The 132,439-nt window shown below is 38.2% G+C and overlaps 1 protein-coding gene and 3 long non-coding RNA genes across 5 annotated transcripts; 3 read left to right on the top strand and 1 right to left on the bottom strand.

Annotated features, from left to right (window-relative positions):
• Positions 1–25,879: 25,879 nt before the first annotated feature.
• LOC120320763 lies at positions 25,880–38,246 on the top strand. Its single transcript, XR_005560306.1, has 2 exons — positions 25,880–26,170; positions 37,543–38,246. It is a non-coding gene; the product is annotated as an uncharacterized LOC120320763 (long non-coding RNA).
• On the bottom strand, positions 33,035–126,798 carry LOC120320444 (nipped-B protein). Its single transcript, XM_039371314.2, is given in 25 exon segments — positions 33,035–33,534; positions 33,610–33,777; positions 33,836–34,490; positions 34,552–34,709; positions 34,764–34,999; positions 37,976–38,263; positions 38,313–38,461; positions 41,711–42,204; positions 42,267–42,359; positions 43,590–43,784; positions 43,837–44,065; positions 44,133–44,454; positions 61,564–61,605; positions 61,608–61,794; positions 61,851–62,528; positions 99,576–100,016; positions 108,071–108,249; positions 124,443–124,607; positions 124,669–124,909; positions 124,982–125,567; positions 125,637–125,796; positions 125,849–125,964; positions 126,024–126,195; positions 126,277–126,401; positions 126,637–126,798. Coding segments are annotated over 24 exon segments (6,168 nt in total). The 5' UTR covers positions 126,344–126,401; positions 126,637–126,798; the 3' UTR covers positions 33,035–33,387.
• On the top strand, positions 53,811–59,954 carry LOC120320762. 2 transcript variants are annotated; one of them, XR_005560305.2, is made up of 2 exons: positions 53,811–55,123; positions 55,193–59,954. It is a non-coding gene; the product is annotated as an uncharacterized LOC120320762 (long non-coding RNA). The 2 variants fall into 2 exon arrangements; XR_005560304.2 differs by having other exon boundaries at positions 55,189–59,954.
• Positions 84,671–87,271, top strand: LOC120320764. The gene is made up of 2 exons (XR_005560307.2): positions 84,671–86,800; positions 86,899–87,271. It is a non-coding gene; the product is annotated as an uncharacterized LOC120320764 (long non-coding RNA).
• Positions 126,799–132,439: the final 5,641 nt, after the last annotated feature.

The raw sequence follows: 132,439 nt of genomic DNA, 5'->3' as shown, positions 1-132,439 counted from the left end.
AAAAACAGGTTTAAACGCTTTAAAAATATTTTGTATCGATTGCCTACCCTTAAAATCAATTTTTTCGATTTCCACCCTCAAAAATATTTACCTAAGTTGTTGTACCTCTTAAAACTAACTATATTCAATGAAAAACGGGCTTAAACGCTTTAAAAATAATTTGTATCGATTGCCTACGCTTAAAAATCAATTTTTTCGTCTTCCATGCTTATAAATATTTATCTAAGTTTGTGTACCTCTTAAAACCAACTATATTAAATAAAAAACGGGATTAAACGCTATAAAAATAATTTGTATCGATAGCCTAGCCTTAAAAATCGTTTTTTTCTGATTTCCACCATAAAAAGTAATTATTTTATTTTGTGTACCTCTAACTTTATTCAATCAAAAACGGGTTTAAACGCTTTAAACATAATTTGTATCGATTGGCTGCCCTTAAAAATCGATTTTTTCGATTTCCACCCTTAAATATAATTATCTTAGTTTGCGTACCTCTTAAAACTAACTATATTCAATGAAAACGGGTTTAAACGCTTTAAAAATAATTTGTATCGATTTTCTACCATTTAAAATCAACTTTTTCGATTTCCACCCTTACCCTTTGTGTACCTCTTAATACTAACTATATTCAATGAAAAACGGGTTTCAACGCTTTAAAAATTGCCTGCCCTTAAAAATCGATTTTTTCGATTTCCACCCTAAAAAATAATTATTTTACTTTGTGTACCTCTTAAAACTAACTATATTCAATGAAAACGGGTTTAAACGCTTTAAAAATAATTTGTATCGATTGCCTGCCCTTAAAAATCGATTTTTTCGATTTCCACCCTAAAATAATTATATTACTTTGTGTACCTCTTAAAACTAACTATATTCAATGAAAACGGGTTTAAACGCTTTAAAAATAATTTGTATCGATTGCCTACCCTTAAAAATCGATTTTTTCGATTTCCACCCTAAAAAATAATTATATTAGTTTGTGTACCTCTTAAAACTAACTATATTCAATGAAAACGGGTTTAAACGCTTTAAAAATAATTTGTATCGATTGCCTACCCTTAAAAATCAATTTTTTCGATTTCCACCCTTACCCTTTGTGTACCTCTTAAAACTAACTATATTCAATGAAAAACGGGTTTAATTAAAAATCGATTTTTTCGATTTCCACTCTTAAAAATAATTATCTTATTTTGTGTACCTCATAAAACTTACTATATTCAATGAAAACGGGTTTAAACGCTTTAAAAATAATTTGTATCGATTGCCTACCCTTAAAAATCGATTTTTTCGATTTCCACTCTTAAAAATAATTATCTTACTTTGTGTACCTCTTAAAACTAACTATATTCAATGAAAAACGGGTTTAAACGCTTTAAAAATAATTTGTATCGATTGCCTGCCCTTAAAAATCGATTTTTTCGATTTCCACCCTAAAAATAATTATCTTACTTTGTGTACCTCTTAAAACTAACTATATTCAATGAAAACGGGTTTAAACGCTTTAAAAATAATTTGTATCGATTGCCTACCCTTAAAATCAATTTTTTCGATTTCCACCCTCAAAAATATTTACATAAAATTTTGTACCTCTTAAAACTAACTATATTCAATGAAAAACGGGCTTAAACGCTTTAAAAATAATTTGTATCGATTGCCTACCCTTAAAAATCTATTTTTTCGACTTCCACGCTTAAAAATAATTATCTAAGTTTGTGTACCTCTTAAAACTAACTATATTCAATAAAAACGGGTTTAAACGCTTTAAAAATAATTTGTATCGATTGCCTACCATTAAAAATCGACTTTTTCGATTTCCACCCTTACCCTTTGTGTACCTCTTAAAACTAACTATATTCAATGAAAAACGGGTTTAAACGCTTTAAAAATAATTTGTATCGATTGCCTGCCCTTAAAAATCGATTTTTTCGATTTCCACCCTTAACAATAATTATATTAGTTTGTGTACCTCTTAAAACTAACTATATTCAATGAAAACGGGTTTAAACGCTTTAAAAATAATTTGTATCGATTGCCTACCCTTAAAAATCGATTTTTTCGATTTCCACCCTAAAAAATAATTATTTTATTTTGTGTACCTCTTAAAACTAACTATATTCAATGAAAACGGGTTTAAACGCTTTAAAAATAATTTGTATCGATTTTCTACCATTAAAAATCAACTTTTTCGATTTCCACCCTTACCCTTTGTGTACCTCTTAAAACTAAATATATTCAATGAAAAACGGGTTTAAACGCTTTAAAAATTGCCTGCCCTTAAAAATCGATTTTTTCGATTTCCACCCTAAAAAATAATTATTTTACTTTGTGTACCTCTTAAAACTAACTATATTCAATGAAAACGGGTTTAAACGCTTTAAAAATAATTTGTATCGATTGCCTACCCTTAAAAATCGATTTTTTCCGATTTCCACCCTACAAAATAATTATTTTACTTTGTGTACCTCTTAAAACTAACTATATTCAATGAAAAACGGGTTTAAACGCTTTAAAAATAATTTGTATCGATTGCCTGCCCTTAAAAATCGATTTTTTCGATTTCCACCCTAAAAAATAATTATTTTACTTTGTGTACCTCTTAAAACTAACTATATTCAATGAAAACGGGTTTAAACGCTTTAAAAATAATTTGTATCGATTGCCTACCCTTAAAATCAATTTTTTCGATTTCCACCCTCAAAAATATTTACCTAAGTTTTTGTACCTCTTAAAACTAACTATATTCAATGAAAAACGGGCTTAAACGCTTTAAAAATAATTTGTATCGATTGCCTACGCTTAAAAATCAATTTTTTCGACTTCCACGCTTAAAAATAATTATCTAAGTTTGTGTACCTCTTAAAACCAACTATATTAAATAAAAAACGGGATTAAACGCTATAAAAATATTTTGTATCGATTGCCTACCCTTAAAAATCAATTTTTTCGACTTTCACGCTTAAAAATAATTAATAATAATTAAATTCGAACAACTCAACTTTCAATTCAAATAACACCTCCGATAGGATAGGCAATCAAGCATCGATTAGGGGTCAATTACATAATATCCAAGAGGATGATGCAAACTTTTCCCAACCAGCCTCGAAAAACCCTCAGAATATTTAGGAATCAGGAAGAGTCATTCGACGCTGCCTTATTTATTGATAAAAGTTGAACCAGGAAAATCAATAAAATTGTTAATAGATACAGGATCCACCTGTTCATTTATTCGACCCAAGTTAGCACGACCTCAGTATATAAGGAAATTAAAAGACCCAATAGCTGTTAAAACCATTATACAGTCCCACGAAATTGAGAGGAAGGCATTTTTAACAATGTTCGCGGAACTGGGAGGAGTAGGTAAAATAAGAATGTTTCTCTTTAAGTTTCATCAATTCTTCGACGGTTTGATCGGAATTGATGTACTCCAGCAATTGAAAGCGGTGATTGATATACAGAACGGATGGTTCATCGTGGCGAATATGAAACAAAAAAATTCATTTTGTCGCGTATGGGCCATCGGAACTGTATACAATAGAGGCCGAATGAAAAAGAGTTATATCTGTTCCGGTACAATTGCAAGACGGAGATTTTTTTCTAAACAATACTATAATTAAAGAGGATGTTGAGATTTCTGAAGGTATGTACATGGCAGTGCACTATGGGGAATTTGACCTGTTTTTTTTGGCATAAATGTATTTTTATGTATGTATGTACAGTTGCGAAAAAAATAATAGCACCACCATACCCTTTTTTGTTATTGATCAAATAAATTAAGGTTGAGGTACCGATAGAACCAAATACTGATTTTTCGCATAATGCTAGATATTTTTCCCATCCAAAAATGAAAAAAAAAATTTGAATTGTTTATACCTTAATTTTTTATAATTTTGTTTGGGTGGCAAGGTGTAAAATGAGGCGAAAAAAAAATAGCACCACTATCGATTTTTTCAAATAATCAATAATTATCGAAAGATTGCTTTGGTAAAAAGCATGTGGTTATTAAACTTGACACTTAATCTATTATTTCGAAAATGATTTTTAAAAAATTTCCTTTAAAAAATCATTAAAATGGGACGTGGAAAGCACTGCACTGAAGAAAAACGGGACTTGATCAAAAAACTCATTTCTGAAGAAAAATCTTTTAGAAATATTGGCCAAATCCTTCAATGCTCAAACAAAATTATAGGAAATTAAATCACCTACAACGAGAATTCCGAAAAACGTGGAAAAAAAACAATCATTGGGCACCCATCCCTTCAAAAGGCTACTGCCCGAGAGCAAGAAGGATCCATTTAAAGCTCCTACCGAACTGAAAAAGGATCTCAACATATCCGCAACAGTGCAAACAGTTCACACATGTCTAAGGGAACATAGTTTAAAAGGCTGTAGTCCAAGGAAAGGTCCTTTTTTTAAATGGGAGACACATACCCAAGCGCATTAAGTTTGTATGTATGTTTCAAATTTTGAAATTTTTTTTTTAACAATTAAGAATTGATCAAAGGTTTAAATTCTGTAACGCAAATGTTAAATTAACAGTCCACTGTTAAAAATAACAGCTGTAAAGTCAGCTGTTGCAAACTCAAAGCACATGCCATCGGAGAGCTTCTTTTTTTAGTGCTTACTAAAATTAATATTTCTTGAACCACAAGGCCTAAACCCGTCAAATTTGAAATGAATACTCATTCTTGAGGTGTGTACTATGTGTTTCTACTAATATGTTGCTTAGTTCGTGCGCGTAAACTTAACAATTTGTATATTTATCAAGTGATGTTCTCGTTCAATTATAAAAATAAAATTTCAACTTTGAATAGAGTTTTAAAAAATTGTTCAAATTTGTTTTGTAAGTGTGTTAGTCCATGTTGTAGAGTGATTAATTCCCTATTTAGAACACATAGGTTTCATTTGCGAATTTTTGCGACTTTTCGCGAAAATTAAATTATTAGGTACCTCTCAATTTTCAATGCGGCCCTCCTAGTAGCGTGGCGCACGCATTGTTGGGCATATCGACGACAGTCTTCTTGAAATTAATCAAGGTTACTTATGGCATGTTTCATAACACTTTTTTGCATAAATGAAAAATAAAAATAAATAAATAAATGAAATAAAAAGCTTTATAATACCCGGCCTGGGCGGAAGGCAAGGCCCGTTGAACATCATATGAAAACTACCACTGAAACGGCTCTGGCCTTATGACGAACAAAAATGAAAAATAAAAATTTCTTATTTTTCAAACGTTAAAATAGATACTGAAGAATATATTGGGTAGAAAAAAAAAATCGTAAAGATAGGGGGGCGGGGGGCTGATGCGGGCGGTTGTTCGAAGGCGCCGATACGCCCACTTTGCCAAATTGATTGTAAAGGTGTGTATAAGAATAGACAAAAAAATTATCATCGTATCTTACAGGTAGAGCTTGGTAGAGGTAGTTAACTATGCGGAGACAGATCAACCCATTCATACATATTGTAAGGTTACAGGAAAGAAACGATAGTGAGAGACTTAGTTAAATCACTGCAGAACAAACTGCAGATGATAAAAACAAGATTATGTCCTAAACGTAGGAAAGCAAGGGGATTAATCAATGGTTTAGGATCAGTTATTAAATCGGTAACAGGAAATTTGGATGCGGAAGACGCAATAAGATTAGAGGAGGAAATAAGAAAAATTAAAGAAAAGGAAGAGAGACTAAAGGAAAGCATGAGTTCGCAGGAAAGGACAAGTAGCAAGGTTAGCATTATGTTCAGAAATTTAACAAGATATATAAATGAAGAGCAAAGTAGGGTAAATAAATTCATAAATAATTATAGAAACGGAATAAGCAAGACATTTGTTGAGGAAGACAAAAGGATTTATAGATAAGAATACATCGATAAAATTTCATTAACAATTGATATGCCTAAATGATGTTGTCGAAAGCTTATTATTAGCCAAGATAGGCCTAATTTAAAAATTCATATTCGACAGGCAAGAAGCAAACAAAAAATCAGGGTGTACATTTAATTTCAGAAGAACACATGTATAAATTTTGAGATCTAAGAGCCATAATGAACAGAACGGATGTCATATTTTCAATTAGAGTACCTATTTTTAAGAAAGAAATATTTTCGTTGCAAAGAATAATCGCACTTCCAATAATTAACACAGAATTTGTAATAAACCCAAATTATTTGGCGATTCACGAAGACGAAATGTATAATTATAAGGAAAAATGTCAGTTTATAAGGAATATATATATATGTAAGAACGATAAGATTGTAAACCAAGCTAATGAAAAATGTATAAGAAGGCTGATAGGTGGAATGGAGGCAGAATGCGAGAAAGATGCAGGATTCATCACCGCGATATTCGAACCAGAGCCTGGGTACATCGCGATATTTAATGGAGAAAACGTGAAACTACAAACAAATTGCGGACCGGAGAAGACGTTGAATGGATCGGCGTTAATAAAAGGCAAGGCAATGGTGAACAACGTCCAATACGAAGCAGTGGACAAGCTTGGCACAGCTGGATTGAAGCTGGATATACCGCAGATAGAGACGATCAAGAAGAACAGGACAGTCCAAAAGTTAGGGATACACGAGTTAAGGATGGAGGATCTGGAAACCAAAATACAGATCAACAAAATACGATGGGGAACCACGGTCCACGCGACAACCCCCTCGTCAATCAGAGACTTAAGTGTCGCCTCTGCAAGTGCCGCCGAGACCCCTCTTGACATCTGAGACTTAGACGACACTTATAAGTATTGGTGTCGAACGGCACTTGGGATGCTGAGTCGCTACAACATCGGGGTTCACCCGATACCCCTCGAAGCACAGAACTACCCGTTAGTAAGCTATTGGAAGTGCGAAGGAGAGACTTCAATAGTTTATGGCGGCTTGTGGGCGTTAGAGTAGGTGTGGCAAAAAGTTTTTTGGGAAATCGATGGAAAATTGCAAGTCTAATAAAACTATACAAAAATATCAAAATATTTTCAAATGATTTGTGGGCGTTAGAGTGGCGTGGCAACATGGGTCAACCAACTTGCGCAGCGTCTATGTCCCTAGAATCTGTATGCTTAGTCTAAAACTTCTAGCTTTATAGTTCCCGAGATCTCAACGTTCCTACTTACGGACAGACAGACGGAAAGACGGACAGATGGAGAGGCGGACAGACGGTCCTGATCAAGAATATATATACTTTATATGGTCGGAAACGCTTCCTCTTGACTGTTAATTACTTTTCAACGAATCTAGTATACCTTTTTAATCTACGAATAACGGGTATATTTAGGAGAGAAAGGCTAGTCCAGTGCAACATCCTCGTCTTCTACTTTTTCCTCTTCCTCTTTTTCATAAAAAAACTAACATCTAGTCTCACTATCTTCTATCAAAATGCGAGAATCTTGCGTGGCAAGCTAACTTAATTTTATTCTGATAACCTTTCCCTTGCCTCGCATATAATTGTGTTTACAGAGACTTGGTTAAAGCCGGAGATACTTAATTCTGAATAATCCGGTGGATTCATAATTGCGGCTAGGTCTACCCTGACGTCGGAGAAGATACTTTTAGATGAGTCCCGTAACGTAGAATTTATATGCGTAAAGCTGCCATTTTCCGATATCTCTGTTTATATTACGTGCACTAACAATCTGCCGTCTTCTGAATTCCCAGAATATCTAAATCATCCAATCCGCCTCAAAAAAGCTATCTGATAGCGACCAATTATTTATACGCAAATTAAATTATTTTTTAAACTCTTGTTTTTCGTCTATCTCTATTAAGCCCCCGTGGTTCAATAAATGTTGACACATCTAAGATACTATTTTTACGAATTAGGAACAGTCCCAAGATATTAAAACCTCCATGGGCCCCATGGTAGGAGCTCAACATTGTGTTTATTGAGTCAAAGGAATCCTCAATGTCTGACGTCAAAGTCAGGAAGCTGGAAGCGATTCATCCTTAAGAGCCCAATTATACTGCGTAAGACTAAACAATCGAAATCCCATCTGATCTGGTGAAAAAACGCCTCAACGAAACAATTACGATTTTTACGTTTTCTTGTAAAAATAAATAAAAGAAATTAACTTACGCAACGATCTTGGTGTTTAGTAAGTAATGCCAAAGTAGTTACGCATAACGCCTAACGCATAACGACAGAAAACATATTTTTGCCAAAGTCGGGCTACAGAGAGATGGAGAGAGATGTAATTATAGACGTTATCGTAGAGTAAAAGGGTAAAAAGTATGTATGTATAATAAAGCGTTTACGACCATATAATGTATATATATTCTTGATCAGAATCAATAGCCAAGTCGATCTGGCCATGTCCGTCGTCTGTGTGTTGAGATTAGGCATTTAGATTCCAGAGACATAGACCAAGCGAAAGTTTGTTGGCCCATGTCGTCCCGACCACTCTAACGCTCAGAAGCCGCCCAAATTTCTATCGATTTGCAAAAACGCTCAAACGCTCACTCTAACGGCAAACTTTTTGCCACGCATACTTTAACAACTTATTATTTTATTTTATTTTCTTTGCAATTTCTTCCGATGTTGATAGTTCTGAGGATCTTTAATTGAATTCCATATTGCTATTGCAGGTATTTCCCCATAGCTGAGAGCCATAGGTCCAAACTGCTTTCAGTACAGAGTTGTAGAGTAGGCTTAGCGGGGATTGTGCGTTGATCAGCCATTTCAGGGTTTTGGCTTTGAGTTTTAAGTAGGTTTTTTTGGCTTCAATATAGTAGTTGCGCCAAGTGAGACGTCTGTCAAGGTGTACTCTCAGGTATGTTACCTTTTGTGCTTTCGGTATCACTATGTTTTTTAGCGAAAGTGATTGATAATCTCGTTTAAATTAATAATGACGTTCTTGCTTTTTTGTTCCTTTACTTTTATTCTCCAATTTAAGATCCACTTTATAACGTCCACCAGGTGAAGAGCTAGTTACGCTGATGCTTGGGTCAGACATCTGGAACGGCTAAGAATGGCGGTGTCGTCGGCAAAGGTGGATGTTGTCAGACTTCTGCTTTTTGGTAGGTCAGCTGTGTATAAGAGGTATAGACTTGGCCCAAGAACGCTGCCTTGGAAGACCCGTGCTCCAATTTGATGGTCATTGGATGTAGCAGTATTGCTTCTCACTGGAAACTTCATTTTATCCTTGTTTGACTTTAGTAGTTTGTGCGTGTATTTGGGTAGTTTTAGTTTGATCTTGTGCATTAGTCCGTCTAGCTACACTCTGTCGAAACTGCTGTGCAGTATTGTCAGTTCTTAAATGCGGTTATTATTTCTATTGTTATATGGTTAACCTGTTCTATAGTTGTATTATATTTTGAGCTCTAAGGTATTTTTCAGAAAATCCATTGTGATAATGAGCCTCATGCTACTCCTTACAAGGATCCCTGTCCCTCCGTGTTCTTTACTATCGGGTTGATTAGTACCGTAAAAAAAGGTAGCCATTTATTTAAAAGTTGTATTTGTTTGTAAGGTGTGTTTCCGAGATAAGCATTACGTCGATGTGTTTTTCGTAAAGTAATTGACCTAGTTGAGTTCAGCTAGATTACGTTGTGAAACACCATTAGCGTTCCACATAGCTATACGTAGGGACACATTATTTATTTGGACTGTTGTTATACAAGGATTTGTATCAGCAGGTTTTGGATTCGCATTTCGCCCCGGGCCCCGCGATCAAGGGGGCCCCTAATTATTTAAAAAAATGAAATAAAAATTTTTTCAATATAAGATATGCGGGTCCCCGACCTAAACCCGCCCCGGGCCTCAAATGTCCTTAGTCCGCCATTGGATCAAGGGTATCAATACATCAACATCGAACATGGTAGATCGCATAATTTTGGAAAAAATAGCGGTCGGACAAAACCAAATTCTAAGTATTTGAACTAAAGCCAAAGGTTTGCCTGAAACAGTAGAAAAAGCAAGGAACATTTGGAACGTTTTTAAGCTAGAACGACTTTCGTAAAATTCGCATTTTGATTGGTACATTGCCCATCGATACCGTCGTTTATCTGGGAAAAAATTCGAATCCGCCAAGGTAGAAATAACCCTGCTAGTAACCTTGCCAAAAGCCCTTAGTCCAGCCCGCTTCATACGGTAACCAAAAAAATGGGGGTTGGCAGGAAACTACCAAAAACGGAACGCAGAGACGGTACCAGATAGATATCCAACAGAGGTTATTCGAACGGCAAAGCAATGCACAAATGAGTACTTGCGACAAAGACGGCTAACTGTGCGCCGCATTGGGCGACGTCAAATTTATTGCGTATTTGTTTTTTCGTGTTTGTCTTGCATTTATTACACAGAAACATAGAAAGACATGGATTAATCAATTACTGCATGCGGAAACATAATTTTGTTTATAGTATCAGAATTGTTAAATTAATTAAATTTCTAGCATCTGAAAATGCTCAAATATTAATGTGTTATTCTATTAACACATATATTATGTATCTACATATGTATATTATGTTATACATATGTATGTACGCAATTTACTAAGAACTCACGCTTTCTTTCGGGCTCTGCATTCTAATCATTGCCTATGCAATCCATGAACGACAAAATTGCCAAAATTTTATCCGATTACTCTTAACATTTACTCTGCAATCACTCATTCTATCCATTCCGCTTTGGATTGAATTTCACTCATTTCGCATACAACGAAAACAACGCTAACCAATGTGCACTTCACTCATTTAAAACCGCTTCGGCACGCTGAATTGCGAGTTAGGCTTGTACTGCATGTATTTTAAGCTTTGGATTTGGTAAGAGCCCATTACCCGATTTCTATGGCTGCCAACCTGTCTGGTTGGGAAACGGAACACAAACGTTTTTTACCGTCGTATATCCCGCATTCATCACACCTTCAAGCACTTTTGGACTTTTGACCTGCTTAGAAATGTAAAGAAAAATGATCAACAAAATATGGATTGGACGACAGAACTCATTCGTGCTTTTGAAGAGGGCAAAAAGTGCGTGACCAGAGCTGCCGTCGGTGTGACTTTTCTCAGACTTTTTGGGTACATCCATATTTTATCGCACCCAAGTGAAAGAACAACGTCACAGCAAAAGCGCCATGAGTCGCATATGTGGTAGTAAATGATAACAAAAGTTGATGATAAAATGTCGACGTAGTTAAAGTGAAAGAGATGCCGTTATCTGCTGATCGGCTAAAACCAGTGGATAATAACAGCATAGACTGTTCATGCCGAACAGCTGAGTCCGGTACTCCGCCAGCAGAGCATCGCTGTTGGCGGAATGTTTTTTTTGGCCCGTTTCGGAAGTGGGGCACGATGCCGCCATATTCATGTTGGAAATTAACTCGAAAATAAACCCCGACCAGATAAGGACGAAATCCAACACCCGTTTTTGTTTCATTCACTTAAATTCTGGGAATACTTGCGACACCGACTTTTCCGGCCCCCGACGTCTTCATTTTGGTTCTTCGCCCGAGATAATCCAGCGCTTTGCCGAGATAAGTACGGTGCCAAAATCCCCACCATATAGTATGTATATACATACGCATATATATTGCTGCGATCAAAATCCGCTCACTATCAACTAGTGGCCACCTGCGTAATAATATATGTTCGTGTGTATATGCTGTATGCATCCTTTCCCTTTTATGTTTCATCCAACAATCAACCAATCATCAACTTTCCAATAAAAACACCAAATAAAAACACAATTCGCCACCTAAACTTTCACATACACATAAACATACAGACATTCCATGTATGTTGGCCGATTGATGAACATACATATCAGAGACCGCAACTACAAGTACACCGCATACACACACAGTATTAGTAGAGTCGCGTCACAAAGAACCGCATCAAAACAAAATGCGATGCTTTTTTACTCGTTTCTTTTGTGCAGTCCTTCTGTGCGGTGCCAAATACGAGTAGATACCTACTGACTGGTTGACTTTTTATTCGTGGAAGCAGCGACCGCATGTACGATTGTGTGTGCAAAAACAACACGAACATTTTTGGAGCCATGTAATTTCACAATGAATAATATTTTGAGTTCATTATTTTTGTTGGTGTTTAAATTGAATAAGAAAACATAAACACAGATTACATTTAAATAACGAAAGGTTTATTAATATTCATGGATTAGGTAATTAAAATATAATAGAATATAATAGAATATAATAGAATATAATAGAATATAATAGAATATAATAGAATATAATAGAATATAATAGAATATAATAGAATAAAATAAATAATTGAATAAATAAAAAATTAATTAAAATTGTCATTCTGTATTTTTGTGTATTGTCTGTGTTCCCACACAGACAATGCGGTTGTAAAACACCGCAACCGCATATTATCCGGTATTAGTAACAGCGCCTACGCTTTTTATGCGAGTCTACTTGTAGTGCTCAAATCAGGCACTGGTGCCGATCTCTGATACATATGTCCATTGCATCTGCATACATTGCGTACATGGCACATACGCAACGTCGTACATCTGTATGGTCATAGGGTGTTTCATTAATCGCCAAAACATCCAAAAACATTCAAACAGGCATTAATATCATCCAACATATCCATATCCATACATATATTAATGTTATTGTTTATTTTCACATACACGAAAGCTTCCCCACACACGACAAGCCCAGACGATTTGCTGGACCGGCAGATAAGAACCGGCTGCAGCCAACACTAGCGACGAACACATCCACAAACACAGCCTCCAGCGCAGTAAGAAAATAAAAAGAATAACAAACAAACAAATTTAAAAGCAACCATCGGCGCTAATATTTATATATTGCATACATATATACATATATGTACCATCATATGTACGTATGTGTCAAGGTAGCCACTCGAGGGCCATATACGCCATATTCCAATAAGGGACCGTTCACACTGGCACTACTTTTTTTCTAGTTTCCAATAGAAAGTGTCAATGTGTGTTTATTATTGTTTCTTTAATACTTTTTTTAAACTCCGTTCTTGATTTTATTCTGATTCGCATATATCGTCTCAATAATTGGCCAAACATCCACGCTTATCCAGCGTCGCACATCGACAATCATAGTCCAGCGTGATCCAGCGCCCTCATATCTTTTTTTCTCAATCGATAACAACATTTATTCCGATTAATGTGTATTCTGCGCTTAATCCAGCGACCCCAGGTTTTATATAAAACGATAACATAATTTGTTACGATTACCACTATTTTTCAAGTGTAATCCGGCGCCCCTTGCCTTTGTCTAAATTGATTAAGTCCGATTATTGTTTGATTTTGCCTCTCGCTCAATACAGCGACCCCGGTGTTTTTTTTCCTAATATGGAACATCCAACTGGTCGCACGCTTATCCAGCGTCCCAATATATAAGGTCTTTCGATCTTGGTTGCACGCTTTATCCAGCGTCCCAATATATAAGTTGTTTCGAGCTTGGTTGCACTCTTTATCCAGCGCCCCGTATTTGTCCAAGTGGACAGACTGTTTCGCCCCCTCACGGTTTTCGGGTCCTCCGAGAGCTTAATACGCCAATTGGCCACGGTGAGCGGGTAAAAACCCGTTTGTCTATTTCTAAAACGTCTCAACGAGTTAAAGCCAAGAGCGAGTCCTCTGTGCCCTTCAAAAGCCCAAGTCCTACTCGAAGCAAAAGCCCATCGACAACTCCACGAAAATCCACGAGCACGTCGCTCCAAGTTCCACGGTCAGCACCAAACACGAAACCGAATTCAGACTTCTCACTCCAAGTTACTAAAGCAACCGCAAAAATGGCGCAAGCTGAGGCAGACATGGCTTAGATGAAATTCATGACCATAACCGATAGAGTAGGTCAGTTCGAGGTCAGAGTCAACACCCCAGCAGACTCAATTCCGTCGATCCACACAAGTAGGGTGCGACTCGAGCAGATCAGAGCCCTATGGGACAAGGTGGAAATGGAATACGAGGCGGGCTCCGAAGCTCTGTCCGGTGTGCAGCGAGCCTCAACGAGACCATTGAAGAAGGTTCACGCTCGCAACATTCCGTTCAGGCCACCATTCCGGCGCCTTCTCAGGGAGGGTGTCGCTTACCCCCAGTCGAGTGCGACAGTTTCAGTGTGGACTATGTTCACTGGCCCACGTTTCGGGATCTTTTCTCAGCCATCTACATACACAACCCTCGGCTTTCAGAAGTTGAGAAATTGTTCCATCTCAATGCTAAACCTAGTGGTGAGGCTAAATCCATTGTGGCCTTATCACCCTTAACCAATGAGGGATTCGAATCAGCATGGAGAAACTTGCAGAGTTGTTTCGAAAACAAGAGGCTGCTGGTCAACAGTCAGCTTAAGATTTTGTTTAATTTACCTTCTGTTGCCCTCAAATGCAAATCCTTGAAACAGTTAGAGAGCACAATTCAAGGTTGTTTAACAGCATTGAAAATAGCAAAAATGGACACCTCTAACTGGGATTGCCTGCTCGTTTTTCTGTGCTCTGCCAAGTTGCCAAAGCTAACGCTGTCTCTATGGGAACAATACAATATGAATAAGGCAGATATTCCACTCTGGGCTGAATTCCAGGCTTTCTGACAAGATCGTCATCGAACGCTCGAGGCGATTGAAGATTTTAAGCCAAACGCTCAATCCAGAGCACTGCGGACTGACAATATCTCGCGGGCGATCCAGACCTTTGAGAATAGAGTGACGGTAACTCCACAATCCTGTAAACTCTGTTCGCAAGTGAACCATCCTATCCGAGTATGTCCGTTGTTCCTACGAATGCCAGTCGGAGAGCGGGAGAAATATATAAAACAGCAGAAGTTGTGTTTAAACTGTTTTGCTAGAACGCATCTGCTTAGGGATTGCACTAGCACGCATAATTGCAATACTTGTAGAGGACGCCACAACACTCTTCTGCACCGAAACGGGACTCCACCAGCCCAGTCAGCGGTCAATCCTGACCACCAGCCCCACGTATCCACATTTAACCACCAGCAAGATATACAGTCCACTCCATTAACGAATCAACCGAATGTGCAAACGTTTCTGGCTGTAAACACTCAAGGGGTCCTCCTGAGTACAGCTTTAATAGAGATTTGCCATTTAGGCATCAAATACTCAGCACGGGCACTTATTGACTCGGGTTCTGAGGCAACCTTTATTTCAAAACGCTTGTTCAACTTGATTAAGTTGCCTTATAAATCCATCCATGCTCAAGATTCAGGGCTCAACCTCACTGTTGCGGCTCAGTCCCGTAAGCGCTGTCAACTCAGCATAGGTTCTACCGTCAAGCCCACATCCGAACTTAAACTTCTGCATATGTACTACCACAACTGGCCGGGAGTCTCCCATCCTTTACTTTACCTGAAGACTCTTTGGAGCATCTGCCGCCTTTGCAACTAGCAGACCCAACTTTCTAACGGCCATCGATCATTCTCAGCGGCTCCCATTCCAATATCTGTGGCACGCTTCTTGGCCAGGAGACCATATTCGGATGGATTCTTTGCGGTCCGATAACAACGAATCCCACAAGCAGAATATGCTCTTTTTCGTCCCGACTAGCTGTCACCGAGTCCAGACTGGACAACATTCTCACAAAATTTTGGGAGGTGGAGGCCGTTCCAGTGAAGCTAGTTAGGGAATACACCTCGATTTGCGAGGAAAACTTTGTCCAATCTACCAAAAGGAACGAGGATGGGAGGTATGTGGTTTCGTTGCCCTTTAAAGAGCCTAACAATATCAATCTTGGGCACTCCAGGTTGATCGCACTGTTCCTCACTCAGTTCCTCCGAAACGAGATTCGACTGAATAAAGTCGTTTCGTCAAAGAAGCAATACGACTCAGTCATTCAAGAGTATTCAGATTTAGGTCATATGCACCAAGTCTCTCCGAACGACTAAAGTGCTGCTCACGGAGCTGACAGCTCTAGTAATTTCTGAAATGCCTCCTCATGTCTACGAGACCTTTTACTGGACCGACTCTACGATCGTTCTTGCATAGCTGAGTAAGCCAGCGTGCACCTGGACAACCTTCGTTGCCAACAGGGTCGCAAAAATCGAACAGTGTACCGACGGAAGCAAGTGGGGACATGTACGATCCGAAGACAATCCAGCTGATCTGGCAAGCCGGGGCGTCTCAGACAGCGCTTAAAGACCGCACACTGTGGTGGCGTGGGCCAGCTTGGTTGCACCTCAAACAGGAGCAGTGGCCGAGGGAGTTGTGGGTCCATCCGGAGACTGAGCTTGAGCAGCGCCCCGTCAAATGTCACACGGCCACTCAGCCTTTGAGCGAGCTCTGCGGGTTCTTGCTTATGTGTTTCGTTTTGTGAAAAGTTGCCGGAGGGAAGGTCTAGCCTCATCGGTAGAACTCACTGCGGCGGAATTGTCGGAGGTGCAGGAGCGGTTAATTGTGCTCACTCAGAAGAATGAGTTTCCCGTCGAATATAAGGTTTTAAGCAACAAGCAACCAGTTCCACCCGCAAGCGCAATTTCTAACCTAAACCCCTTTCTCGACGGAAATGGTGTCTTGGGAGCAAGCGGCAGGTTACAAGCATCTGAAATGCTTAGTTATGATGAGAAACATCCGATCATCCTTCCTGCACGGTGTAGGTTCTCTGAACCTCAAGTCCTGTTTATTCATCGCATATCCTTGCATGGGGGGAATCAAATAATGATCCGACTGATTCGTTCCAAATTCTGGATTCCCAAGCTTAAAATGTTGGTGAAACGAACGATACACTTGTGCCGAGTGTGTGTCATCCACAAGAAGAGACTGCAGACGCAGTTGATGGGGAATTTGCCCCGTGCGAGGTCCATGCGCCTCAGCCTCAACGGCGTCAGGAGGTGGTTTCGACCGGGTCACGACGCTCAATCTCGCCGATGAATAGTTCCCCACACCGCAGCTCCTTGTCAACGCCGACGGGCGCGCCTAGCCTGGTGCGGACGAGCGTCAGCATCCTTCCGACCGCTGCCGTGCTCATTGGGTCCGAGCAGAAGAGATTCGATGTGCGAGTCTTGGTGGATCCGTGCTGCCCCGTGAGTCGCATCCACGTCTCGCTGGTGAAGGCCCTCAACTTGGCCGTCACGGGCGTGGGCAACGAACGGCTGTGCACCACCGAGATTCGCTCAAAAACTTCCCGGATGAACAAACAGCTGCTGATGCTGGTGGACGAGCAGATGCAGAGCCAGACGCCGGCACAGCCCCTGGATCCGAAGGTGCAGGACATGTTCCACAACATGACGCTAGCGGATGACCGGTGGTTCCACCCAGCGCTGGTCTCGGCTGTCCTTGGAGCAGACGCTTACGCCGACCTGATGCTGCCGTCGCGAACCAGGGCGGCCTGCCCATGGCACAAAATTCCAAGCTGGGATGGATCCTTTCGGGACGCTGTTCTCTTTCCTAAATTTACTTGCAAATTCCTCTTGCAAGGGGGGGAGAATGTTCATGCCGAACAGCTGAGTCCGGTACCCCGCCAGAAGAGCATCGCTGTTGGCGGAATGTTTTTTTGACCCGTTTCGGAAGTGGGGAACGAAGCCGCCATATTCATGTTGAAAAATCACTCAAAAATAAACCCCGACCAGAGAAGGACGAAATCCAACACCCGTTTTTGTTTCATTCACTTAAATTCTGGGAATACTTGCGACACCGACTTTTCCGGCCACCGACGTCTTCATTTTGGTTCTTCGCCCGAGATCATCCAGCACTTTGCCGAGATAAGTACGGTGCCAAAATCCGGGTAGATATGCCGGTGAATTCGTCGCGGGAATTTAGTGCAATTCTGGCGGCGAACCGACCACGAAGAATAAATATTAAACCTTGAATAAATATTAAAATCAATTCATCTTCTTTTATTTGGAAATGCAGTTCTCGTTAAGGTAGTCCTTCGGACTGCCATAACTGGCGCCCGAACAGGGACCTTCGGAAGTAGACCCTTGTCTACTTGGGAGAAGCTAGTTATTATGTAAAGTGCGTGGTGTGTTCGGAAGTTTTTCTTAAAAAAAAAATATAATAAAAAAATTACAAGTGAGCCAAGAAATGAAAGAAGTGTTAATAGAATTTCCTAAATAAAATAAATTAAAAAACAATTACACACTGCGGCAGTAAAAAATGTGCAAAATATTGTGAGTGCAAAAATATTGTTAAAGGAAATAGAAATTAAAAACAAATACACACTGCGGCAGTAAGAAGACAAATCTGCGAGTGCAAAAAATGTTGTTAAAATAAATAGTAATAAAAAACAATTACACACTGAGGTAGTGGGAAAAAAAAACTGCGAGTGCAAATATATTTTTGAAATAAATAAAAGATAAAAACCAACTACACACTGCGGCAGTAAGGAAATCTGCGAGTGCAAATAATTGGAAAAAATAAAATTAATGCAAGAAGTAAAATGTGTTAATTCACAGCTATAACATAAGTAAATGTGAACAAATAATCAATCAAAAAATTAAAAATCGAAATAATCAAAACCGATGGAAAAATAAGATGTGTGGTAAATACTAGAAAGGCTAAGTGGTGTGAAATGCATTCAAAACAAGAGAGAACGCTATAGTCGAGTTCCCCGACTATCTGATACCCGTTACTCAGCTAGTGTAAGTGCGAAGGACAGGTTTGGCGGTTTGTGGGCGTTAGAGTGAGCGTGGCCAAAAGTTTTTTGGCGAATATATAGAAATTTACAAGACTAATACAAAAATGAAAAAATATCAAAACATTTTTCAAAAGTGTGGCCGTGGCAGCTTTGGGCGGTTTGTGGGCGTTAGAGTGGGCGTGGCAAAAAGTTTTTTTGCAAATCGATAGAAATTTACAAGACCAATACAAAAATGAGAAATTATTAAAACATTTTTCAAAAGTGTGGGCGTGGCAGTTTTGGGCGGTTTGTGGGACTTGCGCTGCGTCTATGTCCCTGGAGTCTGTATGCCTAATCTCAACTTTCTAGCTTTTATAGTTCCTGAGATCTCGACGATCATACGGACAGACAGACGGACAGATAAAAATAAAAATAAAGAAAAAAAGAGAATCGTCCGATTCCCACCGCGCGGTTAATTAAATTTTTTCGAATCTTAAGAAATTTATTATTAAAGTTATTTCCTTTTACTCTATTGAACTTCCGTCAAGGGATTTTAAACACCACAACACAACATATTATACCAATACAAAAAGGAACAACACTAGTTGCCTACACCTACACATCTACACACCAACCTGAGTAAGTGAGACGCACTTTCTTCGGAAAAAGTTTTGTAAGGAAAAAGTTGTAAATTGTATAAAAAAATTCAACAAATTAAACTTTTGATTTTAAATCGAAAATTTAAAATTTTTAATTACCGGTTCTTACCTTACAGTTTCCCAGGCTAGCAAAGAAAATGGAGGAAATTAAAGAAACTTTAGGGAAGTTTGATGAAACCAAGGTTATGTTAAACCAGGTTATGGGGATTAAGGAGGATGTCAAGAAGGTTAGCAATAGGCTTTGTACGTTGGAAAATGAGTATGAACAGCGCAATCCGGTGGCGAATCAGCCTATTCCCCTAACTAAACCACGTAACGAGTACGAGCTAAGGGAAACTTCTACTTTACCCGATTGTGTAAAGGAATTACAGCCATTCGAAGGTCAATCAGAGGAATATGTGTCGTGGCTCAACAGGGCTCAATTGATTCTAAATGACTATGAAATTGTAAGAGACAAGCCTTTGTATAGGTCCATTGTTTTGCATATTAGACAGAAGATAAGAGGTAATGCCGATTTGGCCTTCTGTTCTTATAGCGTACCAGACGATGACTGGGCCGAAGTCAAACGAGTTCTGGCACTTCATTACGCGGACAAAAGAGATGTTCGCACTCTTGAGTATCAACTGTCGCAGTTGACTCAGGGTAATAAGTCCTTGGAGGAATTTTATATGGTGGTAAATAGTCACTTTTCACTTATTATTAACAAGTTGAAGAGTGGCGGTCATCCCCCAAACGAGGTTAGCGCCTTGATAGAAACCTATAGGGATAAAGCTTTAGATGTCTTCGTGAGAGGACTCGAGGGTGATGTTTCCAAATTATTGGTGATACGTAGTCCCAAGAATTTGCCAGAGGCATATAGTTTTTGCTTGGAGCTCCAGAATGTAAACTTCCGGGGGCGCTCGGTCAGGCCTACTTACACTCCTTCATTCAATCACCCCGCTCAACAATATCGCTCTCCAGTCGTGCCACGTTTCCCTTCTGCGCAGCCGCCGATTAGAGCGCCTATGATCGCTGCCCAAAATGATAGCTCAGGTAGGAATTGGCAGGGTTATCAAGGTCCGAGACAGGCAATTAAGATGGAATCTAAAAGGTCAGGTCAGTCGTACCTATCCGGGCTCAACGCTCGTAGAGAGGAGGACACCGCTAGCAAACGGAGTCCAAGCACATCCGCAAACCCTTTAAGGAAAGCGCAACGTTTGTACCACATGACGACAGTCGGGCCTCCTAGTACAATCATAGCTGAGGATACCCACCCCGAGGCATTGTACGGGGAAGGTTGCGAACATAACGATGGTTCAGACCAACAGGTCTTCCTAGGAGAGCAAAACCAAGGAGTAATAGTTGAGGAACAGCCAAATGCGGAAGAAGTAACAAATTTTATGACGGACGCCTCCCTAGCGTACTATACTTAGAATATGATACCAGAGACGGGGCTAAGTTACAATTCCTAGTTGACACCGGCGCAAACAAAAATTGTATTAGCCCAAAAATCGCTGCCGGTTCAACTCCTTTAACAACCCCATTTTTTGTCCAGTCTGCCACAGGTTGCGTAAAAATCACACGTCAACTTGTGGGACAGTTTTTTATAAAATTTGGCAATGACTTACTTCTCACATTTTTCGTGTTACCTGGATTAAATTCCTTCGACGGAATAATTGGTGACGACACGCTCAAGGAATTGATCGATAGGGAAAAAGACTTACTTGTTATAACACCAGGCGTCAAGCTGCCACTTTTAGCTAAGAAATCTTTCAACGTCCATTCTTTAATTAATATCGATCATTCAGAGTCCATAAATCTTGCCTTGATGGGTCTAATCAGCGAATTTTCAAATATTTTCGAACCAATATCACCTGGAGGAGCCGTTAACACTGTCGTTAGAGCAGAAATTCGTACTAACACTCAGGACCCTATCTACGCTAAAAGTTACCCATACCCAGCCAACATGAGAGGGGTGGTAGAAACACAGGTGGAAGAATTGTTACGCGATGGTATAATAAGACCTTCAAGGAGTCCTTATAACTCTCCGCTTTGGGTCGTGCCTAAAAAACCAAAACCAAATGGGGAAAAACAATATCGTTTGGTGATTGATTTCAAGCGTTTAAACGCCGTTACCATATCTGATGCGTACCCCATACCAGACAGTAATTCCACACTGGCCAGTCTCGGTAAGGCTAGATATATATAACGTCGGGCTTCCATCAGATTCACATGAAAGAACAGGACATACCCAAAACAGCATTTTCTACGCTGAATGGAAAAAACAAGTTTTTGCGCCTCCCTTCGGATTAAAGAAGGCGCCTGCTATTTTTCAACGTATGATTGACGATGTGCTTAGAGAGTACATCGGAAAAATATGCTATGTGTATATTGATGATATTATAGTCTTTAGTGAAGACTATGACAACCATTGGTCGAATCTGCGTCTTATTTTTGAAAGCTTGAGAAACGCAAATCTTCGGGCAAATCTGGAGAAAACCCAGTTCTTGGCAAGTGAGGTAGAGTTCTTGGGATACATTGTCTCGGCGGAGGGCATTGAAGCCGACAGTAAGAAAGTAGAAGCCATTAACAAAATGGAACCACCCACCAACGTTAGGGAATTAAAAAGATTCTTGGGTATGACTTCCTACTACAGGAAGTTTATTCAGGATTACGCCAAGGTGGCGAAACCCTTAACTAATCTTACTAGGGGGAAATACGCTAGAATCAAGGCATCTCAATCAACAAAGGTTCTAATTGAGTTGGATGAAGAAGCTTACAAGCCTTTAAAAATTTGAAAACCATTCTGTCTTCATCAGAAGTACTTGCTTTCCCCAATTTTAACATACCATTTCACCTGACAACAGACGCGTCCACTTACGCTATTGGAGCGGTTTTGTCACAGAACGACCAAGGGAAAGACAGACCCATCGCTTATATATCACGCGCCTTAAATAAAACTGAAGAAAATTACGCTACAATTGAAAAGAAAATGCTCGCGATAGTCTGGGCATTAGACAATCTGCGATCATATTTGTACGACGCTACAACACTCAGAGTGTATACAGATCATCAACCACTTACATTTGCCTTAGGCAACAGGAATTTCAATGCTAAACTGAAGCGTTGGAAATCTCGCATAGAGAAATACAACTGTGAATTGATTTACAAACCAGGGAAGTCAAATGTAGTCGCCGACGCACTTTCTCGTATTGTTTCTCACGTTAATTATTTAGGATCCGACACAGCTACAGGTTCTGATTTGATTCCGTACAAACCATCCATAGCGCTCTCCACGACGTTTCGCACTACGTGCCCCACGTAGAAGTGCCCATAAACGTTTTTAGAAACCAATTAATTTTTTAACTGGAACAGCCTAACCATTTCATTACGTAAATATTTAAAATTATCCGTTATTAATGGAGTTAAAATTCCAGATTCATATTTGCACCTCTTCCAGACACAATGTCTCAATAATTTCAAAATGTTTAAGATACGTATTACACAAAGATTAGTTACAGACTTATCTGATGCGGAAGAAATCTGTAGGGTAATTGACAAAGAACATCGGAGGACTCATCGGGCACCCAAGGAGGTTCGTCTTCAAATTCTTGAAAAGTTAAAAAGTTCCCAAAAATGGCTAGTACGGTCCGTGTTCAGCTGTCTTCATGCGAATGTTGCAAATTGTTTAAATCCGACAGGCACCCGAATAAGCCACTCTTGCACCCAACACCAATACCAGATTATCCCTGCGAAATCCTTCACATTGATATCTTTACAAAAGAAAATATATCTGAGCTGCATAGATAAGTTTACGAAATTCGCGAAACTTTTCCCGTTGGAGTCAAAATCTTCGGTTCATCTGCGGGAAAAGGTGGTGGAAGTACTTTACTATTTTTTAGTCCCTAAAACTATTGTGTCAGACAATGAGAGGGGATTGCTATGTCCAACTGTACTCAATTTTTTACAAACGCTGGGATTCAAGTTGTACAACACCCCAACCCAGAAGAGCAAAGTCAATGGTCAGGTAGAAAGATTCCACTCCACCTTTTTAGAAATCTATAGGTGTCTAAAAACCGAATATCCGACGTTTAAGGACACAGAATTGGTACCCATAACAGTGGACAGATACAACAACTCTGTTCACTCAGTCACTAATAGGAAACCAGTTGACATTTTTTTCAACAGAACATCTTGTATAAATTACCAGGGGTTGGTTGATTTCAAACAACAAACCTTGGAAGATGTTAAAGGTCTAATCGCATTCAATCAGGAGTCAACTAATTTCTATAAAAATAAGTTTAGAACAAAACCCCTTTCCTACAACCAGGGAGACAAGATTTTCGTAGCCAATAGGCAAATCAAAACAAAAGAAAAACAACGCTACAAGCCAGAGGTAGTATAAGAAGATAGAAGAGTAACTGTCAAGACTAGATCCGGTAAAACTTTTCACAAATCAGATCTTAGGAATTAATAACAAAAAGAGACAGAGCGTGTGACTTTTAATCATACACTTATAAATTAAGAATACTAGAATTCCACTTCTAACTGTCATAATGTCCACACATAAATTGTTAAGTTAAAATGTTAATTTAAAATACACCATTTATTCACCCTGCGACGGGAGGTTAACTTGAAATCTCAAGCTAAACGTAAAAAAAAAAAAAACCTTCTTGTATCATACCACAATATCTTAATAATCCGAAAACTAAGTTTGCTCTTCATCCACATGGTGGGAGCAATCCACATAATCAAGTACGATTAACCTGTCGTCCCACTACAAAGAGGCAACGTATGGAGAGTAACTGGAGTCTTTAAGTTGGTGCATTTCATCGATTTGGAAGGGATGAATCGTCGGGGCCACTCAAGGAGCAGCGGCTATGATAACGAATAACCACCATAACGACTCACTATCTGCAGGAAGCAACAAAGGGCTCATCGCATTGGAACCGCCGGGCCATCAATTGGTTGGGCTCCGCCTGGAAATGGATAGCAGGCTCGCCAGATGCAGCAGACTGGGACGCTATTTTGAATTCTAAGGATAATCTAGCCAGGAACAACGATCAGCAAATACGGATCAACACTAGGCGCTCCACCAACTAAACGACGTTATTGGGAAGGTCAACGCCATAGATGGGGATTTTCATCTCTTCACCGCTATACTTCACAAGGCTATGATCTAAGCCACACAGGTAGCGGAGATCACGCGAGCTTGTCAATTAGCTAAAACTGGCGTGGTCAACACAAACCTGTTGGACCACGAGGAAATGGCGGTGATACTGTCGGAAGTAAGAGACCTTCCTTATCAGAACGCAGTGGAAGCAGTAGAGTTCTCTCGGCCTACGATACTAACTAATAAGACGGCCCTACTTTACATTGTGGCCATGCCCAAGGTAACGGAGCAGAAATATCGTATGATATACTTGTACCCAACGGTGATTGACGGAAAACAGGTAATATTGGAAGCCAACAAAGTGGCAACGACCGCCGAAGAAACGTACATCGTCCTCGGCAAATGCCTCTCCATAGGCAATACGACCTGGAAAAAGACCTGCGTAAACTAAAGGAGGACACTTGCATTCCCAGACTGCTCAAGGGAGGACACGCTACTTGTAGCTACCTGAGGAGCAACGCAGAAGCCATCATGCCAGTCGACGACGGCACGATCTTCTTAACAAACTTTAATGGTTCAATAAGCGGTCCCACAAAGGAGTACAACTTGAAGGGATCTTACATAATACAATACTCCAACGAAACCATCGCTGTTAAGGGCAGGAATTACAGCAGCCACACTACAACACATCTGATGGCAATTTCGGCAGTACTCTTGAAAATAACTGCAACGAAGTACGAACTTTCCTTAGAATACGTTCACGACTTTAGCCTGGAAAACATCAAAAGGTTATCTGCAACATGAAGCAGACTTGTATACTCCTGTTCTCTGGAAATCATATTGGTAATGATCATCCTTGTAAGCAGTTATCTCATGTGGAGAAAGATCACGTCAACGAAAGGCATTCCAAATACGAGCGACTTCGCTTCGGAATTGGAATCACAGGTGACCTGTGCTGTGACCTGCGTCAAAAGCGAGCTCAAGTGATCTGCGGGACGCAGATCTTGTGGTGGAGAGGAGTTAACACAGGCCACAACGAGCCTCCTCCCCGCCCCCCTCAATAACTCGTTCGGCCAACAACAACGCTGCGCTGGCCAAATATCGACTAGCGCAAGTGTCGCAATATCCGTTGCGACCAAAACGCTGACACCGCTGACGCCGCACGCGCGTCGCCGCTGTGGGACCCAAAAACCACAGCGTCAGCTCCCGACAATACTGCGCTGGCTAAGCATTGGTCGACGCTGTTGTCGCAACGTCCGCTGCGGCTAAAGGGCTGACGCAGCTACTCAAGCCGGGTAGATAAGCCGGTGGATTCGTCGCGGGAATTTAGTCCAATTCTGGCTGCGATCCGACCACGAAGAATTCTTGATCATTCTATCAACCTAAGCCTTGAATAAATATTAAAATCAATTCATCTTCTTTTATTTGGAAATGCAGTTCTCGTTGAGGTAGTCCTTCGGACTGCCATAACTTATATGTTCGTGTGTATATGCTGTATGCATCCCTTCCCTTTTATGTTTCATCCAACCATCAACCAATCATCAACTTTCCAATAAAAACACCAAACTTTCACATACACATAAGCATACAGACATTCCATGTATGTTGGCCGATCGATGAACATACATATGTCCATTGCATCTGCATACATTGCGTACATGGCACATACGCAACGTCGTACATCTGTATGGTCATAGGGTGTTTCATTAATCGTCAAAACATCCAAAAGCATTCAAACAGACATTAATATCATTCAACATATGTACATACATATATTAATGTGATTGTTTATTTTCACATACACGAAAGCTTCCCCACACACGACAAGCCCAGACGATTTGTTGGACCGGCAGATAAGAACCGACTGCAGCCAACACTAGCGACGAACACATCCACAAACACAGCCTCCAGCGCAGTAAGAAAAAAAAAAGAATAACAAACAACCAAATTTAAAAGCAACCATTGGCGCTAATATTAACATATAGCATACCAGCATATGTACGTATGTGTCAAGGTAGCCACTCTAGGGCCATATACGGCATATTCCAATAAGGGACCGTTCACACTGGCACTACTTTTTTTCTAGTTTCCAATAGAAAGTGTCAATGAGTGTTTATTTTTGTTTCTTTAATACTTTTTTTAAACTCCGTTCTTGATTTTATTCTGATTCGCATATATCGTCTCAATTATTGGCCAAACAAACGACAATCATAGTCCAGCGTGATCCAGCGCCCTCATATCTTTTTTTCTCAATCGATAACAACATTTATTCCGATTAATGTGTATTCTGCGCTTAATCCAGCGACCCCAGGTTTTATATAAAACGATAACATAATTTGTTACGATTACCACTATTTTTCAAGCGTAATCCGGCGCCCCTTGCCTTTGTCTAAATTGATTAAGTCCGATTATTGTTTGATTTTGCCTCTCGCTCAATACAGCGACCCTGGTGTTTTTTTCCTAATATGGAACATCCAACTGGTCGCACGCTTATCCAGCGTCCCAATATATAAGGTCTTTCGATCTTGGTTGCACGCTTTATCCAGCGTCCCAATATATAAGTTGTTTCGAGCTTGGTTGCACTCTTTATCCAGCGCCCCGTATTTGTCCAAGTGGACAGACTGTTTCGCCCCCGCACGGTTTTCGGCTCCTCCGAGAGCTTAATATGTCAATTGGCCACGGTGAGCAGGTAAAAACCCGTTTGACTATTTCTAAAACGTCTCAACGAGTTAAAGCCAAGAGCGAGTCCTCTGTGCCCTTCAAAAGCCCAAGTCCTACTCGAAGCAAAAGCCCATCGACAACTCCACGAAAATCCACGAGCACGTCGCTCCAAGTTCCACGGTCAGCATCAAACACGAAACCGAATTCAGACTTCTCACTCCAAGTTACTAGAGCAACCGCAAAAATGGCGCAAGCTGAGGCAGACATGGCCTTGATGAAATTCATGACCATAACCGATAGAGTAGGTCAGTTCGAGGTCAGAGTCAACACCCCAGCAGACTCAATTCAGTCGATCCACACAAGTAGGGTGCGACTCGAGCAGATCAGAGCCCTATGGGACAAGGTGGAAAAGGAATACGAGGCGGGCTCCGAAGCTCTGTCCGGTGTGCAGCGAGCCTCAACGAGACCATTGAAGAAGGTTCACGCTCGCAACATTCCGTTCAGGCCACCATTCCGGCGCCTTCTCAGGGAGGGTGTCGCTTACCCCCAGTCGAGTGCGACAGTTTCAGTGTGGACTATGTTCACTGGCCCACGTTTCGGGATCTTTTCTCAGCCATCTACATACACAACCCTCGGCTTTCAGAAGTTGAGAAATTGTTCCATCTCAATGCTAAACCTAGTGGTGAGGCTAAATCCATTGTGGCCTTATCACCCTTAACCAATGAGGGATTCGAATCAGCATGGAGAAACTTGCAGAGTTGTTTCGAAAACAAGAGGCTGCTGGTCAACAGTCAGCTTAAGATTTTGTTTAATTTACCTTCTGTTGCCCTCAAATGCGGCAAATCCTTGAAACAGTTAGAGAGCACAATTCAAGGTTGTTTAACAGCATTGAAAATAGCAAAAATGGACACCTCTAACTGGGATTGCCTGCTCGTTTTTCTGTGCTCTGCCAAGTTGCCAAAGCTAACGCTGTCTCTATGGGAACAATACAATATGAGTAAGGCAGATATTCCACTCTGGGCTGAATTCCAGGCTTTCTGACAAGATCGTCATCAAACGCTCGAGGCGATTGAAGATTTTAAGCCAAACGCTCAATCCAGAGCACTGCGGACTGACAATAGCTCGCGGGCGATCCAGACCTTTGAGAATCGAGTGACGGTAACTCCACAACTCCAGAGTTTACAGGCTCTGTTCGCAAGAGAACCATCCTATCCGAGTATGTCCGTTGTTCCTACGAATGCCAGTCGGAGAGCGGGAGAAATATATAAAACAGCAGAAGTTGTGTTTAAACTTTTTTGCTAGAACGCATCTGCTTAGGGATTGCACTAGCACGCATAATTGCAATACTTGTAGAGGACGCCACAACACTCTTCTGCACCGAAACGGCACTCCACCAGTCCAGTCAGCGGTCAATCCTGACCACCAGCCCCACGTATCCACATTTAACCACCAGCAAGATATACAGTCCACTCCATTAACGAATCAACCGAATGTGCAAACGTTTCTGGCTGTAAACACTCAAGGGGTCCTCCAGAGTACAGCTTTAATAGAGATTTGCCATTTAGGCATCAAATACTCAGCACGGGCACTTATTGACTCGGGTTCTGAGGCAACCTTTATTTCAAAACGCTTGTTCAACTTGATTAAGTTGCCTTATAAATCCATCCATGCTCAAGATTCAGGGCTCAACCTCACTGTTGCGGCTCAGTCCCGTAAGCGCTGTCAACTCAGCATAGGTTCTCCCGTCAAGCCCACATCCAAACTAAAACTTCTGCATATGTACTACCACAACTGGCCGGGAGTCTCCCATCCTTTACTTTACCTGAAGACTCTTTGGAGCATCTGACGCCTTTGCAACTAGCAGACCCAACTTTCTAACGGCCATCGATCATTCTCAGCGGCTCCCATTCCAATATCTGTGGCACGCTTCTTGGCCAGGAGACCATATTCGGATGGATTCTTTGCAGTCCGATCGCAACGAATCCCACAAGCAGAATATGCTCTTTTTCGTCCCGACTAGCTGTCACCGAGTCCAGACTGGACAACATTCTCACAAAATTTTGGGAGGTGGAGGACGTTCCAGTGAAGCTGGTTAGGGAATACACCTCGATTTGCGAGGAAAACTTTGTCCAATCTACCAAAAGGAACGAGGATGGGAGGTATGTGGTTTCGTTTCCCTTTAAAGAGCCTAACAATATCAATCTTGGGCACTCCAGGTTGATCGCACTGTTCCTCACTCAGTTCCTCCGAAACGAGATTCGACTGAATAAAGACGTTTCGTCAAAGAAGCAGTACGACTCAGTCATTCAAGAGGATTCAGATTTAGGTCATATGCACCAAGTCTCTCCGAACGACTAAAGTGCTGCTCACGGAGCTGACAGCTCTAGTAATTTCTGAAATGCCTCCTCATGTCTACGAGACCTTTTACTGGACCGACTCTACGATCGTTCTTGCATGGCTGAGTAAGCCAGCGTGCACCTGGACAACCTTCGTTGCCAACAGGGTCGCAAAAATCGAACAGTGTACCGACGGAAGCAAGTGGGGACATGTACGATCCGAAGACAATCCAGCTGATCTGGCAAGCCGGGGCGTCTCAGACAGCGCTTAAGGACCGCACACTGTGGTGGCGTGGGCCAGCTTGGTTGCACCTCAAACAGGAGCAGTGGCCGAGGGAGTTGTGGGTCCATCCGGAGACTGAGCTTGAGCAGCGCCCCGTCAAATGTCACACGGTCGCAGTGCCCTTAGCAGTTGAGATCCTAGAGAGGTTCAAATAATGATCCGACTGATTCGTTCCAAATTCTGGATTCCCAAGCTTAAAATGTCGGTGAAACGAACGATACACTTGTGCCTAGTGTGTGTCATCCACAACAAGAGACTGCAGACGCAGTTGATGGGGAATTTGCCCCGTGCGAGGTCCATGCGCCTCAGCCTCAACGGCGTCAGGAGGTGGTTTCGACCGGGTCACGACGCTCAACCTCGCCGATGAATAGTTCCCCACCCCGCAGCTCCTTGTCAACGCCGACGGGCGCGCCTAGCCTGATGCGGACGAGCGTCAGTATCCTTCCGACCGCTGCCGTGCTCATTGAATGTTCATGCCGAACAGCTGAGTCCGGTACCCTGCCAGCAGAGCATCGCTGTAGGCGGAATGTTTTTTTTGACCCGTTTCGGAAGTGGTGCACGAAGCCGCTATATTCCTGTTGGAAAATCACTCGAAAATAAACCCCGACCAGAGAAGGACGAAATCCAACACCCTTTTTGTTTCATTCACTTAAATTCTGGGAATACTTGCGACACCGACTTTTCCGGCCCCCGACGTCTTTATAGACTATTCAAATGTCGGTCGTATTCAAAACAAACAAATTATATCGTGACCCGCTCACTATGGGGGCCACGCGTCAAGAAAACACCACAATTGGAAAGTCCCTCTCGAACGTTAAAGTTTAAAGACATTTTAAAGACATTAACATACACGTCGATCTTGGTATTAATGATACCAAAAGATAACGCCGCGGCCAAGAACTAAAACTTCTCTCAGGTCACGTCAAGAAGTTATTTGTGTGATCGCCCGGCTAAGATGGAAACAAGGTTATAGCTGTACGTCAGCTTTATTAGGGCAATCTCTGATGGTCCTCGCCGGCTGCTGTGCGGGGTCGTTCCTCCAACGTCATTCCCTTGTAGTCCTGCGTCGTCCTCGACAGCGGATGCCGTGCTGGCACGAATAATACCTAGAATAGTATGGTGGCGGGGCCACAAGGTGTGCGTGCTGGCGGTGAATGTTCTTTAGCTCCGATCGCGGTTTATCACTCGGCGCTTTTTTCTTATGTTATGTACTGTCTTAGCCGCGATTTGCCGTCCTTAATAACTTTGAACTGCTTGCACCTTTTCTAGAACATGAAAATCACTTATAATCCCTTATTGTCAGCTTTAATTCCGCCTTCAGAAATCAGAAAACCCAAATACTTACCTTTTTCATGTAAAAATTTGCATAGATCCATTCTTAATTCTTATTTTTTTTCATTAGCCTCCTAAACAAATTTCCCTAAAATGATTACATGTTCTCCCACATGTTAGCCCACATATAATTAATTACTTTGTTTTTCTAATAATGTTCGTAAATATTTCATTACCAATTCTTTAAAATACTTCTGGAGCAATAACGCCCACAAACTGTAAGTGTAAATACTTCTCCTTCCACTTCCTGAGTAACGGAGATCAGATTGCGTTCTCTCTGGTAAAATCAATTAGTTACTTATTAGTAAATCAACCCAAAAAACTAATTTTTCACAACTTACCTTTTAAGAATAGAATGGTTTTGTTTACCATCTTTTATATGTCACACGTTTGCAGAAAAGTAGATAAACATATTTTTAGATCATGTGAAATTAATTATTTGATTTATTAAAAAAATGGTAATTGAATAATAAATGAATTAAAGAAATAAATAAAACATTTATAATGTGGCTCGACCAAAATTTCGCAAGGCGATAAGCTCCGGCGACTGAAACTTAAAAGAGATAAGGCTTCTTACGAGCGTATCTAATTTACATATTTGTGAAGGCAGATTATATAATATATACATACTTATCTACTTTGTCTTATTCATCTATAATATAATAATAATCTATTTATTTAAAATCAACATTTTAAATAACAATATGGCCTAGAATAAAGTACCCCCCAGATAAGATGATAGCAGTGACCCTAACACAGAAAATCAAAAATGGTCCTAGTTCATTGGCACGGTTAGAATTTTGTTTGTGTCTTCATAATTTAAAAAGTCAGTCAGGGTTTTTGATATGCTAATACTATTATTTATTTTTTTTAATAACGTGTTAAATGTAAAAAAAAATTTAAATGGGTTTCTGGTATATTAAACCACCTTTATAGAAAAGTAATATTTATAGTATTGCACGTGCCTTTTATGGGTGTAACAAAACAAAAATACTGCGTAACAAAGCAGTGTTTTCCAGTTCCGCCAAATAGTCGGTGTACAGCCCGTGGCTTTTAATTGCTTCGAAATGGTGACACCCCTAATTATTTTATTAATTATATATATTTATATATTATATAATTGCTTGACATTTTCTCAAAACCGAGTTTTTAATACACCCTAGTTCCCACAGCCAAAAACTACCTTTTAAATTTAGAAATTAATAGCTCAAATTTTTATTTACTTTACGATTATAAGAAAAAACAAATGTTTATAATAACAGGAAGTGTAAGTAAAACACAAATACAAAATACAACTCACTTAATATGTTGTTAAATTAAGCAAGAGAGAACGCTATAGTCGAGTTCCCCGACTATCTGATGAAAAAAATTTCAACACTGACAGTTTTTGGCGGTTTGTGGGCGTGGCAAACATTTTTTTTTGCAAATCGATAGAAATTTACAAGACCAATACAAAAATTAAAAAATATCAAAACATTTCTTAAAAGTGTGGGCGTGGCAGCTTTGGGAGGTTTGTGGGCGTTAGAGTGGGCGTGGCAAACAGTTTTTTGGCAAATCGAAAGAAATTTACAAGACCAATACAAAAATGTAAAAATATCAAAACATTTTTCAATAGTGTGGGAGTGGCAGTTTTTGGCGGTTTTTGGGCGTTAGAGTGGGCGTGGCAACATGAATCGACAAACTTGCGCTGCTTCTATGTCTCTGGAGTCTGTATGCTTCATCTCAACTTTCTAGCTTTTGTAGTTCCTGAGATCTCGACGTTCATACGGACGGACGGACAGACGGACATGGCCAGATCGACTCGGCTATTTATCCTGATCAAGAATATATATACTTTATATGGTCAGAAACGCTTACTTCCTTAAATTTAAATAAATTTAAAAAAAAACCCACTTTCTTATTTTCGTATGAAAATAAAAGAAGAATTAAATAGGAACGTCTGACAAGAATACGAATTTAAGTAATAGAAGATCATATATCCATATCCAAAAATTTGTTTTGACTGCTATTACACTATATAAGAGAATTCGCCATTTTTTTTTATCCTCTAATGCGTTGGGTCCTTTTCGTTAAATTAATCCTAGTTGCAGGATTAAAAAAAAAATTATTACAAAGCACATTCGACGGTTTTGTGCCTAAACTTATAATTACAAAAAATTAACATGTATTTTAATATGCTAAATATTCACGTATTTTTGATTTATTAAGGCATTATTTCCTTTATAGCGAATCTTTTTTATATTTATGTTATCGTAAATAAGAATATCTTAATTTTTTCTTATACTCGTATAAAAATTTTGTGGCAATAATAATGAAGGAATAACTATTTTATGCTTTAAGTAGTTAAAAACTAATGCAATTCTTTTTTATCTTATTATATGCATTTTATTTGCAGTTTATATTGTTTTCGTCTTGTAATATACATGTAATTTTATTGGTGTTGTATTTCAAATTTTTCTTATACACTGAAAAGAAACATTTAATTATTCAATACAGAAAATTATAATGGTTTGCTCAGGCTTATTCCGCATCACTGATTTCATCATCCGTAGAATCAATTTTTCTTCTTTTTTTTTTAGTTCGCACCTGATTTGTTTTGCGTCCACTAGGTTTTGAAGGCAAACTGGATGCCTTCACAATATGAGACATTGGCACATCAACCACATCCTAAAAAGTGCGTAATATTTTTTGGAATTATATTTTTTAATACAATTTTTTAAAAATTTCATAATTGGCACTTACCGTGCCAGTTAATGAGTATCCATCACTAGCGGTGTGGGAATTTTTTGTTGAGTTTATGAATCTTACTCCATCAGAAGAAGCAGAGATATTTGAAATTGATTTATCGCGGGATTCATCAGCATCAGAGTCACCATCATCCGGATCCAGTTTTAACATCAATTGCTTAAACTAAAATCAAATTAGCAAAATATTGGAAAGTTTGTGTGTTATGTGTATTGATACCTACATCAAGGTATTTAACAACAAGGTCCAATTTCTCTTCTTGAGTAAATGTAAAATTTATGTCCGTACTCAATTTCTCTTGTGACATTTGTTTCTTTATAACATCAATTGTCGTTTTCGGATTAAAATCAATAACACTTTTACGTGTTACAGCTTTTTCATATAATTTTTGTTCGGAAGGTGAATATCTTGAAATTTTACTGTCAGTAATAGCATACATTTCCTTTAAATGATCTTTTAGAATTAAAAGAAGCATACATGCTTGAGCAGATGTCATACATTTTATTATTTCCGTCATATCTTCGGGCAATCTATTAAACAACACCTGTGGGTCTTCTACATCATCATCGTCTTCTAATACATCTCCTTCCTTGTCGCTCGGTATTATATGTTCCTTAAACGTAGCGAGTAAATGTGTTCCAGCCATTGAAATTAAGAGATCAATTTGATGGATAAGATATAGAGGCTCATCTTGAACTACATAGGGAAAATAGGCAAGGTTATCAGCAATATATAACATTTGTTGTAATGATGTTTTCTGATCGTCAAATTGTTTTGTAACTGTTTGCACCAAAGCACGCCTTTGCGGCTTAGTAGTGCGAAGAAGTGTATAAAGAAAGTCGTTTAAAGCGGTAGTTGTGTTATCTGGTCCGCGATTCCTTAAATTGTAAATTAATGTATTAAGTATAAAGATTCAGAAATATTTTGTAAGAAACTTACGCATATCCTCTAATTATTTCCAGTTTCCCTCTGTTGTTAATTTGTAAAATTTTTTGTAGCTTAAAGCAAAGTTGTAGCCCGAATTGAACTTTCATATTAACAAATCCAGAGTATGTTTTATCAATATCTTTTAGCAGGGCATCAGCTCGATGGGCGGACTACAAATATTTATTTAAAAATTTCAAGTTAAAAAAACTTAATTTTGTACTAACCTCTATCCTATGGTCTGTGCTTAAACAAATTAAATACGGAACCATTCTAACTGGATGAACCAAACCTTGACGAAGGACAATCTGTATTACTTTAACAGCCCATAAACGAACTGTATCATCCCGATGTAGAAAGCATTCTAGAATTTCTTCTAAATATAGTTGAATTATTCGACTTGCCATGCCAGACGAAACGTCGTTCATTTCCTTAAGGTCTTCGTGTTTTGATTGTTTTTCCCCTGTAATCATTAGAAAAACGAAAGTTCGAGCTTAAATATTTTTTCTCAAAAATTTCATATTATAATATTTATATTTTCATATTTTGAACATATTTTGTATTTCTTTTTATTTGTATATATATATGAAACATTTTTAATTCTTGTTAGCGTGGAGCTGCACTTTTTAACAATTAATCATTTGATACCCAAAATAAAATATTTTGCTAGACCATACTTTATGGGATTTTATGTTTTCGAATTATACTCGTTACATGTAGAGTAAAAAAATATACTAGATTCTTTAAAAAGTATGTAAGTATATTCTCGATCAGAATTACTAGCTGATTCATTCGAGCCATGTCCATATAAGGTTTTGATCTCGGGAATTGTTTTATTTTTTTTTATTTTAATTATGCATACGTGGATTCCAACTCACCCATTTGGGCGCGCCGGCTAACTACAGTTAGTTGTGTCTAAATTTATAACAATAACATACAAGGGCACAATCACATATAACAAGTGGCATACATGTCAGGGACCGAGCCTCCTCAAAGGAGATCGGAGAACGAGGTCCCTCGGTTGCCTTCTGTTAAGTCACAGTGGAGGGCGAGTACTGCCCAGGTCGTTTGCCCTTAGACTTTCATGGTCGACTCAGGTGCTTGTTAATTTCATCAAATACCGATTTAAATCTTTGTGCAGGGTTGTGTTTCGCACAAACCACTCGCAACCAGTGACCGGTCTCGCAGACCTGTTCTCCATAACCTAGGCCCCTTTGTATATACATAGTCACCTTATTTAGTCATGAAATTTTACTGCGAGACCGTAGTAGTCAATAGTGCTTTGCCATCGTAGCACGTATGCGTGTAAAGTCTGCGATCCAGAGTTACTCCAAGATACTTGGCCGTGTTCGGTTCAGGTATCGGGGCCTCCTCAATATAAACAGCTGGTGGTGTGTTTGCCGCTTTTTCTCGCAATATTCCAGCGCCGGCCGCAGTCCGAGAAACTTGTTGCTTAGTCCTGTATGATATCAGCAGCCTCAAGCTTGTAACTTGTAAAGTAATGGGCATAGTTTGTTAAACTATTAATGCGCACATAAAGTGGTCGGCTGTCGCGGTATGCGTACAAGAGAGCTGCTGGCTCTAGAGCTATCTGCTCTCTGTCTACCCTGGAAACAGGGAGGGCTAAGCTGAGATCGTGTACAAAATAATCAAACTGCCAATTTAAGGCAGAGATATAGCATTTTTGAATAAAATATATTTAGAACGTAACATTTTTAATTTAATCGCAGTAAAATTAACAAAGCTACAGGTCTTAAGCAACACAGATCATGTGCTCATTTAACGGATAGCGTATAACAGAAATGGAAAAAGATGTGCAAGTGAGAAATGCACAATCCGTCGTATACAGGATCAAAAGGATGCTTTCGATACCTGCACTGCAACGTACAGATCCGGCATTGATAATTTTATTTAAGCAAGAAGTAAATTAAACGCCCTCTTACTTTCTGAAGTCGGTGAACATTATATAGCCAAAACCATCAAACCGAGTGCTTGTTTAACACTTTGAAGTTCTGGCCAGGCTAATAACAACCCTATAGACAAGCAGAACACCCCAACGCCTATTGTTTCCAAGTGAAATGAAGTGCCCCCAATGTGCAAACAAACTTTATACACACCTGTGTTAAGGGGAAAAAGGAGCTCCCTACAATCAATACGAACTACAATTTCAAATATACCAAACCAGACCTTGGCCTAAGCAAAGAACAATAAATATTTGTTTCTAAATATTTTCAAAAGGCAGTTAGTTGTTAAGCTGTGCTCCTAAGATTCCAATTGTGAAACGCTCTTATTTAACCACCCCTTAAAACCTTCCCCTTTATTATAACAACATTTGTTTTGGCAATAATTTTAAGAAATTTATCGTCCTAAATTGCATTTTCTTGTTTCTGCCAGGTAAATGTATACCTACAAAAAGTAATTGTAAAATTTGGATTCAAGTTTGCAATGCTACGCCATTTAAGTTGCCAAAATATAGAAATAAAGGTACTGTTAATTATTCCATTGAAAAATAATAAAATTATTATTTGAATGTAAAGTTAACTCAAAGCATTTAAATTTCGGATTAATTGAATCTTTCGGACGAGGAAGGAAGGATTAGTATACACGCTGATATTTTGGGAACAATAGAATAAAGAGTTGAAATGCCAATTATTATACTGCTAATTACTCAGCTAATTTTGGCCTATGCAGCACACCCAATATATTCTGAACCCAGTTACGGCTACCTAAAAGTCTACGACTTAAACGTTATTTTGTCAATCTGTAACTGTCAACTCACTTAAACTATGTTTGATAAAACTTTTACAACTGGCTAAGAACACTTTAGGTTTATGTATAAAGTTACCAAAATAAAAAAAAATTATTATTATATGTACATCATAAATTAAAACGTATTAATTTTCAAACATGAGAGAACGCTATAGTCGATTACTAAATTACTATACCCGTTATTTTGTTTTTCACACAAAATTTGATACAGGTTCTTTAATCTATTTTTTTGAATAGGTAAAAATTGAAGACGATCCAAAACACGTGCAAGCAAAGCAGCTGTCAACGATTAAGTGAACATTCAAAATGGCAAAGCTTGTCGTAACCTGCAAAAATTCAAAATACTTTTTGAACACACCTCGTATGTCTCAGGATTCTGCATTCTTAAACTTAACAATTTGTATTTTGTAATTCCGGGTATTTAGGCGTTTATATGGACATACGGTAATTGCCAGCACGACTCGGCTAGTGATCCTGATCAATAATATATATACTTTCTAAGGAAACGCTATCTTCTTCCTGTTACATACTATTGAACGATTTTAGTATGCCCTCGTACTTTATGAGTATGGGATAAGTTTACTTAGACTAACCATATTACCCGTAGAAATCGATAATTCATAGTCATGTGTCAGAGAATAAAATAAATAAATAAATTGAATATACTAACATTCTTTTTCCTTATTGTGCATAAACATTTCAGATTCTGTTAGATAAATCCAAATATTCCGCATGCAGATTATTTTAAAGCCGGCATCGTTGGAGATTGAGCTTAGTATTTCGCAATACAAATTTTTAAGTTCGGGTCTAGTAAGATAGTCATCGTTTAGTACACAAAATGATCCAAGCGAAATAAGTGCTTGCTTTCGAATTTCTTGATTAGTACAACGGCAGAAGAACATCAAGCAATGGAATACATCCTCACATATCGAATCAGGCAGTCCATCATTTGTTTCACCTAAAAAATATATATAATATTATCCAAAATCATGAAAAAAAGTACATACCCAACGCAATAGGAGACGTAAAATCAAAGTATCTCATTAGTATTCCGATCGTAAATAAACTTCTCCTAAAGCTGGGAGTGTAAATATTATTTACACTGTTGTTTCCTTGTATAACTTGACTTCGAGACCCATCGAGAACCCGATAAAACCTTTAAAAAGATAAATTTATATGTAAGCATTTAAAAAAATTTTAATAAACACAGAAGACAAACTGGTACACTTTCATTTTATAATTTTATTACTTTAATATCATATTTACTTATAAGATAGCGACACTATCATCGGGTAGCCGAAGTCTTAAAATTCCTTGCAGCTTTCACACATTTTATATCTGTACAAATTTATTTAAATATCTAAAAGATATGTATTATAATATAATAGAGATCAGAGAACTGCAAGAGTGGCATTTTTTGCCACCCTGATCACACTCAACAATTTTGAGTGCCGGTGCCACTCACACCGGATTTAGCGGGTACATACAAACACCCGGTCAAAATATTCGGGTGTCTGCAAACACCCTGGTGCCTGCGCACCCGAATCAATGCGGCACCCTACGTCGCGGGTACCAATCACACTCGCCACTCATAACGAAGGGTAGAGAAGGCAAACATGCAGAAAAAGGCAAGTGCCTTTTTCTCGGAAACACCCGGGTGTCTTGGTAAACACCCGGGTGTTTTGGTAAACACCCGGGTGTTTTGGTAAACACCCGGGTGTTTTGGTGAACACCCGGGTGTCTGGTAGACATTTGAGTGCCTGTGGTAGGTAACATACGAAAAAGAAAAGTACATTAGTACTGAAAAACGAAATATATTATGCCGAAAATCTGTAGAATTATGCATTCTATTTACAGAAATTTAACCAACACGTTAAATTATTTGCTTTGTTAAAATTTTTAATACTTAATTACCATATTTAACTTTGTATGTATAATTTTTCTTTTTAAAATGATAAAAAAAACAATAGAAATAGAATTGTGTTAATTAAGTATAAATACTATTTAATAATATACATAATATATTATTTAATAATACATAAGTTTGTTTTTTGTTAAGACATTAGATACATCAAAACGCAAAAACATGTGCACGACCTTTTTTTTGGGTGTTTCCATTCACCCTAAATTTTTTGGACCGTGTCTCGCTTCCACCCATACAATTTTTATGCATACAGAAAAGTACCTGCGGCCGTTCCTTGCTTGCGCGTCACCCACCCTAAACTTCTTTGCACAGCAGACACCCGGGTGTTTTTTGTGCAAGTACAAAAAACACCCTGGTGGCAAAACACCCGGGTGTTTGTCATTGCTAAATTTAGGGTGTCTCCAAACACCCGGGTGCGGAGACTCCCGGTGTTTAGCGGGTACACTTAGGGTGCCGGTGGTTGGCTGCAGTTCTCTGATAGAGATATAAAATATTAAACGCTATAGTCGAGTTCCCCGAATATTTGATACCCGCTGGTGGAAGTGCGAAGGAGAAATTTTAATTCTTCTAAGCGTTAGAGTGGAAGTGGCAATAAGATTTTTGGCAAATCGGTAGAAATTTACAGGACTAACGGAACTGTGAAAAATATAAAAACATTTTTCAATAGTGTGGGCATGGCAGATTTGGGCGGTTTGCGGGCTTCAGAATTTAAATTTAATTAAAACAATATTAAAAAGTGTGGGCGTGGCATTTTCGGGCGGTTTGTGAGCGTGGCAACATGTTTCGATAAACTTGCGCTGCGTCTATGTCCCTGGAGTCTGAGTCTTAACTTTCTAACTTGTATAGTACCTGATATCTCGACGTTCATAAGCGGGGACAGACGGACATGGCTAGATCGACTCGACTATTGATCCTGGCCATGAATATATATACTTTATATGGTCGAAAACGCTTCCTTCTGCCTGTTACATACTTTTCAACGAATTTAGTATACCCTCCTACTTTACGAGTAACAGGTATGTACGAAATGGCAAGAAACGTAGTATGTGGGAGTTACGATGGCCACCATATCGATAACAATTCGCAAGTCGAAAAATAAAATGAAAAAACATATAACAACTAGAGTGGGCATGGCAGCGTTGGGAAACTAGCTAATCGTATCTTTTTAGCCGTTATAGCTCCCAAGGTCACAGCGTTCATATGGACAGACATACGATTGAAAAGGTGGACATAGCCAGATCAATTCGTCTAGTTATCCTTATCAAGAATGTATACTTTATAGAGTTGGAAACGCTTCCTTCTACCTGTTACATACTTTTCAAAGAATCAATTATACCCTTCTACTCTATGAATAACGGGTATATCTAAATTAAATAAAATATTAGTATTTCGAAGTGTAAAAGGAATATTCAAGAACTTATCACCTTATATTCGGCTAAAAATAGAATAAATAAGAGGCTTAAGATGCGAAAATCCCAAAAACAGAATGTATCTGAAGTCTGGATGCTTAATCTCAACGTTCTAGCTTTTTTAAGTCCTGATATCTCGACGTTCATACGGACATGGCTAGATCGACTCCGCTATTGATCCTGATGAAAAATATAGTTTTTAGTTTATATGGCGGACATGGCTAGATCGACTTCGCTATTGATCCTGATGAAAAAATATAGTTTTTAGTTTATATGGAAGAAAACGCTTCCTTCTGTCTGTTACATACTTCTCAACGAATCTTGTATACCCTTTTAATCTACGAGTAACGGGTATAATAATTTGCTTTTGTAAGCCATTTGTAAACGCTTACTACCCAAGGAAAGGGTGCCAGATTAATTTTTCCGTATTATGATAACTTATGTAGTGACGAGAAAGAGAGTTACGATGGTTGTCGGGTTTTGCAGCCGCCAGCAGTTACAGCAGTATTGGAGACACAACCTATCTCTACGGCACCTTAGGCGTGCGATTATCTTTCCTTTCAAAGCCCGCCTCTCCCGCGCTCTCATCATCTTGTACTCTCGCGCTTCCACCTTTGGCGATCGATCTGCTGTTCGCTCTGCATTATAAGTCGCTCAATCGCTTTCGTAATCTATGCATGAGTGCAACGATGCAAAATCTTGTTCGAACGAACAAATAAATTATTCGTCTGTTCATTTCTCGAAAAATAGCTTTAAAAAACCTATTAGCTCAACAATGGTTATTACCGACAAAAGCGTTGTGCCCACCGATACTACGCATTGTCTTTGTATATAACTTCGTTATGCGTGTATGCTTATATAAATCTTTGATTATGTTAATGAAATTTTAAAATAATTTATAATCATAATTACGTCGCCGATTATCCGGCCTCACCAAATTTTAAGCTATATCCAAAATGCTAAAGATTTTGGAATATTCAATAAGAATTAAATCTAGTTTTGGTAAAATGGACAAGCATAGATACATATTTTCAAAAATTAAACGTAAAAGGTTATAAAGATTAATACGTACTTTTGAAAACAGTCGCGGATCAATTTAAAGTTATGTGTAATTTTATTCACAAGTGCACCCAAGCAAGAAACACAACTAGTGACTTCGGCTTGATTTCGCGAAACAACCAATAACATTAAGTGCTCTTCCAACGATGCTAAAAAGGATTCACTGGCATTATTAACCAGGGGAACTACTTTTTCGAGAATATCTGCAACTGCACATATAAACTTTGCGGCTGTGGCAGAATGACATTTTATATTGAGATATGGCTCGATTGTTATAGCATGCTTGACAAGCAGTTGGGGCCGCACTTTAGCTAGTAAATGAAGTGTGGTAATGCAACCCAGCATTCGCGAGTTATCTGTATCTTCCAACTCAATTAGTCTGTCAACTAGGCCGTCAGCTAGTTGTTGACAAGCTATCACAATATCCATTGGTGGCTCTGTATTCTTTTTAATAAGTTCTTGAGCGAATCCATCCGACTTTAGCATATTATCTCTTGGCTTAAATATCTATATTAAAGGAAAAATAAATAAAAATTATTAAAGGTTTTTAAGTTATTTTTTTTACTTACACTCATTAGAAGACCCTCCAACCAAGTAGTTCCAGTATCATGTGAAGTATTTACCACGTCTATTATATGATTTATTTTCCTTTGTATTCCAATCTAAGCAACAAGTTATGCCGTAAGAATTATTTAAAACGTTAACTTAATTATAATTAGGTGTAAGCTTTGTATAATATACTTTTTCTTTCTGTAAGCAAGATAAAACGCCATAGTCGAGTTTTTATCGATACTATCAGATACTCGTTATTTAGAAAATGCTTCTGGCACATAGATAGAAATTATAACTTCAAAAGTGTGGTAGAATTGGCAAGACTAATAACAAAACAAAAAAATATCAAAACATTTTTTAAAAGGGTTGTCGAAGTGTTGTGGGTGTTAGAGTGGGTGTTGCTAAAAGCATTATAAAAAAATAAAAAGAAAAAATTGCAACTTCTTTCAAAAATGTGGCCGTGTCATTTCTAGGCGGTTGGTGGGCGTTAGAGTACTTCTTCAGAATTTTTATGCTTATTCTCTATTCTTATTGCCAGATCGACTCGGCTAGTGATTCCAATCAAGAATACATATATACATATATATGCTTTATAGGGTCGGTCATTCCATCTGTTACCATTTAAATGTAAGTAACGGGTGTAAAAAAGCTTAATAATTTTGCTGCATGTGCTGCTTATTTCAAAACAATTGCGTTTGAGTTAAAATAAGCCGTCTTTGCCGAACAATGTGAACCGCGAAGGTCTTGAAAGTCTAGAAGGTCTAGAGCCGGTTCGCCCTCAATAACATACATTTTTAAATAATAAAAGATTAAGATAAAAACTAGTTTTGAATTTACATCCTTCTCTTAAGACTGTGTTACCAAAAGCCAATTTACCAAATGCCTAGTTCTCTTTGATCATGTATTCTATTTTTTTTATTTAGAATTTAGAGGGTTGTGCACCTGCCAAATAACTTACGTCGAACTTAATATTTCTCGTAATAAACAGAACTATACCACCGAATTTAAACCATGACTGGTACAGAGTATACAATTATATTAAATATATAATATAATATATAATAATAATATAAATATAAAAGCTAGAATTTCGGACACTTTAAAGCAGTTATGTTCTGATAAGAATAAAAATCTGATTTGGTTAAGAAATGAACATTTGTCCAAACTAAGATCGAAATCGCGCGAGCTATAAATAATCGAGATCGCGTACAATCTCAAGAAGAGTCACTTTCCGGACCTGAACTAGCGGTCTCTGTTGTTAAATAAATTCCTTTTGATACTTAAAATTTAAAGTGATATATTTATTAAAATTAATCTACAAAATAAATATTGGTACGTACTTTGTCATTTTTAATGCACGGTGTAAACCACATTTTCATAAAAACTTCAGTAACAAGTTTTTGAATTCCTTCTTCGTCATGAACACGGCGTATCATTTTAACACAAATTTCGGGAATTTTAGCAAAATCTGGATATTCTAAACAAATATCTCGCAATATTTTAATGACCCTTTTTCGTACGGAGACACCAGTATCCTACAAGAAATTATTTCTTTTACGTTATGAAAACTTTTTTTTTGTATATTACCAAAATACGAGTGGACAGCATGTCATAATACTGATCGATTAGATCTTGATTACTAAGAACAAATTTTCCAACCAAATCTACTGCAGCTTCTCGTACCGAAATAGCCGTGTCTAAGAATTTCTGATTAACTCCCATTTGCATATCTTTTCGTTTTAGGACCAATGGATCAACTTCCACAATGTTGGCAAGACATTTCATTGCGCGTGTTCTTACTGCTATCGACGGTTCACTGTGTCATACCAAAAATGTATAATTAGTAGAACTTCAAAAACGGACAGCACTTAATATATACTCACTTTACGACTAAAATAATTTTTTTTAGACATCCATCAAAAGATTGACTGAAGGGCCTTTTGGTGGCCAGATATTGCGCTATTAACTGTGCGTTATTATAATCTATGTATGTTTTGATGTGCTGATTAGATGAGTGGTTTTGTTCGCCAAAAACTGAAAATGGCTTAATTTTGTTGATAAAATATTGCTTTCTAGCTTCTAAAGCATTAAAAATTTGTATATTTAGTTCAAAATTATTGCCCTCCATACAGTGAATTCCTTTTTTTTTTGTATCGGTATCGATTTCATCGCACGATCCAGAATCCGACGTATCCATATATTCACCTTGAATAAAGAAAAAAATATAATTATATATAAAATAAGCTTAATTTATTGTAAATAAACAACTTAGGGTTTGAACATTGGAAGCCAAGTCAACGTTTTTATCATATCGATAAAAATCGGCCAGACAGATATATTGTAAAAAAAACCATCAGATATCCGTTAGTCAGCTAGTAGGCAAGCTAGAGACAACAAAAATTAATCGACAAATTGTTCCAAAGTGTGGGTTTTAGGTTGTTCGTTGACGTTAAAATAGGTGTGGAGAGGTGCGTTTGGCATCAGTAGAAATCCCCAATGCAACTAATTAAATGAAAACAAGAGAGAACCCTATAGTCGAGTTCCCCGACTATCTGATACCCGTTACTCAGCTGGTGGAAGTGCGAATGAGAGTCTTAAACACTGAGAGTTTTTGGCAATTTGTGGGCGTTAGGGTGGGCGTGGCAAAAAATTTTTTTGCAAATCGATATAAATTTACAAGACTAATACAAAAATGAAAAAATATCAAACCATTTTTCAAAAGTGTGGGCGTGGCAGCTTTGGGCGGTTTGTGCGCGTTAGAGTGGGCGTGGCAAAAAGTTGTTCGGCAATTCGATAGAAATTTTGGGCGGTTTGTGGGCGTTAGAGTGGGCGTGGCAACATGAATCGACAAACTTGCGCTGCTTCTATATCTTGGGAGTCTGTATGCTTAATCTCATTTTTCTAGACTAGATTTTCTAGACAAGATTTTCTAGATTTTTCAGACGGACGGACAGACGGACATGGCTAAATCGACTGGGCTATTGATCCTGAACAAGAATATATATACTTTATATGGTCGGAAACGCTTCCTACCCGAGTAACGGGTATAAAAACATATCGGCAGATACTGGCTGGGTACTGAGGGAGCCGTGATAGCCGCAGCTGTACCGTCTCTTTTTCCGCCATCTTCAACACGTGGAATACTGTATATAAGTTATCACAAGCTAAGCAGAATCAAATCAGCCAAATGCGCGTGCAACAAAGGTTCCACATCCAATGGCGGCGTAACTTGATCCGCGGATCTAACAGCCGACGAAGAAGGTCACGACGCGCACGGTCAGCAGATCCGTACGCCAAGTAACCGCTACAGAACGGCACGAGGCGCATGGTCAGCGTTCTCCCGCGACGATGCCAGGTATCCATAGCTTTCCTTAGGAAAGGACATGTAAACTTAAGTTAGTTTTTAGAGAACCGCAAACATATCCAAACGTATTATAATTGTTTGGGAACGAGACACCCTGTATGCGCGAACAAGTCACCCTTTATCTTTGTTTACATTATCATTTGTCTGCAGCTTCAGCGGAGCTTATCAGCGGAATCAATGTAAGCATCGCACCGCTGTAATTGTCCGCGAGCTTGCCCAGTGCTTTTCCAAACATCTAACTCCCTTCTAACTGTAACTTGTTTACGTCTTATGCTAGTTTAATCGTATGGCGTGAGTACAGCCAAAGCTTAAGTCAGTCACATTTTTGATCTACAAGAAAACGTACGCATCGGTGTCGAATATAAATAATATTATAATATAAAGTGTCGGAAATTAACCAATAAATCAAACTAAACAGTAACACTGGCGGGTTTATTTATGAACAATAATAAAGTTTGATAAACGCAAATACTCCGTAACTAAGCAGTATCGTTAAATTAAAACGGTAATTTCGGAAATATGATCGTGGAAAAAATAATAAAAAACGCTTTAAACGCTTTGAAACGCTCCTTCGTCGACAAAGGGTAAAAGTTGTTTAAGAAATATAATACAACGAACCCCTTGACTTAGTCAAATCTTTGCCGGATTTTTCTGGTAAAGAAGACGAATATGTCGCTTGGCGAGAGACGGCAACATTCGCTAACGAGGTATTTGAACCTTATAATGCACTATGGGGAAATTGACCTGTTTTTTTGGCATAAATGTATTTTTTAAAGTGTTTCAAATTTTGAAATTTTTTTTTAACATATTAAGAATTGATCAAAGATTTATAATCTGTAACGCAAATGTTAAATTAACAGTCCACTGTTAAAACTAACAGCTGTAAAGTCAGCTGTTGCAAACACAAAGTACATGCCATCGGAGAGCTTCTTTTATTAGTGCTTACTTAAATTAATATTTCTTGAACCACAAGGCCTAAACCCGTCAAATAAATACTCATTCTTGAGGTGTGTACTATGTGTTTCTACTAATATGTTGCTTAGTTCGTGCGTGTAAACTTAACAATTTGTATATTTATCAAGTAATGTTCTCGTCCAACTTTCAAAATAAAATTTAAACTTTGAATAGAGTTTTAAAAAATTGTTCAAATTTGTTTAGTAAGTGTGTTAGTCCATGTTGTAGAGTGAACACATATGTAGGTTTCATTTGCGAATTTTTGCGACTTTTCGCGAAAATTAAATTATTAGGTAGCAACCTCTCAATTTTCAATGCGGCCCTCCTAGTAGCGTGGCGCACGCATTGTTGGGCATATCGACGACAGTCTTCTTGAAATTAATCAAGGTTACTTATGGCATGTTTCATAACACTTTTTTGCATAAATGAAAAATAAAAATAAATAAATGAAATAAAAAGCTTTATAATACCCGGCCTGGACGGAAGGCAAGGCCCGATGAACATCATATGAAAACTACCACTGAAACGGCTCTGGCCTTATGACGAACAAAAATGAAAAATAAAAATTTCCTATTTTTCAACGTTAAAATAGATACTCAAGAATATATTGGGTAGAAAAAAAAAAAAATCGTAAAGATAGGGGGGCGGGGGGGCTGATGTGGGCGGTTGTTCGAAGGCGGCGACACGCCCACTTTGCCAAATTGATTGTAAAGGTGTGTATAAGAATAGACAAAAAAATTATCATCGTATCTTAAATATTTTACGAGATATTAATTTATGCCAAAAAAACAGGTCGAATTCCCCATAGTGTAATGGCAGTTCAAGGCACTTCCAAGCACTTGGTATTATAAGAAATAAGATTAAATGCACGGCCCGTGTAATTGTATCATCTTTTAATACATCGTTGAATTTCAAGGCTAGCCAGAAGATATTTTACCTATGCTGATAAAACGCCAGGACGGGTTACTATACAGAAACTCGGTACTCTTAGACAAGGATAGCTATCCTTGCTTAAATACTATGACGAGGTAGAAAAAATTTTAACCTTACTCACAAACAAAACAATTACGGCAAATGAATCTGCAGCCGGAGCTGTTTAAAATAAACAGTTCAGAAAGGATGGATTACATTATTTCGTTGCTGGTCTTAAAAAGACCCTTAAATCGGTCAGTTTTTTTGGCTCAACCCGAGGATTTACCGTCAGCTTTGTCCGTAGTCCAAGAGGCAGAAAACGTTGCTAAAACTAACGAGGAAAAATATCAAAAACCTGTAGGCCAGCAATAGTAACCAGAGGAAAAATACTAAAGCTAATAGTAATAACCATAAAAACAGGTCAAACCAATAGTCAAACTCTCTGAGAAATTCACACTCAAATTCCTTAAAACAACGGTTCCAAGGTCGAGATCCACAATCACAAAGAAATTGAAAAAGCATACGATAGTTAGCCGGCGCGCCCAAATGGGCAGAATTATTAGAAAAGAAGGACACAAAGGGGCTCCAAGATTTCCCGGTATGCCTTAATAAATAAAGTAAAAAAAAAACAATCACAAATACCTGAACCAATGGAGGTTGACCAGTCGATATCGTGTTTTCGACAACCAAATATTTTTTACAAGAAAGCTAACTCAACCCAGAGCCGACAGAATTGTAAATGTAAATGTTGATAATGATTAACAGTCCCTAGCTGAGGAAAATTCTCAAGCATATGAAGATGATGCGAGCAATAATTCTTGTCATTTTTAGGAATAAGTCCTTCCTCCCGTTTATCAAACAGGCTTAATTCTTAAGTTACTAATCGATAGCGGTGCCTGAAAAAATTATATCAAACCTTTGTCCACCTTAAGGAATGTCTTACTCGTTAAGAAATCTTCTTAGGTTAAGTCCATCCATGGGGCACAAAGCTTACAAAAAGTAACCAATTAAATTATTCAGTACAACAACCTTTTTATTCATATTACCAACTCTTAAAGATTTTGACGGTTTAGAGAGACTTGACCTACTTATGCAAATTTACGCACAACTAGATTTAAATGACGGTATCATTAGGTTTAAATGCGGCACTCACTCGCTTAACTTTAAAACGTGCCCTGATGTAAATTTCATAAAAAAATCTATGAATACCTGGCATTGCGCCTCGTGCCGTTCTGTAGGTTACTTGGCGTTCGGATCTGCTGACCGTGCGCCTCGTGACCTTCTTCGTCGGCTGTTAGATGCGCGGATCAAGTTACGCCGCCATTGGATGTGGAACCTTTGTTGCACGCGCATTTGGCTGATTTGATTCTGCTTAGCTTGTGTTAACTTATATACAGTATTCCACGTGTTGAAGATGGCGGAAAAAGAGACGGTGCAGCTGCGGCTATCACGGCTCCCTAAGTAGCCAGCCAGTACGCTGCCGATATATTTTTTTATACCCGTTACTCGGGTAGGAAGCGTTTCTGACCATATAAAGTACATATATATATTCTTAATCAGGATCGATAGCCGAGTCGATCTGGCCATGTCCGTCTGTCCGTCCGACAAAGCGTCAGTCCTACCAAAGCTAGAAAGTTGAGATTAAGCATACAGACTCCAGAGACATAGCAGCAGCGCAAGTTTGTAGATTCAAGTTGCCACGCCCACTCTAACGCCCACAAACCGCCCAAAGCGGCCACGCCCACACTTTTGAAAAATGTTTTGATATTTTTTCATTTTTGTATTGGTCTTGTAAATTTCTATCGATTTGCCAATAAACTTGTTGCCACGCCCACTCCAACGCCCACAAACCCCAAAAGGTTGCCACGCCAACACTTTTAAAAAATGTTTTGATATTTTTTCATTTTTGTATTGGTCTTGTAAATTTCAATCGATTTGCAAAAGAACTTTTTGCCACGCCCGCTCTAACGCCCACAAACCTCCAAAAACTGTCAGTGTTGAAGACTCTCCTTCGCACTTCCACTCGGCTATAGCGTTCTCTCTTGTTTTTGTATTAATCTTGTAAATTTCTATCGATTTGCCAAAAAACTTTTTGCCACGCCCACTCTAACGCCCACAAACCGTCCAAAGCTGCCACGCCCACACTATTGAAAAAGGTTTTGATATTTTTTCATTTTGGTATTTGTCTTGTAAATTTCTATCGATTTGCCAAAAAACTTTTTGCCACGCCCACTCTAACGCCCACAAACCGTCCAAAGCAGCCACGCCCACACTATTGAAAAAGGTTTTGATATTTTTTCATTTTGGTATTTGTCTTGTAAATTTCTATCGATTTGCCAAAAAACTTTTTGCCACGCCCACTCTAACGCCCACAAACCGCCAAAAACTGTTGAAAACTCTCCTTCGCACTTTCACTGAGTAACGGGTATCAGATAGTCGGGGAACTCGACTATGGCGTTCTCTCTTGTTTTAATTAAGAAGTTAAACCACTGCTAGAAAACGACATCATTCGACCATCAAGATTGCCCTACCATAACACTATTTGGGTGGTCGATAAAAAATGTGTTAATGAATTCGGCCATAAAAGGAAAAGAATGGTCATATTTTCAGGAAACTAAATAAAAAACCGTGAGTGATTAATACGCCTAATATTTCTTTAATACTAGCAAGCATGGGTGAGGTTCAGTATTTTAAAACACTGAACCTGAAGTCAGGCTTCCACCAAATTGAACTGGCGGAAAGGGATAGAGAAAAATCCGCTTTTCTGTAATCAATGGGAAGTATAAGTTTTGCAGGCTCCAAGTTCTTTCAAAAGAGCCCAGAGTGTCCAGAGGTGGAATTCAAAGTTCACCAGAAAAGTACAAGCCTAAATTTTTGAATTCCGAGAACCCTTTTTGCACTTAGATCACTTCTAGGGTAAACCAATTATTATAGGTGTTTTATCAAGGGATTGGCTAATATCGCCAGACCCCTAAATGGAGTAACGAAAAAAGTTTCGTGAACGAGACCTTCTAGCAATTGTTTGGGCTTTACGAAATTTAAGAAATGAAACCTCAACATCTATACAGATCATCAGCCAATGACATATGATGTGTCCGATAAGAATCCCAATGCCAAAAAAAAGCGCTGGAAAGCCTTTATTGACGAGCATAATGCAAACACAATTTATAAAGCTGACAAGAAAAATTATGTAGCCGATACATTGTCACGTCAATGATCCGCAATGTTCCGACATTGCTACAATCCATAGCGAAGAATCAGTAACCTACACTATAGAGACCACTGGCAAACCAGTAAAATGCATCAGGAATCAAATAATAATTGAGGAATCTGATTCCCCATCTGTAAGAACCTTCGTTCTATTTCAAAAGAAAACAAGGCATATTATTGGGATCTTTGATCGAAGCATTTTTCTCTAAACACTTAAACCCGTAGTAAATTCAGGAGTTTTCAATTGAATCCATTTCGATCTACTGATCCTTGATTTTATACACCACACACCGATCGCACTTTTCCCGTCAACAACATTTCGATACTCAAAGTATTTGGTAACTGACATCCCAGTTAAATGTTGAGCAAATAATTCGTGACTATTTTTTTCATAACATGTTCGAACTAACAGCAGAAATTTTATAGTCTGCTCAAGAAGTGAGTATGACCAACATCCAAAAAAAAAACAGATATAGGGCAAAAAGCTAATCCCCACTTGCGCAGGGGAGCGTTTATTTTTTACAGACCAAAAATACTTTTGAACGTGTGTTGATAAATTCTTAAAGATTGCTGTGGCTCAGCCAATTTGCTCAAGAGCAAACGTTGACGTCAAAAACCCGATTTTGCAACTTATAAATATTTATCCCAACAATAACACTGCGACAATGAAAAGTCTCTAAATTCTGAGAGGATAAAATCTATCTTGTCCAAAATTACAATTCACATTGCAAATACAACTCCCTCACACAGTGTTTCAAACGGTCAAGTTATAAGGTTTCACAGCAGAAATTGCTCGTTGTAAAACACTTGACACACAGTTAAGCGACAGATTGATCTGATTCTGCATTCAACAATCGAATATAATAAAACAATCCGTTCAAACAATGTGGAAACAGGGCTGCAGGTAAAAATTAGACTTGAGAAAACACAGTCTAAACAAATCTCACAGGAAAATAAAAACAGGGAATAGGACATTATCAAAAAATAAGAACTTAGTATAAGGAAATAAAAATAGAATAGAAGTTAAAATTTCTTCCTTTTTTTATTTTAGACTAACAACAATACTGGTAGCGCTTTAATAAAGACATTTACGACCTCAACCATTAAACTGAAAAATAACACACTTTCGACCTACATACCGGTAACAAACGGGGACATAACCATTTGGTACTGCGCAATGACATTGGACAATTTGACAGACTAATTACGATTTTTAAGGTGAACCATAGAAACTCACGTATAATAAACTTTCTTGGGACAACCCTGAAGGTTTTAGCAGGAACTCCTGATTTCGATGACTGGGAACAGATTAAGTTTAGGCAAACACAGCTAACCGATCCAGAACCGAATGAAACAGAAATGCCCCGGTAGTCGAATTCGTAAGAATTTTACGATTGATTTGAAATCGAAAAATCGGTGCTCCGGTTATTTTCGATTTGTAAAACGTGCACTTTTGTCTAGCCGAAATGAAAAGTAAATGCCCTTTTTTATATCAAATAAGATCTGATTTACTAAGGGGGAAAAAATGGTTCATTCCACATAACCACAATATTATTCTGCCACTTAGTTATTTTATAAACAACTTATTTCTGACCCCACCCCTCAGATTTGACAACAATTTTCGATTGCACAAGGGTAAGTACGTCGCCAAAAGTTATCGCGAAGGTTGCCATACTGTTGGTGAAACGAAACAGGCAGGTAAAAATACTTATACAATATAAAAGAAATGATTAATTGGCTAATGATTAACTGGCTTCAAAACAAGCAATTGCAAATATAAGAATAATTTTTTCACGTTGTCTGATTTTGAAATATTCTTATAGCAAAAGATAGCAACAAATTTTTGAAAATAAAAGCACCCTCAAACGTAACCGAAAGATTTGGCCGAAATCGAATTCGAAAAAAAATTACGATTACCGGAGCCAGACACTAAATTTCAGACAAGACTCAATAAACTAACCAAAATAGTTAACTCAATTAGCAAAACAGAGAAAAAATAGCAAAAAATAGAATGATTATCTCAGAGTAACAGAACTTAATCCTTGCCGTTACACTTACAAAAAAAAACTTGATCATCCCAGTAATGTTAAGCAACGTTGATGTTAAGGAGATGACTTTTAAGAATTTGACTAATATTAGCATACCAGATGTATTAGATGTAGATTCTATTAAAACATTTCAAAATAATGACATTTTGTATTTCCTAAATATGTATCCCATACCTAAGTTAGCATGTAAATAATAAATATATTTCCCGTGCGACATTCTAGAAAATTTCTTAAGATTTAAGTACTCCGTACACCATATTGCGGACTCCAAAGAGGTGATTTAAGAATCGGATGGACTGTCGAAATGTTTTTACTTAGTTATGTTTTTGATCACGTAAGGATCATCAAATTCAATTACTCTTTTTATAAAGCCACGCATACCCCTTGCTCATTAACTGTCCAAAAAGTGTGTTTTTCTGAACGTAAGTCGCATTCATAAGCTTGACATTACTAAAAGACATAAGCTTACACATAGAGCCATTCAAGTTTGTTGATGTTATCGTTAACAGGGTTAGCAAGTGCGTTAATCGGGTTGATCGACTGATAGGCAATAGAACAATTGCCCTATGTAGGAAACAGAAAGGACAATGAACTAGAATGTGTTTAATGTCTAACTGGTGATGGTTGCAAAGACGTTTGGAGCTTTATGACTTCGGAGTTGAAATTTTGACTTGAAATTGTTTTACCCGTTACTCGTGGAGTAAAAGGGTGTACTAGATTCGTTTAAAAGTATGTAACAGGCAGAAGGAAGCGTTTCCGACCATATAAAGTATATATATTCTTTATCAGGATCAATAGCCGAGTCGATCTGGCCTTGTCCGTCTGTCCGTCCGTCTGTCCGTCCGTCTGTCCGTCCGTCCGTCTGTCCGTCCGTCTGTCCGTATGTACGAACGTCGAGATCTCAGGAACTTTAAAAGCTAGAAAAATGAGATTAAGCATGCAGACACCAGAGACATAGACGCAGCGCAAGTTTGTTGACCCATGTTGCAACGGTCACACTAACGCCCACAAACCGTCCACACTGCCACGCTTACACTTTTGAAAAATGTTTTGGTATTTTTTCACATTTTTGTTAGTTTTGTTAGTACTTGATTTGCGAAAAATATTTTTGCCAAGCCACTTTAATGCCGACTAACCGCCAAAAACGGTTAATGTTGAAATTTCGCCTTCGCACTTCCACTAGCTGAGTAACGGGTATCAGCGTTCTCTCTTGTTTTTTATAATATTTTTTGTGCGACAAGGTCGAAAATGAGGCGAAAAGCACCACTATCTACTTTTTTTAAATATTCAATACCTGTCGGAGGCTTGTTTTGCTTATTAACATGGTTAAAAATCTTGACAGTTGTATTCCTGTTTCCAACATTATTTTTTAAAAAAGGAACCTTAAAAGAATTATTAAAATGAGACGTGAAAACATTGCACTTTAGATAAACGTGAGATGATCAAAGAAACGAAATTCTGAAGGAAAATCATACAGAAATATTGGTCGAATCTTTCAATGCTCGAACAAAATGATACGTAATGCAACCACCTGAAACGAGAAGCTCGAAACACGAGGAAGAAAACAATCACTGGGCACCCATCACTTCAAAAGGCTAGCGCAAAAACAAGAAGGATCCAGTTAAAGCTGCTACCGAACTGAAAAAGGATCTCAGAATTAACACAACAGTGCAAACTTTTCACACGTGTCTCTGGGAAAATTCTTTAAAATGCTGTAATCTAAGGAAAGTCCTTTTTTAACCCTGCACCGCATACAGAGCCATATATGGTTTCTCACTTTCAAAAATTTTTTTTGGTGATAAAACGGTACATACGCTCATTCATTGTTAACAGGTTTTCTTCTTTGCATTATTTTCAGTTGGAATTCCATGTGCAGAACTTTTTCATGTTGCCTTCCCTCGCGTTTTAATCGCGTTTAACCTCAAGCAGACGAACGAAATTGAATATTGCTGTATTTGAAAATTAATTTACTCTATTAAAAAACACCGTTAGCGCTTGAAACTATTTTTTTTCGAAAAGAATATAATGTTTTCTTGATATATAATTTGACTATTCGGTAAGCATTTTAGGTAATATTTTTTGCAAGAAACTGCTGACGCCATATATGGCTGTATATGCAGCCAAGTAGTCAACATTATTTCTACTTATGTATGTGGGAAGCAATCCTGTTTCAACAAAAAAGCGATACAGTAAGAAAGACAAAAAGTATATAGAAATCGAGTCTCCTAAGGCAGTTGATGTTTACTATCACCATATGGGTGGCGTTGATTTACTTGATTCTTTACTGGGACTTTATAGAATTCAATTGCGTTCAAGAAAATGGTATAAAAAAATTTTTTTCCACATGATTGCATGTGCGTGGTTAATTCGTGGATTTTATACCGTCGTAAGTCAGATCAATATATGCCACTGTTCGACTTCAAGCTTTATATAACTGAGCACCTGTGCAAGGCAGGAAAAGTAAAGAAGCGCGGGCGTCCTGGGATGACTCCAACTGCATCGCCGACTACAAGCAGGGAAGGTACTCCTTCTACCAGAAAGCAAATGAGGCACCAGGATTTTCCCTTTAATTCGGTTCGAGAGGACACAATTGGACATTTGCCCACTTGAAAAAAAAAATAGGAAACTCTGCCAAAACGATTGTTCCTTCCGATCATTCACCTTTTGCGAGAAATGCAATGTATTTTTATGTTATAATGAGAAAAGAAACTGTTTTGCCGGCTTTCACATGATTGCATAGAAAGCCATATATGGCAAACTTTGAAATATGTTCATTTTTTTTTCCCCCAAACTAAGGCCCCAAAATAAAAAATTTTCCAGATATATGTTATTTTCATCATCATAAATAAAACAATATTTACATAAATCAATATTTCTATGCTCATGCAGTAGAGGGTTAAATGGGACCCACATACCCAAGCGCATTAAGTTCGCTAAGGAACATTTAAATTGTAAGTTTACAGTCAAATGACAGCAAGGTAGTTATTTTTGGTGCCAATGGATCTCTATCGTATGTAAAGCGAACTAAGAACACCAAATATAAGCAGTAGAAACACAGTATAATGGAATGGGCTTCTATCTCTTACTATGGAGTTGGGGCAATACATTGGATAAAAACCATCATGGATCAACATGTGCATGTTGATATTTTGGAGACCGTGATGCTACCCTTTGCCGAATACGATATGACGCTAAAACGGGTCGTCAAACAAGACTATGACCCCAGGAACACCAGCAGGAAAGCCAACGATTGGTTCCAAAATAAATCAGTTCCTGTTTTGGGGTGGCCTGCGCAATCCTCAGACTGTAATCCCATCGAAAACCACTCGCCGGACATTAGAAAAGCAGTTGCAGCTTCTAACCCAACTAACAACTAATTAAGGAGTGCTGTAGCAAAATATCCCTAAAACGGTGCCAGGACCTGCTTGAGTCCATGCCAAAACGTTGCACCTGATTTTGGTAATAAGGGATACACTAGCATATATTAAATTAGTGGTATGGGAAGAGTTTTAATAAGCAAATATTTCTTATTAGTGAATTTCTTACTATTAGGTTTAAAACTAAAAATTTAAGCATTTTTTTTATTTTTTGCCTAATTGTGTCGTTCATAATAAAGGTCCCTTGTTTACCCTTTTAAAAAGGTAATTAGCTCATTTTAAACCCTAAATTGTAGGTAGGGGACATATTCAAACTTTTATTGGGCAAGTGGTGCTATTTGATTTATCGCAGCTGTAAGTATAGTTATGGAATTGATCGAAATACTGTTCGCTTTAAAATCAGAGTTCAGTTTGTGGGAAATCGATTTGGGCATTAAGATGGTTGTGCCACCGAATGCATTCGAACAGAAGTTTCAGTACATTTTAAAGTTTATGGAAATAGGGAGGGATGATGTGTGGGTTTCCTTAAGAGCAATGATGTGTTTAACCCATTTAAATTAGTATTTTAAGTTGGGAGTGCTACCAATTGTAAGGGCAGTTTTGTTATCGGATTTATTTGTGATTTCTTGTTGTGTTTTGAAGACTGGGCATGTTCTTTTTTTGGAGTTGTGGGTGTATACGGTCTGTTCTTCGTTACAGTTTGTGCATTTTGTACACTTTTCAGTAGTATTTGGGTCGAGGTGGTAGTCGTCGCGGAAGTTTTAGCAAGACTTGTTGTTATTACAAGTTTGGTATAATTGCCCAAATCCAAAGCAGTTATTACATCTTGTTACATACACAATTATTGTTTTTCTTGATAGCCAAACATTATATATTAAGGGAGTTCGTGAGAATAAATGTCAATATAACAAGGCCGGTTTCATTGAGATTTCCATTTTCTTTTCAAAATTTTTTTTATTTTAGTTACATGTTTATGTGGAAGTTCTTAGTATAACATTTTCGGTTGTTCCTTGCAGATCATTTAAGTGGATTACCCCTTTTGTTGAGTTAAGAGAGTTGTGGAGACTTATGGTAACTTATGGGAGCAACAGATTTTAGATGCATAAGTCTTTTAGCCTGACTTCTACTCCGCAGGTGCAATCTATTTGTTTTTTGATTAGAAATGGAGATACATTTGTAATGTCGAGAACTGGATCGGATCTGGATATACTAATGAATTTGGTTCATGGTCGGCCCTCAGTCGGGCGGATCTGCCATCTTGGTGTTGCTGTTTATATGTCGCGCAGGTTATTTTTCGGTTGTTTTAATTTACTAGTGCCGGTTGTAACTGTAGATATTAAGATTTATTGTTTGTTTTGGCTTGGCAAAACTATGACACAACTGAACTCAAGAAGAGTACGATTGTGACAACGATGGCAAGAAATGTAATTATTAGTTATAATTTAAGATAAACTGCGTGCATAAGTAAACAAGAAAAAGAAAGTTCCTAATAAATGAATCCTTGGCTTCCTTGTGGGGCGCCGGATGTGACTCGGAGAATACAAGAACCAGTATTTTTGAAAAATCGGGCCCTTTTGCTTCGGCCATTCAAATAACTTAAAATTCGGTTTAAATAATTATTTAGGAACGTAAGGAATTTAGTTCCCTTTTCTGGAATGAATGATTAACATAGTCAAATGATAAACTTATGTAAGTGAAATTTACATGTTTTTAAGTTATTTTTTAAATAATTTATTACAAAGGAAGTACGTTCCGAAGGCTCAGTGGTCGTTGATCTGCATTTTATAACACCGTGCTGACATGGTGATGCTGCACATGGGTAGGGATAATTTCTTGCATCCAATTTGTTCCTTTCTTTTAATGTAAAGAAATCATAATCGACTGTTTAAATATATGAGGGAACTCATAGAAGTGGCTTGCACAAGGCTGCCACACAGAACCTATGCACCCATCAAGGAAATTCGTCGGGAAATAGAAAATAGACAAGCTTAACACGCTGAAGATCCGAAATAAGAGGGCTTTTGTTTAGAAAGGAACAAAATATTAAATTCGACTTAGATATATCGAGCACGCCGTCCATCAACTTATCTTGTGCTATAGGGGAAGAGGTTTTTGATTTTGCTTTTATGTAGAACGCATAACCAAGTATATAAATCTCATATAAATAAGATAAGATAAAATATATTGGGAATTTAGAAGACGCAGAATATAAACGCAACTGAAATAAAAAAAACTATCGGAAAGTGAAAGCCCTACGTATGTGAACTCCCCTTCTGAGGGGACATTTCGGGCATGTATATTGTGTACATATCTGGGAACACTTCGGAGTTGAGGATCTCCGGCAGTGGTCTAACTAGATGAGAGAAGCTTAATTACCACGGGCCCTTTTAACTTCGAGCTCTTTTACCACCGTAGTATCTGGCGGAAAATCATTAGAACATATCTTGGAAAAAAACTCGTTAAGGACAGTTGTCCTGAGATATGATGCTTTTATTTTGTCTTGTATATAAGACACAACATCAGATGATGTTTAATCAGGGGAAAGTAGAGAAACGAAAATTAGTTTTGGAACCACCGATGAATTTTGGACTGCACATTGTGCTTCTGAAGGGACCCTGGTTGTCAACCCAGTGAAGATAAATCAGAATCTCTAGCAATCTCAAGCTACATACCCTCTACCACTGATTTAGCTGCCTTTGAGTGTTTGCTGCTATTGACAACTGATCACTTGGCTGAGGCTGCGGGCTTACGCCCAGAATCTGTTTTGCGCTTCGGAGATTTCTCTAATAGCATAAGGCTGTTATACCCGCACGAAAACTCTCTCTAGCTACGCCATAGCTGATCAGCATCAGCCCCTGCAAGTTGTCTTTTAAAATATTATTATGCTCGTTACTTGTACAGTGAAAGGGTGTATAAGATTCGGTGGAAAGTAGGTTATAGGTAGAATGTATAGAGTGTATACATATATTCTTGATCAGAAACCTATGCAAGCTAGAGATTAGACATTTAGATTCCAGAAGAGCATCGCAAGTTTGTGAACTGATGTTGCCACGCCCAGTCGAACGGCCAGAAGCTGTTCAAACCTGCTACTCACACACTTTTCAAAGTTTTTGTTGATGGAGTTTTGAATTCTATTCCAGTATCTAAGGTAGCCATTAATAACCTATCTTAGAGAATTATATCTTCCACGTTCCAATGTATGCAGATTACGTTTTGACTCACAGTTATGACTGCAGGAAGAATGGATAAATATAAGTAAATGGTGATCATAATATACTTTTTCTAAACCCTCATAAATGCAACTTTATTTCTTTTTATCTAAGAAATTTTTTTCTCGGGTCCAAGGCCAATCCTCTTGAACGTAAGAATTTTGCAACAGATCAAGGAATAATATTTACTCACAACCAAAAATTTTCCAATCACATTGGCATTTTTGTTATAAAGCAAAAGTAGTATTTTCACTTCTCAAGCACTAGTCTAATAAGTTTGAAGATTCCTGTCAGAGCAACTCCTAATTTTTGGCCTATTTTTTGAAATGTCTGCAAATCAAATTTTAGGGAGCAAAATCCTATCCGTGTTTTATGTGCTCTGTATAATAATACTTCTTGTATTATATTGTTAACTTAGCTTGGATGGGCAAATACACTATTTGTATGATATATCAATATTCTAGTTCCAAAGATCCAGGTACATACGGACCGACGGACATGTCCAGTCGGCTATTGATCTTGATCAGCAATATATACTTTTTTTATGGTCGCTTCCTTCTGCCTGTTACATACTTAGTAACATTGACTGGTATAAATCTCAATAAACTCAACAAAAATTTGTGAAACCAAATGAAATTATATTTGTATTTCTGTAAGATAAGCTAATTAAGTCGAACCATACACTGGGAAATAGTAAATATTTATTGCGAATTGCCAATTTAGCATAAACTAGTCGAGGCACTCCTTTCAACATTTGCAAAAAGCATTTATCCATGTAATTACGGCCAACAGTCATAGAACTCGCGCGTTAAAAACTCCCGAGATTCCCTGGGGGCTATACTAATTAGATAGATTTTTATTCTATGTATTCTACAGACATAGATAGCTATCCTGATCTTGCAAACATAAAAAACTGCAGCAGCTACGATTATGACTGAGTGATAATACGTTGAAACCATTCGCTTACTGGAAACTATGGCAACAATGATGTAGCTTTGAAATTATTATAAAACACATTAACAAATTGTCCTTTCGTTTTTCAGACACACTACACAGAATATGGAGTTAAGGGCAGTGCAGAGTGGTTGCGTTTTAATTTTTCGTGAACAGTCTGATAAATAAAACTCTTATTTTCGCGCTCTTTATAAAGTGTTCCCAACGGAATTTTTTCTGAATACATCATCGCATAGTACTCTTTAAAAAGCTGGATCCGGGGAGTAAGGCACATTGGAAGGACCCAGCCTTAAAAAATTAACATTTAACAAGAGAGAACGGGTCGATTCAGCTAGTGGATTTTAGTAGAAAAATTCGACAGGCTCAATAAAAAACCTTCAACCAAATAAACAAAAGAAAAATAAAAAAAAAAGTGTTAGGACGCCGACAACTTTTTTCTTTTACCTGGGAAAGAAGTTGTCTGTATTGTGCTCCCTACGGTGGTCCATCAAGACACATTAAAATAAGACTACTACTACGTCACTAATAGAATAACCCCTATATTTATCTATATCTCTGAGGCTTTGTATTTTTTATTCTGATTAGGACCTTTTTGTAACTACGATCTTAAAAATATTTAATGGGCGGAGAAGTTACTATCAGGGATAAATTTACTAAACTTAACGAACTTGAAAAAGGGTTACAATTTACACTTTAGCACATGACCACATATACTTATTTAAGAGTTTTAATAGGAATACGATAAAGAGGCAGATTGTTTAAAGAAATTAGTGATTTTTGATATAAAAGCTAGAAAGTTGTGACTCAGCATGCAGACTTTAGTGACATAGAGAGAGCGCATGTTTGTCGATTTATGTTGTTACGCCCAATCTAACGCCCACAAACCACCCACAACTGTTTCGCCCACACTTTTGTAAAATGTTGATATTTTTTCAGTATTTTATTAGGAAGGTAATGCCTACCCTAACGCCCACATACCGCATAATACTCCCACGCCCACACCTTTAGGAAATGTTTTGATTTTTTTTTTAAGTTTTATTAGTCTTGCAAATTTCTAACGATTTTCCAAAAAACTTTTTGCAACTCACACTATAACGCCCACAAGCCGACAAAAACTGTCAATGTTGAAGAGCCTCCTTCGCACTTCCCCTAGCTAAGTAAGGGGTATCAGATTGTCGGGGAACTTGACTATAGCATTCTCTCTTGTTTTATATCATATATTTATTATATGGATGTATTATCCATATTACAAAATTGTAAAAATTATATTTATTGTGTTAGCATACCATTAGTCTTCCGATTCTTCCGAGTTTTAGACTTCCTGAAAGTAAACCCTTTTTGTCATCATTTATCCTACGCCTTTGATATATGACATCCCGATACCATTGTGCCAAATAAAAATGTCTAGCATAGTCCCAGATTAAGTTTTCTTCTTGAGCATTTACTGCTAGAAAATCGAGAAGAATTTTTTGTAAAAAATCTGTTCGCTGCTCCTCGGGCTCTAGTTCAAATTGATCCTGCAATGAACGAAAATAAGATTTTTGTAAACTGTAAAACCGATATTGTTACTTACACTGTTTGATGGTACATCTCCCTCCTTTTCTTGCTCTAATTTGATGGATTTAATCATTGAATCAATTATGTTAACCCTACATCGAGATTCTACTGTGTCTTTTCGCAATCGAGCTGCTACTATGCCCAGGTAATCCAGAGATACTAAGCGGATGCTTTGTTCTATACCCTTATCAGACACGTAGCGAACCAGCATAGTTCCCAAGAGCGAAAGCAACAATTCAGATGCAGGCCATTCAGGTTTGTTTACGGTGGCCAGTAAATCATGAATAAAATTTTCAAAAAGTGGTCGAAAATCAGTTTCATTAGACCGAGATTTGCATTTATTAAGGAAAGTTGTTAAGAAATTTCCACCAATGCTGACAGCTACATCATACTTTTGTAAAACCAGTAGATCCTGACTATGCTGTAGCATTTTTCCTTTTCCTTCTTCTTCAAAAATATTGCCCTCTTGCGGTTTGTTACTAAATTTGCCATTATCACAAAGTGAATCTGGTAATATTGTTGCGCATTGAATTAACTGCAACACAAGTGCGGTAACCATTTGAATATTTCCTCCACTGTTTGTAAGTTTATATGGGCGAAGGTTTTTTTTTGATGACGGTAAGCGATCAATAGATGTCAATATGTCCCCCAAGATGCTGTTTCTTATTTTATCGTATCTTTCCTTGCGAAAAATCTGAAATGTAATCAAATTATATTTAAATATATTATATTAAGCAAAATACTGTGGAGTGATTACATTGGTAAAAGTGAATTTGTAATATTTTGGGTTTTATAACTACCGACCTAGGGCCGCTAACGCGTATCGTCCGCTTTAATTTATTTATAGCTTTAAGAGCGGCAGAAGGTCAGAATAAGAGATAATAGGGTAAAGTCTATTATAGTCGAAACTTAATAATAACTATTAATAATCGGTCATGCAACTCATAGTTAGAGCTACAATGATTTAAAATTAAGGGTAAGTAGTTTCTAGTGAATCTGCTTGGAACAAAACCAAGTCGGGACTATTAACTTCACCACAAATACGATTACAAATAAAGACTGTTCCGGGCACCGTTTTACGGTTAGCTAGGAAAAGTATGTTAATTAACATTAGTTAGCATTAGTTTACTGGAGATAAGGAGATAATACAAGGCTTGTATCCCAATTTAGACATAATAAGTCAAATAGTAAGTCACTGGTTGTGAAATCAGTGCAGATAAATCGGAATATCTAGCAATCCCAGGCTGGACACACTCCACAGTGGATTGATCGGATTGCTCCGAATCTTTTTTAGCTATCGATCTCAGCAATATTTGACGGCTTGGTGCGATCGACAGCTGATCACCTGTGGTGTCCTCTTGTTCACTTGCCGAAGGCTGCGAGGAGCCTACCTCCAGCGGCTTCATTGCGATTTCTAGGCTCCTCGAATCTAGCGCGGAATGCAGATCATCAGCTCAACGAAAACTCTTTCTAGCCACCCCAAAATTGCTGATCGGTCCCTTAAGTTTGGAGCATGAACAAGAAAGGCATCACAACAGAAAGGCATTTCAGAACGTTGAGTGCATCAAGATAGTATGGTTCGTACAATGGTTTTCAATTAAAAATGCAGAATCGCTAATATAAATAATGTAACGTTTGAATTGTTGAAGAACACCTTTTTCAGTTAAAAGCGTGTTACGATATTGATGTGATAATGTAGAGAACCGCTATATGAATTAAAGTATGCTTTGCTTTCTGACAGAAATATTTAGACCTTTAAAAAAAGGGATCGATATAGACAAATTTTACAATCAAAGATAGCTGTGGATAAGTTTTGGTATATATTGAAGGGTAACTAACGACATTTCTGGGTTTTTTTTTGTGACTCAGCATGGTATTTTTTAGATTTTGGTCGAAATTTTGTCCGTTAGACCTATAACTTCTCAAATAGATTAACAATTAGATTAATTTTAGAGTTATTTTGCCGCTCTGGATACACTGCTTTTTTCGCACCGCTTCGTGGACTTCATGGAGAAGGTTTAATAATTTACAAATGATCATCTAATGCGAATAAATGCCCAAAATATTGCGAAATGCCATTTCCATTGTAAATGCTTTGGCAGTACATATGAGCAATTTTTGGAAGTTTCTGGAAATAACTCTTCAATTCTGAAAATTAAAAAATCTTCGAATAGAAGAGGAAACGATATAATTTTATTAAGTGGATATATTTTTTAGAAAAATTAGACTAGCGACTTCCTCCCGGTTGAGCTTTAGTTTATATATAAATAGCATTTATACTCATTTCAAAATCTTCTTCAAAGGTAAATCGTATAGAACTGTTTTTGTTCGTCTGAAACGTTGCCGATGCTGAGAACAGCCCTAACGGAACTACTGGCATAACCCCTATTCTGGCACCGTAGATATTGTAAGCCTTTGACTTGCTTCTTCCACAGAATTTGGAAGAGCCTAGGCGTCTAGCAGAGCGAGTTGTTCGTAGCTGTTCGAAATTATAATTATTCCGTGGCATTGGGTAAGCGACCTTTTTAGACCGCACACAGTTGCGCGTTTTCTTCATCTCCATGACTATGTGTGAGCTGTATGAGCCTTTCAGGTGCTCTATTAAACACATTTAAAGGACTTTAATTTCTGTTGTGTTGCTTGCCCGGTGAATTCGTGGCCGGCGCATTTGATTTACTCCCGGTTTTCGTGAGGAATTTCGAAACTCTAACCATTGGTAGTATCAAGAAGATGATGCCGAAGTAGACTTCTACCTCGAGTTTCGCACTGATCGCGCTGTCCTTGTAATCCTTTCCCAGGCAGTCAGCTTGTTCACTAGTTCTTCGCCGCCGAAGTTTAGTGTTGCCCCTTGCGACGCTCGCTCACCTTTCTGCGGCTGAGATCACTGGCCGTTTCCCGTACTCTCGAAGCATTTAAAGTAACCGCTGATTCCGACAGGCTGCCCAGGGTGTCGTGCTTTGGAGTCTCGGGATGGCCTCTAGAGGGTTGGGTTCTGTCACCTGGGCTGGACCGGATAAGGTGGTTTCTACTGGACCTGAGACGGTGCCCCTTGTTCCCCAGTCTTCTTACACCTTCTGCACAAGACCTGTGCCGGGGCTTTGTTTCGGCATTTCAGAACGTTGAGTGCATCAAGATAGTATGGTTCGTACAATGGTTTTCAATTAAAAATGCAGAATCGCTAATATAAATAATGTAACGTTTGAATTGTTGAAGAACACCTTTTTCAGTTAAAAGCGTGTTACGATATTGATGTGATAATGTAGAGAACCGCTATATGAATTAAAGTATGCTTTGCTTTCTGACAGAAATATTTAGACCTTTAAAAAAAGGGATCGATATAGACAAATTTTACAATCAAAGATAGCTGTGGATAAGTTTTGGTATATATTGAAGGGTAACTAACGACATTTCTGGGTTTTTTTTTGTGACTCAGCATGGTATTTTTTAGATTTTGGTCGAAATTTTGTCCGTTAGACCTATAACTTCTCAAATAGATTAACAATTAGATTAATTTTAGAGTTATTTTGCCGCTCTGGATACACTGCTTTTTTCGCACCGCTTCGTGGACTTCATGGAGAAGGTTTAATAATTTACAAATGATCATCTAATGCGAATAAATGCCCAAAATATTGCGAAATGCCATTTCCATTGTAAATGCTTTGGCAGTACATATGAGCAATTTTTGGAAGTTTCTGGAAATAACTCTTCAATTCTGAAAATTAAAAAATCTTCGAATAGAAGAGGAAACGATATAATTTTATTAAGTGGATATATTTTTTAGAAAAATTAGACTAGCGACTTCCTCCCGGTTGAGCTTTAGTTTATATATAAATAGCATTTATACTCATTTCAAAATCTTCTTCAAAGGTAAATCGTATAGAACTGTTTTTGTTCGTCTGAAACGTTGCCGATGCTGAGAACAGCCCTAACGGAACTACTGGCATAACCCCTATTCTGGCACCGTAGATATTGTAAGCCTTTGACTTGCTTCTTCCACAGAATTTGGAAGAGCCTAGGCGTCTAGCAGAGCGAGTTGTTCGTAGCTGTTCGAAATTATAATTATTCCGTGGCATTGGGTAAGCGACCTTTTTAGACCGCACACAGTTGCGCGTTTTCTTCATCTCCATGACTATGTGTGAGCTGTATGAGCCTTTCAGGTGCTCTATTAAACACATTTAAAGGACTTTAATTTCTGTTGTGTTGCTTGCCCGGTGAATTCGTGGCCGGCGCATTTCATTTCCTCCCGGTTTTCGTGAGGAATTTCGAAACTCTAACCATTGGTAGTATCAAGAAGATGATGCCGAAGTAGACTTCTACCTCGAGTTTCGCACTGATCGCGCTGTCCTTGTAATCCTTTCCCAGGCAGTCAGCTTGTTCACTAGTTCTTCGCCGCCGAAGTTTAGTGTTGCCCCTTGCGACGCTCGCTCACCTTTCTGCGGCTGAGATCACTGGCCGTTTCCCGTACTCTCGAAGCATTTAAAGTAACCGCTGATTCCGACAGGCTGCCCAGGGTGTCGTGCTTTGGAGTCTCGGGATGGCCTCACGAGGGTTGGGTTCTGTCACCTGGGCTGGACCGGATAAGGTGGTCTCTACTGGACCTGAGACGGTGCCCCTTGTTCCCCAGTCTTCTTACACCTTCTGCACAAGACCTGTGCCGGGGCTTTGTTTCGGCTAAACTTGTGCTTCTGTGCACATGCTTCCCGTTTCTTGTGCAGCTCTTTGTACATATAAAGTATATATATACTTTATCAGGAACAATAGCCGGGTCGAACTGGCCATGTCAGTCTGTCCGTATGAACGCCTCGATCTCAAGAACTATAAATGAATGCTTAATGTTGCATTCAGCTTCCGGAGACATTACGCAAGTAAGTTTTCAAATAATGCCACGCACACAAACCGCCCAAATCTTCCACGCCCATAATTTAGAATAATGTGTAACATTTTTTTATTAGTCTAAAAAAATTCAATCGATTTTCAAAAAACTTTTCGCCACGTCCACTCTAACACCCACAAACCGCACAAAACTGTCACGCCCGCACTTTTCGAAAATATTTTGATATTTGTTATTTTTTTTATTTATCTTGTAAATTTCTATTGATTTGCCAAAAACGCGCCCACGTCCAAACTAACACACCCACATTTTAAATTTTTTTTCTTTTAATTTTTTACCGATTCTTACCTATATTTCAAAAATGGTTAACAATTCTCGTTCGCACTTCAACTACCTAAGTGAAGGGACGGGGAACTCGACTATATCATTCTCTCTTGTTATTTTCAGAACATAACACTCTGTGGCGGTCATACAGTTTATAGTTGATATACATAATTGAACGTGATTTACAGTAAATCTTTTTAAAAAAGTGAAATTTTGCCGACTAACAAAGTCGAGAATAAGATCACAAATAAAGACTGCTAAAAGCACCAACATAAAAGACCCGTGCCACACACTTCTGTGTTTATCTGGTGTGCAGATAAATCAGAATCTCTAGAAAGCTTAAGCTGGAATTGCGTGCTTTTATAGTTTCTCAGATCGAGGCGTTCATACGGACTGATGGTCAGACAGACGGACCTGGCTACATCAACACATTGATCCAGAATGTATACTCCTTATATGGCCGGACATATATATATAATATATATAATTAAATAATCGCAATACTCATATGTAAAAAAATAATAATTTTATTTTACTGAATGATTACTGTTCATCTAATTATATAATGCAGCGCTTGTAAGACGCTGCAGTCTGCGTTGGTCAATGCAGATGAGATTTATCTTAAATCTATGTTTGTGGCCTATGACCGCGCTAATCACCTCCCGCGTGACACTTCGACAATAGACCACTGCAATCGTACTTATCTGTAGTTGCCATTTATGTTGTCCCGTGCCATGTTTATTGCAGCCCATAAATAGAACATATTTATAGTTTGTCTACTTATCATGTCTAAACACATCTTTAGACAATTACAATATTTTTAGTTGAGAAGAACACCGACCGATTATAATTAGGTCTCAAACTGAACTCTGATAATTACTCTGATTTGATTGACGTTCAAGCCTCGGTTTCGAGCTTTTCTAATATGAACTTTAGACTTTAGGGTTCTGATCAAATGAAGAGAGAAAACTTTGGAGTTGCTGACTTTAATAGTCTTTGCATTTCTCTTGGATTCAAGTGCATTCGCTCTTGGATACAAGTGCTCTTAGATTCTTATAATTTTGTTTATTGAAATCTAATACTTCTGTTTTTCGGGATTGCGAGTCTTAGCTTTGAACGTGGGAAACGCAACGATGATGCGAGGGCTTAAGCATAGATTATTTAAATTAGACAACGGATGTTTAGTCTACCAGTGGGTGACTTATCAGGTATCTGGTATCTGTTGGGTACATCCAGAGTTGTGTAGGGTGTGTGGGTGTGTGGGTGTGTTTGAGTGTACATGTTGTATGTGCATTAGTGTGTAGGCATGTGCTTAAGTCTTATGGATATGTCACTCCCCCAATCATTGAATTTGGCCTGTCCTCAGGTCGTTAAATTTGTATATATCATAATATTGTTTTCTGGTTGAATATTTTCCTTGACATTAGTTTCAAGGTGCGGATGTTCTTCTTTTTGTTTACAGTATTTGACAATAATTTTCTTAGGTATATTTATACCCGTTACTCGTAGAGTAAAAGGGTATACTAGATTCCTTGAAAAGTATGTAACGGGCAGAAGGAAGCGTTTCCGACCATATAAAGTATATATATTCTTGATCAGGATCAATAGCCGAGTCGATTTGGCCATGTCCGTCTGTCCGTCCGTCTGTCCGTCCGTATGAACGCTGAGGAACGCTTAGGAACTACAAAAGCTAGAAAGTTGAGATTAAGCATACAGACTCCAGAGACATAGAAGAAGCGCAAGTTTGTCGATTCATGTTGCCACGCCCACTATAAAGCCCACAAACCGCCGAAAACTGCCACGCCCACACTTTTGAAAAATGTTTTGAAATTTTTTCATTTTTGTATTAGTCTTGTAATTTTCTATCGATTTACCATAAAACTTTTTGCCACGCCCACTCTAAATCCCTCAAACCGCCGAAAGCTGCTACGCCCACACTTTTGAAAAATGTTTTGATATTTTGTCATTTTTATATTGGTCTTGTAAATTTCTACCGATTTGCCAAAAAACTTTCTGCCACGCCCACTATAACGCCTACAAACCGCCAAAAACTGCGTTTAAGACTCTCCTTCTCTCTTCCACTAGCTGAGTAACGGGTATCAGATAGTCGGGGAACTCGACTATAGCGTTCTCTCTTGTTTTCTATCGATTTACCAAAAAACTTTTTGCCACGCCCACTCTAACGCCCACAAACCGCCCAAAACTGCCACGCCCACACTTTTGAAAAATGTTTTGATATTTTTTCACATTTGTATTAGTCTTGTAAATTTTTATCGATTTGCCAAAAAACTTTTTGCCGCGCCCACTCTAACGCCCACAAACCGCCCAAAGCTGCCACGCCCACACTTTTGAAAAATGTTTTGATATTTTTTCATTTTTGTATTAGTCTTGTAAATTTCTATCAATTTGACAAAAAACTTTTTGCCACGCCCACTCTAACGCCCACAAACCGCCAAAAACTGTCCGGGTGTGAAATTTCTTCTTCGCACATCCACTATCTGAGTAACGGATATCAGATAGTCGGGGAACTCGACTATAGCGTTCTCTCTTGTTATTGCGACAAGGTCGAAAATGAGGCGAAAAGCACCACTATCTACTTTTTTTTAAATATTCAATACCTGTCGGAGTCTTGTTTTGCTTATTAACATGGTTAAAAATCTTGACATTTGTATTCCTGTTTCCAACATTATTTTTTAAAAAAGGAACCTTAAAAGAATTATTAAAATGAGACGTGAAAACATTGCACAATACAGAGTCAAACTAATTATCATGATGACAAAAGTTGTTATGCATATAATTTGGAAAAAGTTGTAGTGTTTTAAATGCAATTTTATCATTTCTTTTGTTTCTAAGTGATTTATTGAGTGATTTAATAAGTCTAACAATACATTTGTCGAATATTAATCTATCTGTATATATATGAAATACTTGGTTATTGAATACATAAAACTTATCGAATATTTGCTCAGTTAGAATATAGTTATGTTCATCTGGGTACGGAACTATTTGAAATATCGGAACTTAAGTGACCTCGCTAGGAACGTGGGATATAATCAAAATTTCGTTCGTGTCTGTCTTAAGCCAAGTTGATGTTTTTATCTTTAGCATTTTCTCCGAATTTACGTGTTTCATATAATCATGTTTTAGTAATTTTGGGTTAAAGATTCCTAATCTGGTTAATTGCATACCTAACTCGATGTCTTCTATGTATTCTGTAAACTGCTTTAGGTTGAATATCAGTATTGCAATTTGTTGGCTCTGTTCTTTTTCCACCTTGAGCCTATTAATTATGTCTATTGTGTGGGGCCTCATGGTGTAGTGGATAGCGCAACTATCTGCTAACCACGGGGTCGTGGGTTTAAACCCCACCTATGACGAGAGCATGGCCACACAAAAACTTCCTCTCTGAAATGCTTTTCTAACTTTTAGTAAGTATTCTTCCACATAATAAATGACTATTACAACAATTGTCGGCAACTTACATTTGCCCCAACGACCCACCCCCTCCTCACTACATGGGAGAAAAAACGGGGGCACCCACATAGTACCAAGCGCACCCTGTGTTTTTCTGCGAACAGCAACTACACCCAGCAGGGCGAGCGCGCGTTACCAGACTGTTCGCTTTTCTACGAATAACACAACACCGTAGACGGCAATCCCCGATGGCGACAGGTGGCAGCCCCACCACTGGGATAAGCCGCATCTGGCCAATCACCAGATCGGTCGAAAAACTTACAACGATTACTGAAACTAATACGAGAAGTTCAAACATAAAAACGGCTTTAGCTGGAAAGCTCTCGTAAATCCCTAAGTTCCCGAGAGGAATAAAAAGGAATTAAAAAAAAAAAAAAACCGCTGTTGATTATGTCGATAACCGTGTTTAGATCATGGTTTTTAACGGAATCTTCTGACATGTTATTAATTTTTTCCTTCAACTCCTCCCTGTCGTCTTCATCTAATGTACCAAATAAGTATTTATATGCCTTCCCTACTACGTTCAAGAGACCACTTTTGCTTCTGTTAATAACTCATTTATTTCCCGTTTAAATTTTTCGACTAAATATTGTATCTGAGGTACATTGGGATAGTCGTTTGCTTCAGTTACTAGATTTTCAAACATAAGCTTTGTCTTTGTTATGTGTATACTCAAATAGTGGAATTGTAGATGGTTGGAATTTCCATCGTTCCGGCTTGAAATATAAGGTATCCATTTTTCGCACTTATAGGGTTTACTTCGATGTTGCTGCATTTGACCATAGTGATAAGTGATAACATGCAACTAAGCATTATTAGAAATATATTGCGTACTTTGCGCTTCTCTGGCTGGTCTGGAAGTATCGTATTTGCTCTTATTAATCTTTTTTGTTTCTTGAATTTTGATTTATAATGAACGATTTTCCTGCCGCGGTTTGTTTTCTCAAAATGTTTACTGTCTACTTGTTCAAACCTTCCTGTCTTTTTAAATGGGTTGGTGATTTTACTCTTTACGAGTGGAGCCTGTCTATATTTTATATCAACTTCATAATCATGGCTATTCTTATTAAGATATTCGATCTTATCAATTTTGTTTTGTTGTACGTTAAAGTCTGGACTGCCTGCATATAGAAAAATGTCTGCCGGAGATCGTTTTGTACTATTATGTTTAGTTCTATGATTATAGACGTATAAGATTGTTTCGAACCTTGTAAACCTATCTTCGATATTTTGTTCACTACCGATGATTCTTAGCTTTTCGTTTACGGTCTTGTGAAATCTTTCTATATAGGATACACCATTTTTGCTGGTTGTTACAGAAATTTGTACGCCTTCGGATCGGACCAATTTTGCAAAGCTATGCACATAAAAGCTGAATCTTTGTCTGCTTTAATTTCTTGTGGCTTTCCCATATCATTGAATATTTTAGTAATGGCTCTTTTCGCTTCTAGCCAATCTCTACTTTTTACTTTAACTAGTGAGGCAAATTTTGAATAAATATCAATACAAGATAAGAAGATTTGGTTACCCGTGAGATAAAAATCGATCACGTATTTTTCCCTTGTGGTAAGTATTTCTGGTGTTGTTTCAAATGTCAATTTAGTGTCTCTATGTTCTGTGTTTGCCAGATAACAGATTTCATATTCGTTGATAATATTTTGAATTAGCTTTTGACTGTCTGGGTAATAGTATTTTTCTTTAAACCTATTAATGGTTTTTTCTATGCCTTGATGTAAAACTTTCTTATGTCTTTTTAGGATTAAATCCTTAAATTCCGCATAAGTTAGTATATCAATTAGCTTCGTGGTACATCTCAATAGTTTTGTGAAATTGTTAGGGCTTATGATTTCGGTAAATGCCCTCTGGAAGATCAGAAAATCCTCATCATAAGGGAAGTAAATTGCGCTTTTCTTGGCGCACACATATTCCTTAATGAGGGTTTTGGCGAGTTCAAGTGTCATTTCTTTATAGATTATTTAAATCTTTAGTTTTTGAAAGTAGTGGCTTACACTTCTTGTGTCACTGTCGCCTTTTTCTATCCTTATTTGTCTAGAGAAGAAATTGATTGGACTCTCCGTTATGGATATATAATTTAAATTAACTTCATTAGCACTATGTATAGTTGCGTCTGCGCTGTTTGCGACTTCGCCAACCATGACTTCTTCTATCTTTGTGCGGGAAAGAGCATCCGCGACATAGTTTTCTTTGCCTGGAAGATAAGGGTTTCGAAAAATCGGGGTAGATTAATATCGGATCTGAAGTTATCAAAACCTTTAGTCTTTCAAATGATTCGATGTAGTCTTTACATTTAATATCTATTACAGCACCTTTCTTTAGTTTGAGGGTCATGGGTTTAACTATCTTGGCAAAGTTAGGAATGAACTTGCGATAGAACCCACATAATCCCAAAAATGATTTTATCTGTTTAGGTGTCTTAGGTAACGGAAAAATTTGTGATTGCTTTAGTTTTGTTTGGGTTTGGTTGCCATTTGTTGTGACAATATGTCCCAGGAATTCAGTTTCTTTTTTCATGAATTCACATTTGTCTAGCTGCAACTTCAAGTTGGCGTCTCTCAGTTTCTTGAAGCCTTTCTTTAGAGATAAAATATGTTCCTACAATGAAGTGGAGTAAACAATAATATCCGGCTTGCTCACTGCATGTCCCTCTGAAACGGTAGAACTGCTCAGTCCATTCTCAGGTTGTATCGTTTCTTCCCCCACTGACGGCGGTGATCTTCTTATATATACAAGGTGGTAGACCCTGTTGACTTTGGCGGTTGAAAGACGAAGAAACAGTTGTCTTGCTCTATTTGCTTTCTCTCGCTGTTTCGGTTGTGTTTGTCGGAAACAGTATTCCGGTTGTCCGTGTCCGTCGACTCCGGCGTTGTCCTGATGGTGAATCTGCTCCGTTTATTGTCGGATCCTGTTGACTCTGACGCATACTCCCAATGTCTTTCCCATAGTACCTCGTAGATGCTGATTCACTGGAATTTACATCCAGCATGATTTCGGGCCATTTTTCATCCCCATTTCTCTGTTATTTTCCGGAGAACTGTGCTTTAGGGGTCTTTACTGTTGGGTTCGCTCTCTCCGTCGGATTCTCCTGAGAGGTATTAGGTGCTGTAAACTGCTCCTGCCGCGGTTTGTTTTCTCAAAATGTTTACTGTCTACTTGTTCAAACCTTCCTGTCTTTTTAAATGGGTTGGTGATTTTACTCTTTACGAGTGGAGCCTGTCTATATTTTATATCAACTTCATAATCATGGCTATTCTTATTAAGATATTCGATCTTATCAATTTTGTTTTGTTGTACGTTAAAGTCTGGACTGCCTGCATATAGAAAAATGTCTGCCGGAGATCGTTTTGTACTATTATGTTTAGTTCTATGATTATAGACGTATAAGATTGTTTCGAACCTTGTAAACCTATCTTCGATATTTTGTTCACTACCGATGATTCTTAGCTTTTCGTTTACGGTCTTGTGAAATCTTTCTATATAGGATACACCATTTTTGCTGGTTGTTACAGAAATTTGTACGCCTTCGGATCGGACCAATTTTGCAAAGCTATGCACATAAAAGCTGAATCTTTGTCTGCTTTAATTTCTTGTGGCTTTCCCATATCATTGAATATTTTAGTAATGGCTCTTTTCGCTTCTAGCTAATCTCTACTTTTTACTTTAACTAGTGAGGCAAATTTTGAATAAATAAGAAGATAAGAAGATTTGGTTACCCGTGAGATAAAAATCTATCACGTATTTTTCCCTTGTGGTAAGTATTTCTGGTGTTGTTTCAAATGTCAATTTAGTGTCTCTATGTTCTGTGTTTGCCAGATAACAGATTTCATATTCGTTGATAATATTTTGAATTAGCTTTTGACTGTCTGGGTAATAGTATTTTTCTTTAAACCTATTAATGGTTTTTTCTATGCCTTGATGTAAAACTTTCTTATGTCTTTTAGGATTAAATCCTTAAATTCCGCATAAGTTAGTATATCAATTAGCTTCGTGGTACATCTCAATAGTTTTGTGAAATTGTTAGGGCTTATGATTTCGGTAAATGCCCTCTGGAAGATCAGAAAATCCTCATCATAAGGGAAGTAAATTGCGCTTTTCTTGGCGCACACATATTCCTTAATGAGGGTTTTGGCGAGTTCAAGTGTCATTTCTTTATAGATTATTTAAATCTTTAGTTTTTGAAAGTAGTGGCTTACACTTCTTGTGTCACTGTCGCCTTTTTCTATCCTTATTTGTCTAGAGAAGAAATTGATTGGTCTCTCCGTTATGGATATATAATTTAAATTAACTTCATTAGCACTATGTATAGTTGCGTCTGCGCTGTTTGCGACTTCGCCAACCATGACTTCTTCTATCTTTGTGCGGGAAAGAGCATCCGCGACATAGTTTTCTTTGCCTGGAAGATAAGGGTTTCGAAAAATCGGGGTAGATTAATATCGGATCTGAAGTTATCAAAACCTTTAGTCTTTCAAATGATTCGATGTAGTCTTTACATTTAATATCTATTACAGCACCTTTCTTTAGTTTGAGGGTCATGGGTTTAACTATCTTGGCAAAGTTAGGAATGATCTTGCGATAGAACCCACATAATCCCAAAAATGATTTTATCTGTTTAGGTGTCTTAGGTAACGGAAAAATTTGTGATAGCATTAGTTTTGTTTGGGTTTGGTTTAATGCCATTTGTTGTGACAATATGTCCCAGGAATTCAGTTTCTTTTTTCATGAATTCACATTTGTCTAGCTGCAACTTCAAGTTGGCGTCTCTCAGTTTCTTGAAGCCTTTCTTTAGAGATAAAATATGTTCCTACAATGAAGTGGAGTAAACAATAATATCCGGCTTGCTCACTGCATGTCCCCTCTGAAACGGTAGAACTGCTCAGTCCATTCTCAGGTTGTATCGTTTCTTCCCCCACTGACGGCGGTGATCTTCTTATATATACAAGGTGGTAGACCCTGTTGACTTTGGCGGTTGAAAGACGAAGAAACAGTTGTCTTGCTCTATTTGCTTTCTCTCGCTGTTTCGGTTGTGTTTGTCGGAAACAGTATTCCGGTTGTCCGTGTCCGTCGACTCCGGCGTTGTCCTGATGGTGAATCTGCTCCGTTTATTGTCGGATCCTGTTGACTCTGACGCATACTCCCAATGTCTTTCCCATAGTACCTCGTAGATGCTGATTCACTGGAATTTACATCCAGCATGATTTCGGGCCATTTTTCATCCCCATTTCTCTGTTATTTTCCGGAGAACTGTGCTTTAGGGGTCTTTACTGTTGGGTTCGCTCTCTCCGTCGGATTCTCCTGAGAGGTATTAGGTGCTGTAAACTGCTTCATTCCCATATCACCGAAAAACTTATTGAACGTCCGTCTTGTAAAACTCCACTTTCGGAACGCGCAACCTCGCGACTAAGCGTTCCCTAAATGCTTTATGTAACGCTTCCGCCGTGGCTGTTCGCAAAAGTACCAATTCCGTCAATTTAGAAAATCTGTCGATCAGCACCAACAACATATTATTTCCATGCTAAGACACTGTTGCCGAGAGGTCTTCCGGGATTTTTGTCAATATTTGTTTCGGCTCCATTTAGGATCCGACTGGAGTACGAGATACATTTTTAGATATCTTCAGTATTATAGATGAGGTGAGAATAGCATCTACACTGCTGGTCTTAGGTTAGACGCACCATCGATTTTTTTTAAACCAATTCGATTATTTATTATTATGCTTGTTGAAAAATCTAAACAGTGATACAATTTTTACAAAAAACTAAATAAATTTGACCCGGTATTAAAAAGATTATTGGTGTGTAATTTAATAGCAGTTCATTTGCTCAAGATCAATACAAGACTAAATCTAATAAACAACTGTTTCTCTCTCGAAGCAAAGACGAGCGTTAACAAAATATTCGGGTTGTTTGTTTTACATTTTATGTTATTTCACTTAAAGTTTCTATGTATTGTATGTTTTTCAATAATTCAATAAGCATCTTTATTTCCATAAAAGTATCTATTTTCTATACTAATCTATTATTTAAACCTGCAGCACTCCAACATTCCGCCACCATTAAAGAAGTGCTCTTTGATTCACGGGATTGGAGCTAGTTTGTGCCCTTTTAACGATGCGGGTTGCGGTTTGCACCTCTGCCACTCGGACCTTGCGGCCGTCTCCCGCGATGACTCGGGTGAGGCGCCCTAGATGCCATTTCTGGGGAGGTGTTGTCTTTGTGTATCAGTACCATGCGACCCACCTCTAGGTTATTGGCCTCTGTTGTACATTGTGATCACTGCTGGAGGCTGAGCACATAGTCCCTAGACCAACTGTTGCAAAACTGCAGCTTGAGCTCCGACAGCTGCCGCCTCCGCTTTAAAGACGGATCGCTTTCCGTGATCAAGGCATGCCTGGCGCGTATTCGCGCGGCTGCATGGTTAGAGCCTGACAGCAAATGGTCAGGAGTAAGTGGCTCGCCGTCGTTGGGATTTCTGCTCTCGGCCGCCAGTGGCCATTACTGGGGGTCTACCACGCAATCTGTAGTTAACATACAATGGTCGACAAAAATCAACACCTCAAACTCTGAAACGGTCTGCAGGCAAGTTGCCCATGATTTGGCCTAATAATTTTGGCTTATATTTGAAACGCAGTAGCGAACATCTGCCGAGCACATTTTTCAGCCAAATTTGCTGCCAATTTTCGTCATGAGGGAACCAAAGAGGAAATTTCACATCGCAGCGAATGTTACTCTTCAGTAGCATACCACCTAGACCAATGACTTTGAAATGTATTCCACGATATTTTTCGTTGAAATCTATTTTCTTGCATTATTTGAACATGAGAATTGGGTCGATAATTTCTGTAGCAGAACCGCATGACGCTACTATTCGAATAATTATAGAGAAGGAAGATCTTTGTTCAATTAGTTCTAAAATTATATTTAATATTGCCTTTTCATAAACTACTTTGTGAACTGAAACACATTTTTTATTTTCTGAGCTTTGTTCTTCTGCGCACAGCTCAATTCTCGTGCATCATCCATAAGCGTCACTCGAAGCGTTTGCAAAGCCATGAACTTGCAATAGATTGTATTGACATATAGACGTATCGAGGCCGCTTTATTCTGCTGAGATCACGTAAAGTATCTATAAACTGAACCCGCTCTGTATGAAGATAAGCAGGAATCGTCTCGTCCCAATCTAGTTTCTGTTTCCACAATTTGTGCAGCAGAATTTTTGCTTTTGTGATATGTCCACTAATCACAAAAGCAAATATACTGCTGCAATCTAAGGGAGTCGAATAGTCGAGACTTTTATGAAAGAAATTTTTTGCTAACTCAAATTGCCAAAAACTCTGCAGATGCTGTGTCATATGTTACCGTATTAAGTCTGTACGTTTGCACTGGCTGCGAGCTTTTTTCTCTCCAGAGAATTAGCTAAAAATTGCGATCTTCATCAACTATGTCGACTCATTTTAGAATTGTCGGCTGTTACGGCGCATTTATTTAATCTAAAATTTAGCAATGTTAAGTTGTCGATACAATGTAAAGCTCCCTCTGAATTGTCGGCCCAACCATGAGAATTTAATTTAATGAAAAACCTGTTATGTTTTGCTTGAAGCATCAAACACGACTCGAAGTTTGGTTGAGGTGCTTTCAGGTCTCAAGACGCATTGATGGGGGATGAAATATTGCTGTCTTAGAGGAGCAGATTCTATAATAGTCATATGACCCAGATCTTTGTACTCTTTTATAAATGTATGATACATTTTGACAGTGCAAATAACGCCTTTCGGCCGTTTAAAATAACATGCCAAGTATACTAGCATCCTTTTTAAATAGGAGTGTGACTTGAAATCGGACCGAAGGCAAACGTTGGACATGCAAATATTTTCGCACTCTCTTTGTTCAGCTGTTCTATGTGCAGCATTCGACTCATCTGGTGTTCTGTCTAACTCTCAAAAGCGTTCCACCGATGACCCGAGAGAACATTCCATTTTTTGAGCTACTATATAACAGCCCAATTATAGATGATTTGATTTTCCGCTATGTTTGCCGGATACAATCCAACCGAACAAGGTTTTTTGGATTGAAGAAAGCTCTTAAAATCAAAGAATGCAAATCACTCTTTGCAGGTTTATGAAACTCTGGATCGCTCAACTCTATGTTTACAGGTATTTTCAATTTGTCAGAAGGCAGCATTTTCCCAGGCTAACACAAAGATATATTATTAAATACCCAAAAATCGGTTGAGAAGCCATACGAATTTAAGCGAAACTGGACATAAGTGGATACTTTGTGTTTTATTGATGTAGTACATTTACCTACTGTTAGGGCTGACCTTTCTTGCTGCAATCTTAAATGTTGCACCACAGATTCAGAAATAAAATTAAAAAGCGCCCTTGAAACCAACAAGGCTCTGGCCACATTAACTTGGCCAAATTGATCCTTGACCTGAACCGGCACTAGGAATTTGTTGAGCTCTTGACTCATATATATGAAGTAGGGAATGGTGAGACTTTGTGCACACCGGACCCTTCGAAGTTTTACAATTTGAAACCATATGGCCACTATTTAAACAATTTATGCATAGTTTATTAGCCTTCACAAATGCAAAACGATCTGCCACAGAAAAATAGCTAAAGGAGGGACACACGGATCAATTTTCTGTTTTAGGCTCTGACAAAAATTGCACTGAATCTTGTTTTTTTCATAGATTTCTGCAATTCATGATTACCCTGTGCAAACGAAAACGAAGCCATACTATGCCCCTTTCGCCTTCGTTGACTCTTCTGCTGCTAAATATTGATAGCGCCAATTTAAATGAGTAGAGCAATCAGACCAGCAGAGCAGCTTGTCGTGATCAAGCTGTCCTCGGTATCCAGACTTGGTTGCTTGGTCCACCTTAAACATGAAATGGTTTCACCACTCCAAACGCTTCATCTGATAGAGATGATAGCAAATAATTAAATTTTTTACTTATGTACACCCTTTTTGTAAGATCATAAGACTTTGAAGATTCATATATAAAACCAACCAAAGCAGGAGATGGGGTACTACCATCTTGTCGAGTCAGACAGAACGCGACAAAGAAAATGCAAGTCGACCATAAACGTGTGTCCGATGACCAGTTCAGCGGCCCCATTCGGTCACAGAGAAATTCTACTCCAGTAACGGCACAGTTCACCGAATGGGTATTGACTCCCAAAATAGAGGAAATCTAGAAATATGACTCTTTGGTGGGAACACTTGGCATAGAAAGACTGATGTCCGGAGTAGCCCAGAAAAAGCCCTAAGCCGGTATAAAGACCTCTGCCCACCGATTAAGTATTCAATACTCGAGATTCATTTCTCGAGAGTTAATTATCGAGTTAATTCTCGAGATTCCCCTGTCGAGATTCCATTCTCGCAATTCTATTCTCGGGTAGTCTATACTCGTGCGGTATTACACTCAAGTGAAGACTGTCCTAAACGCCCATAACTTCGGTCAAATGAACAATGCCGAATGGAGCGAAGACCCAATCCTGCACAAAACCGCAAGATACCAGGACTTAGACTGGAAGGATCAAGGGTCGGTATAAGAAACACTCCTGAAAGAAGAACTACAATCATACCGGCTGCGCAAAAACATATAAAGGAAGTCTCAAGATGGGCGGCAAGGAGTCCAAAGCTTCTGACTGGCAATATTAAAACTAGTAAGGATCTACAAGCGATCAGTGCCGCGGCGTCGGGACCATCAACATACCCTGGAAAGGGTCGTATCCAGTATCCCGCAACCCCAATACTGGATAGTGCGAGAAACGGAGTCAGCAGATATGAGCAGTGTAGCGAGCAAAACAATCCGTCAATTAAAACTCACTTGCCTACAGCCGGACATAAAATAAAAGCCGGCAAAACAAATAAACAAAGAATAAGTGAACGGATGCAATTTTTGTGGTTAACAGCAAAGATAAAGTAACAGCAGTGATTTTCAAAACAAGTGCATTATTCAAATAATCTGAGAATCGGATAGCGGCCGAAGCGTGCCGCAGAAACACATTCATACCAACGACCTTTACTTAGTGTATTTTTCTTTGTTGGTGTATATTATTTTATTGTTCGGTTTATAAATAATTGTTGCTCGAATGTATATGTATGTATAATTCCATCAGTATATATACTATCGGAACACTTGACGGAGTAGATATATTCTCGTGTCAATTTTATTTTCATTCGATTAGTAAATATATGTATATTATTGTAATAATGGTAACCGAAGGAAGTCAGGTATAAAAAATATTTCATTGTTAGCCTCTTCCAGGCAATGTATTTCATTAACAGACATTAAATGTTCAATGTTCAATATTGTTTAAATATGAATAACTTTGGAACGGCGAGTATCTACCTTGTTTGTTTGATATGCAAATCCAAAAGCCCTCAGAGCGACGTTTGTAGTCGTGAATAGTCAACAGTTTTTGTTGACGTTTGGACGATCCCTCAGGAATCCGGACGCATGAAGGGGAGGGAATGTGAGCAAAACATTTCCTGGTCGTTTAACAATCAAGTTACAGCTTAGCTGGGGACAGTCAGGACTACTGACTGACAAACGGTACGAACTTTTACAGGCACTTTTAATATTTATTCTCGTTATGTTGGAGAGGTTAGCCGGGCTGGCCAAGATCCCACGACACAAAATCGACGAGCTTACGCTGACAACCTGGTGCCTGAACATCGGATGCCCCTTCTTCGGCCTTAGTCCTCACCCAGGACACGGGCATTAATACGCCGACGTACGACTTTGATAATGAATGATCGGCATTAACCAATTTATTGAAAAGTCACATAAAATTCCTATAAGCTGAATGCTTGCCACTAAATCCTGGAAGAGACATTTTTGGCAATTGAGCATAATGACTTTTACCCTGACCACTATTAATTCGCACGGCTGGTGTTTTTACGCATATGCAATGTTTAGCACACAATATATGTGAATATAAGGCAGATAACACATACAAACAACATATATTTTTCTGAAAGATGATTATACCCGTTACTCGTAGAGTAAAAGGGTATACTAGATTCGTTGAAAAGTATGTAACAGGCAGAAGGAAGCGTTTCCGACCATATAAAGTATATATATTCTTGATCAGGATCAGTAGCCGAGTCGATCTGGCCATGTCCGTCTGTCCGTCCGTCTGTCTGTCCGTCTGTCCGTATGAACGTCGAGATCTCAGGAACTACAAAAGCTAGAAAGTTGAGATTAAGTATACAGACTCCAGGGACATAGACGCAGCGCAAGTTTGTCGATTCAGGTTGCCACGCCCACTCTAACGCCCACAAACCGCCCAAAACTGCCACGCCCACATTTTTGAAAAATGTTTTAATATTTTTTCATTTTTGTATTGGTCTTGTAAATTTCTATCGATTTGCAAAAAAACTTTTTGCCACGCCCACTCTAACGCCCACAAGCCGCCCAAAGCTGCCACGCCCACACTTTTGAAAATTGTTTTGATATTTTTTCATTTTTGTATTAGTCTTGTAAATTTCTATCTATTTGCAAAAAAACTTTCTGCCACGCCCACTATAACGCCTACAAACCGCCAAAAACTGCGTTTAAGACTCTCCTTCTCTCTTCCACTAGCTGAGTAACGGGTATCAGATAGTCGGGGAACTCGACTATAGCGTTCTCTCTTGTTTTCTATCGATTTACCAAAAAACTTTTTGCCACGCCCACTCTAACGCCGCAGAAACACATTCATACCAACGACCTTTACTTAGTGTATTTTTCTTTGTTGGTGTATATTATTTTATTTTTCGGTTTATAAATAATTGTAGCTCGAATGTATATGTATGTATAATTCCATCAGTATATATACTATCGGAACACTTGACGGAGTAGATATATTCTCGTGTCAATTTTATTTTCATTCGATTAGTAAATATATGTATATTATTGTAATAATGGTAACCGAAGGAAGTCAGGTATAAAAAATATTTCATTGTTAGCCTCTTCCAGGCAATGTATTTCATTAACAGACATTAAATGTTCAATGTTCAATATTGTTTAAATATGAATAACTTTGGAACGGCGAGTATCTACCTTGTTTGTTTGATATGCAAATCCAAAAGCCCTCAGAGCGACGTTTGTAGTCGTGAATAGTCAACAGTTTTTGTTGACGTTTGGACGATCCCTCAGGAATCCGGACGCATGAAGGGGAGGGAATGTGAGCAAAACATTTCCTGGTCGTTTAACAATCAAGTTACAGCTTAGCTGGGGACAGTCAGGACTACTGACTGACAAACGGTACGAACTTTTACAGGCACAATATATGTGAATATAATGCAGATAACACATACAAACAACATATATTTTTCTGAAAGATGATTATACCCGTTACTCGTAGAGTAAAAGGGTATACTAGATTCGTTGAAAAGTATGTAACAGGCAGAAGGAAGCGTTTCCGACCATATAAAGTATATATATTCTTGATCAGGATCAGTAGCCGAGTCGATCTGGCCATGTCCGTCTGTCCGTCCGTCTGTCTGTCCGTCTGTCCGTATGAACGTCGAGATCTCAGGAACTACAAAAGCTAGAAAGTTGAGATTAAGTATACAGACTCCAGGGACATAGACGCAGCGCAAGTTTGTCGATTCAGGTTGCCACGCCCACTCTAACGCCCACAAACCGCCCAAAACTGCCACGCCCACATTTTTGAAAAATGTTTTAATATTTTTTCATTTTTGTATTGGTCTTATAAATTTCTATCGATTTGCAAAAAAACTTTTTGCCACGCCCACTCTAACGCCCACAAACCGCCCAAAGCTGCCACGCCCACACTTTTGAAAATTGTTTTGATATTTTTTCATTTTTGTATTAGTCTTGTAAATTTCTATCTATTTGCAAAAAAACTTTCTGCCACGCCCACTATAACGCCTACAAACCGCCAAAAACTGCGTTTAAGACTCTCCTTCTCTCTTCCACTAGCTGAGTAACGGGTATCAGATAGTCGGGGAACTCGACTATAGCGTTCTCTCTTGTTTTCTATCGATTTACCAAAAAACTTTTTGCCACGCCCACTCTAACGCCGCAGAAACACATTCATACCAACGACCTTTACTTAGTGTATTTTTCTTTGTTGGTGTATATTATTTTATTTTTCGGTTTATAAATAATTGTAGCTCGAATGTATATGTATGTATAATTCCATCAGTATATATACTATCGGAACACTTGACGGAGTAGATATATTCTCGTGTCAATTTTATTTTCATTCGATTAGTAAATATATGTATATTATTGTAATAATGGTAACCGAAGGAAGTCAGGTATAAAAAATATTTCATTGTTAGCCTCTTCCAGGCAATGTATTTCATTAACAGACATTAAATGTTCAATGTTCAATATTGTTTAAATATGAATAACTTTGGAACGGCGAGTATCTACCTTGTTTGTTTGATATGCAAATCCAAAAGCCCTCAGAGCGACGTTTGTAGTCGTGAATAGTCAACAGTTTTTGTTGACGTTTGGACGATCCCTCAGGAATCCGGACGCATGAAGGGGAGGGAATGTGAGCAAAACATTTCCTGGTCGTTTAACAATCAAGTTACAGCTTAGCTGGGGACAGTCAGGACTACTGACTGACAAACGGTACGAACTTTTACAGGCACAATATATGTGAATATAATGCAGATAACACATACAAACAACATATATTTTTCTGAAAGATGATTATACCCGTTACTCGTAGAGTAAAAGGGTATACTAGATTCGTTGAAAAGTATGTAACAGGCAGAAGGAAGCGTTTCCGACCATATAAAGTATATATATTCTTGATCAGGATCAGTAGCCGAGTCGATCTGGCCATGTCCGTCTGTCCGTCCGTCTGTCTGTCCGTCTGTCCGTATGAACGTCGAGATCTCAGGAACTACAAAAGCTAGAAAGTTGAGATTAAGTATACAGACTCCAGGGACATAGACGCAGCGCAAGTTTGTCGATTCAGGTTGCCACGCCCACTCTAACGCCCACAAACCGCCCAAAACTGCCACGCCCACATTTTTGAAAAATGTTTTAATATTTTTTCATTTTTGTATTGGTCTTATAAATTTCTATCGATTTGCAAAAAAACTTTTTGCCACGCCCACTCTAACGCCCACAAATCGCCAAAAACTGGCCTTCGCACTTACACTAGCTGAGTAACGGGTATCAGATAGTCGGGGAACTCGACTTTAGCGTTCTCTCTTGTTTTATTCTCTATTTGAAAGAAAAAAAAATTGTTTTGTTATTTAGCGTACAACAACAAGAGCATTTATTTACAATAGTGGTCAGGGCTCGTAGCAGTGACAGTGCACACTTCAGGTCTGTTTTGCTTAACAGCATTTAAAAACAAAGCTTTGGTGGCAACACACAAATACTCTAGCGGTCCTTTGGATCATAACTCTCTAATTGAGTTACAAGGCCCATTGTCTTTTCAATAAACCGTTCAAAAATCTCAAGACGACACACGAGCTGTGTTTTTTTTTCAAAAGATATTGTTTTTTGCTCAAACGAAGTCTTCATGCGCTCAATATCAAATTTCAGGCGAGCTAATGTTTGAACCATTATCTTCTTCATTGCCCATGATTAGTAACTTTAATTTAAAAGCTTATGACCTTTAATTGGAATAAATGATAAGCGATATCCAGCTATCAACAAGAAAATTTTATTTCGAATGTACACCTTAACCGCTCGACCTATATACATACCCTTTTACCTATGTATGTGTACTAGGTAAGATGTAAGTGCTCAGTTGAGAAGTCAAGCAATTAATGAATTATCTTCACGAATTAACGGCCCACTCAATGCACCAAGATCAGTCGACATCTTTGCTAAGCGACAGAAAAAATAACTGTAATCTCACAGCCGCTAACACCAAAGCGGAATAAGCGAATAGTACAATTGCAATGTAAGCGACTTTGAAATTTGTGTACAAAAATTGCAGCAACAACTCTAAATTGTTGTACAATAACGGCAAGACAAATAAATGTTGATTGGCGAAAAAATAACTGTACATTTGAAGTTTCTAAAAATTTCTATGGCAATCACACGAGCTTTCGGTTTGAATCAAACGAAGCTTAAATTTCTTCGTATTGCGTGCACAAACTTTTGTATTGAAAAAATATAAAAAATTAACAAATAAAGTCTTTTCCAGCAACATTTGAAAATAAAATGAGAAAACCTGCTGTTATGAGCCTATTGAATGGTCAAAAAGAAGACTTTCATCACTCGCAAGGATTGTCCAATCGGAACATTGCCATAGAAATAAATTGAAGCTACACAAGTGTTGACAGATATTTGAAGGATCCAGAGCACTACGGGGAACTTGACCTGCTTTTTTTTGGCATAGCTTTTGCTATTTAAAAAAAAAATTTTTTTAGCAGATTAAAAATTGATCAAAGACCACAATGCCATCAAATTTAAAATTTACACTCATTCTTGAGGTGTGTACTATGTGTTTCTACTAATATGTTGCTTAGCCAGTGATGGATGTTCTCGTTCCACTTTCAAAATAAAATTTCAACTTTGAATAGAGTTTTACAAAATTGTTGAAATTTGTTCACTAAGTCCATGTTATAGAGTGATTAATTTCCTATTTAGAACATATAGGTTTCATACTTTTTGCGAAAATTAAATTTTGAGGTAGCAATCTCTCAATTAGCAATGCGGCCCTCCTAGAAGCGTGGCGCACGCATTTTTGGAGATTTCGACGACAGACTTTTTGAAATTAAACAAAGTTACCTGTCGTGTTTTATGTCAATTGTTGCATTAATGAAAAATAATAATAAATGAAATAATAAGCTGGATAATACCCGGCCTGGACGGAATACAAGGCCCGTTGAACATCATATGAGATCTACCGCTGAAACGGCTTATGACTTATTTTTCGACGTTGAAATAGATACTGGGAAATATATTGGGTAGAAAAAAAAATCCTAAAGGTTAGTGGGGGCGAGGGGTATGTGGGGGTGTTTTCGGAGGCGGTAAAGGTGTGTATAAAACTAGACAAAAAAATTATCATCGTATCTTAAATAGTTACCGAGATATTAATTTATGCCAAATAATCAGATCAAATTCCCCATAGTGCAGAGGTATATGGAAATAACTTCAAAGGGAAAAAAGGCACTATCAAAACAAGCAGTACGCAAAATTGTTAGAATTACTTCGAATTTGACTAGCTCAGCTGCTAAGATCAATGAATTGGCCGGAGTAATCGCAAGCCTTTCAACTATTCAGCGTTCGACTAGAAATGCAGAACACCTGAAGGATCTAAAAATCAAGAAAAATACCCCTTTGAATGCAATACGCAAGGAAAAGCGGCTTTAATGCGCGTAAGAATACATGACGTGTACTGTCCAATCTGAAACTCGACTAAATAATTAGTTCAGTCAAAACGTTAATATCATGACCTGGCCACGATATTCTCCAGATCTCAACGTAATTGGATGTTTGGTGCGGGCTAACGCAATACGAAGATAAGGAAACATTAGCTGCAGTTGTTAAACTTGTTTGCAGCGGGATTTTCTTGAGCTACATAGATTACTTGTACCAGTCTATGAAGGACCGGATTTATGAAGTTATTACTAACAAAGAAGGCAGTACTCTTTACTGAAATTGTTTTTTTCTTATTTCAAATACTTTTCTTATAAAATTTAAAAAGCAAAAGTGCGTATATTCTAATGACCAAGAATACTGCGCCTTATTTTGAGTAGTTTTAAGAAAATGTCTAAAAAACACATTTTTGTTAAATATGTATAATAATTTGAATATTATACATAATAAAAGTATCATTAAATAAGAAATGTTTTTGCATATTATTTAACAAATAAATATGAAGCGATTTTTCATTAACATGCCAAATCTACTCTGACAGTGTGATAGCTGTGTAGTGAGCAATGACAAACACACCAAGATTGATGAGTTGATGGATAAAATACAGCAACTTAAACGTCTTATTCTTAATTTAAACTCTAAATTTATAATCGTTTTTACCGTCAAAACTAACCACGAGAAAAAGCAAAAATATACATGCTAAAGAAATAATAAAAAAAAACATGCGGTAGCCACAAAGCCGGAGGAATTGTATAAACGTGTCGCGGATAAGCTAAAAATTGGTGGATTTAATTAATTGCAATCCTTTGACTAAAAAAGGAGCGAATTTAAAAACATTAAAGTCTATAAACTTTAAACTTTCCTGAGCACCATAATTAAGCTGACTTCAATAATGAGTTTCATGCATGCATGCTTCTTCAAACATCGTTCCTACAAAAACAACATTCTGCAATGGATAGCTTTTGTATGGAATTTAAAGATAATGGCCTCCCCTCTTTGGTTTGGTGCTATCTCGCAATAATTCGTCTTCATTTCATGTTTCGTCGCCTTCTCATAGGCACTATGCGAGTATCAATGCTCTCACCGCTCTTTGTGGATCCGCGCCTTCGTTGCTCTCTGGACCGGATGCCAATGCGCTTTTGGAGATAACGTTTAATGCTAATATCTTCCGCTCTAAACAGAAATGAGCTTAGGAATAGCGCTTTCCCTACTGGTTTTCGAAAAAATGTCTTTTTAAATAACCATATGCCCTTTATAACGACGAGTGATTACATTCAATCTGATTATGCTGGCAGCGACTTGAACTATGGTTTGAAGCAGCCCATACTAATTTGCTCTAACATTCTGCCTAGTGTTCTCGGCGCACATCGCCCAATTATGGGCTCTCTGCCCACTCGGCAGAATTCTTTGATTTGCATTTTTTAGAAGTTTTCCGTAAAGATGGAAACTACAGTAGAAGTAATTGCGCGATGGGTGGTGGTATTACTGTGGCTGTTGACAGTAATTGTTATAGTACACTTAAGCTACAGACAACACAAAATGGAATTTGAGTTCCTGAATAAGTTCTTATTTAAACAGTATATCTCTGAAGTGAAAAATAGTCTCAGCACGAAGCCAAACAAATTGTTGCGCTTTATTAATTCCAACAAGAGAGAACGCTATAGTCGAGTTTCCCGACTATCTGGAAGTACGAAGGAGAGTCTTAAACACTGAGAGTTATTGGCGTTTGTGGGCGTTAGAGTGGGCTTGGCAAAAAGTTTTTCCGCAAATCGAAAGAAATTTGCAAAACTAATACAAAAATGAAAAAATATCAAAACATTTTTCAAGTGTGGGAGTGGCAGTTTATGGCGGTTTGTGGGCGTTAGAGTAGGCGTGGCAATATTAATTAACAAACTTGCGCTGCGTCTATGTCTCTGGAGTCTGTATGCTTAGTTTCAACTTTCTAGCTTTTGTAGTTCCTGAGATCTCGGCGTTCATACGGACGGACAGCAGACGGACATGGTCATATCGACTCGACCATTGATCCTGATCAAGAATATATATACTTTATATGATCGGAAACGCTTCTTTCTGCCCGTCTTTTTCAACGAATCTAGTATACCCTTTTACCAAAGACAATATAATAACAAGATGCGTAACGGCCATACATTGGTTTTCCACTATGCAGCCACTTTTTTGGTGACGACCAAAATTACTCTCTTTTCGCTCGCCTAAAATCGAGTGCGTTAAAATCTAAAAATATTTTTTTATTATTACTATATTAAGGTGCACCAAGACTTGGAAAGTCTGGGCCACTGAGTTTTAGGAGCCATGGTAACTCAGGCATTCAGCTGCAGAAGTGCAAGATAATGCTAATTACAATATATCTTATTATAACTTAATGTCTAGATGTGAATATACATACATATATACATACATAATTCATTGTGTTGGACATGATAAATAATAGATATATAGATAATATTAAATACTATAGTATAAGTTTATACTTTTTAGTGTCTTTAATAAGAGTGTAATATTTTTGTATGATGGGTTTGTTAATGTGGCTAATGGGGAGGGGTTGAGCCTGAGTTGGGTTATAGAAGGACATGATGCTATAACGTGATCAAGTTTAATTGGGTGGAGGTTACATAATGGGCAAGTCGGCACAGGGCTTTTGCCTATATAGTGCGCATGAGTTAACTTTGTATGACCTAATCTAAGCGAAGAAATTGTATTTCGTCCAGTCGAGATATTCGATGTGTGTTTGTTAGAAAATGGGAAATGTTTAATTTATTTTTGTTTATGTTTTGGTACCAATTTGAGGAGTGCAGAAATGTGTCATTGGGAAGGGAGTTGAAATATTTAGAGACATATTTTTTTATGTCTCCGCAATTGAAGTTAATTGTGTAAACAAGTGGATGGCGTAGAGCATTTTTGGCTGCTAAATCAGCAAATTCATTGACAGTTATGTTGACATGGCTGGGAATCCACAATAGAGTGAATTTTGGAAAGTGTCTAATAAGTAAGTTTCGAATTTCGGTGGCATAATACGAATGATTAGAAGTGTTTTTAATAGCTTTGAGGGATAATAATGAATCTGAGCAAATTATGTATTTACCCCGATTTGTATTGAGTGTGATAATTGATTCATAAATGGCTATTATTTCTGCTGTGTAGACGGTAGAATAGGTTGGAAGAATTCCCATTTTTAAGATGCTAGAATTGGTTGTCACTGCAAAGCCAGTGAGGTTGTTTACTTGTGACCCATGCGTGTAAATAAAGGATGTTTTATTGCCATTGAGTTCGGTTTGTATTCTGACAAATTCTTTTCTGAACGTTTCGGGGGATGTAACGTTTTTATTGAGGTAGCTAAGGGAGGTATATATGGCTTTTTGGTTAAGTGCCCAGGGAGATGATTTTTGGATATGTTTTTTTGGCCGATTTAACTGTATTTCGAGGTGTTTGTGTGATTCTATAATTTTGTCTAGAACAGACAATTTTTTACCCTCCCTAGGGGTTTTAAGTTCACTACAGAAATTAATGTTAATGTGCTTCAATTGTATTTTGGATTAGATAGGCATTTAATAATGTTAAGCCGTTTCAGCAAAGCAACGACAAGATGGTCTATGTGTGAGTTCCACTTGTGTTTATTGTTGAATATCAGGCCTAAGATTTTGAGTGAGGTAACATTGGGCAGTTGAAAGCTGCCAAAGGATACATCGTATCTGCAATTGTGTTTGTTGCATATATGCATGTGCTTACACTTTTCGGGTGAAAGGATAGCACCAGAATAAGAACACCAGTTAACTATGTCATTATTTAGCACATCTAAATTTAATATCCCATTTTTTGTTTTATTCATTTTAATATGCAAGTTGACATCGTCAGCATAGGCGCTTATTTGTATTTCTTTGTGCAATGCTATCAACTCGACAAGAATTTGGTAAGCTATGACAAATAGTACCACAGATAAATACCATTGTCGAGTGGCAGTGTGTTGGAGAAATGTTTGCCAACTCTAACTTTTATCTTCCAGTTGGTCAAAAAATTGCGAACATAATTAATGATTTTGGGGCCTAGTTTCCACTTTAATAGCTGGTTGATAATCGCATGTAAACCAATTACGATAATGGGTCGGTTTTATTTATGTCAGGCTAGAGAATGGGAATGATTACACTAACTTTATATTGTTGCGGAATATGGCCGCATAGTATAAGATTATATAAGTCGATTATCCGGTCTTGAAGATTCATAGATATGTCGTAATTAATTCTGTCAAAGCCTGGAGTTTTACCTTTCAGCGTGTTTAGAGCTGAGGAGAATTCATTAAAGTTAATGCTCAAGCTCTATTGGGAGAGCTCTTTTGTCGGGTGTGTGTCGTGTGTTGTCTTGAATTATTTGAATTTGGTTATCATTAAATATTTGGGAGAAATTGCGATCGCGTGATTCAGATGACAAATTTTCGCAGAACAAGTCAGCTATGTTTTGTTGATGGGTGATGAATTGGTTAGGATTGTGTGGGTGAATTAGACAGTGAATTCCCTTGGTAGCATTTACTCCAAATCTTTTGTATGGACGACTTAGGATTAATCTCCTCAGTAAACTTGTTAATTGCGTCTCTCTTTGAGATTCTAAGGGAGCGCCTAAAGATCCCTGATTTTTTCATGTAGTTGATAATGTTTATGGTGGTAATATTTCTTTTAAGAGCATGCCATGCAGTATTTTTGGCAATGCGTAGGGTTTGGAGCTCTTTGTTCCACCAAGTTACTGATCTTTGTGCTTTTGAAGAAAATTTGGGTATGCTTTGGTGTGCACTTTTTAAAATAATATTATTGATATTGGCTACTTCGTGATTGATATTCGGTCTATTTGGGGTTGTCAGATTAAGTGAGTTGGACAGCGATTTAAACAATTTCCAGTCAGCTTTGTCAGTATTAAATGGGGATCTTTTTATCATTGAGTTGATTTGGGTGAAATGAAATAAATGCGTGATTATTGGAAGGTGATGGCTTCCGAAAAAGTTGGTTTCTATTTCCCACTCTGCATGTATTGCCAGCTCTGCTGAGCAAAGAGTGAGGTCTATGTGTGTGAGAGTGTTGTGTGTGCTCAAGTGTGTGGGGCTCTTGTCATTAAGAATGATATAGTTTGACTGCATAATGAATTTTTCCAGGATGATTCCTTTTTTGTTGTTAGTGGGGGACCCCAGCTTCTATGCCACGAGTTGAAGTCTCCCGTAACTAGCGTTGGCTTGTTGTTTGAAAGGAGCAGTACTGCTTGCAGATTGTTGATATTAAACATGAATGGAGGTAAGTGGAGATTATATTAAATTTTTTTTGGGAGCATATCTTAATGCATATTGCATCGAAATCAGTGGGGAGAGAAATTTCTTTGAACTGGATTGTCTTGTGAATAAGTATTCCAACACCACCATAAGAAGGTGATGAGTTGAGTGTGAGAAAAAGATAGTTTGTGGGAATCGGGTAGATTAAGTTGAATCTAAGATGAGTCTCTTGCAGAGTTAATATATGTGGTTGGTGTTCTTTTATTAATGATTGCAGTTCACTGTAGTTATTGACATAGCCATTTATGTTCTATTGTAGAATTTTTAGAGACATAAGATTGGTAGGGAATTAGAGAAATGCTATTAGAGAGGGAGCTAAGATGATATGCAGATGTCTGAAGGCCAACACTCTCCGACATCGACAACAGTGAGTACCGCTGTACCCTCCCCCGCCAAGCGCCAGTCCCCACGCCTAGCGCAAATCTATTAATTTGCCGGCACCGGGAAGAGCGCTCGGCGGGGAAAGGGGAGCGTACTGCGTGAACTACGGTAGATAATTAAGTGTCAACATCTGAGTTGTCGAGTGACATGTCTACGTCTGAGAAATTGACATCGTTCGTCTTGTCATAGCTTGTAAGTGCATCGGAAGGTAAATTCTTTTTTAAAGTGTTTTATTGTTTTTTTTTCTTTCGCCTTAAGTAGGGTCTTCGCACGATTAGATAGGTTTTTGGGAAATATTTTAACTGGGTAGTTGAGAGGGGTAGTTGTAGGTGAGGTGGAAAAGTGATTGATTTCACTAGTGGTATTTAGTGGTGTAATATCATTGTACGTGATAAGTTTTCGAGCAGCAATAATTGCCGTATCTTTGGATGTGGATGGGCTTGAATCAGATTTATGTGTTGAATCGTGGTTAGTGGGATTGTCTTTCTTATTATAGTTAATTGTTAGGTTGGTCTTAACTACACTGGAGTACATTGATCCGTCGTGGGGGTGTCTCGAGTTGTAGATAGAAATAGCCTTTTTAACGTCGACTTTTTCTAGAGTTTTTATGGCTTTGACTTCTTGCTGCTTGACAAAGATCGGACATCCTCTGTAAACTGAAGATTGGTTGCTGTCGGGTAACTTGGCGTCTTTGGAGTTAACGCAGCTTTTGTCATAAGAACCCGTTTTATCATTTTCTGGATTGGTGTGGAAATCGCTTGCACAGTTGATGCAGAGCTTACTGTTGCGGCATACGTTGGAGATGTGTCCGAACCGGAAGCAGTTGCTGCAGCGAAGTGGTGAAGGTATGTAACTTATTCGTAGCCGATTTTTATATTCTCTGGAGTTGAGACAGAGGCGAAAGTAAGGATGACTAAACCAGTATCAACAAGAACTTCATTCTGTTTCTTTTTTAATTTTTTAACATCGCATATGTTTTGTGCTTTTAATTCCTTTTTGATGTTTTCTTCAGTAAGGGGGAGTAAATCATTTGAGTAGATAACGCCTTTTGTGGTATTGAGCGTTAAGTGTTCCGAAACTTCAATTGCGAGCTCTCCCATGATTTTAAGTCTTAATAGTTTAAATGCTTGGAGGCCAGTTTTGGTTTTTACCAAAAGATTCCCGTCACGTGTCTTCTTAGCAAATATAACTTCTCCATTACAGGTAAAGTCAATTTGTTTTTTTTTTATTAAAAACGGTGAAACATTTGCCATAGCTTGATTGTCTTTACGTTTTATAATTAGAAACCTTGGTTCGTTAAGGTTGGGGAGTTTATCAGGTGGATCATCTGGACCCATATTGCTGAAAGCGTAACTGTATGGGATCTTTTTTTTTTTGTTTCTTTGTTTTAATTCTTGGTTCGTAACAGTGCTTTGGTTTGTAACTGTGGTAAGAGATAACGCGCGAGTAAACACCTGCGGAGACACGTCTGGTCAGTGCGAAAGTCAAACTCGAACTAAAAATCTAAAAATAGAATTGTCTTGCTTGTATAAGTAAAAACAATAAAGGAGATCGTGTGTATGTGTGCGTGCTTGTGATAGAAGACGACTTTAGGGCCGAAATCAATTTTGATCTAAGAAACAAATTTGATTAATGTTTTGATCAATTTCGATTCGTAACTCTTATGGTTTGAAAGAAGTTTTTATACCCGTTACTTGTAGAGTTTTTCTTACCACCCATAATTGCGCGGTTTTTTAAAAATATCAAAATAAAATATAACAAAATAATTTAACTGAATCTTATTTGCATTTTAAATACTGAAAATACGTTATTTTCATAATTCAACTAAATAACTATGTATAGTAAATAATTAATACGTATACAAAGTAAATTATTATAGTTACAGTAATTTAAAACAAAGCATTTCGAAAAAAAGAAATTACATTTAAAAAATAAATATTTCATAAAAATAATTCATAAATAAAAATGTTATTTATGAAATAAATAACAATATGGAAACTGTTTATTGCAAAATTGATTTCTTGAAGCACGAAGGGCGGACATAGGCACCGAAGAATCATTGTCAAATTATATTTTTCACACGTCGCACTTTGAATACTCTAATGACGATTATTCTAATATAGCCATATTTGAAAATTATTATGCATTATTATGTACATAGATTGTGCTATTATTATTTCTATGTTGAATTTGAATAATTGTTATGTTAAGGCACCTTCTAAAATGAAGGGCATATTTTGTCATTTTTACAATGCATGTGCATACGTGTGCACCAATACAATGGTCAGCTGTCGCTGTATGCGACAAGAGAGCTGACTCTAAAGCTCTCCGCTCTCTGGCTTTCGAACACGAAAAAATCGTGTGCAAAAAAATCGTATGGCGGTACGCATCTTGTTATTCTAATGTCTTTGCTTTTACTCTACGAGTAACGGTTATAAAAAGAACTCTTCATCAATACCTTTAGCTTTGCCATATGGGAACATTTCAGTTAACGCTGATGTTGGCATCTGCAACCCATTTCCTTCCTACTAACTTTGAGTCGGCTTTTGCCTGTGAATTACCAAGATATTTTATCAAGATTCCGGGAAGATTCTTCAATGTTGGATCGTTAGATATTACTGATGACGACATTTCTGATGCGATACCCGATATCTAAGCCAGACATTGATGGAGTCTCCTCCCTTTTCTTTAAATCTTTATGTCGAGAGTTTATCTTTCTCTTAGGATGCTGTTTTCCTCATCATCATCTAAAAATACCCTTTTTATTTCCACATAATAATTTGCTAAGATCTTGCCGATTGGCCAATTGCAGAAATCAGCACTATTGCTAAGCTTTTTGAATGTATAGTTTGTAAAAAATTAGTTTTCCTAATATGTGGTTATATCGGTCCCAATCCTGGGCCCTCAACTACTACCAACCTAGCTAAATTCTCTAAGGTTAAATTGGGGTACACAGATTTAGCTAAAACTTTTTGACAGAGTATGTCGTTTGCTTTGTGGGCCAAACTTTTCAATCTTGGTATTCACTCTTCTTTTTTAAATTGGATTGCATCATTTATGGTAAATAGGAGTTATTATATAAAGATTAATGGAGTTGTTTCCGACCCGTATACTTCTGGACTTCCTCAAGGTAGTTCTCCGGGCTCTTTGCTTTTCATTCTTTTTATCAATGATAATTTTCCAAGTACCAGCTTTACGCAAATGATCTCAAAATCTATATGACAATTAACAGCGACAGGTTTTGCTTCAATCTTTTTTAGGCCGAATTTGCAAATGGTGCACAAAATAATCTTAAATATTACTAAATGCAGCGTTGTTACATAAGGTGTTTTTTTCGAGGTATAAAACTTTACATTGACATTCATTTTAAAGATGACATCCGATTTAACTGCTGTGAAGTGACTTGGCAATTCATGTAAGTTAACAACTAATAGAGCGCTCAAAATATTTGAGTCAGCAGTCACATAGTTTACGTTCATAATGCCCTAGCAACTAAGTAACTTCATACAAACAATGCGATACTCCCCAACTGAGTTCAGCGCTCCGCGCTAAGAACGGTCAGCAGCGGCAATCGGACACCGCTGCATAAAATGCTGAGTCGGCTTTGCCGACCATGGGTTTATGGCGTGATGCACTGGAGCTAGGGTAAATTCATATTTTCTCGATTCTTTGTATTCAGTTATTAAGCTAGCAGTTAATATGTGCACTCCGGCACTTGGCCGTTAAATACCATTTTCTTTATATTAAACATTCTCGCTTAGCCAAAAGGCCAACGATCGACCAAGGGGGCAAACTCACGCCCTCCATCCGTAAGAAGTCATCACTCTCTGGCTTAGTAGCCGAACACAAGACTCAGGAAGAAGACATTCCCAGCGTATGGAGTCGCAGAAGACACCCGGACTGGAAGAATAAGCTTATTCGCGCCCGACGATTATTAAGAACCTAGTATCTTAACAGGGTAGTTAAGAAGAGAAACCATGTAAGTTTGATAAGTAAGTTCAATTCGGCATTTCCCATTGCATACTTTTGCCAAGAGTAAATTCTACAGCATACCCCAAGTTACTTTTAAGGAGTATTATTTCCCATTGGCGGCAGTCGGCCGTAGATGCATACGAGATCTTTAAACCGTATCAGGCAGTGTCGATCACCCAAAATAAAATCAGGGGATCGGCAAAAGGGCTATTGGTTGCGTATAACACAGTCTTTAATTTCGATGCCATTATTGCTCGATTAGACTGCACTTACGCGGACAAAAAGTCGTTGCATGTCCTTAGACAGGGACTTGAAACAGTTAGGCAAGGAGAACTTAGCCTAATGCAATACTAAGACGACGTAGAAAAGCGATTGACGTTAATAACGAATGAGATCGTTATGACACACGAACCGGACAGTGCCATTCTGTTTAATAATGAAGTTAGAGAGGATGCTCTCCATGCATTTATTGCTGGCCTTAGGAAACCCTTGAGGGCCATAGTCTTGCCAGCGCAGCCAAAGGATTTGCCCTCAGCTTTGGCTTTAGCTAGGGAATCCGAGGCTACCATAAAGCGCACTACCTTTGCTGGAAAGGCTTTGGAGGACAAGGCACTCACCTATGAGCACCGAAAGAACCGAAACCGCTCAAGGGAGCCGCAGGGAAAACATAGCAGGGCCAAAGATGGCTAAGTGAAGAACCCCCATTTTTACAAAAAACAGAATAGGTCCCGACAAAATAGTTCTGCCCAGAACGCGGGGAGCTATTGTAATCATTCGCCTGAGCTTATGGAATTAGGCTCTGCCATGACTCAACATAGGCAGCCGACTTCCTTTGGAAGCGGTCAGCCTACAAATACCAAGGCCGAAAGTGTTCGGGGCCATAAAGGATTTGGCTCCGCACGTATGACCGATCAAAGGCGTCAGAGGTTGCAGATCACTATGCAACAGGCTGACCATAAAAATTACAGCGAATATGAGGGCGCGGCCGCAACGGCCGTGACCGGGATAGACGATGAGTCTGACGAAGATAATCGGATCAATTTATTAGGGAGCGCTCCCGACTGCCGTTCATTGAACGCCAGCTGCAAGGGAGAAAACTAAAAATTTTAATCGACACAGGGGCGGCAAAAAACTACATCAAGCCCGTAAAAAGGCTTAAAACAAGAGAGAACGCTATAGTCAAGTTCCCCGACAATATGATACCCGTTACTCAGCTAGTGGAAGTGCGAAGGAGAGACTTCAACACTGACAGTTTTTGGCGGTTTGTGTGAAAAAATATCAAAACATTTTTCAAAAGTGTGGGCGTGGCAGCTTTGGGCGGTTTGTGGGCGTGGCAGCTTTGGCCGTTTTGTGGGCGTGGCAACATGAATCGACAATCTTGCGCTGCGTCTATGTCTCTGGAGTCTATATGCTTAATCTCAACTTTCTAGCTTTTGTAGTTCCTGAGATCACAGCGTTCATACGGACGGACAGACAGACGGACATGGTCCTATCGACTCGGCTATTGGTCCTGATCAAGAATATATACACTTTATATGGTCGAAAACCCTTCCTTCTGCCTGTTACATACTTTTCAACGAATCTAGTATACCCTTTTACTCTACGAGTAACGGGTATAACTAGAAGTATTTCTTTTAATATTATGATGGCCAGAATGTAACAGTCAATGGTGATCGGTTACTAATTACTAACTTTTTCTTTTCCTGAAGGGAACGTCCAGGAGCTCTGATTCCAACAAGACGGCGCAACATGTCACACAGCTCGTGCCACAATCGATGTATTGAAAGACATGTTTGGTGAAAACCTAATTATACGTATTGAACCAACCAGATCTTGAGATTTAACACCGCTAGACTACTTTCTGTGGGGCTATGAAATGTGATGTACTATGTAAGGAGCTAGATAGGGATCAATCTATCTGTTTACATATGAACATAGATATATAAGAGTAACGCATTGGGAAAAGCGTTGCTCTAGTAAGAGACAATATTATAATATAAAGAAATAAAGGTCCGTTTGAAATATCAACCCAACAATTGTGGACGCTTGCTTTATTTTCAGCATTTTTACACTATCCATTGGCGTATATAAATAAATTAAGTATTGCTTTAGCTGTGGAAACGACGAAGGCGGTTCCAACTAATCTATGGCTGGGTCAGGACCTATCATGTCTTAAAAAAGGCGGTGTCCCAAGTACAACAGCTCTTTTCTGAAAAATTGACATTTTCTAGGTTTATCCTTAGGATTGCCTTCTTTTAGGGCGTTTTCTATGTGCTCTTCTAGAGTGCGTCCACATAACTGTAATTCTGGTACTCAAAGGCATATTTTGACATTTCCAGTTCATGGCCAATGCTGAGTGTAACCCGAACTTACACCGTGAATGCTGTAATCCTATGATTGTATTCCCCTTGGACTTGGGGATTCAAGGTGTAATATCTATGCTTGCTTATTCGATTTATCGTCCTTCTTGGTTGTACTCTGATAACCTCTAACTTTGCTTTCAACAATGTTTCCACTTTTCCTTAGGTGCCGGTTCCTGGCCGTTATCAAAATTTTGTGTGTCACATAATCCACCGAGGTATATAATTGGATTGTGTCCAGAGCATGAACTGTTTCCTAGATCAGCATTGTAAAATGTATGCACCGCACCACGCTTCATGGGGGCAATCAATTACTGGTACACCTCATCCGCAATTCCGAAAACATAGTAAGTAGTGAGTAAACGCAGTTAATTATTTCGGCAAGGTATGCGTTATTTACAAAAAACCCAAAATTGAAAATCTAACTCAAGAAAATTTTACGCCTAGTAAGGGAAAACGTAAAAGCGTTCGACGCCATCAATCCTATTAATTGATAAGGAACAGGATTGCATCCCGATTTGACCTTTAAGCGAAAGCGTTTTGGCTTCCCTACAAGATCACAAATAACAAGTTATTTCCAGTTCACCGACTATTAGACACCCGATATTACGCTTGTATAAGAGCAAGCAAAAATAACTTTTTTATTTTACGTGTAATAAGTATAATATTATATATAATACTTATTGTTAGAAATATAGGGAGGACTTCGGTGATAATACTTTGAAAATTTGTACTTACTGTGGTTACGAGTTCCAAACATACAAATTGCAAGGTCTCTATGTTGTCAACAAAAAATGGTTCAATAGCCAGCGTCGACAATGGTAAAACTATAGTATCGACGAATACACATTTGTCAAAAAGTGTTACAAAAACCTTTAAGAGCTCTACAGTTTTCGAGTAGAATAGCTGCATACTTCGACTTTGGCCTTGTTGTGATTTTATTTTTTTACGATGATTGGTCCTCTTTACACTTTTTACAGTGTAAACCGGGTCATGAAGAGGAAATATGGTTTCACGCAGTTGAAATTGCGTAAATTTTATTATGTGTGATACGTTATCTTCTTGTAAAAACTGAAGATCGCTTACTGTAGAGTAAATGTTACAAATAAGCAAGCAAGCATCCATTGCGTTAAGTAATTTTTCTATAATTTCATCATCCACAAATTCCTCTTCGTCCTCCTGCAAAAATACAATATATTATTATTTAATTTATTTACACTAATGGATGTATTGATTCCTATCTGTCTATAAATAGATAAAGAAAAAACGATAAATATAGATTACAAATTAATTTTTTAGGTTTAAACCGTTGCGGATGAAATAGAAAAATTAAAATAAACAAGAGAGAACGCTATAGTCGAGTTCCCCGACTATCTGATACCCGTTACTCAGCTAGTAGAAGTGCGAACGAGAGTCTTTAACACTGACAGTTTTTGACGGTTTGTGGGGTTTGAGTGGCCGTGGCAACATGAATCGACAAACTTGCGCTGCGTCTATGTCTCTGGAGTCCGGACAGACAGACGGACGGACAGACGGGCATGGCCAGATCGACTCGACTATTAATCCTGATCAAGAATATATATACTTTATATGGTCGGAAACGCTTCCTTCTGCCTGTTACATACTTTCCAACGAATCTAGTATACCCTTTTACTCTACGAGTAACGGGTATAAAAAAAAAATTAAAATAGCAAATAAAAAACCTTGTTAGCTCAAAATATAATATGTGCAGAACCAAAACCTAGTGGAAATCATACAAGCTTAACATTTTATTTATTCGCTGTTGCTGCTCAGTACATTGCCAAGTAACAAAAGCTGCCGCTTATTTCGAATTTCGAGTCGTTTTTTTCTCGGTTTGTTTTAGTTGCTGTAGCCAAATTCTGAAAACGTTCTCCTTAAGAAACATTTAGAAAAATTCTTAACAAACTCGAAGAACTGGATGTCGAGGAAATTTAAAGGTATTTAAGTAAGCAATTTGCTGCCCCTTGAGCTCCGAAATTCGCTAAATGCTATGCTAATTGGCTAGATTTTTATTCTATGTATACAACGTTCATAGATAGCCATCCTGATCTCACTTTGGCATCCATTCGCTTTTAGCATTATTACGTTATAGCATTATTACGAAACATATTTGGTAATCGTCGTTTCCTTTTTCAAGCACCCATTACTAAGATTCTCGGGACAAGGGCTGTGCAGAGTGGTTTCATTTAAATGCTTCGTGACCTGTGAATATATTTCACGTTCATATTCGCGCACGCTCATTGGAACGAATCGCTGGATGCATCGTAGTCTAAGTACTTTTTCAAAAGCTGAATCTGGCGAGTCAGGTAAAATGAGAGGAGATTTTGGTGGACCCAGCCTTCAAAAATGTAACTAACGTGGGAATCCATGTCACCAATTTTTGGAGCAGCGATATAGGATGGTAAAGTCTATGTATTTTGCCATAGTAAGCTATGCGCCAGGGAACCCGGTGGGAAGTAATCAAAGTTCTAATAAGCGTGGTTCCACCTTTCTTGCCACAAATCTTACCCATTCGACGTGTGTCTTCTGTAATGCGTCTTTGCTTTTAAACCCTGACCCCAGCAAATCGATTTCAACAAGCAAGAAAACTCACTCTTTGCATTAATTGCCTTAAGACAACTCATTGACTGAGGCATTGAAACTTCGGCAATTGCCTTTAAAATCAAATCAGCTTTACCTTAGGAAGGTAAAGTTATCCGCTTGCTTTTGAAATAGGCGATTCAAGTTTTGAGTCAGATGATTTGTCAGTAAATATTTCAATGTGATCTCGAACGTAATAGCTTCCAGTATTACAGAATGTCAGCCCAGCTTTAATTTTAACATTTTATAGATTATTCACCAAAAAATAGCGGATAGTGCTCATAAAAACTTTTTACACTAAAAATATTGTACAGCCATATAACACAGTAGCCTTTCTGACACCCTTTATTGACCAAGTTATACTTCTTTGGATAAAGGGACGGCTGAATTTAGGTGACCATCTTGCGATCTTCGTACCAAGGGATCATCCAGTTTCTATGGCCATTATAACTCACACTCGGCTGTGCACAGATTCATCGCCATTTCGGGCTATTGGTACAGACCTATTTACAACTCTGAGGCGCACAATCCGGCGCATATGAAAATATGTTTGTATTTTCATTTGGATCTAACATTCTTGCGCAGAGCAGGCCAAGACAAATTTGGCCCGACAATTCAACTAGCTTTGTTGATCTGACAACATATCGGCGGCAGTTAATTCTCGACAATATCCATTCCATTTTAGTTTCAGTTTATCGACGAACTGTGGACAGCGCATTGCCTACATGCAGCAAATGTTTTGGTGGATGGAAGGAAAAATATTTAACCTTGCTGAAGCAGCGATCAAAGTCACGTACCCCCGTGTATGGTGTAGTTGTGGCTGAATTGGTCCTTGTTGACAAAAGCTTGCCACCCATGAATTGGTGTTTGGCTTAGCATTTTGCTGTTTGCTATGCAATTAAGTAACTCTTGCCATTCGCTTTCGTAACACATGGATATGCCATTTCGCTGCAACTTACTTAAATAAAATATAATCATTTGAAAGCGTGTAACGACGGGTGCTGTTCTGCTGTTTTAGTAGGGTCGCGTTGTGCCCTCCCATCCTACGATCACGCGCCTTAGAACTTGGCTCTGGTGACCACTTTCAATATTCCTACGCACACGAATACATCAGCTGAGTTTAGTTCACTTTAAATTTAAACATCCATGATTTATTATCCATGTTCTTTGGTGATAATAATTCTTAGAACATGGAAAGACTGTAACATTATCTCTCTATTATTTACATCCAGCAGTTAGTAGGATTTTAGATAATCGGGCTGAAGTTTTTTTCTTCAATGTTTATCAACTTATTGCATTAATGGTATTTTCTTATATGAATTTCGACTCCATGCAATTTCATTAGCTTGCACTTAAATTCTTAATGGGCACTCGCTCATAATATAATTATAATTTACTGCGATTCGTTTTGTTCATGTTCTGTTAAAAAAAAATATACTCTTTTAATTAAGTACTTCAAACTAAAATCTTTTAACTCTAATTAGAGTTATTCTAATTAGAGGATTCTGCCGTTCGTAGTCAAAGCAAAAAAACGTTGAGGGAGGAATCTCTGCCACCATCGTCGCCAGTGTGTGGTTGGTCAAGGCAGCAGTGTTGTCGGATCGACTGCGTGAGGATCATAGTCAAAGCCAAAAGTAACAAAACTTTTCAAGATTCTGAAGAGAGAATATTGTTGAAAGTGAGGATTTTCTGCCAGTATTCACCACATTGTGCCACTAGAGCGTGGTTGCGGTTGTGTAGGGCAGCGGATTTATTGTTTTGGGGAGAAATCTTTTCGAGACGCTCTGCATCGGGCGCACGGCAATAGAGTCCCTGAGGGGTGCTCCTGGAGTGTCGGGAGGATCAACATGGACGTTTAATTTGTGACCAGTTTCTTCTACACTCGGAGTCGCCTCCTCGAGAGATCACCAACGTGCAGTTAGGATTTTTTATTGAGGATGTTCCTCTGTGACCCGTAGCAGATTAGTGATTGTGTGAAGAGAAACCGCAGCTCCAGAACCGGTTTTAACCTCGTGGGGTAGCGAGAAGTCGCTACCAGTCATCAGGGAGCACCCCATACCTCCGCCATAGAGCCGCGTGTACGCCTTTGTTATTTGACCAGGAGATTCCTGCTAGCCTCATTTTCGTTCGCTAGTCTCCTGTAGACCAGGAACTTCGTTCAGCCGTTGGATGCCTTTATCCAGTAAAAATACTGTATTTTTCTTCGAGACGAACACTTCCGATAGCTTGATGATTTAAGTGACAGTGAGCCATTAAGACAAGCAGAGAAGCATATTTACTGTTTCGGCCAACAGAGCTGTCTATTTAGTGGGACGTGATAAATTCGGTCGCCAGGGCCACAACAAATAGACGAGAAGCCTGTCTTAATTTGAATTCCTATGTATATATCACTACCTTAAAATTGATTAAGTTTACCAACTCATTACTATCATTTAAGTTATTATTTCAAAGTAATACTATTATTTGCGTATGTCAAGGCATGAACTCCCCATACATGGCTAACAAGAGAGTTATTAGAAAAATTGCTTTAGGATACCTTCTCGTGCTGAGCAAATGGCTCGCGTGATCTCTAATTTCTTTCAGATTATAGCATCGTTTAGTGTGCGCTCTGTGACAGTTCAGCGACGACTGACTCTTTATTTATTCAGCACGTGTGTGTACACTGTTTACGTTCGCGACTCTTATAATTAGTTCTTACATTCTAATATTGCAATCTGGCTACTACTATACTTATGTATATACAATTACTACTACTACTACTACTACTACAGCTCGGCCATCTTGATAATTAGGATCTCCTGGTCCTCGCCGCTCTACTTCTTGTAATCATTACATTTTGGTTACTTATTTCAGTATTTGTTACATTTGGTTTGGTTTTGTTTTTTACATTTACTTTAGACTTTTGTTTTCCTTTATCATTTTTCTGATCTGTATTTTTATTATTTGATACCGAATTCTTTTCTCGAAGCCATGGTTTAATATTATGAGCCGCCCATATTCCATCGTATGGTTTTTGTGTCAACTGAAAACCTTCCACATCTTTGATACAATACCTATCATTATCTAGTACTTTGGCGATTTCATAGGGACCTTTATATTTGGTTAATAATTTCCTAGGCGCTCCAACTGTTGAATCAAAATTCTTGACCATAACGTAGTCTCCTAATTTGTATTTATTTGCTTCTAGTCGTTTAGCATCAACACATTTCTTGTTATAGTTCTGTACTTTTTACTGCCAAACTTCTGCATTTTTTCTAATTTTCTCTAAATTAATTCCTTTTCTTTTTAGCCTTGACTCCAATACATTTTCTTTTAAACAATCTAGCATTTTTCCTTTTTGATTCACTCCAAACAGCATTATACTTGGGTGCTCAATTATGCTTCTGTGCTTTGTATTATTCATTGCATACTCTACTTCTTCCAAAACTTTGTGCCACTGAACGTTTTTTTCTACATCCACGAGCTTACTATTCATGGGTCCTAGGTCTCCATTTATTCGCTCAACTTGTCCATTTGCTTGTGGTGAGCCTGTTGCAATATTGACGTGCCTAATGTTTCTTGATTCCAAAACTTCTTCGAACATATCTGATGTAAAACATGTCCCTCTGCCTGAAACAATGGTCGTTAGTCTACTATACGCTCTAAAATAACCACTTTAGGCTTCCATTGCTTCCTTTGAGTTTTTTGATTTCGCTGAATACAATCTCACAAACTTTGTGCATCCATCAACAATTACTAATACATGTTTTTCGTAGAATTCTTTTGATTTACCGGACCATAGTGATCTATATGTATGACTTCAAATGGTGTATTTCCCTGTGCTACAATTTTAATAGTCCCTTCTTGCTTAAAATTTCTTCCTTGAAGAGCTATACATTTTAGGCAGTTCTTAACATGTTCATCTGCTTTACTTCTAACATTTGGAAACCAATAACTTTTACCCTTCAATTTTTCTAGTCAAGAGTAAGAGTTTTCTAGTAGAGTAAAAGGGTATTCTAACTTCATTGAAAAGTATGTAACAGGCAGATGGAAGCGTTTCCGACCATATAAAGTATATATATTCTTCATCAGGATCAATAGCCGTCCGTATGAACGTCGAGATCTCAGGAACTACAAAAACTAGAAAGTTGAGATTAAGCATACAGACTTCAGAGACATAGAAGCAGCGCAAGTTTGTCGATTCATGTTGCCACGCCCACTCTAACGCCCACAAACCGCCCAAAACTGCCACGCCCACACTTTTGAGAAATGTTTTGATATTTTTTCATTTTTGTATTGGTCTTGTAAATTTCTATCGATTTGCCAAAAAAACTTTTGGCCACGCCCCTCTAACGCCCACAAACCGACCAAAGCTGCCACGCCCACACTTTTGAAATAGGTTGTGATATTTTCTCATTTTTTTAAAATGCAGTTAGGCATTGTCTGGTAATCTTAATTTTTTTTGGAATTCGATTTGGGCCAAATCTTACGATTTCTTTTTTAGGTGCTCTGGTTTTCGCAACATTTTTGCTATCGTTTTGGTATCGGAATGTTTCGTTTCTCATCGCCTTTTGCTGCTCAAACACCTGTTTTATTTTATTTGTCAAAATCAATTAACGTGAAAAATGCCTTTTATTTTTGCAATTTCTTGTTTTGAAGTCAGGAGAAGGCAGAAATTTAAGGGAATTATAAAATCTAGAGCTGTCATCCTTTTCACAGTTTTAATTCCGATGTTCGCAATTACTTTTTTACTGCACTGTAACCATTTAAGTAATTAAATTAAATAGCATTATTTTTATTTTTAAAGGGAAAGGTCGCATTAGATAAGCAGCTTTTAGCTTTGCTGCTGAAAATAAGCCCAGGCTCGAATGACATAAAGTATATAAGTAAAGTATTTATAGTCTAAATGATCGTGAATTTGAATGTTTTTATTTTATTCTTTTAGATTAAAGCAGTAACAGAAATGTCAAAGGCAATTAAGAGCGTTAATTAGGAATGCTTTAAAAGCATTCCAACATTTTTTTTTAGTTTTTATTGGTATGTATATTTGTAATTATGCAGATTATTTAAATATTTTTCATTACAGATCGAATTAGAAGGCCAGCAGAGAGCGAAGGAGGCCCTGGCTCACGTATTAATATTCGTTAAAAATATTGCAAATAAAAAAAAGAAAAAAATTGTATATATATTACGAATAAATAAAACTTAAATTTTAATCAAATGTATAACTCTTTATTAGTTTTTTGGCAGCTTTTTCTGTATTTTAAAAGGTGCTTACATGTATTTTGCAGAAGAATTCTAGATAATAGCGCTAGGTTTATACCGAGCAATTCTAAAGGAAATCCTCGGGATTTCTCGAGGAAAGCCAGGGAAAATCCTGAGGAATTCGCGAGGGAACCCTAAGGAATTTCCGAGGAAAACCAAAGGAATTTTCCAAGAAATCCTAAGGAAACCCTGAGGAAGTCCCTAGGAATTCCCTGGGAATATCGGAGGACTTTCCCAGCATTTATTTTCGAATTCCCTAACGGATTGGTACTGAAGTGAACATTACAGTTTGCAATCGTAAAGTTAATTACAAAAAAAATGCTATATTTTGGTTTGTCGAGTTCAGATACACGTTTTTCAGATAAAGGAAGTGCGGGGGAGATAGAGATACCCACGAACACTACTTAGCGGCTGTTACATTTACTAAATCTTAATGTATTTAAAACTGCATTGATGAAAACTTGCTAAATAAAATAAATAAATAAAACATTTTTCAAAAATTATGAATATAACCGTACCTTTTCTTCTATCTTATACATTGTTATAACCAAATATACTTAAAATTTGTACTTAATTTAACATTTATTTTTACATATGGGCAAGGATTAAAAAAATGTATTGACAAACGGACAACTTTCTTGGTCATTTTTGGAATTTGTAAATCGTAATCAACCATGAATATAGTAAAAACAAGAGAGAACGCTAAAGTCGAGTTCCCCGACTATCTGATACCCGTTACTCAGTTAGTGGAAGGGAGAAGGAGAGTCTTAAACACAGTTTTTCGCGGTTTGTGGGCGTTAGAGTGGGCGTGGCAAAAAGTTTTTTGGCAAATCGATAGAAATTTACAAGACCAATAAAAAAATGAAAAAATTTCAAAACATTTTTCAAAAGTGTGGGCGTAGCAGCTTTGGGCGGTTTGTGGGCGTTAGAGTGGGCGTGGCAAAAAGTTTTTTGGCAAATCGATAGAAATTTACAAGACCAATATAAAAATGAAAAAATATCAAAACATTTTTCAAAAGTGTGGGCGTGGCAGTTTTGGGCGGTTTGTGGGCGTTAGAGTGGGCGTGGCAACATGAATCGACAAACTTGCGCTGCGTCTATGTCTCTGGAGTCTGTATGCTTAATCTCAACTTTGTAGCTTTTGTAGTTCCTGAGATCACAGCGTTCATACGGACGGACAGACAGACGGACATGGTCATATCGACTCGGCTATTGGTCCTGATCAAGAATATATATACTTTATATGGTCGGAAACCCTTCCTTCTGCCTGTTACATACTTTTCAACGAATCTAGTATACCCTTTTACTCTACGAGTAACGGGTATAAAAACAGTTCATTTAACACAGTTAGTTGTTCAAACAAGGATATAAATGATCATAATATTTACCGTTCCAGCAAAATAATTCCGGGCTAAGTAAACGTTGCGCATTGCATAATTAATAAGTAGGGTTAACTTATTTTTTGGTATAGAGTCTAAAGCTTGCTTAGCTTTTAACTTGGCAACATCAGTACTCATTGAATTCAAAAGTTTTGAAGAAATACATTCAATTGTTTCGTCTACATCCTCTGCAATAGAACAAATTATAGGCAAACATTAATATTTAAAGAACGGTGAAGTGTATATGTATTTAACAGACGAATAGATCGGAGCGCAGGTATTTTTATTAGTTTTAAAAATGAATCAAGTCAATAATATTGATGGAAGGAAAATGGAAAAAAATTTAAGGTTTATTTGTGCAAGTTAACAAGTTAACCGGCGAGGGCAACGACCGATGACCAGCTCATGCATAGCCGGCAAGCGCTGCATTATGGCAGCGGCCGCTGAGATAGCTTTTAGCATCTAAATTAGCTTTTACGTTAAGTTCGTTTTGACGATTCATATAATAAAGAGCAAAAGCTCTCATCAAAAACAACTATTATTTAGGTTATGAAGGGCAGTTACAACGGCCAGCCGGCCAACTTACATTGCAACTAGAGGTCGCACATTTGCCCACCATTCAGTATCCCAGCGAGGATTAACGTCGTTTACAACCCGATACCGGAGTTTAATAGTGCAGCATGGGAAATGTGCAGTGAATGCAACATTGAAGCGAGTTACGACTCCTGCATCTATAGGAAAATACTGATCGAGGTGCGGTGAATGCCAGTTACGACACCCTGCATTTATAGCAAAATATAGATTTGGATATAGAATGTGAAAATGGAAGAAAAACAAGTAATAAAGCTGTAGTCGAGTTCTCGACTATCTGATAACCGTTACTCAGCTAGTGGAAGTGCAAAGTTTTTCAGTTAGTGGGGGCGTTGCAAAACGATTTTTGGCAATCGAGAGCAAGTTACAAGACTAATAATTAAATGAAAATATATCAAAACATTTTTCAAAAGTGTGGGCGTGGCAGTATTGGGAGGTTTGTTTGGCGTTAGAATGGGTGTATCAAACTTGCGCTGCGTCTATGTCACCGGAGTCAGCATGCTGAATCTCTCTTTTATAGTTCCCAAAATCTCGACGTTTATACGGACGGACGGATATGGCCAGATCGACTCGGCTGTATATTCTTATCAATAATATACATATATACTTTATATGGTCGGAAACGCTTCCTATTGCAGGTTTCATGAACATATGCGCTTTCTTCTACCTTCTTCGTTTCAACGAATTTTTTATACCCTTTAACTCTACGATTAACGGGTATAAAAAAAAGCAATACTGGATTTGTTGAAAAGTATGCTACAGGTAGAAGAAAGCGCAATTGTTCATGACATTTCAACATTTAACAACCACCGCGATTGGGAGTTGGCAAGCGAGTAAATTTTTCCCAAAGTTTCTACGCAATTAGACGCCATAAAGCGTCAATTAATGTTGCTCCAATTGCAAAACGACACGTTGAAATTGGAATGTGCTCAAAATCGAAACAATGCTGCCCCATTAGATCGAAATGTGCTGTCAAACAAAAACAATACAATGCACTATGGGGAATTTGACCTGTTTTTTTGGCATAAATGTATTTTTTAAAGTGTTTCAAATTTTGAAATTTTTTTTTTAACATATTAAGAATTGATCAAAGATTTATAATCTGTAACGCAAATGTTAAATTAACAGTCCACTGTTAAAATTAACAGCTGTAAAGTCAGCTGTTGCAAACACAAAGCACATGCCATCGGAGAGCTTCTTTTTTTAGTGCTTACTAAAATTAATATTTCTTGAACCACAAGGCCTAAACCCGTCAAATTTGAAATGTATACTCATTCTTGAGGTGTGTACTATGTGTTTCTACTAATATGTTGCTTAGTTCGTGCGCGTAAACTTAACAATTTGTATATTTATCAAGTGATGTTCTCGTCCAACTTTCAAAATAAAATTTCAACTTTGAATAGAGTTTTAAAAAATTGTTCAAATTTGTTTAGTAAGTGTGTTAGTCCATGCTGTAGAGTGATTAATTCCCTATTTAGAACACATAGGTTTCATTTGCGAATTTTTGCGACTTTTCGCGAAAATTAAATTATTAGGTAGCAACCTCTCAATTTTCAATGCGGCCCTCCTAGTAGCGTGGCGCACGCATTGTTGGGCATATCGACGACAGTCTTCTTGAAATTAATCAAGGTAACTTATGGCATGTTTCATAACACATTTTTGCATAAATGAAAAATAAAAATAAATGAAATAAAAAGCTTTATAATACCCGGCCTGGACGGAAGGCAAGGACCGTTGAACATCATATGAAAACTACTACTGAAACGGCTCTGGCCTTATGACGAACAAAAATAAAAAATAAAATTTTCTTATTTTTCAACGTTAAAATAGATACTGAAGAATATTCTGGGTAGAAAAAAAAAATCGTAAAGATAGGGGGGCGGGGGGCTGATGTGGGCGGTTGTTCGAAGGCGGCGATACGCCCACTTTGCCAAATTGTTTGTAAAGGTGTGTATAAGAATAGACAAAAAAATTATCATCGTATCTTAAATATTTTACGAGATATTAATTTATGCCAAAAAAACAGGTCGAATTCCCCATAGTGCAATGGTGCCACACAAGATCAAGATATCGCTGGCAGAGATGCCAGATCGGAGGAATAAATAAAATAACCTAACGTTTGCTTATTTAGCAACGACCAGGAAATGCTTCCGATATTCGACTGTGCTTCTAACAACAACCTTAATGTCAGCAAATGGATCGCACAGCTCAACGCAGTCACAAAGATGTTAAAGCTAAGTGACGATGCAATTCCCATGCTGGTGATGTCCAAGTAAAAGAACCATGCTCAAATTTGTTTGCACTCTTCCAAACGTTTGCTGGCTGTGCCGGTTCAGGAACTTATATTTCATCTTGGAGAAGCTTTCCACAGTAAGGAGAGCTAAATAATATCTCGACGCAAGTTTCAAGAGTGGAAATGGAAACTGTCAGAAGATTTTCCAACATATTTTAAAGAAAAAACGGTGCTGGCTACACAGATTCGGATGGACGATGAAGAGCCGATTAACAACATCATTGAAGGGATTCCCGACTCCCTTCTGCGACAACAGGCACAGCTGTTGCAGGCATTTACTAAGGTCTCGCTGCGCAAACCGCTATTTTCTTCTTCTGGGACGTGCCAAATTTTCGATCGAGAATGGGCCTGGTTCGGCGCCTACAAAAAGGTGATTTGATTGCAACGCTATTGGGCATTTCGCCGCTGACTGCCGAAAGCCCAAGCGGGAGCACGAAGTATGCTACAAATGTGGCAGTAAGGTTCGTTTGGTGTACAACTGCACTGAGAGGAAGTTCGTATCCAACAATGAATATGTAAGACCATTTAAGATTTAGTTTAGAACCTAATCAATACTTATTTTTAGAACGCAAAATCGATTTTGGGAGTCCAATTAGTTTCATAAAGATGCCATACGTTGAATCCATATTGAAAAAAACAAAACATATTAAAATTAATGAAAAGATTCCTACAAATTACGTTGGCTTAAACGGTAGCCCTCTAGATATAATTGGAAAAATATCTTCTTTTGTCACTATCAATATAGAAACACTAAATTTTGAGTTATTAATTGTGACAAACAGATCGATGGCATATGGAACAGTTTTGGAACGAGAAATCGTGTAAATTGTGTTGCAAATGATGAAAATTATGTTAAATATATTAGATATTCAGAACAATATTTTTCAAATGATAGATATTAAAAAAAAGATTGTTTAAATTATAGATATTATTAAATTATTGCTGAAATGATAATAGATCGAAAAATGATTGTTCAAATGATAGGAAAGCGGGCTCAAATAATGGACATTTTTTGCGGCACTGCTCAAATGCGTTAGCATATTTAAATATGACAGAGTACTGAATAATTATCACAAATTTATTATTTAAATAAGTCAAAATGGAACAAACTCCCAACCGAGTTTTCTTCAAGTCAAAACATAACGAACGTTGTGGAAATGACGGCAACTTTGAGTTAGAAATATTAAAAAAGTCAGGAAAACTAAGAATGCACGTTCAAACAAAAACATTCTAAAAAAAATCTACCCTACCCCCCCAATAGACGACCTCATTGATAAACTTTCTGAAAAAGTCCTTTTTACCATACTGTATCTCAGAAACGGGTTCTTTCAATCAAATACACCGCGTGCACTACACCAATGGGACGGTACGAATAGCTCAGAATGCCGTTCGGCTTACGCGAAACGCTCCTCCCAAACAATTGTGGAGTTTTTCACATCACTTGGAGTCGACTTTTTGACGGTCAGAATACGCCTCAAAGAAATAGGAGTAATGAAGACAACTCTAGAAGTGTTTGGCACGGGTCTTCATCGAGCAACGTTGAAATAATAAAATAAGCACTCCCCTGCACAATAATGAACACAATAAGGAAATGTCATATACTGTTAAAGATGCGCTGTCAGTAGCTTCCAGCAGAGTATTTACTTTTGTGTGTGTGACTGCGAACGCTACGAATTAATTCCAACACCTTGTAGTTCCTAAGATTCAGGCGTTCATACGCACAGACAGACGGACGCACATGGCAAGATCGACTTGGCTATTGATCTTGATTGGTTTGTATGTGTTATCTGCATTATCCTCACATATATTGTGTGCTTAACATTGCATATGCGTAAAAACACCAAACTTTTCACGCCCACACATCAAAAATTGTTTTGAGTTTTGTATTTGTTATGCTAGCTTCTACTCCGAAAGTGCAGTTTTACAAGACGGACGTTCAATAAGTTTTCCGGTGATATAAGAATGAAGCAGTTTACAGAACCTAACACCTCTCAGGAGAATCCGGAGTCGACGGACACATTCCGCGAGTAAACCGGAATACTGCTTCCGACAAACACAACCGAAACAGTGAGAGAAAGCAAATAGAGCAAGACAACTGTTTATTCGTCTTTCAACCGCCAAAGTCAACAGGATCTACCACCTTGTATATATAAGAAGATCACCGCCGTCAGTGGGGGAAGAAACGATAAAACCTGAGAATGGACTGAGCAGTTCTACCGTTTCAGAGGGGACATGCAGTGAGCAAGCCGGATTACCGCTTCTCCCACACAAATGGCAAAGGCCAATACCCAGGAAAACTAAAAAACGGGAACGTCTGGCACAGACACACTCAACGTACTCCAAAATACATGTAACAGAGGCGACCGTATAGGCGTCAGGCCAAATCCCGCGTGCGTGGCGGGATGTTGAAATAATTAAGTAACACTCCCCGCAAAAACGATTTTCAGGCACAAACTTCGACATGTTTGTTACTGCACAACAATTGCTATGAACACAATAAGAGTATTTACTTTTGTGTGTGTGACTATGAATAGTTGGCTATCGTCATCTTTCGTAAAACGCTACGAATTAATTCCAACACCTAATATGTATGTACCGAGTGAAATGGAAAGTTATGTTTTGTCCAATTATCAGGATCAATCAGCACACATTGGAATAGACAAAATGGTAGAAGTGATTTTAAAGATCTTCTGGTTTCCTAAAGTTAGAGAAAAATGCCAGATACATATTACCAATTGGTTAAAATGTATAGCTTATTCTGAAAACTTTGGAAAAGAAGACGGATTCCTTCACAACATTCCCAAAGTAAATATTCAATTTGATGTAGTACACATAGACCATTATGGTCCTATTGATAAAAGCAGGTCAAACAAAAGCATATTAGAAATTATCGGCACGTTCACAAAGTTCGTACGACTGTATCATGCAAAAACAACAAAATCTAAGGCTAACAGTAGGCAGAGTTTTAAATAGTTTAAAAGAAAGAGATAAATAAAAAGAGTGAAGACATAAATGTTTAGAATATTAGAGAAAAAGCTAGTAAAAACATTAATAAATTGCAAGAATACAACAAGTTTTGAACTTTAAAATTATAAAAAAAGATCCTTATAAATACGAAAAAGAAGATTTGGTGATGATCCAGAATTTTGATTCACACATAGGCGTATCTAAAAAATGTGTCTAAACATGTGTTTAGACATGATAAGTAGACAAACTATAAATATGTTCTATTTATGGGCTGCAATAAACATGTCACGGGACAGCATAAGTGGCAACTACAGATAAGTACGATTGCAGTGGTCTATTGCCGAAGTGTCAAGAGATATGACCACGCGGAGGTGATTAGCGCGATCATAGGCCTCAAACATAGATTTAATAATAAATCTCAGCTTACAAGCGCTGCGTTATATAATTAGATGATAAGAACCTATGTAAGAATGAATAAAAGGCGATAGCCTCGCAGTAGCGAGTCAATTAGATTCAAACACCCGAATTGAACTCATTAAGTGTACGCATTAGTTTATAGTGTGAACATTTTGGTCCTTCGAGAAATTCTGTTGTTTTCCCCCACCAGTGGTAAGAAACACAGAATAAAAGACCACGCCTTAAAGTACTAGGACGATAAGGTGAAACATTGTGTTCTTGCTTTTCCTTGGCTGATCAATCAGCTCTGAGTCGTGGCACAGCTAGGTCAACTGGGCGACCAATCAAAAAATCCTCCACAGATCACGCCAAAGAATACAATCAGAAAGCACAAAAAAGTCAGAGTGATTGTTTTCCCAAGATGTTGTCGGAAAGATCTGTGAAATTGATGCAAGACCAAGGAGAGCTGCAGAACAAAATACTGCAAGCCATCAAGGAAAAGGCATCTATACCAGCAATAGAAGCATTGATAGTCCGATGTACTACTAACAACAATGCGCTGGTAAAATTGGGAGTTGGCGATCATCAATATTTTAATGATAAAATATTTATTAAAACTATTGATGCTGTCAAGAGCTACAAGGAATCGCAAATAAAGGTAGAAACACTTGAAAAGATAAATATACCAAGTGGATCAAAATTATCTGATACCGCATCAGCTTTGAGCTCCAGTGCAGTTGATAATTTGGTTCAACTGGTGGACAGAAGAGCGGACAGGGTGAGGCAACAGATAAGCCTAATCTACGAAACCCTAGATAGTTCAAGTGAGATTGAACTAGTCAAGCAGCTGGCAAAGATGAAAAGTCATTGGTCCAACGTGACGGACACACTGAAACTGCTTAAAAACAAGTATGACAGAACTGCCTTTGATCAAGATGAGGCAGACATCCTGCAATCTGAAGTTTCCGCACTAGAGATGGTACTTCAGAGGACGTTGGAACAGTTCAAAAGTTCCAACTACGACGTGCCAGAACTCCCAAAAGTGGACCTTCCAACGTTCATTTCCAAGGGATGACCAACATTTAACGAGCTGTTTTCTGAGCTAATAGACAGCAGGAAGGATCTCAGCAACACAGGGAAGCTGGGATATTTAAGAGCCTGCTTAAAAGGAGAAGCTAAAATGGTGGCGAGCCATTTGATAACGGGATCAGCGGCTAGCTATGCAGCAGCGTAGGAGCTTATCTGCAAATGCTATGAGAATAGCAGAAAAATATTCTCCCAACACTTCAACAAATTAATGGAATTGGAGTGCTTGCTGCCCCATCATGAGAAAAATTTAGGGAAGTTTTTGGATACTGCGACCGAGAGCATATTCATCATAAAGCAAAAAGGAAAGATAGAAAGCTCTGCTGACGTAATTTTAGCTGAAATTCTGCTGCGGAAATTTTCGCCAGAAGCCTTGCAGCTGTATGAACAGCATGTAAAAAAGGCAAGAGCTATACAGTCCTTACAAGATGTACTAGAGTTTATTGAGCAACAATACAACTCAGTAAATGCCATTACCTAAAAAACCCCTCAGCTTGCTACAAGAAAAGTGCAAGTTAGATCGTGTGCCTTTTGTTCTAAGGATGGCCACGATAAAGTGTCTCAAATTCACAGCACAATCAATCGAAAAAAGAAAAAAATTCGTTCAAAAGAACAGCATGTGCTTTAGATGCTTTGGAAAGCATAATGCTATCGACTGCAGAAAGGAAATTACATGCAATCGATGCTCCAAAGGACACAACAGCCTTCTTCATGAAGACACAAATCGCAGTATCAACAGCAATAGCCTTAAGCAAGGCCATGAGACAACAAAGCTGGAGGTTACAACGAGTTGAGGGCGCTTATTGACGGTGGATCCCAGAAGACGCTGATTTCAGAGGAAGCAGCACAAATATTAAGGATTCCCAGAGTAAGGAGTACTATAGAGGTCGAAGGTATCTCCCAGACTACTCAATTATCAAAAAATAGTGTCCACCTGACGATCAAACCAAATATTCCAAGCAGCTTCAAAACATCAACGGAAGCATTGGTTTTACCATTCCCAGCAAAAAGTTTGATATTGATATCAACAAAGAGTGGAAGGGCTACAGGCTAGCAGTTCCACGATTCAACGAGCCAAGCAGAATTGACATGGTGATAGGTGTGGATCTATTTCCCCTGATTATGATGGAGAACATAAAAACCGTAAATGGAATCTTGCCTGGAAGCTTGACTACGAAGCTACGAGTAGTTTTTGACGCATCCGCAAAGACGACAAATGCTTACTTAAGCCTAAATGACGTTATTATAGCTGGTCCTAAGATTCAAAAGGATATATTCGATATTGTAATTAAATGGCGCAAGTGGCAATATATTATGGTAGCTGACATTGAAAAAATGTATCGACAAATAAAGGTTGCTGAGAAAGACCAAGAATACCAATATATCCTATGGAGAGATGTATGTAGTGTGAACAAAATGAATCCCTAAGTTTAAAGGACCATATAGAATAATACAAGTTTTGCGTAACGTTAGATATGTCGTGCAGAACGTAAAGGGTTTCAACAGTCTAGGCTTTCATACAAACGAGTTTGGGCAGTAGGAAATATGCGCCCATGGATAAACAAAAGTCAAATATTAATATAAAGAGATCAGGAGCTCTCCGGTCAGGAAGGCCGATTGTAGCAAGCAGCCACACTAACTAATATAACAAACAGTCACACTACCTTACTTATTTTACATACATTGCTAGAAGCTCACTTAGTTTTAGGCACAATGTACGCATCCCGCTTACTTTCGCTTTAAGATCGTGCTTACTGATCTTACCCGTTCGCGCGGTCAGCAACCGACACATCAATACACGTAAGTAATAGGCTAAGTTTTGGTTGGTTCATAATTTTTAAATGGTAAGGATTCACAACCGCTAATGGCTACGTTTATGGGTCGTTACAGGGGGTCTCTCCATCAAGTTGTAAATCTGCTTGCAGTGTAATGAGTTAATTCTAATTTCTGAAAGCACATTCACTTCAGCACTAGTTATTTTATACATTCTGGCCATATATTTTCTAAACATGTTGTTGACTTTAGTATCTTTCATGAGTTACTAATGTTTTCCGCAGCATAATTAATGTTATAGCTCTTTCAAAATGTTTTCATTAATGAGTTTACCATCCTAGGTATTACTATTATTATTAATTTGTAGAATGCCCAGGTGCACGATCCGAAATAAAAGCCTGCTAAAGTTGTCAGGGAAATATTTTATACTTTTGCACATATGACTTTTACCCAATATTTAAAAATTTCTTTTGTCATTTAAGTTTTGCCTAATGTCAAGGCAAGGTAAATCGCTTCTTAGACACCTTATAACCAGGCGTAGAATCTGACGTACGATCAAGCATATGCTCTTATAAGGGCCTGTTTCGTCTACAATTGCTAAGCTGTAACCACTTTTTCAAATAATGCCTTTTTGTTCTCGGCGTGGTAGGAGATTGTAACCTCCAGTGGATTCATCGGTATCTGCAGACATATGGTTTTGTTTCTTCTTCTGAACACGGATTGAATTGTATATTTCAGAGCACAAGCAAAAGTTCTCAGAAAAATGCGTGTGTTGTTATCAAACTTAAAGATAAGTGATTTGGACGTGATCCTGCAACGACCGTAAAAACGGCAAAGATCAACGAATTGATGACGAAACTAGGAAATGTTGAAATTGATACGAAATTTTGTAACAAAACGCAAGCACAATTATGCAAGCTGAAATCAACGATTTAAAGGAGATGGTGGCAAACTTGGCAACGATGGTCCACGCGGCGTGCACGTAGCAACAAGGTCAAGGGCAAGGGACTGTGGACTTGCCAACGGCACACGTACGGGCAACAGGAGAAACGCTGGATGAATCGAGACACACACACACCAAACGAGACGCAAAGCGGAAGTGTCCGCTCAACACCACAGCTAGAAGCTCAAGGTCAAGGTTTGGCAAGCAGCAAATAAATGATAGGAATTCTGCCAGAATTTGATCCCATTAAGGGATCTATTACATCGGATCAATTCATTGCATAGGTAAAGCAACTATAAACCGTATATACGTGGACAAGATACGCTGTGATGTTTGCAGTGCAACTTAAGATGCGTGGAGTTGCAAAAACTTGGCTGGATGCACAGGTATGCAGGTATATAGATCATGGGATAATTCAAATCGGCATTCGCACTCGATTTTCCAAGTGTGGTGAATACCGCTATGACGCAAGCGACGCAATAGCGAGGGACTAATGGAATACTTGTATGCGATGTTATCTATCGGACGGCGTGCAAGTATTGATAAGACTTCGATAAATTCATAAATTCATCTGAGATCTGCACAAGGTATGCAGCAACAACGACACAACGATTAATGCAAGGCAAAACGACGATGCTGATAGCAAGAAAAAAGCAATTAAATGTTATAAATGCAATAATTTGGCGCACTTTACGCAAAATACCCAGAGCCACAACGAAAAGAACAGTGTTTCAAATGTTTTAGGATTGGGCGTAATGAAAAGGATTGCAAGGCAACATCGTCAACGGTTTCTCAAGTGCATGAGACAAAACATAAGAAATAACCGCCAATAGTTCTGATTGGAGGTCAAAAGTTTTAAACGTTCATCGACACGGGCAGCGATAACACACTCATTAAAGAAGCAGCAGTGCCAGTTAGAGCAATACGCCAGCCAAGGGTCAAACGTCTGCAAGACTTTGGAGGATCTGTGGTCGAATCGAACTATTTACACAAATTCAGGTGGTACCAAAAGAAGTCCTACCATACCATATCCTGGTGCTATGAAGAATGTTTTGCGAATATGTGTCATACTTCACGACGATAAATATGACCTCTGGTTACTACCAGGTCCGGTTGACGAGAGATGCAAGAATTTAACAGCATTTATGACACCAGATGCACTGTATGAATATAAAGACATGCCCTTTGGTCTGGTGAACGCACATATGGTCTTCCAATAAGTCATTACGGAAATCATACGAGAACTGAAACACCAACGGAGTATTATCAATTAAACGGACGATGTTATAATTGCATCTAAGACGGTGGGAGGATTACAGATTATATAAAGGGAATTTCTGGATGCTGTAAAGTTAGAGGGCTTAACCCCGTGCCAATCCAAAGGCGCTTTTATGAAAAGGAAGAAGATTTTTTTTGGGTTACGTAATCACGGACAACAGGATTCAGCCAGGCAACGAGAAGACTGAGTGCATATTAAAGGCCATGTAATGAAACCAAAGTTCGTAAAACGCCCAACGGCAAAATCCTCCGCTGGAGGATTACAAAAGCAAACTACGACGATTTAGGACCGGACAATACGGCACCAATCCAACTTATTCAAAGGAACTTTTGGTTCCCACGCAAGAGGAGATATATGAACTCGTACATATCTTCGTGCCCAGAGTGGCGTATATACAAAGTAAAAGGAGGCAAGCCTGAAGGGTCACATGTATTCGACACGGTACCATTCCGTGCAATAAATATGGATCCCATAGGCCCGTTCCCAAAGAGCAAAAGTGGAAATCTTCACATTCTGGTTATTGTATTCATCAATAACACGTTTTTGGCAGCAACACGAACAACGAAGACAACGCCATTAATTAAAGCACTTCAGCAGCTGTTTGCAGTAATTGGTCACCTGAATCACATAATCTCAGATCGCGGAACAGCATTTACGTAAAAGGAATTTGAGAATTTTATAAAGGAGCATGGTATTCAGCACATCAAAACAGCAGAGCTAACGGGCAAGCTGAAAGAACGAATAAAACGTTATTAAATGGTTTAAGGACCAGCACAGAAAGACTAAAGAATGGGACCAGAAGATTTAGTCTTCAACTTTAACACCAAGAGACGTGACAACCGTCTATTACAGGCACTATCAGATGATTCCATTTCCAAATCGGATATTGAAATGAAAAGACAGCAAGCAGCAGCAAATATTACAATCGAGTAGAAGAAATGGAAAATTAGGTTCGACTTAAAGCACGCACAACGGAATACGAAGTAAACAATTTAGTCGTCATTTGCTTCGTACCAACGGCTACAGGAGAGTCACACATTGGATGCTCCGTATAAGGGACCGTATGTAGTAACATAGGTCCTGAAAAACGATCCCTACATTGTGGAAGATCTGCCAGACCACACTGTTACTCAACGGCGCTAATGTAACGTAATGTCAATAGACAATTCGGAGTCCAATGTGTTCCTTAATTTCAAACCTGGATATCGACGAACCGACGACAGAATGTCGAGCAGTAGGAGAGGTAGTTGCATTCGAGATGACAGTGAAGGCGGACGTATGTGTGCTGCTAGATAAACGAGGGATATATTTTGTATTGAACTTGGACAAAAAGATTATATTAATGAATAATAAAAAAGAGAGCCATATGTTAATACAACCTGACACTAGTATCTACTATCTTTAGGAGACTAACGTAATACGCTGATCCTAGTTCTTATAATGGTAATAAACTAGATTCCATAAGCTTATAACTATGTTCCCACTTAATCCTTTCCATTAATAACACTAACCGCATGATCACTGCGCTTAAATAAGGTTCACAATAAATAAGCAAAAACTTACCAGGTCACGCCTCGAGTGGCTCTTGCTACCCAACTCCCCCACTAAACTTCTTTAATGCAATGAAACACTAAATACAATAGGAGTAATTACTCCCTACACTAATCAAATAGTTAAATACACATTTTATTGCCTTTCAGGAAACCCATCTATTCTATGAAACATCTATCCTGATTCCCATCAATTTTAAAATATATTGCAGCTTCTGCTCAAATGAATTCGGAGGCTCAGCCATTCTAGTTCACAAATCATTCTGCTACACAAAACATCAACTCAATTCTGACTTTGAAGCGATTGTAATTTTAACCAATTCCAAAACTAACGTTAACATAATATCTACTTGTACATATCACCTAACTACAAATTTTGCCTGAGAAACCTGCAAAAATGACTTACCCCCACTTGTCCTAGGTGACTTTAAGAGTATTACTTACTATCGGCATCGCTAAGTTTAAAGATGGCTTTCCTAAACGACAAATCCCACCCCACTTCTTAACTCACAAAAAATATAGACCCCTACCTCTGTTAAAATAGCCCCCAAAAAACAAAAAAAAAGTGATTGACGACCTCAATGGTAGCGACCACTTTCCCATTTTTATTTTAATGTTCCATTGCACACTTCCTTCTGCATGTTACATACTTTTCAACGAATCTAGTATACCCTTTTACTCTACGATTAACGGGTATAATAAAGAAGCTAAATACGGCTGTTATAAAATTCACCTCTCAAATACATCCAAAATCATACCGATCGAGAATGTGGGCAAACATTAAACGGCTTACCAAACCCCTCACCCGAACAACAACCGCATGCTCTGAAGTAGATGACACCTTCGTCGTCCTATAATCACAATTGACGACAGAACGACAAGTTCCACCTTTGCAAATACAAATCAAGTCAATGCAAAACACAGGAAATCATTACCCTCCGCCTTAACCAACCTAACAAATAGAAACAAACGTTTCCTACATTGAACTGCTATCTGCTCTTAATTCTCTTAAAGGTTCCACAACAGGTATGGAAAGCATTTCCTACTCCTGCTCCATTATACAGAACGTCCCCACAACCTTTAAGCTTAGAATACTAAATCAGTTTAATAATTTTCAATTCAAATCCTACATTAAAGTCACACAAACGGCTTATACATAGAATCAAATATATATGTAGATATGTCCTTGAACCCACTCGAAAGTCCTAGATAATATATTTTCATACGATTGTGAGACCAAAAAAACTCTTTTACATCAACCAGTGTTTAAAAGGGGACATTTGCTCAGATCTATTATACGTAGACCACGTACCTTTCAATAACATTTTGGGAATTTTTCAAAGCCTCTTTGAAATAGGTATCCATTACCTTATCCACCGACTCCCAAAATTGAAATGAAGTTGAAATTCTAGTTTTATGACAAACAGAAAACAGCATCTTGCAAGATTACCCCATATCAGACATTTTATTCGTAATCGCCTACAATTCTCCAAATGCCATTATATATGTCCCAAAACAAAAACTAGAAAGTTGAGATTAAGCACACAGACTCCAGAGACATAGACGCAGCGCAAGTTTGTTGATTCATGTTGCCACGCCCACTCCAACGCCCACAAACCGCCCAAAACTGCCACGCCCACACTTTTGAAAAAGTTTTAATATTCCGCTATAGTCGATTCCCCGAATATCTTATACCCGTTACTCAGCTAGAGGAAGTTCGAAGGATAGTCTTTGACACTGACAGTTTTTGGCGGTTTGTGGGCGTTGGAGTGGGCGTGGCAAAAAGTTTAATGGCAAACCGATAGAAATTTACAAGACTGATACAAAAATGATAAAATATCAAAACACCCTAATTCATACGGACATGGCCATATTGACTCGGCTATTGATTCTGATCAAGAATATATAAATTACCTTATTCCTCCAATATGGATGTCTTTTGCGGCCCCAAACGCTGGGAATGTCTTCTTTCTGAGTCCTCGGTGTGTCCGGCTTAACTTAACTTTTATACCTTATATGGTAGGAAACGTTTCTTTCTGCCTGTTACATACTTTTCAAAGAATCTAGTATATCTATATTTTAAAACATGTGCGCGTGACAGTTTTGGGCGATGCGTCTCTAGAATCTGTATGGTTACCGTTCAGACGGGAAAATGGACGTACACGTCCAGTTTGACTTGACTAATGATCCTGAATTGTGATGTATATTTTTTTGTAAACATATTTCCTAATAATAGAGTGTTAAGACCAAGCATTAAGATTCTAGTAATGCATGGCAAAAAGCGACGGAGTACGACCCGACTTTGAGATGATTTTGAGCAGTTATGTTGTGGAACTGCCTATTTAGTAGTGGATATAAATCGGCGTTGATCGCATATGCAGAAAAACGTTTTGCCACGCCCACAAACAGTCCAAATCTGCAACGCCCACTCTTTTAAAAAATGTTTTAATATTTATACCCGTTACTCGTAGAGAACTTTTGAACTAGATTTGTTGAAAAGTATGTAACAGGCAGAAGAAAGCGTTTCCGACCATATAAAGTATATATTTTCTTGATCAAGATCAATAGCCGAGTCGATCTGGCCATGTCTGTATGAACGTCGAGATTTGAGGAACTGCAAAAGCTAGAATGTTGAGATTAAGCTTACAGACTCCAGAGACAAGTTTGTCAAGCATTAAAGGTGCGTCACAGGATAGCCAGAAGCTTGGAATTCTTAGGCATCGCATTGAAATTGGTAGCGGGACTCCCTGATAAAGCTTATTTAAAAATGTCAATACCATCGAAGAGGTCTCGCACCCAATTCACTGTTTTTGACTTCCGGCCACCAACTAGGACTTTGCAGAGTGCGCACTGATGAAAATATTGTAGCCTTTGAGGCCAGTGTTTTAGAAGACTCGAACTCATCGATTCGTCACCGTGCACAGGAGTTACATCTCTGTTCATCGACATTGTGGAAGGTCATCCGCGAATTTTTGTTTCCAAAATTGCGTAAAAATGGTATAGGAGACATTTGGATTCAACAAGACAGGCCTCTAAGATCGTGCGATATTACACCATTGGATTATTTTTTGTGAAGGTCGTTGGTCTAAGCCCACCATCATTCCGGCCCTAGAGGCCAACATTGAAAGAGCTATTGCCAACATACGACTTCAGATGCTTGAAAAATGTCGAGAGTATTGAAATTGTCGAGTATTAGACTTCCGGGATGCAGTTTCTGAAAGACACCCGTTGAGGCCATTTGCCCGAAGTTGCATATATTCCATTAATTATGGCCATCCAATTATCTCTGAAATAAAAAAAATCTGCTCTCTACCGCAACCTGTTAATTTTTATTTCAATTTAAAAACATAAACCTCCAATAAAAAAAAGAACCTTTAGAATGTTAATTACAGAAATACAGAACCTACATTCACACTTTCCAAATCTGAACAATTTATAATTACAGTCTTAATATTTTATATTAATTAAATATTTTTTAGTTTTAACACAGCATTTTCACTTACCTGTGTCGAAGTTAGGAGATTCACTTTCGTCTAATATTTCAATTATATGATCCATGTTTCGAATAAATTGTTGATATGTTTGCGATCGAGTGACTTCTTCCTTTACACACTTTGTGTTTGAAAGAGGTGTTATTCTTTCGACCCTACGCATTTTAGGCTTTGAAACTACATAACAAAATTTTAATTAATTCGTTTTTTTATACATTATTTAAGAATTATTACTTACATATTTGTTCCGGTGGTATGTCACCAATTGATACGGCAAGTTTTCTTTTCGCAGAGAATCGTTTTTCATCGGCTTTTATAGTAGAAAATGTATCAATAGGGATTTTGACTGTATTATTTGTACTGGAAGCCCCACTCATTGATACACATTCTTCGGCATTCAAAGGCAGAATATTCAATTTTTCATGTTGCTGCTGACACGTTTCTTGTAGTAACCCCATACTTCTAGCCAATTCTGGTGACTTTTGTACAAACTTTTTAATACTCTGTTGCATAAGGCGAGAATCCTCAATGCTAAGGCGGTTTATACATACCCGGACCTGGGACTTGCCACTTGATGAAGTAGATGTCGATGTAGTTGTTGATGCAATTTGGTTTGTTTGGTACGTTGAATTTTTATTAACCATATGTAAGTTGGTACTTTCTAAGAACTGTTGGGGGTTTGAAATGCTGACGTCATGAGCGTGGGGTTTTTTTTTTTTTAAATATTCAATCGAAGAGTTGTGTGTTTGAGTGAAACCAGTTTCAATAAAAGGTGGACTTTCTACATATAACACGTTTGGAATATTTACAGAATTTAAATTAAAACTTGAGGGGTCTAAGACATGGGAATAAGTAGGATAAATATTTTGAATTTTACCAACATTTGTTGATACTTGATTAAAATCATGTTTTAAATTAAAATTGGTTTCTTGTTGATTAATAAAAAACGGTTCTTGTATTGATTGCATCGTACTTCTTTCTGGTGTATTAGACTTTTTTTTTTGAATATTTGGTGTAAGTATCTTAGTCGCATTTAAATCTGAGTTTTTAAATACGTCATCGATTTTTTTTTTTTCTGTTGGATTTTCCTTAAAATTTATTTGGGAAAATTCTTCTAAAATTTCATTTGAGGTCATACTAAAACAGAAAAATGCATTACATGTTAAACTTGTATAGAATTGTAGTATAATAAAATATTAACCCCACCTAGTTAGCTGATTGATACATTCTTCAGGGTCTTGCAATCGATCTTCACTTGAAATCGACAAATTTGTTGGTGATGTATAACATTCCGGCATTGAATAGGAATCAATTTCCATTTTCCTTGCCTCGAATCGAACATTAGCCGTATGTTGGATCGGAGAGCCTGTGGATTAAATTTATGTAATACACTAATGATTGCTTTTTTTAAAACATACTTATTTTGATGGAAGTGTTGAAGACCGCAGGTCTAAAATGATACATTCCCTGTAGAAGCTCGGGATAAGTACTACAGTTAGTAGCTGCGTCTTCAACTGGGCAATGTATTAACTCTCTAAAATACACATGATGATTTTAATAAAGGAAATTATACAACCAATTAAACAAACTAACATATTATCAGAGTTTGTCCTCTCAATGGCAGTTACCAACTGTCGAACTAGATTTTCATTTCGCATTGAAAGTAAATTGTTTGACTCCTTTGCTACCAAAGCGTGAAACAATAAAGATTTATTTAATGACGCTGCACTCTGCAGCGAATCCGCCACTGGTAGCTCGCTTAGCACTTGGATTTAAATTAGGAAAAAATGTATAAGTTTTAAACATGTGCATACATATTATGTTATTTTGCAGAAAAAATACTTACAATCCGAAGTGCTGGTTAAACCAGCTAATGTTGTTACAGGTACGGTTGGGTTGTCACGGTCCCCCATTTTAAATGACAGTATAATCCGCCAAAATTTATATTTTTTTCAACTTAGATTTTAAGAGCTGAAAAAAAAGATATATTATCCATAAACAATATTTATCATAAACATGGAAATCAATTATATCATAAACAATGTTTATAAGCCCATATGTATATGTAGAATAACGGTTTTATCAGACACCGTATATACGAGATATACCAGTACATTTTTTTAGCTAAAAACTTTAAAATCTATCTGATATTTCGTTTATTTCGATTTATAAGAAAAAAAAGTTGATAAAAACCAAATTTCAGTACCATTGCGATGTACTATTAACATATTATTAACAACAATAATTTACGAATTGACACAGCTCAGTATTATGGAATTACTCCGATGCTTCCATATAATTAAATATCAACTAATGCATTTACTTTTATTAGTACTTAAATTTTCATAGTTTTGCGAAACAGAGTTTGAAGAATATGGCCGACCTGAAAGATAGTGTGGCCACGCTGAATTTAAAAAAAATGCTCTATTCAGACCAAAAGTTATTAATTCAAAAATAATTTAAGTTCTTTCCCAGACTATGTACTTTTACCCTAGCACACGACAGCTGGTATATGGCCAATGTTGTTTCCAAAGGAGCTTAAAAAGCTGTGCAAATATCGAAAGTCTAATAGCTTAAGCTAAACCTTCCGTCGCGTTTTTTAACAACATCAATAATCATTAATAGTGTAAACAAGGCTTATTTTTTACGACCATAGTAATTGCATATGGTAAAAATACAAAGATAAAAATGTGTATGATTTTTATCAATTTCTTGCCTATTACAGTATATTACAGTATACATATGTAATTATTGCGTTTCAAGAAGATTCGTAAAACTAGCACATTATTAATAAAAAATGTCTGTGGTAGCCCACCTAACATTATTGGTAAAGCGGTATCACAAAGTATCACAAAACTAATACTGCCTTAATTTTCTCCGGTTCGGTCCGGGATTACTCTTAAATGGCCTGGATTATGTCCAATGACCCAAGTAGAGGATTATGAATATGGCGGGGAGCATGATAAAATGCAAATCATAGTCAATCGTAGCCATACCGACGAGCTATCCAGTTGCAGCTAAGACAACTTAAAGAAGAGGTTTATGAATATGGCGAGAGGCATGATAAAATGCAAATCATAGTCAATCGTAGCCATACCGACGAGCTATCCAGTTGCAGCTAAGACAACTTAAATTTTTATATCTGTGTGGGAAATTAAGAAACAGTGAGTTCGAAAATTTAGTTTCGTGTAAAGTTATTTATTTCTGCATTTGTCCCTAGAATAACCGAGGTCCCAACATAAAAGTTCCCGGGAAAATCTTTAATGGAAGTCGGCAAAAAAATATATTACTTGGATCGCCAACATCGCCGCTTAGGAATTGAGCCATATTGGGAAAACTTACCCGTCCGCCAGGCATTCCGGAGTAGGATCTTCATCCACCATCATCTCTGAAGCGGTCCCGATGCCGCCGGTGAGTCCGTTCCAAGCCAACTATTTACTGAGTGCGGGGAGAGCCACGTTCATTGGAATTTTTTGACTCCTGGCATCCTAGGTTGGGTGGGGGTGCAAATGGTCACAAAATCTGCGTCCACCAAAACTTAAAATTTTCGTCAATTATTTAAAATTAATGCACAGTTTACCATTTTTTTTTTTTACTTATTAGAGATGGTAGTCCATTAGAGTTGTAAGACGTCGATAATTATCGATATTTATGTTGCGAGCTGTGTGGCAAGGGAAAAACTCCACCCTGGGAATAGCCTTTGCTCCTGGTTCCATATTTAGCGATCTGATGGTGGCATCCTTTTGACAGCAGCCAAGATATGCATCTCGATGCGCGCACTGGAATAAATCTGTGATAGTCCTGTATTCGTTTATATTAATTAGCTGGTCCTATCTGTAGTTCTTCGTTTCTCTTTTTAATATTTTTGTTTTTTTTACTGTGGGTTTTTTTCTTCGTTTTTCTCATTGCCTGTCGGGAAACTTAAATGTGAGGCCGTGACCCGTGGCATTCCACGCGCGGCACGGTCTCCGCGAGATGTGAAAGTAAATGCAGACGAGAAGAAAATACTAACAGGAGCTTCAGGTCAGCCGATGTCTTTAACTGGCAGATTTCACCAAGGGCTAGTCCAGTTGATGAACGGTTAGTGAGCGACGGGAGGTTTGAGTTTTGGGAAAGATGCGCAGTATGAATACGGTTGAAAGTCCACCGGCGATGGTCTGTACCATCTTCCCATTTAAAATCTGGAAAGGAAAAATTTTAATTGGTGGTCCGTGAGGTAGGGACTAGAACATTTTATACAGTGTTCCGTTGTTTTTCATTTACCTTGTTTTTTTTTGTAGCTATTAGCTATTTATTTTCCCATTCAATTCAATTTATTTAGGCGTATTTATTTATTTATTCATACTTCTTAGTTATTCACATCTATTAATTTACTTAGGTATATTATTGTTGAAAGGTCCTCCAGTTGTCGACGAAGACAAAGTCTGGTCAACAGATATCGAGGGGGCGGCCGGGTTATCGCGTATGTCGCTTATAGAACGCCGGTAATTGGAGGCCAAGTTGCTCGGATTAGGGATAAAACGGCTCCTTGTCAGGATCACAGTTCGCCAAGGAATTGGGATCTTAAAACCACCTTCGAGGAAATGGTTCAGCCGCCGGTTTAGGACCAGGAGTGGTGGAGTTCCGTACCGGACGTCGCCGCGGAGTAGGCGGTAAACGCTGCGCTAGCGAAAGCGGCGAGCACATACCGCGCTTCGCAGGAGTCCGGAGTTTGTCAGTTGCTGAGGGAGGAGATCCGAAACGTTTTCCTCGACACTATGCGGTTGCTTAACGAAGTGATGAAGCCAACCGAGAAAGGCCATCAGCCGCGGGTTCCAGGTTGCACTGAGGTTGGCACGACTGTAGCGGCGGAGAGGCCATGCCAGCTACCAAAGACGGGTATTCGTTGTCGGGGACCATCGTAATTGCCGCCCAGGCAGCGGCATCAGCCACCAGTCCTAAACCCTCCGGAAGTTGAGAGCAGCGTGCCCGACAAATCGGAATACCAGGTGGTCTGTAGAAGCGACTACGTTGCGAGGTCGCGGTGGATCGAGGACCGCAGAGCCGCGGAGACTCAGGAAGACCAGAGACGTATGCCAACACAGAGGCCAACGACGGAAGCCGTTACTTTCATGAGGACGGTATGAAGGTAACATTTGATGGCGAGGACGATCGGAATTCTGTGGAGGATTTTGTTTTCCGACTGGAGCTCCTGCAGCGTCAGCACCGATGTCCGTGGGATGAGGTTTTGCGCAACTTTCATCTTTCTTCTATCGGGAATAGCGAAGGATTGGGTCCGTATTCGCCAATCCAGAGTGGACACCTGGGTCCAGCTGCGCAGGACTCTGATGGAACGGTTATGTAGCAACCAGACGGAGCACGAGCGGATTCACGAGCTGGTTCAGCGCGAGCAACTGCGTGGGGAATGCGCGGATAATTAAATCCATTCGATGCAGCAACTGGCCTGAAAAAACCAATGCCTGAACGGCAATTGGTAAGGGTGGTTAAGAAAGGCTTGAGGGATGGAGATACGTATACCCGATGAAGTTGTTCATCGTAGATGAGCTTCGTAAGGAGTGCGTTAAGATGGAATGGAGTTTCGGTCGCCGAGGACGCGCTTTGTATGCGCAGCCAGGCAAGATGCGGGTGAATGAGGAGCAGGTCCAAAATGAAGACGACGAACCTGAAGTCCTCGAGGTGAAAGAGATCCGCACCAGACCCCGAGCCGCAACAACAGCAGGATGCTGGAACTGTGGGAGCCTGGAGCGTGGTTTCCGGGATTGCACGGCGGTGGAAAAGCGGATGTTCTGCTATCGCTGTGGACGACCCGATACGGTGTCACCGAAGTGCCCCGAGTGCGCAGAAAACGGCCGACTTGGCAATCCGAGAGCGGGAGTGAATTCTGCAAATTAAGCGTAGAAACAGTATTAAGTAGTCGTAAGTCTTAGCTAAGATTCTTACCAGCGGAGAAACGGATGCGAATAAATATTAATAAATAAATATTAAAACTTCAAAAGTCCTTTGTTTAATTCAGGTTGGATAAATATATGGTGTTTCTTGGTTGTATTCTTGGTCTTAACAATTAAATAATAGTGATTTTAAATAATAACTGTTGCAAAAAAAACTGAGTGCAAGAAGAACAACCAAAATTTGACGCAAAAGTTGTGCTTGTGTAAGTGAAATACAGAAACTGCATGCTTAAAGGAAAAAGGAAAACGGAATATAAAGGCATTTAACAGGGATAAGTATTCATTTTGGAAATTACGAATTAGAACTCTGATAGAGGAAAATGATTTATTAGACATTATTGACAAAGACGCAATAGAAAAGACCGATCAGTGGAAAAAGAGAAACAACAATGCTAAAAATATTATAATTGAGTACTTAAGCGATTCGTATCTTAACTTCGCCAATGCCGAGAATAATGCGAAGCGGATTTTTGAAAATGTTGATGCCAGTTGGCTTCGAAACTTTCTGTACGGAAGCAGTTGCTGGCATTGAAGTTAAAGGGCGACACTTGTATTGTGAGTCATTTCCATTTCTTTGATGACTTCATAGCAGAGCTTATTGCGTCTAAGGGTGCTAAGATAGAAGAAATGCCCAAGATATCACATTTACTTTTGACCCTTCCTTCAAGTGATGACGGCGTTATAACGACTTTAGAAAGGTAACTTAACATAAGCGTTCGTAAAAACTCGTCTTCTTGACCACGAGATCAAGTTAAAGAGCATCAGTAAGGATACTAGTGCCAAGGTGTTACAGGCAGTTCGCGGCCAAGATCAAACGGAAAACAAAATGAGAGTGAGCTTTAGGGGCTCTAAAGTGTCTTTTAAAAATAAGCTTAAGCCAAAACAAAAATGCGATCATTGTGGCAAGCCAGGGCATTTAAAGAAATAGTGTTATATTTTTACAAGAAGTCTGGGAAACCAAAACGGGGAAAACCAAAATAAGCAAGCTATTTGCTGAATACACCAACCTGAAAACACCTAGGGAGATTTCAATTGTAAAGCGAAATGAATGCATTTACGCAACTGCTAAAGGAGTAGTACAACTCAGCAGCTCTGGAAATCAAATTACACTGAAGGATGTGTTATTCAGCAAGGATATTACTCACAATTTCTTGTCTGTACGAAAGATGCGGGATGCAGGAATGATCATTGAATTTACTTCAGGAGGTGTTAAAGTCACCAAAAATGATCGTTTAGTATTTGAGAATAACGTTCCAAATATTAAATTTTACTTAAATCATATGGCGTTTATATCAAAAATATTGGGAAGTTTCTAAAAATAAAGCGAAAACAAATGTTTGATGATATTAATCTGTTAAGTAATTAGAGCAGAACAGTGAATTATGTAAAGCTTGTGTAAATGGCAAGCAATCCAAACTTAAATTTGAAAAATCTAAAATTAAAGACTATATTAAAAGACCATTATTTGTAGTACATTCGGATGTCTGTGGTCCAATTACATCATCAACAATTTACAATAAAAACTACTACTATGTGGTTTTCATTGATCAGTATACACATTACTGTGTAACTTACTTGTCCTACAAGTCAGATGTTTTTTACAGTTTTTAAAGATTTTGTTGCCAAAGCGAAGCTCACTTCAATGTAAAAGTTGTAAATCTTTACATAGATAATGGTAGGGAAGGCATCAGCTATCATTTAACTGTTCCTCACACTCCACAATTGAATGGTGTTTCTGAGCGTATAATTAGAACGATAACAGAGAAAGCTCGTGCAATGCTTACGGGACAGAGGTCTGCCTGAATACAGTCAAAGCAGCATTTGGCACTCTTACTTAAAGATCTGACTGACTGAGTGAGACATTGAGTAAAACGGAATTGACAAATGTGGTAAAGGCATGAGTACAAAATTTACTATATTCGAACGGCAAAGCAATCTACAAATGAGTAGTCGCGACCGAGTACTTGGAATAACCGAGACGGCTAACGGTGCGCCGCATTGGCGACGTCAAATTTATTGCGTATTTGTTTTTTCGTTTTTGTCTTGCTTTTTAATACAAGA

This window comes from Drosophila yakuba, chromosome 2L, assembly GCF_016746365.2.
Source record: "Drosophila yakuba strain Tai18E2 chromosome 2L, Prin_Dyak_Tai18E2_2.1, whole genome shotgun sequence".
NCBI lineage: Eukaryota > Metazoa > Arthropoda > Insecta > Diptera > Drosophilidae > Drosophila > Drosophila yakuba.
The sequence above is the reverse complement of the archived record's forward strand: the minus strand, read 5'-3'. Positions and strand labels throughout refer to the sequence as shown.